Below are 142,825 nucleotides of genomic sequence, written 5' to 3'. Positions count from 1 at the left end.
ATATCTGGATCGTCCTCTCTGATTGTCCATCGGTTTGAGGGTGAAAAGCTGTGCTAAGATCCAGACGAGTTCCTAACGCTTTTTGAAAAGATTTTCAAAAATGAGAGGTAAACTGGGGCCTGCAATCTGAAATAATGGACACTGGAATTCCATGTAGCTTAACTATCTCATCAACATAAAGTTGAGCATATCGAGCTGCACTAAAATTTGTTTTCACCGGAAGAAAGTGAGCTGACTTTGTCATTCTATCCACAATTACCCAAATTGAATCAAAACCTTTAAAGCTACGAGGTAAACCTGTTACAAAATCCATCGTAATCCTTTCCCACTTCCATTCATGTATCTCAATTTGTTGCAATAACCCAGCAGGTCTTTGATGTTCAGCTTTAACCTGTTGGCAAGTTAAGCAATGAGAAACAAAAACTCCAATATCTTTTTTCATGCCTTCCCACCAAAACAATTGTTTCAAATCTTGATACATCTTATTGGAGCCCGGATGAACTGTGAGCCTCCTCCAAAATAGATTTCTTCAAGTCGGGGTTATCTGGCACACATAAGCGTTGACCGCAACGCAATACATCTTGATCAAGAGAAAAGTCTGAGTTCCTCCCATTGCGAACATCTTCCATAAGCTTTCTTAGTTTCGGATCATCACTTTGTGCAACCTTGATCTGTTCTATCAGGGAAGATTGGGCTCGAACATGTGCTAAGAAAACTCCTGATTCTCCAAGATCAAGTTGAATTCCACTGGCCTCCAATTGATGGACTTCTTCAACAATTGGTCTCCTTCCAAGAGTGATATAGGCCAAGCTACCCATAGATTTTCTACTGAGGGCATCTGCTACAACATTTGCTTTTCCAGGATGATACAAAATGGTACAATCATAATCTTTCAGCAACTCCATCCATCTCCGTTGCCTTAAATTTAAATCCTTTTGTTGGAATATATACTTCAAACTCTTGTGATCTGTATAGATCTCACAGGTCTCACCATAAAGGTAGTGTCTCCAAATCTTTAAAGCAAAGACGACCACTGCCATTTCCAGGTCATGAGTTGGATAATTCTGCTCATGCTTCTTGAGTTGTCGCGAGGTATAGGCAATAATGCGGCCATGCTGCATTAATACACAACCAAGTCCTATCCGAGATGCATCGCAAAAGACTGAGAATTTCCCAGACCCAGAAGGTAAAACAAGAACTGGTGCTGAGGTTAAACAAGCCTTAAGTGTCTGAAAACTTTCTTCACAAGCTTCTGACCATTGGAAATTTACATTCTTCTGAGTTAACTTGGTTAATGGTGCCAAAATTCTCGAGAAGTCCTTGATGAATCGCCGATAGTAGCCGGCCAACCCTAGAAAGTTACGAATGTCTGTCACTGTAGTAGGCCTTGGCCACTTCTAAACGGCTTCAACCTTCTTTGGATCCACCATGATTCCATCTTTTGATACCACATGCCCCAAAAATATCACTTGATTAAGCCAAAACTTACATTTAGAAAACTTAGCATAAAGCTTGTGATCCTTTAAGGTTTGTAACACAATCCTCAATTGATACTCATGCTCCGTAGCACTTTTCAAATACACCAAGATATCATCGATGAAGATGATGACAAAGCGATCTAAGAAAGGTTTAAAGACTCGATTCATTAAGTCCATGAAAGCTGCAGGCGCATTCGTCAGACCAAAGGACATTACTAAGAACTCATAGTGCCCATAGCGAGTACGAAAAGCAGTTTTCGGAATGTCTTCCTCTTTTATCTTCAATTGATGGTACCCTGAGCGCAAGTCAATTTTTGAGAAACAGGTAGCTCCTTGAAGTTGATCAAACAAATCATCAATCCTTGGCAATGGATACTTGTTGCGAATAGTTATCTTATTGAGCTAACGATAATCCACACATAGTCGCATCGTTCCATCCTTCTTCTTTACGAATAGAACAGGAGCTCCCCACGGAGAAGTGCTAGGACGAATGAATCCTTTCTCTAGCATATCTTCCAATTGAACTTTTAATTCTCGTAACTCAGTTGGAGCCATATGATAGGGAGGAATGGACACAGGTTGGACTCCCGGAGCCAATTCTATGGAAAACTCAACTTCACGGTCAGGCGGCATCCCCGGTAGCTCATCAGGGAACACGTCAGGGAATTCTCTAACAATAGGAACCTGATCAAGACTGGGCACTTCGGCATCAACATCTCTAACAACTGCTAGAAATCCTTGGTTTCCCTTATCCATCAATTGCATAGCACTCATAAATGAGATGATGCTAGCTAAAGTGGGACAGTCATCACCCTTAAAACCAAAAGGTGAGATACCCGGTATGTCAAACTTCACAGTTTTAGAGTAACAGCCCACATCAGCATGACAAGCTGATAACCAATCCATGCCTAGGATGACGTCAATATCTTCCATTAGTTCTAAAAGGATCAAATCAGCTAAGGTTTCAACCGTATTAATTCTAACAACACAAGACCGAAACACGACTCGAACCACCGTGGAGACTCCAAGTGGAGTGCCAACATGAAATGGGTGGGATAACAGTTCAGGTTGTTTATCGAAACGAGATACAAGATGTGGACATACATATGAATAATGAGAACCCGTATCAAATAACACTCGAGCATCTAAAGAACAAACTTGTAAAGTACCTGCCACCACAACATTAGAAGCTTGAGCATCTTGACGTGTTAAAGCATACACACGTATCTGACCTCTTCCTTTTTGGCTCCCTCCTCTGTTATAAGTCTGACCCCTGCTACCAGCTCCTCTGCCACTAGGACCAAAAGAATTTTCAATAAACATAGCTGAAGATGATGGCATTGGTGTTGTAGGACGGGCAATACCTGGAGCAAAGCCTCCTCTAGGATTTGGACAATCCCTCCTAAGATGACCAGATTGACCACAACTAAAACATGCACCAGTAGCCTTGAAACATATACCGGAATGGTAGATCCCACACTGCTGGCAGTAAGATTTAGTTGGTCTTGTCTGATTAGAACCATGTCCGCTAGATTGAGGGGTGCCCCCAACAAAAGGTCTTGGACTTGAAACACTCATAGGAACAGATCCAGAAGAAGCAACCCCACCGAAAGATGTTTGAGGACGAGCTTGATAACCCGAATAACCTTGCTGATTAGTCTGACCATGATGAGACTGAAATCTTCCTGAACTAGATCCACCAGAAAATTGTCCCTTCATCTTGGGCTTCTTACCAACATCCTTAAAAGCATTTCTCTCCGCTATCCCAGCTTCAATTCCATAAGCAGAGTTTAGGACATCCTTAAAAGACATGCGTCCGATTTCAGGCATAAGAGTAGTGAACATAGGTTCTGCCAATCCACGAACGAAACGATGAACTTTCATCTCTTCTGAATTCACCAAGTACGGAGCACTCTTAGAAAGTCTAGTAAACTCCTTAGCATACTCAGTCACTGTCATATTCTCTTGCCTTAATCTTTCAAAGGCAATTGCATCTTCTGCTTGCTTGTTAGCTGGATAGAATCGAGCGAGAAACTCTTCAGTGAACTCTTCCCAAGAAAGAGGAGGAAGTTCAGCTGCTTCTTTGCTCTCAAGAAGAGACTCATACCAATATCTTGCTGAACCACGCAAGTTGTAGGAAACTAACTCAACAGCCCATTCCTTGGTGCACTTGAGAGCTCGAATAGCTTTCTTTGCATCCTCTAGATATTGTTGTGGATCTTCATCCAATGAATCTCCATTGAAAGTGGACGAATTTAACTTCAAATACTTTTCAATTGGCGGCTCTTGATCCCTAAACAATTGATGAACTCTATGAAGCTGAGGATTTGGCATACTAGGAATGCCTGCTCCGCCCCTATTTTGATTTGTTAGGGCCTGTAATACCGCATTAAGGGTTTGATTCATTCCCCTTAATTCAGCCGCTAAGTCCGGTTGAGCCTCCCTTACTGCGAGGTTCTCTCCTTCGCGCCTATCAGCTATCCTTTGGCTCCTTGGCCTTTGTCGAAGCGCTCCAAGTGGCGGAGAAACTACCCTATTGGATTCAGCAGTATCAGGAGCACCAACAGCTCCACCACGTCTTTTCTTAAGTGGCATCTTCCACCTATTGAGTAAGTAAAGCGATTGAATCACCAACGGCATATGTATATGGAGTTCAAAGAGAATAGGACAGACAGAAAGAATCATGAGAACAAAGGATTGATGACAACTTCCTATAGGCCTCTAGTAACATCACACTTTGTGAAAATGGGCCGGCTTCCATTTACACAATTGTGATCTTACTAAAGAACACTTGCTCCATATTACACAGGAAAACCTAAGGCTCTGATACCACTTTGTCATGGCGCGAACCAAGCCATGACTGGCGCTCAAGGGACAAGTCCCTCAGCAAGCCAAACGACCAAATTTTCAGAAAAAAGGACAGAATCTCCTCTGTTTTTAGGACCTTACCAACATAAATATTAACTCCCTGTATCAGTAATAAATATCCATTTCCAAAGACAACAACAACAACATATTCCAATCATATCCAAAATACGCATCATATATATGTATATCAAGTTGATACCTAGAGTATATAGTTAAATCTATAAGTCTTACATAACCAAATCATAATTACTACGTAAACAGTTCAAGATTCAAAATAACATAACCCACACGAGGATCCTGCCTGTGACATATGGAGCATTGACATAATCTAAATTTTGAGCAAAGGTTCCATTACATAATTACTTAGCCCTTGGAAAGAAGAAGGGCTCACCAAAATGACTAAGATCTACTGAGGGGCAGGTGGAATGGAACCGAGAATGACTCCTGTATCTGAAAAACATGGGAATATAATAGGGTGAGTTTTACAACTCAGTGAGCAAACATTACATCTATAACCCACACGAGACAATACAGAGTTTACCTTGAAAATTATATTTTCTTTCAGAGATGAGAAATTTATATTAATTAATTATGCAAACAAAAAGATAAGTAGTTAAGCGGATGAACTGAAATGGGAGTTCTCATTCCAGAAGTCAAATCAAATCAAATATTACACACCTAGGGCGGCTCCACCTCTAAGGGTCGCCCTTTCCTCTAGTGTGCCCGTACGGTATAACAGATCCAACGTGTGGCCTACACGTTGGGCTAGCAACGCCCCTGCTACAACTGTGACTGTGGTTGATTTTAAATATAACTGTGATATGAGATACATGATGGTAGTTTTAGCTCGATTGCACAGTGTTGCGATGTAGATAGATGTAGGGAAGGTGATTTTGTTCTGCCCACATTCTTTTTGTTTGTAAGGGTAGTCGGACACGCAATTTTCAGATTAGCTAGCCTCCAAAAGAAGGTGACATGACACTCCCTACGAGATCAGTTTATATATGCATGAGATATTTTTTTCTTGGGGATGATGCATGACAAAAAGACGATATACGGGTTAGTTACCGAATGTGTGGGGTCTAGCAACGTGACCGACACGTGAGTTTACAGCCAGTAGAATAGGGATGCATCATATGCATTTGTTTGTAATTGTATGGATGTGCGTAATTACTTAGTTTGCCTATCTAATAATCTATTTAACATTTTAACTGTTAATTGTACTATTTGACATAATTGTTCTTTATTTGTGATTGTTTTGTATTAATTGTTGTTTGTGTTTGATCCCATTAAAAGACTTGAGCCTGAAAATAATGTTGATGACCGTTGAGAATGGATAGACTAGTGGTAGTTTGAAGTACTCTTACCTTAGTAAAATTTATTCTGTATGGATTAGTGAAGACTCTAGACTTGAATTCCGATTGATGTGAAGATCAATATATATTACTTAGAGGGTTCATGTTTTCTTATGTAGTCATTATTTGAAATTCTTACCCTACTAAAAATCTTCGGGTTCTCATCCGTTGTTGTTATCTATTTTTTCGGATACCAGACACAATGCACCTCAGTGAAAGTGTGGGATTTTTAAGTGACGAAGCGAAGAGGATTGTTTTTGAGATTTTATTTTTGACACTAGAATTCTCTCCCTCTTTTTTTTTTGAAATCGTATTATATATGACTTTACTTTTTTTAGAGGTTTCTATTGAAAAGATAAATTGTATATTTTGTATTTTCTCTAGTAATATAACATTTTAACTTACCTTTTTTTCACGGGTCGAAAAAGCTTTTTTTTTTTAATTCAAATTAGAGACTATACTGATTTTTTTCTTCCTTCCACCGTACTAAAATTTGTGGCCTCAAACTTCGATTGTCTATCATGGATAATTATCTTCTGATATTATATCTGAAATTGATATTGTTTGACCAGACTTAGAAGTTCTATTGCTAATGTGTGATATATACATAAAGATTGAAAAACTTAAATGAAAAAATCAAGCTTGGATCAATTTTAATTCATACAATATTTTAATTGCTCTGCACCTTATCTCACAACATATGCCATTTTAAATTTTTAATAAATTTATGTTATATTTAATTGAATCGATTCAATCATGATTCGACTTCAGTGGAATCATTTAATTATTGAATCAGACACTCTAAAAAATGAAAACAGAAATGAAATAAAAAATAAATGCAAAGTAAAGTGGCATCACTCCAATATCGTTGGGAGAATGTAAAAAAAAAAAAGAGTGAATGTTAATATTTTTAATAAAAAATAACAAAATTGACTAATAATATTAGTTCAAAAATAAAATAAATACAAGATAAAAAGTATTGATTATCTAACGTTTTTAGTTAAAAGAAAAGCACACACTTCTTAAGACTACAATTAGGAGAGAGGCTTAACATTTTACATAAGATTGTTATATGAAGGTTTAAAAAAAATAAAAATTTGGGAAAAAAAATGTGGAGGGGGCGGGGCTAATGTTCGCTGTACAAAACGATCATAGGATTTTTTCAATTTACACACTAAACCAGGTTTAGAAACCTCAAGAAAGCATTATGGTATATACCTTCTCTTCTAAATCTCCATCAAGAGAAAAAGCTGTGTTGATATATCAAACTGCTATACATGCCAATTCTTGGCTGCAGCGATGCCAACAATGAACACTAATATTTAATTTAGTCATGCTACATACTAGAAGTACTAGCTAGTATATATAATTGGGAAATGTTATTTGTACACTAAAATCAGCTATTAAAATCAGTCACTAATGTATTTGTGTATAAATACATGTATAGTTTAATTTATTTTCAATGTGTAGTTGTATTCTAGCATATATTTTATATTGGTAGCTGACTTTGGTGACTGATTTTAGTGTACACTTAGCATAATCCTATATAATTTTTCTTCTTTCAGTACAATTATTAGATAAATGATTATGATAATCTCGCTAAAAGATACAAGACATAAAACTTAATTATTTGATGATAACTGGATATAACAGATCTGTTATATATAAGAAAATACAAAACAACAAATTAAAAGACAAAATAGCTAACTTGCTAGCTAGCTAGCTTGAATATATATAAAACACGTTATTACAACAAACTGAACTTAAAATGCAACATAAATTCCCAAGCTATTTTATTTCTATTAATTGGGAATGAATTATGAACCTACCTAACTATGGGGTTGATATCAGTACTAATCAAGTTCAAACTAACCTGCCCAATTAAATCTTCATTTTGAAAGTCACAACTATTATGTTTTTGAGTTAACTCTACAGCCAAACACTCCTTTAGTTCTTTCACTATATCACTCATGTATGGCCTTTCTACCGAAATAGAAGACACAGAGGCCATTGCTATTTCAACTGCTCTCCATGCAGAGTTATTGTCAAAATCTCCTTGTAACCTTGAGTCAACAATTTTTGTTATATCCCCTTCAGCAACCATAGAGTTAACTCGCTGGCTTATATGATGAGTCGTGTCTTCCATTCTTATTATCACCGGTTGACCTGTGATTATCCTTAAAAGAACTACTCCAAAACTATACACATCACTTTTCTCTGTCAATATATTTGATATCGTATACCTAGCACGGCGAATCGAATAATAATTTGGTTAGTTAATTTTTCATTCTCTCATCAAAATTTCTTTCAATAATCAAAGTGATCGATAATTAATGATATCATTGAAATTAATACATACTCAGGATCTAAATAGCCTGGAGTTCCGGCCGCAATTGTCCACACATGTGTGTCGCCATCAGCCGCAAAGCATTTGGATAATCCAAAATCAGCAAGTTTGGCATGGAAGTTTTCATCTAATAGAATATTTGTGCATTTTATATCTCTGTGGATTATAGGTGGCTTACAGCCATTATGCAAATATTCCAATCCTGAATTTAATTTTCAATCATGCATAGATAGCTAAGTTAAGAACAAATATATAGGGACGAAATTTGCATATTCATTAATTATGTTTCTTACTGACCTTGGGCTGCATCCAATGCTATTTGAAGTCTATCTTTCCAATTCAAGGACTTTTTCCTATTGTTTTCTCCTGTAAAATAATAATAAAAAAAAGAGAGTAACAGATTTCACATGTTAAAAGTTTGTGACATGTATTTGTTGAATAATATGAATAAAAAAAAATAATATTCTTAGTTATATTCTATAAAAAGATATTATTTTAATTCATAATATTTTATTTAAATTTTAATTTCGTTTTTAAAACGTATTATTTTTATTATAAATATTTTATTTCGTTTTATTTTAATTTTATTTTTAAGTTAAAATTAATTTTTTTAAAACAAATATATTTTTTATTATTATTCTTTTATTTTTCTTATTTTTCTGCTATTTTTACTTTCAAATCACCAGAACTACTACTATAATTACTATAATTGCAATTTTTGTCACTACATAAAGAAAAATCATAACGAAAAAAAGAATATTTTCTTAAAAAAAATTAATTTTGACTAGAGAATTAATATAAGACGAAATAAAAAAGTTTAAAACAAAAATAGGACATTTCAAATGTCAAAAATAAAATAATGACAAAAATACTTTATCCTATATACTATGGTAAAAAACCTAATTAAAACTTTTAAAAATATAAAATTAATTATAAATTTTAAAATATAAAAATTTATTTTTAATTTTAATAAAATTATAGAGACTTTTATAATAATAATACAAATAAAATAGAAATAATTGTGATCACACCTGAAAGATGTTCATCCAAGTTTCCATTTTTCATGTATTCATAGATGAGTCCTATATTAGTTTCTTCATTGCAATAACCAATAAGAGAGGTCAGATTTCGGTGATGTACTCTCATTAGGAGATTAACCTGCCATTCAAAAATCACTTTCTATTTTTGTCAAACATAGCAATAATAGAAATTTCTTTCACTTATTATATTTTTTTTACAATTATGTTAAATCATTATACTAAAATTAGTTATCAAAATTAACTACTTTAAGTATAAAATACATATTAAAAATAAATTAAACTATATATATATTTATATATAAATATATTAATAATTAATTTTAGTGTACATATAACATTTTTGTTTTTATTTTTTAATTCATATTTTAAACACTTGCCTCTGCAACAAATTGTTGATATCCTTGCACAGATGATAGGGAAAGCATTTTGACAGCCACTTGAGTATCCTCAATAGAGCCATAGTAAACTGTTCCGAATCCACCTCTACCAAGAACCCTATCAAAGCTGCTGGTCATCTTAACAACTTCGTTAAATGAATATTGACGTTGCTTTGATCCCAGTTGAGAACCATTAATTGAGTTACCGGGCTTCCCAAGAATAATGTTCTTAGCAGCATCTGGTTTTTATGATAATTTTCAGTTATTCACAATCACATATTATGTGGAGTTAGCGAAGTCAGAAATTGTCTCACGTAAGTTTCTATAAAAAAGATCGTAAATGACAGTTAGCAACAGTAACCGTATTGCTCTTTGAGGCGAAAGATTACCATTCGGCTTTCTTTGGCGAAAGATTATAACTGCTGCAATCACTAGAAGCAGCAACATCCCTGCCATTAATGCTACCACTATAATAACTGCATTACTCTTTTTCTTTCTCTTATCATTTGTTTGCGGGTTGCATGAAGTTGATGCGCATAGATTTGGATTTTGTCCCACACTAGAATAAGCATGCAGAAGACAACAAAGTAAAGTTAGTGAAATCTTTAAGAAATTACGGTTGAATGTTAAGTACATACAATTAAAGGAATTGGTTGGTTACTCTTATTTTTTAACCAAATTTTTTTATCAAATTCACAGAAAATCACTAACATAATATACGTGAATTACCTACTATTTTTTCTTCTTTGTTTGTATCTTTTTTCTTTCTCTACTTATTTTTTTTTTAAGAGAATGATACAAGAAAAAGAGGAGGAAGAAAATGAATTTAAGAAATTAAAAATACAGAAATTTTTGTTAAAAAATATAAATTATTTTGAATTCTACAGATTTCTTAACTAAATAACAAAGAAGAAAAATATGAAAATTTTAATTATATAACACATCAATATTAGTTACATAATGCAAAATCGTATTTGCTTTTTCTTTTATTTCTCTTTAAAAAATTATGTTTTACCCTAAAAAATTTTTGGTGTTTTATCATTGTAAATTTTTCTGTGTTTTTCCTAACAATTCTTTTTTATTCCTATATGTTCTTAAAAGCTTTTATATTTTTTCGTCAATAAATTTTTATATTTTTCATTGTTTCTCTTCAAAAAGTTCTGTGTTTACATTAAAAAAAATTTATATTTATTATCGTAAAATTTTGTCGTTTACCGTTATCCTTTAATTTATTTCTATTCAAAGAGTTGTATTTACCTTAAAATTTTACATATTTATTGTGGTAAAAAAAAAATTTCCAATAAATTTTTATTTTTTCTTCGTAATTTTGTCTTCAAAAAATTGTATTTATCTCTAAAAAATTATTGTATTTATCATCATAAAATTTTTGTATAAAGAATTTTTGTGTTTTTTTTTCATGCATTTCTATTTCTTCTTCCTCTTCGTAATTTTTTTAATTCACCAAAAGATAAAACAAACAAATAAATAGAGAAGGATAAAACATAAAAGAAATATGAGAAGTAGAAGAAGATAGAAAAAAAAAAAGATATAAAAAAAAGGTGGAAAGAGGAAAAGAGGCTAAAAGTTGATTGTGTTGGGAATAAATTTAATAATATGACTATAATTTAATCAATTATGTATTAAATAATTTATTATTATTATATTAAAAGATTATTATAAAAAAGTCTATCTGTCATTAAATTCAGAGATTTATTATATATATATATATATAATAGTTTTTATTAGACGAAGATTAATAGATCTTATTTATTAAATTATATATATAGTATATATATAGAGATATAACTATTAAACTGACTCACTTTAAAAAATTTTAATAGTTATAATTACTGTATATTTGTTAATAGAATATTCTCAAGATGAGCATAGTAATAGAGTTTTTTTTTACCTGCGACTATCATAGACTCATAGTAATTAATAATGTATTTATTATACTTTAATTTCGAACACTTAATACCCTTGGGTGCTAGTTGAATAGATATTGAGTATCATTTAAATACTTGTAAAATTAATGATTAATTAATAAGAAATTTGTCAACTCTCGGTAAAGAGTTTGAGCTCTATAATTATAATGACTCAGATGAATAAAATCTTGGCCAAAGAGATTAAATGAATAAAGAAATGAGTTTCTTATATCATTCACAGTTTATTATAATAATGGTAACAAGTTAGAGTTTGACAATTAAACCAAATTATTCTAAAGGTTAACCAAGAGTTGGAAAGATGAAAGGAATTATACTTTATTCTTTGTGGGTTCTTAGTAAAAATATATTATTTCATAGTTTCGAATCGTTGAGGAGTGTTGCTAGATGCTAACCTTAATTAGTAAATTGAGTATGACTAATTTACTACCCGCTTAGTATTAAACCTATGAGGTCACACATACATTAACGGATGTTCTAACTTTTGCTGTAAAATTATTTAATTATTATTTGGATTCGATCAAATAAATAATATATTAATTCAAATAAATAATTATAAATCTATATATATGTATGCTAAGAGTAGAAGAAACACATGAATAACATACAAGTATTTTATTTCTTTACCTCTATACACATAAACGTATGTAAGCCTAATTATTGGAAAAGAATTTTATGGTGTGCAAAGAGTTACAAAAAGTTTCTCAATTTAGATCAGATGTCCATTGATCAAGGAGTTGACAATAATGGTTGATCTTAGTGTGGATATGCATAGCGCTTTCGTAGCATCGAAAGAGAAAGTGATTTTTACTAACGTGTCCAAATATTTAGATCCGATATATATATTGTTTTTAGAATAAAATTTAAGTACAAAATATATTTTTAGAATTATTTTTTTTCCTTTACGCATTATGAACACATACTAATCTTTCAAAATATATGTGTGAGTAAGACAAATAATAAAATATACATTTTGAAGTAGTTGGTTTGACTTGTTTACAAAATAATTTATTTATCCAACATTTTCGTATCTAAAATTAGAGCATAAATTACTTTCTTTTACGTATTATTGCGTAATAAATTTGTTTTACACTTTTAATACAAGAAATAATAATATATTTAAGCAATCTATTAACACATAATAAAAGTTTAGACAAAAAATAAATTTTTGAAATAATAATCAAATATATTTTAGGATTATGCAAATATTTCTTAAGTTTTATAGTTGTACAAAAATGAAAACAATGTGATATATATTAATTATCTAGAATTTAATTCAATTATATTTTATATTCAAATAAAATAATATACATTGTTATTTTATGTGTTAAATAGACTACATTTTTAAAATGGTCTTTTAAATTAGACTATTACATAATAAATCTAGGTATGTATTGTATGTATTTTTAATTTTACTAATTTGACCTTTGATTGAATTTCAGACTGCAAATAAGTCTTTTAATTTATTTTTGGTATGAGTCAGCAGGCGAATTGCTAGGTCAAATTAGTATAAATCTAAAATGAGGGACTATGTAAAAATTTAGTTGTTAAATACATATACATACTTAAACTTATTATGTAATAATATATAAAAAATATCATAATAATTGCCTGTTATTAATTCATGGATTTAAGTATATATATCAAGCATACCTTAATGATAATATACCATCTCTTTGTTTTTGAAGGAGTTCATTTGGAATTGAACCTGACAAGTTGTTGTTCTCCAGGTTTCTGCCAAAACAAAGACGGATAAGATGCCCTTGTCTATTATTATTTAGTATTAATTAACCAACCACAACGGGATCGACTTACAATTTTTGTAGTGATTGCAGTTGTGCCAGAAAATAAGGAACACCTCCAGTTAAGTTATTGTTTGATAAATCCCTGAGAGAGAGAAAGCGCAATTCATTCAAATAATCCAGTTGCATGATCACAATCCAAAGTTAGAAAAATAACAAATAATTGAACTGATTTGTTCGCATTAAATATTTACTAGTGGAATAAAGGCACTAATCCAACTTTTTATTAATTAAATACGTGTAATAGAGATGATAATTAAATACTTTATCTTTTAAGTAAAAATGTCTTAAATTCAAATTTTTGGAATACAACTATTTTTTTCTGAATATAAGTTAGATACTCACAATGTCTTCAGCATAGTAAGCTTTAAGATATCAGGAATTATGTGCCCTGTCAATCCACTTGTAGACAAGTTCCTGCATTTAGACATACATGTCATGAATTGACAGTTAATTAATTAATAATCGGACTTCATTATTAGCCATTCTTTAGGAGTATGGTTAATTAATTTTATAGGACTACTTACAAGGATGTTATTCTTGGGGTGCCATCACCATCAATTGAATTACAATCTAGGCCATCCCACTTGAATGCTTCGGGGCCACATGGATCTCCAAGCCAATTTCTAGTCACCCTATAGGCTACCTTGATGTTTGTGATAGCATCAGCTGCCATGCCATGCATTTAGATATTACTTTATAGTTAATTATAGACTTCCAAGCCTTGCATTAATTTGTACATATATAATGAGATAAGTATTATTAATTGCATACATACCATCATCTTTTTCAGTTTCTAAGTGTGACAAATTTCTAACTGAATAAATCTCAATACCATTGATGATGGGTGGAAGTGTAGAGAACTCTGTCCTCAAAATTGATAACTGATATGTCGTGAATCCATCAAAAGGTGAAGTAGTGCATAGAGTATCTGTTTTACGGTATATAGGAGCAAAAGGACCATAAAAGAGCTTGCCATTCAAGGTGATATTGAATAATCTAGCTTCATTTGCTTTCAGTTTTTGTATCTCATTAAAATGCATGCAAATATGAAAACTGTCGGTTACAGTATCTGCATCCCACGTGAAATCCAAAGAGGCATTAGAATTTATTGGTGTAGCAGCAGTGCTCATGACAATTACCGGTGGCGTTGATGCCACTGAATTATTTAGTTCATCAGTGTTCAATGAAGTGCTTAATTGTGTCCACTCGCTGTCCGAATAAGGCTCCCATAAGCGGTCGTATAAATCATCTTTGTACCTGTTTATTATCATCATGATTTAAAAATCCAATCAACAAAATTAGGAGTTTAAAAATTTAATCGTAATTAATTAGATATAAAAAATAATATATTTATATTTGAAATATATATATTTTTAAAAAGGAATGATTTTTTATTTTACATAAACTAATTTATTATCTCCTTTGATATTTTTTAACACAATGAGTTTTGAGTAATATTTTTTTTTAAAAAAAAAATATCATTTTTATCCATAAACATTAACATTCAGAATACCAATAAATTTATTTATAAAAAAATAAAATTAAAATTGTATTCATAAAATGAATTCTGATAAATAAAGTTATCTAAATATTAATAAATTATACAAAATTCTTAAATTATCTTCCTAGTATTACTTTTTTAAATATAAAAATTAAAATTTCAACCCTCGGCTCGCTCGTTGATTCCACATTAATCTTCTCAAACCTTTTTTAATTATTTGGTAAATATTATCTCTTATTTTATATTTTTTAAGTGAAATAGAAAAATATGTAAAGAAATATTAGATAATAAGATATCACACCTTATCAAACAATTAAAAAAGAAAAAATTAAAAGGATCTACTCACATGCTATTCCCCATATTTTCTCTGGACCCAAGTCTTTGTGATTTTTTTTCCAATGGTTTTGATAAATTTACAAATTTATTTTATTTTAATTATTGTTCTCTTATTGAAATATTTTACTTTTATTTATTTAAAATTAAAAACTAGATAATGAGTCATTAAGATTTTAATATCTTAATTAAATTTAAAAAATAGTGTTTTGACAAATTAGCCAGTTACACCAAAAAAAAAATATATATATATATAATTTTTTGCATTTTCTAACCTATTTATTTAGATGACGTTGGCCTGCCCACTTCATTTGGTACCGAGCTTGGGCGACACAAGGTATTCATGCCCATTTGCCACACGTAAATTGAAAGTCATAACTAATTTGTTTCGCAAAATCATCTTCTTAAATTAATAAAAGTTCAAATATAATTGAAAAATGATAGAATGTTTTAAGGTGGAAACTCGTGTAATCAATTTCACGTAAAATTGAAAACTAAGAATGTTAAATAAAAATTTAATTAAATTAATTAAATTATTTAATTATTTTTAACCATCAATTTTATAAATTGGTTGTACTTAAATTTCTACCTATTTTAAGTCAATCTTTGGTGTTTGAAAAAAAATTGACTTAAAAAGTTAAAATTTCGGTGACCTGTTAAAATTTTAAACCTCCCTTCTTTCTCTTTCCCTTAAACTTTTTAATTTCTTTCTTTTTTCTCGCAATTGGAGAACAACAGCGTGTCACTCAAATAAAAATTAAAACAGTAGATAATGATTTGATTGAATGGACTAACCTGATACAAAGGTTGGTGATGGAGCCGAGATCTAGTCTCACCAAACGTGCCAATGATCCAACTGACTTTATGCTAATGCTATAAGTATCATTCGGCAAAGGCCTCAATTCTATTACCGAAATAAACGGTGTTCCATTGTCCGTGTTAGCGAGACAGAGATGTATATGGTTCTGCGGTGGAGAGTGGATTATCTCATAGTTTATGCTGATTGATGAATTTGTGAATTTTACTGTTTTCCACACATTTGGTCCAAGATGAAGTTCAAATTGTGGGAACTTATTAAGACCATCATAGTTTCCATACAAGAAACTAGCTCTAATTAAATAATCAGCACCACTTGTTACATTTATTTTGTAACAGTTTCTGACACCATTAGGGAAGCTCCTTAGATAATTAAATTGTGGTTGATGAGTATTTTTATCTTGAAGCGATACGCTTTTACTCACACCGGAATCAATAAACTTAACATCTGAAATGTAATTGATTCCTGTATTTTTGTCGATGTAGCTGATATTTTCAAGCAGTCCACAATCTATACTAATAAATCCTGATAAAAACCATTAATGAGACTTTATTAGATTAAAAAATTACAAAACTTAAAATGATTATTTAAAATTGAATTTAGCTAACATGTATTTTAAGGATACATTATAAATTTATTGTTAATAAAAACTTTTAAATATTTTCATTTAATAAATATAAAATAAATATATTAAAATTTTAATTTTTTATATTTTCAATAAATTTTTTTAATTTTATAATTTAGATTTTGCTATCGTACCAAAGGATATAGATTAAACATACCACAAAAAATGTTTTAATGCTATCTATTACAAAATATTTTTTTTACATTTTCAATGCATAATGCATAAAAGCAATAAATAGCATTAAAATATTTCCTTTTATAAAATGCTTAATTTATGTCCTTACGAGACACCATAGCAAAACAGTTGTAATAATATGTGCTCTAAATGCACAAGGTAAATAAATCCTTCAAAATTTAATAAAAATTAAAGCATATTTTTTAAAAAAATTTGATAAAATTTTTTTAAAACATCTCTAAATTTTATTCTATTTTAATTTTGTTTTTAAAAATTTTTTATTTACATTAATTATATCCTTAACAGTTAAATTTTAAAAAAATTTAAGACCAATCTAATAATAACACATGATAATTATATTTAATTTATTTGTATTAAAAATGATTTTTATGTAGTAATTATTGAATTGGTTCTAATTTTTTTTTAAAAATTAATCATTAAAAATATATTTAGTACAAATAAATAAATTTTAAAATAAAATTAAAATAAAATAAAATTTAAAATGGTTTTAAAATTTGTGTCAAACTTTATATATATATATATATATATATATATATATATATATATATATATATATATATATATATATATTGGTGAATGCTATGATGTCTTTGAAATTGTGTCTAATTTACTAAAAAAGATAAATAAATATAAATTTTAAATATTTTTTTTTATTTTAAATATTTTATTTTTTACCTTTAAAAATAAATTAAGCAATTCAGACACTATAATAAAAAGTACGATAAAACTCATCATATATTTTACCCTGTAATAAATTACCGAACCTGATGATGGATCCTGGCCTAGGACCGGTGCTAGGAAAGAAAGAGCTCCAAGCAGTACAAAAAGATAATGCAGAGAATTTGTTATCATCATTGCCGTTTAGTAATTTGTTTGGGGTGACAAGGATTATTACGAGTGGCTGAGAGCCGCTACTTAATAGCCTTATATAGTTATATTGCCCAAGTTACATTTTTGTAAGTAGCAATTTATTTAACCATTTTATTAATTTGTTTATTATACTGGTGTTATTATTGGTACTAGCTATTTACTCTACTATAATATACAAATTATGAAAAAATTTTTAAGTGTACCATCATACTGGTATTTTAATAATTTTTAATCGTTGATCTTAATTATAAAAAATATATATAATATATATAATTAAGATTAACGATTAAAAATTACTGAAATACCGATACGACGATACACTTGAAAACTTTCCCAAATTATGATGAGATACTCTTACAGTGTTGACCAAGAAGGGTAAAAAAGAAAAGTCTAAGTCAGCTTCTGTCGTTTTCCTTCAAATTTGATGTGTGTACTTATCCCAGCTTTCAAGTGTCCAAAATTAGGGGACAACTTATGCAGTTGTTCACGTGGTGCAGAACTACTTATTGGATAAGTTAAAAGGGTAGATAATTACAATAAATAAATGGGTCAGGCCTAATAAATAGACAGATACTCACAATCTATAACACAATTAGAAAAACAATAAAAAATCTGCTGTTTGACTTTTGCGTACCTAAAATTTATCAAGAGTACATGAAATGTGTGTTTTCGAAATAAAACTTGAGCAATGTTATTTCTAATACTTATTAAATACCCTTAATCATAAAGAGGTATATTGATCTTTATATAAATGATTTTAAATATTTTTCCCCTTCTTTGAAAACAAAAAAATTTTCGTCTGTAGAAAATTACTGTATCAATGTATGTTTTAAAATTTTAAAAGTTAATTATTGAAAGATCTTTTACACCCGAAAGCATTAATTAAAAAAAAGTTTTACTCATTTAAAACACTGGCCTCGTATTCGTAATCTATTTAAACAATTTTTTTTTGTTAAATAAATACTTTGATAAATAAAATATTTTAAATATTAAAAAATACACCATAGTCCTCTTGTAAAATTAATAAAAAAAAGATCAAGTCCATTTTTTATACATATAAATTTGTACTGTCCCAACAAATAATTGACAAGTGTCTTTAAAAAAAATAAAGTCTACAATTTTAAAAGTAGAGTATAAATACTTTTTCTCTTTTATGTGAGAGTTTTAATGTTTAGCTTAAATAATTATATTTATCATGATTAATTATAATAATAAAATAATATCTTAAAATTTAAAAACTAATTTTTTAGAGCAAAAAACAGAAATAAGCTAATGAAACAAAAAAATTACCTGAATCAATCAAACTGAAAATTGCTTCACGAATCAACCAAAGCACATTACTATGTAATTCGAATTAGCTTGGTTCGAACTCCATAAACATATAATTCGAACCTACTTGGTTCGAACTACATGGAGTATAATTCGAACTTGGTTGGTTCGAATTACACTTGTGTTCCACTCCCTTAGTAATTCGAACCGAGTTGGTTCGAATTACTCTCAAATTGCATCAAATAGTAATTCGAATCAGGCTGGTTCGAATTACTAAGTTTTCGGCTATATAAGGAGTTCGAATCACCCTCATTCGAACAACTTCTCCATTCCCATACCCCACCCAAATCCCAGAGAAAATGACCCAGATTCCATCCGACAAAGACTCGAACAGAAAACTCTGCCGATGGGAGACGATCCGGCAAGGCTATATCGGTTGGACGGAGTCGCTCATATAGCCGGGGTGATCAACGATGATGTTAGTGGATAGAACACTTCTTTGCGATCAGTTTATCTGAGTTAGTGGTTTTGCATGTGGTTTTAGTGGCGGTTTATGTTAGTGGTTTATCGTAGTGGTATTGCAAGTGGTTTCTTTTAGAGGTTTTGTATGTGGTTTTAGTTAGCGGTTTATATTAGTAACTTTTTTATAGTTGTTTTGTTGATGGTTTATGTTGGCGGATTACTTTAGGTGGTATTGGAAGATGTTTATCATGTGGTTTTATGTGCGATTTATGATAGTGGATTTGCATGTGATTTTCGTAAGTGGAATAGCTTCCAGTTTATGTTAGCGGTTTAAGCATGTGGTTTTGTTGACGGTTCAGTTTAGTAATTTTTTTTAGTGGTTTACTATGTGCCTTTGTAAGCGGTTTGTTATATTGGTTTCATATGTATATTGTGTTATTGGTTTCGATAAGTGGTTTCTGTTATTACTTATTTTTGTTATTGGTTTTCTATGTCGATCTACTAATGCGGTCCATGTAATGCCCAGCCACAGAGATGCATCAAAAGCATGCGGCGGCAACAGTGCATGCGACTCGATGAGCGGTATGTGCCGTACTTGCAGATGGCGGGGTTATACCATCTAGCGAGGCTAAACGATAGAGAGTCGAGTCGGGACACGACGGAGCCAGCGTGAGTGGAAGTGGCTAGACCAGGCTATGCAGGAGGCAGATGAGGCAGGTTGGGGTCGTGGTCGAGGACGAGGGCGTGGAGGCAGACGGAGGGCGCCTGTTGCGGGGCACGACGATGGTGATCTTGGTGACGTGGCCAGCGGGGGAGGGGCTGCAGTCGGGATTGTTAGTCCCCATCATGGCAGGCAGGGTGGAGAGGGGTACGCTATCGGAGATTTTTCTGTCCATGATGAGGCTGAACTTGGGGAGGAGCTGCTCCAAGATTACTTCGTTGGTGTTCCTGGTGACGACCAGACACTTCAGGAGAGTACGCCATGGGTGAGTCCGGGCTCAGACTTCCTTGCCGGTGTTGGTCTTGATGCAGATTTTGGTGGACAGTTCTTCGATGAGATCAGTGCCATCATGCAGGAGGATGAGGCTGCCCGTGGCCAGAGTCAGACGACGGGGACACAGGGACCGTTAGATGTCGATCTTAATGAGCCTCCCTCCGTGCATCCTCCTGACTATTTGGCTTTGGGTGGTACCCCAGCTTCGGCACATACTGCTGGGTCACATTCAGTTGCTGGGCCGTCTTCATCCCGACCGTTACATGTCCAGCCTAGGACGCCTACACAGGCAGCCCCGCAGGACGAGGAGGATGAGATCGAGAATGAGGATCCCCTTATCCGGAGAGGTCAGAGGACACGAGTACCACGTCGTTGCTTCACGGGGTCGCACCTATTTAGATGATTTGTGTGCCATGTTGTATGTTATCTTCGTCTATATATTTATCAGTTGATGTATGTCTGTGTTACTTATTGCTTTATCGTCTATCATTTACTATGAAAACATCTGTACTTTGCGTTTTGATATTATTTAATTTCCGCATCACGTATTAATTTAAATTGTAGATTTATTTATTGTCGTGTGCATTCAACACACATTTCGTTTAAAAATCTGGTAACAAAACAGTTTCATTACTTAGGATCCCATGCTTAGTAATTCGAACCATCCTGGTTCGAATTACTATTTGATGCAATTTGAGAGTAATTCGAACCAACTCGGTTCGAATTACTAGGGGAGTGGAACACAAGTGTAATTCGAACCAACCAAGTTCGAATTATACTCTATGTAGTTCGAACCAAGTAGGTTCGAATTATATGTTTATGGAGTTCGAACCAAGCTAGTTCGAATTACATAGTAATGTGCTTTGGCTGATTCGTGAAGTAATTTTCAGTTTGGCTGATTCAGGTAATTTTTTTGCTCCCTTGGCTTATTTCTGTTTTTTGTCCAATTTTTTATTTATCAGTTAAATTTTAGTATAACATTTTCATTTTTATATATATACAAGTATTTTATAAAAGAATAATTTTATATGTTTTTGAATAATAATAGTAATACAATTATTTTTTTGAGTAAATAGTCAAATTAGTCTCTAAAAGATTGTTCGTTTTTTAAATTAGTCTCCGAAATTTTTTTTAATCAAATTCATTTTTTTAAAGTTTTTAAATTAGTCATGTTACTCCTTTTGTCATTTTAATTTGTTTGCTAATGATGTTAAAATTTGCTAACATAACATGTTAAGTGACACTCCAACATATACCTATGAGTCTTAATTGACTATTAACATGATTAATTTATGAAATTAGATCAAATCAACTCTAAATTAAGGGATTCTAATGCCTCAAATTTTCTCCTCAATTAGATTTTGATTTGATCTTATTTCATAATCTAATCATGTTAATAATCAATTAACACTCTAGATATATGTTGGGGTGTCATTTAATGTGCTATATTAACAAATTTTGATACTATTAACAGACAAAATGACAAAACGATTAATATGACTAATTTAAAATCTTTAAAACACGAATTTGATTAAAGAATCTTTCGGAAACCAATTTAAAGAATAAATAATCTTTTAAAGACTAATTTAATTATTTATTTATTTTATAATTTGATTCAAAGGGAAATTAATTCTTTAAATTTATTTTACAATAAAGTTAAATAAATTATAGCTAATCAAAATTAGTTTTCAGCTTTTTTTGTTTAAATTTGTAAAATTTAAGATAATAAAAATTACTCTTTTTTAAGAGAATAATTAATAAAATCAACCCAACCTAAGTAATTTTTATAAAAATTAAAAATATATGGCTGGGAGTTAATTATCATAGAAAGATCACTAGTAAGAATAATAATTATAATTGGGGAATAAATTTTTTTATTTTTTTAAATAAATATGATTAAGTGTAATTTTTTATTATGCATTTTTAAATAAGATAGAAAAAATGTAAAAGAATATATTATTTAATAAAAAAATACACTTAACAATTAACAATATCAATAGAAAAAAAATGTACTTTTATTTTTTACTGCAATAATAATGAATATTACGTATTAAATGAGTGAATATTATACATAATATATTATAAGTTTATAAACTCAAATCTTCATTTTATATTCTTTCTTGTAAAATAATTCAAATACGAAAAAAAATTAATACACAAAGTCTACTATCATGTTGAAATAATCAATTATCTTAAATATAATTAATCATCTTAACTATTAAAATTCTCACAAGATTCTATAAGATTGGATTTCACCTACGAAACGATAGATTTTATTCTCTTTCAGAGACACTGTACTTATCAATTATTTATTGAGACAACACAAATTTATAAATGTAAAAATTTTTTTCTACACCATAAACTTAGCCAAAAAAAAAAAAATCCTCAAATCATACGGCCGCAATTAACTTTTATTTTTTTTTGGTGACTACAATTAACTTTTATTTGGTATCGCCCATTTAAATTCTTAAATTATGATGAGAAGAATAATGTTAAAATAATTATTAGCATTTCCTTGTTTGATAATTTTTAATTTTGTTGGGTTTTTTTTTTTTTTTTCTACATGAAGTCTAAGTCCAATATTTTAGAATTTCTTCTTGTATTCTTTTATCATTAATCTAATAGAATTTTGCAGAGATTGAGAGAATGAGAATGCAACCATAAAATAAGAGAAATAGAAAACAAATTTTTTTATTTTATACAAAACAATAATCTTTCAATAGCAGTGCCTCATCCATTTATTATGGGATCAGTCTAAAATTTAGACTATAATTTTGTCTCATCTTATTCGTTATTTTAGACTATAGAAATGTTGATTTGATGTCTGTGGAGAGAAAAATTAGCTTCACACAACAGTTTTAATTTTGGGTAATTTTTTTTATTATTTTACTTTTTATTTGTAAATTTTGGTACTTTGATGTACGATTTGTACTTTATTTAAAATTCTTTTATATCTCATATTTGATTATAATAGAGTTAATTCATTGGTTTAAATAACTCATAATTTTTATCTCTCATATTAAGAAATTTTTAGTTTTCACATCAAAATCTTGGTATGTTTTTGGTGTTGCTTTACTTAATATATTTACTTGCTCATAGCTACTACTATATTGTATTGTGAGTACTTTCATATTATTTTTGTCTTAGATATTTATATTATTTTTGCTGCTGAATTATATTATATTGACATCAGAGTTTGTTGGTATTTTTTCTAGACTTGTGATTAGGATTATGTGACTAATAGAAACTAATATTAATATTAGTAGGATAATCACTCTTAATGATTCTAAATTTTTAATTATGATTTATAGAAGTCAAAGAAAAAAGATTTGTTTTATATCAAGAAGTTTTATCAACTAATTTTTGGTATTAAGAAGCCTAATGATAAATCCTAGGATGAGCGGATTTTGTTGCATAGACAAGTTTGTGAATATATTAGACAAGAAATTGACGATAATATGTTGAACCATATTATTGGGGACATATATTCGGACCCTTTGGATTAAACTTGAACAATTGTATGCTCAAAAAATTGGGAATAACAAAATATTTTTTATTAAATAGTTATTGGCAATGAATTATATAGATAGGACATCAATGACATGTCACTTGAATAACTTCTAGAAAATTATGAATCAAATTATCTTTCATGGGTATTAATTTTGATGAAGTTAAAGGATTATTACTTCTTAACTCCTTATCAGATTCGTAAAAAATTCTTAGAATTTTATTGTCGAATCTTGCTTCTGATGGTGTAATATCTATGGATCTTACAATGAAGATAAGGACAATGTAATTCATGATGATTTTTTTTAGTTATGAAGTTTGAATCTTTTAACCTTGTTAATAATATCACTAGTTGGGTGATTGACAATAGTACTTCTATTCATGTTATATTTAGGAGAAATTTATTTACATTTTTCTAGAGATTTTAATGATGTAAAAATGGCTCATCTAGATATTGCAAAATGTATCGGTGTTAGACAAATTTTCCTAAAAACCTCCAGTGATTTCAAATTGATTTTGAAGCAAGTAAAGTATGTTTCAGATATTTGGTTAAACTTACTTTCTGTTGATAAGTTGTCTGATGAAAACTTAGATAATTCATTCTCTCGTGATAGTTGGACCAAAAATTTCATAGTTGTTGCTAGAAGTACACAATATTCTATTTATTTAATCCAAGTAAAACTTGTAAAAGATGTTGAATTTGTTGAACAACTGATTTATAGCAAAATAGATTATGTCATATAAGTGAGAAAAACATGAATATGCTATCCAAGAAGGATCTTCCATTTAGTTGCAAGGTTACTTTGAAAAAATAAAACTAATAATGTTTTGTTGGAAAATAAAATAGGGTTTCTTTCAAGAGACATCCACCTTTAAAAAAGTCAGAGATACTTAAGTTAGTGCATTTTGATGTATGTGGTCTAATGAAGACAATAATATTTGAAGACCAAAGATAAGTTTTTGATATGTTCAAGCAATTTTATGCTTTTTGTTAGAAACAAGAGATTGAGAGAGTAATCTGAAAAGTGTATTATTCAGTCTGATAAAAAATATAATGTACAAGGGATATATATAGGTGCCAGAAGAATCAAAGTAATAAAAGTATAGAATCCTATAATTAATATACAGATATGCCATATAAATATAAACGATACTAACTGATCTAAAATGATTATAATGATTCTCTAATGATTCTCTAACACTTTTGTTAAAAGAAAAATTGAGAAGTTGAAATACATTCATACTGACATAGTGGTGAGTACTGAGATCCATTTGATATTTATTGTAAAGAGAATGGTATAATACATCAGAAGACTCCTTCGAATACTCCCCAGTTGAATGACTTGCTGGCTAAAAGGATGAATAAAAAATTGGTCAAAAAAATTAAGTGTTTATTATCACAGTCTAGATTGGTAAAGTTTTTTTGGTGTAAAACTTTGAGCACTATTGTTCATGTCTTGAATCAGATAACATGCGTTCCTTTGCAATTTGAAGTGATAGAGAAAGTATGGTAAGACAAAGATATACTTTATAATTACTTAAGCTTTAAATGCAAAGTCTTTATTTATATTTTCAAAGATGAAAGATCCAAACTTGATGTAAAGACTAAGCAGTATATTTTTATTGGCTATAGCATGGATGCATTTGGTTATAGATTTTATGATCCTATTAACAAGAACGTGATTCGAAATAGAGATGTTTTTGTTAAAAACCAAACATTAAAGAATTTTGATAATGTAGAAAAACCAATAATTTATCCAAGTGATTATTTTTTTACTTTGGATATTATTTTCTCTGTGCCTATGGTAAAAGATGATAATATTGAAACTCAGAAGAATGAGTATGATACATGTGCAGGTGAAGATGAAATTCCGACATATGATGAAGTTGGTGATGATAGTCATGATGAACAACCTGTTTTAAAAATGCATGCTAATGAACTTGGAAGGTCTACAAGAGAAAGAAAAATTTTGTCAAAATATTCTCCGCATGAATTTGTCTTGTTGACTAATGGGGGAGAATCTGAATGCTATGGAAAGACTATTAAAAATGAGAGCAAAGTTCAATTACTTGAAACTATGCAAGAAAAAAATGAAATTCTTACCTGAAAATGATACCTCTGAGTTAGTGAAGCTACCTAAAGATGTGAGAATTTTGAAGAATAAATAGGTATTTAGAATTAGGGGTAGAAAAAGGTCAGGCGGCTTACCAAGAGCCTGCAGTCTGGCTTGTATTTAGTCTATCCTAACCTGATCTGTTATAAAATAGGCACATGCTCAAGCTCATATAAAAGTCTTAATCTGTTAATAGGCCAGGTCCAAACTCACTATTTAGCCTTATTGGCCTGTCAGGCCTGCTTGGGCCTGCGAACACATAGTTAAATATATAAATAATTTTTTATTATTAATAAAATTATGAGATATTTTAAATTTATTATATTTAATTATAAATACTTTAAAAGTCTAAATTTTTTTATAAATATTAAATATGATATATTACATATAAATATTTTTATTAAAAAAAGTTTTTTTAAATAATATTTTTATTTTTGCAAAAAAAATTTATTAGACCTTTTAACAGGCTTCAAGTAATGGCCTGACTGAATAACAGGCCAAGCTTAATACTTGAAGAAAAGCCTATAGCAGGCTGCAAGACAGGTTCAGGCCAATTAATTACATGATAGGCTAGGCCTGTTAAGAGTGAAGCCTTGACCTGACCTGACCTGTTTTCACTCCTATTTAGAATCAAGAATGAAGAACACACTTCTAAACTTCGATATAAAGTTAGATTGGTTGCTAGAGGATTTAGCAAGAGAAAATGTATTGATTTTCAAAAGATTTTTACTCCTGTTGTGAGGATGTTATCTATTTGTGTTGTGTTTGGATTAGCAGCTTCTCTTGATCTGAAGATTGAGTAAACAGATGTAAAGACAATTTTTCTTCATCGTAATTTGAACATAAAAATTTATATGGAACAACTAGAGGATTTTATTGTTAAAGAAAAGGAAGACTCATATGCAAGCTTAAGAAGAGTATTTATGGATTGAAGCAAGCTTTAAGACAATGATATAAGAAGTTTGAATCTATTATAGGGGATGGTTATAATAAGACAATTTTATGTCATTGCACAAAAGTTTTTTTATAGTGATTTTATCAATGTTTTACTTTATTGGATGATATTTTGATTGTGAGTGGGAATGTTTTAAGGATTAATAAGTTCAAGAAACAGTTGAGCAAGTTATTTATTATGAAAGATTTGGATCATGCCAACAAACAAATTTTGGGCACGACAATTATTTGTTTATAGAAATTTTAAGAAATTTTATTTGTTACAAGAGAAGTACATAAAGAAGATGTTCAAAGGTTTGACATAAATGATACCAAATGTGTTGCTAGTTCTTTTACTCCTCATTTTAAGTTGAGTACCAAGTAATATCCAATCATTGATAAGGAGAAACAAGCAATGGATGAAATTCCTTATGACTCAACTGTTAGAAACTTAATGTATGCCCTAGACATTGCTCATGCGGTTGGTGTCGTTTCCTCTCTAATCTAGATTTGGCAAGAGATGTTGATTCTCAAAAGTCTACTCCAAATTATTTGGTCAAGTTTGCAGAGTTTATTACAACTAAAGCATGTAAAGATTTGTTGTGGATGAAAATTTTTTTGGAAAGCTTAGTTTCAAATAAGATCATTATGTGTTATTTTGTGATAGTTAAAAGTGCTATTTATCTTGCTAAGAATTCTATCTTTCTAAGATTTAAACATATTGATGTTAAATATCACTAAATACGAGATGTGTTAAATTTTAAATTATTAAAATTTGAAAAAATTTACACTCATGATAATAATGCTGATATGATGGTAAAAGTATTGTCAGTAAATAAGTTTAAAATATGTTATTTGATTATTAAGATGACAAGAACCTTCACCTAATCAACAAAAAAAAAAAGAAATTTGTTGGGTTTGTTTTTTTTTTTTTTCTATGTGAAATCTAAAATTAATTTTTTGAAGATATCTATTTTTACTCTTTTATTATTAATCTAATAAGATTTTTAGAGAAGTCGAAAGAATGAAAGTACAACTACAACGTGAAAAAGGAGATAGGAAACAAAATTTTTTATTTTATATAGAACAACAATATTTGAATAGCTTTTAGATGGTGCTTTCTCAACCTAAATGTTAAGCAATTTTAAATATTCATTTCACATTAATTAACCATTGCTTTAACAGTAATAAAAATTGCCAAACCCTGTATCCCTTGACAACTGCAAACACAGTCTCCTTCAACTGAACACTTAGAACTTTGGAAACTAAGTTAAATTTATCCAATTGTCCAAAATTAAATGAGAAACAAAATTATCCAATTTTCTTAAACTAAAGGTTGTTATATATTTATTTGTGTTCTCTTTTTATATGTGAATTGTAACATGATTGGACATTATGTGTGTTCATAAAATTTACTTAAATACAACAATTTACTTACACAAATTTGCATGAAAATACACTACATACTAAATCATGAACTTTATTAATGATTTATAAAAAACTATCAAACCCAAGGAAGCATGAAGATTTAGTAGGAGAATTGATTAGATACCAAATCATGGCACATTCCGATGCTTTAGTACATTCTTTTTATTTTTGCCTAGTAATTATAATAGTGCCTAATTTGATATCTTTGTTCAAATTAGCCTTCAATGCCTGCCTTACAATTTGGGAAGGGGGGAGCGGGAACAAAATATCATATTTTATTATGCAACTACGTTTTCTGGTGTAATTTTTCTTCTTTCAACTCGATTATTAGATATATAAATTGTCACAATAATCTACTTTGAAAGACATAAGACATAAGAAGACCTATTTGATAATAACTGAATATAACAGATCTTGTGATAATAAATTTGCAAAGGACTTCATCGCTTATACTTAATTAAAATACAAAACCAACAAAAGATAAAATTGTTAACAAGATAAACTACATTATTACAACAAACTGAACTTAAAATGCACCACAATTTTCAAGCCATTTTATTTCTAGAGTCTTAACTATTAATTATCTATACATGGTGGAAGCTTATCCAGGATTGGAATATATCTGCATAATGGTTGTAAGCCACCTATAATTCACAGAGATGTAAAATGCACAAATATTCTATTAAATGAAAACTTCCATGCCAAAGTTGCTGATTTTGGATTGTCCAAATGTTTTGCGGCTGACGGCGATACGCATGTGTCGACAATTGTAGCCGGAACTCTAGGGTACCTAGATCCTGAGTATGTGTTTAGTTTCAATTTATTCTTAATATATAAAAGTAGATACATACGCATGTACCACATTATTTTTGAAACATTTTTTTTCTCCTACTAATGTCATGTATTGCTTACTTGGCACAATTTTAGAATCAACTACTCAATTCTTGCCAAATCAACTATTATTTTCAAATCAACAAAAAATTAAAATATACAAATAAAAATTAAAAAATAGAATCCAATAAATTTGTAACCTCCAAATATATTGAATTCATATTCCTATATTTATTATATTTTACCGTTATAAACAATACAATAAATTTATAACTGCAACAATTAATTTATAAATTAAAAGTTTAAAAAATGAAAATTATATTTTATTATTATAATTATGTTTATTATAATCATTTTAATTTTTGTCAATGAGTTATACCTCAAATGACATAGTCTCCTATATTGGTCGCGAGTTCGAGTCTCTGTATTTTTGGTAAAAAAAAAATAATCATTTTACTTTTTAGAAGTAACACTAGGTACAAAGAACTATTATTGTAGTTTTTACTTATTATTAAAAACAAATTCTATTTTATTTTACCAATATAAATTTTGAAAAGAATATTTGAAAACTAAAAAAAAACAAATTTATTAAAAGAGTATCAAAATGAAACCAAAAAATATATGATATTAAACATACATTTTCATATTAGATACAAATAAAAAACTAAAAAATAGAATCCAATAAATTTGTAACCTCCAAATACATTGAATTTATAATCATATATCTATTATATCTTACCGTTATAAACAATACAATAAATTTATAACCGCAACAATTAATTTATTAATTTTTATAAATAACTCACTAAAGTAATTAACATCCATATTACAAATGTCATAATAATATTATTAATCATAATAAATTTTACGTTATAAGTATTTAAATTTCATACCATTTAAACTACATATACAAGTCTCTTATCACTATTCCTTCACATAACATCAAATTTAGCACAAAAAAATTTATTTCCGAACTGCAATGAGAATCTGATGATCAGGTATGACAAAAAAAAAATCACAACATGCATCATACATTCATACTTACTCAAATACCATATACCTAATGATAACATAAATTGAATATTGGAATAAGAAAAGATCTTCACAATTTTAGCAACTATAAACGAAATTGATGACAAATTAAGATGGAACTATGTTAAATGTAAAAAGTATCAGAAGAAAGCATATAAAAAAAAGAAACAACTACATTTGTGGCACATGTAATCAAACACCACAATATCCAACAATAAGGTAACTCTGTATACTTTTCATAATCTCATCTATCAAATTATTAGTTGCTAGCCCAATACTTATTTTAGGTTCAGAATTCAATTAAAGGTTTTAGATCAAAGTGTTACAACAACTTTTGTACTATTTGATGGCGACGCAAAAAACTTATTGCGCACAACTGCTTCAAATCTAATGACATTTCAGAAAAATAATGACATTGAAGCACCACCTTATCAAGAGATTAAGGAGAAAGAATGCCATACAAATCCAAGACACATCTTCGAAAGAAGAACATACATACAAAGATGGAACCAAATAATACAATAGAAAGTGCATCAAACTCAACAATTCATAAAGAACATGTGAAGCAAGAACCTAATAGCCAATAAAAAAGGAGGACGAGTGCCACATAAGATGACTAAGTCCATCAACTAAAACAAATGCAAAAATCAAACCACCAAATAAAAATGTCACTTTGTACAACTCCAACATCCAAATCTTTTGTACTATAAATTATTTAAAATAAAACACTTTTTAAATTTAACTTTAATTTATACATATTTAATTTATTTCTACAAAACATAACAATTTTTAATATTTATTATATACTATCATTAATTTACCGTCTTGTGTATCACGCGGGTCGCATTCTAGTTATATAATTAATTATCCATCACATTGGTTATTGAAAGAAATTTTTATGAGAGAATGAAAAATTAACTAACCAAATTATTATTGGATTCCCGTGTTAGGTATACGATATCAAATATATTGACAGAGAAAAGTGATGTGTATAGTTTTGGAGTAGTTCTTTTAAGGATAATCACAGATCAAGCAGTGATAATAGTAAGAGAAGACATGTTTCATCATATAAGTCAACGGGTTAATTCCATGGTTGTTGAAGGAGATATAACAAAAGTTGTTGACTCAAGGTTACAAGGAGATTTTGACAGTAACTCTGCATGGAGAGCGGTTGAAATAGCAATGGCCTCTGTGTCTACCATTTCGATGGAAAGGCCATACATGAGTGATATAGTGAAAGAGCTAAAGGAGTGTTTGGCTGCAGAGTTAGCTCGAAAACATAATAGTTGTGACCTTCAAAATAAAGATTTAGTTGGGCAGGTTAGTCTGAACTTGATTAGTGCCGATATCACTCCCATAGCTAGGTAGGTTCATAGTTCATTCCTTATTAATACTAGTACTAGAAGCCCATGACTACTAATAAGAATTTGGCATGGTAACTGCTTATCAATGCTTTGGAATAGTAACATCTCAGATGAGCAAAACAAAATCATAGTTTCTATGAAATGTTTTATAGTAAGACATAAGTTGAAGTGTTTGAATATAATATTCTATCAAATCAAATGTAGATAGAAATAATTAGAAAATGGAAAAGAAGGAAAAAAGACTAGTCTAAAATAAAAGAAAGATTTCTAATCATAAAATTCCTCAAATTAAGCTAAACCAGATAAGAAAAAGATTTATAACTAATTCTATTTACATAGAAGATTCATGAAAGGAATCAGGAATCTGATTTTAATTTGATCTAGTCAACACTCCCCCTTAAATTGGTTTGAAGATATCCTTCATTGACAGCTTGCTTATTATGCTATCAAAGGTCTTTTTGGGTAATCCTTTAGTGAAAACATCTACTAATTGTTCCGTAGTTGGAACATATGAGATGCAAATATGTCCTCTCTCAATCTTTTTCCTGATAAAATGGTTGTCAACTTTAACATGTTTAGTTCTATCATACAACACTGGATTATGAGAAATAGAAATTGCAGATTTGTTGTCACAATAAAACCTCATTGGTGGAGAAATGGGAACTTTAAGTTCTTGTAAGATTTTTTCTACCCATAGTGTTTCACATATTTCATGAGCCACTGCTCTAAACTCAGCTTCTGCATTATTTCATGTCACAACACTCTGTTTTTTACTCCTCCAACCAACTAGGTTTTTGCCAACAAAAATACAATACCCAAATGTTGACCTTCTATCTATGACATTTTCAACCCAATCTACATCTATATAGGCTTCTACTTGAATATGTCTATGCTTTTTGTAGAGTAACCCTTTTTTAGGTGACCCCTTCAATTACTTTAATATTCTAAAGACAACATCCATGTGTTCTCGACCAGGTGAATGCATAAACTGCCTTACCATGCTCACAACAAAGGCTATATCCGAGCGTGTATGGGATAAATAGATTAGCCTCCCTACCAACCGCTGATATCTCCTTTTATCCATTACATTTTCTGGTTCAGCTGGCTTCAATTTTAAGTTAGGCTCTATAGGAGTTTCAACAGCTTTACAACCAAGTAATCCCGTCTCTTTTAAAAGATCTAGGATGTACTTTCGTTGGTTCATAAAAATGCCTTCCTTAAGCCTTGCAAATTCAATTCCAAAAAAATATTTTAATGAGCCAAGTTCTTTGATTTCAAATGCTTCGGTAAGCTTCTCTTTCAAGTCTTTTAGCTCCAAAAAATCATTACCTGTCAGAATAATATCATCCACATATACAATTAAGATGGCAGTTTTATTAGCTGCTAAATGTTTATAGAAAAGTGTATGATCAGTTTGGCTTTGAGTATAACCAAGTCCCTTCACCACCATTCTAAGCCGTTCAAACCAAGTTTTTGGGAATTGTTTTAATCCATAAAGAGATTTCTTTAGTTTGCACACTTTATTCCTCCCTAGTTCAGCCTCAAATCCAAGTGAAAATTTCATAAACACCTTTTTCTCTAGCTCCTCATTCAGGAAAGCATTTTTTACATCCAATTGATATAAAGGCCAATTGTAATTCACAGCAAGAGATAAGAGAATCCTCACAAAGCTTAGTTTAGCAACTGGAGCAAAAGTTTTTCGATAGTACACTCCATAGATTTGTGTAAATCCCTTAGCTACTAACCTAGCCTCATACATCCCTATGCTTCCATCAGCATTGCACTTGATGGTAAAAATCCACCTGTAGCCTACCAATTTTATATTCTGTGGTAAATCTACAATCTCCCAAGTTTCATTCTTCTTGAGTGCATGCTAGATGCCACTCTTTCATCACTGTTAATTTTCAGTTGGGATCATCTAGTGCTTCCTCTATGTTCCTAGCTCAAACAGATTTGAAATTTTAGAAGTAAAAGCTTGATGTTTTTGAGAGAGATTTTGGTAAGAGACATAATTGAAAATAGGATGGTTGGTGCTGATTTTTAGTACCTTTTTGGTGCAGGTTCTGGTTTCTTTCCTAAGGACTATTGGCAAATTATTATTAGAAGTGACAATTTCAGATTTAAAGTTCCTGAAGTACTACAATTGGGCCGTCTTTCAGATTTTTAGATTAGGTTGGTACAGAGATGATGGACTAGTCTATATTATTCTTGGAATATTCCCGAACATAATATCGTAGTTCTTTTTCTGATTGTGGTATTTCTTTTTCTATTTGGATTTCAACTAATTCTAGCACAATTTTAGAATTGGTTTTCACATCTTGTTTTGCAATTGTTTCAGAATTTACTTGATTAATGAAAGTTGTATCCTTAATATGTAAGATAGGAGTGGGTAAAGGTTTATGCAAAAAATTTTCTTCACTTAGACTCTTCCCATGAAAAGAATTTTTCTGAAAAAAAGGTTTCATGTTCCAAAAAGTAACATCTATGCTTACATGAAATTTCTTAGTGTGTGTATTGAAATATTTATAACCCTTTTGACTTGGAAAATAGCCAATAAAAATGTATTTTTCTGTCCTTAGATCAAGTTTACTTTGATATAAAGGTGCATGCAAAAACACAGTACAACTAAATACTTTTAAAGGTAAATCAGAATGCAATCTACATGTTGAAAAATTCTTTTTGAAAGTATCCAATGGGGTGCAGTAATAATTAGAAAATGAAAAAAAAAAGAGAAAAATAGTAGCCTAAAATAAAGGAAAGATTTCTAATCATAAAATTCCTAAAATTAAACTAAATCAAATACGAAAAAGATTTATGACTAATTCTATTTACATAGAAGATTCATGAAAGGAATCAAGAATTTGATTTTAATTTGATCTAGTCAACAACATATAATGTAAAACACACTGAGGAGTACATTTTAATATGACAGGAAAAATTGCCAATTCACAAGAAGATTTCATATCAACAGTTGCAAGTTACATTGTACAAAAGCAAACCTGGGATGGGACCAAAAATAAATAAGTAAATCAGAAGCCAGATGCCTCAACTAATGAAGAATATGATGCATTCTCATCCAAGTCTATGGGCTTCTTAGTACTAGTTTTTCTTGATGCTCCGTCAGTGTTCTTACCAATTGGCCCCACCTCCAAACCTACGGTCTCACATAATGCTACCCTTTGCTGTTTTGCTAGATCCATGTCGCCATCCCAGCAATTATCGCAAATGATTTCGAGTGCTTTCTCAATCTTGTCTTGAGCTACAAGATTCCCACTTTGTAGCAGGACAAGGTACGCCTGTTCAGCTGCTACTTTTCGAATCTGGTTTACGAGAGAAGGAAAGCATGAGAAAATAGAAAATAAGATTGTACATTGATTATAACTGATTTGCTTCTAAGCAAAAATCACCTTAGGGTACCGATGCACAAGAAAAGAAACAAGTTGTGAAAAGGCCCTCATATTGATTGATTCTGGAACTGAAGCTACATAACCAAGTATTGAAATACCAGCATACAATTTAGAGAAGTCTTTGGATCCCTTCAATTCGATTGCAAGAGAATCCAGAACTCCAGCACAAAAAGTTGGAGTGTTGGCCTAAAAATAAATTTTATAGATCAAATGAAACCTCATCATATAGAGTATAAAAACAATAGATAGATCCGTTATTTTAAACAGTAGAAATTGCTCATAAGCAGCTATGCGCTATAGAAGACATTGGGATATTAGTTGACTCTATTTTCTTTTTACCTCTGCTTTCTCACTTTTCAACATTAATGCAAAAGCATGTAACAAGAAATAAATCAAATTATTGCTCTTAAAAGTATTTTATAAGAGGGAAGTTTGCAATGTTAATAGGGTACAAGATGTCTTTATGACAAAAATATTTGATGTACAACGACAATACAGCAATCTTCCTTCTCACATTTGTTTCCACTTGAGTGGTATGGGACCAAACATATATTGGCAAGAAACAGTTACAAACATATACTTAAACCATTATGCCATAGCAGAAATAGACCGCATGTGTATGGAAATATAGATGACCTGCTAACAGGGAAAATGAAAATAAAGAGAAAAATACAGACTAACCTCCATGTTAAGGAACACCTTTTTGCTGAATAGAATCTCAATGGTCTGAAATACAGATTAAGTTCATCAGTACATGAGATTTAAGCAGTAACTAGAGCAAATCAATTTATTCATAAAAATTCATATTTCATAATAGAGAAGGAATCAGTATTATACAAAGGAAATTTTAAGCTAAAAATAAGGAATACTTTTAAGTATTGATGATAGGAGTGTGCTCAAAAAGTACTCAACACAAGAAACATATAAATGGCTAGGAATTCTTGAAATAACGGTCCTTCAGCTACAACCTATGGCTCAGTACTGGGATATAATGGGTAATCTTTATGCCATATCCTAAGGTGTATCAACTGTACACACTTTTAATCAAGAACTGTTTTTCACATCAGGAATTTTAGCCTTCCCCCAAGAAAGAAAAGAAGCTATAAAATAGAAACATCAAGAAAGTTCAGTTTAAGAAGAAAGAATAGTTAAGCATTGCTAAGGTAACTTAATACCTTTAAAGAGGGAATGATAACTCTATCACATTTCTCATATTGTTGGAGAACCCACAGGATGTCAACAGATAGCATGTACTCTCTGGACATTCTTGTACTATGTTCTTCAGATTCAACCTCTTCTAGATATTCCAACACTGCTGAGAGTGATACCTTCTTCAAAAAATCTTGCAACCCTCCAATAGAGGTAACCAATCCAGATAGCACATCTTTGCTATAACAACCAAATTGAAGTAACCGCACAAAGCGTGGATAAGAGTAGGAAGGAACCTGCATCAAAACAGTGTGTTCACCAAAAAATAAAATATAATCAATGTTACCAACATCAAGAACTGATAAAAGAAATCCATAAACTTACTGCCCATTTTGCTTCTGCTTCCTTAGAAATGATTTCTTCTAACTTTTCTCGAAAAGGTATAAATGGAATATATATCATCTGGTTATACAAAATTCTGCGGAGAACATTTGCAGCTGCTTCTCTCAACTTATCCATCTTCTCTACGGCTTGCTTACAAATTCCTCTGATTAAACTGGTAGCAAGATTTTCATCAAATAATAAAAGCTCTTGGTTGTTCTTAGGCAAGTTATCATTTAAAGGCTGCACTAAAGATTCAAATTCCTTTCCATCTGATGTTCCGGACAAAGAGGCTGACTTATCTATCTTACAAAGCATATATGTACATTTTTCAAGGCCATCTAATGCAGCCTCACGAACCCAAGAACCAACATCACCTCGGTTATCAACAGAATAGTCATCAAGAGCTTTAAATAAACTCATCATCACCTCATTCCTTATTAGAACAAACACAGAAATATCATTCTCAATAAGAGGTGTTGCAGCATCTTCTCTTTCACTAATTAATGTTTCACATACTGATGTGAGCCCTCTGACAGCATTTACACGTGCTTCAGCATCTCTCTCTTCAGGGTTTTTCTGCATATAGGAAAAATTTCTATAACATAATCACCAGAAGCCAAAATAGTATAATGAAATAATAGTCAGGATTTGCAACTGTGTAAAGCACCTCAATTGCACAAGAGCTACAAAGCTTCAAAATCACATTTCTCCACTGGCTAGCCAATAACTCATATGGCAAAACACCAATTGCCAATGCAGATCCTCTCCTTACAGCAACGTTTGGATCGGTCAGCATATTGAGGTACTTTGCTGTCACATCACTTGTACCTTTATTATCTGAAGCAAGTAAGTATGCCGGGATAAAATGTTTAAGGGCTTTAACAGCGGCATTCTGAAAATCACAAGATTATTCTATTCATGTATCCAACAAAGTGAGCATATTGGAATTACCCAAAAAATCGATGATACAATTTGCTTGTAACAAAGGGACAGGACCTGTATCTGAGAATTAGGATGTCTTATATTCTCATTAAGAGTATCAAGCAAGCTTCTCTTTATCTTTTCCGATAAAGCCACTTTAGATATGGAAATACATTCAATAAATCTAGAAACAGCTGAACGCATAATCTCTCCTCCCTTTCCACGATAAAGTCGCGCTTTCTCAATCGCAGGAACAACGTCAGCAAGAGTTTTTTGCTTATCTGTCAATGACAGTAAAAATGTCACATTTCTGCTAAAACTTATATAAAATTTTGAAACAAATTACCTTAAACAAAGAGAGGTTTAACAATAACCAGGAACAGACGCAGACTAGAGTAATCACAATAGCTGTATATATTTCAGTACTAAGAGTTCTATACAGTTTCCTCTTATTTTTCCCTTTTATTTTAATAGAACAGGTCTGTTTCAGTACCGCTACTAACAGCATAATAAGAAGTTACAGGAAGAAAGTACCAACCAGAAAGAAGAGCATAGCTGCATTGATGTAAAGCCAGAACCAGCTCCCCAGTTGCTAGAGTAGCCCCATGGCGCATGCATAAATCAGATGAAAGAGTGCAAGGAATTAACTTTTCCATGACAGTGTTTGCAAAATACCGAGGGTCATATTTTACAAGAAAAGAAAGAGCCTCTGCAGCAAGTTCTCGCAAGCTTTTATCCTGAAGAAAAATTGAAACAACACGATAAAAGGAATAACCATAAACTGTTAATAACTGAGAATATGAACAAATTTATCCCCAAAATATGACATAATGCAAGGATTTGTGTGCATGTGTGACAATAATGCAAGGAATAATACTAATTAGAAGGAAAAATATAATGGACAAAATTAAAAGGTTTTATTATCCTCTATAGTCACATCTATAGAATAGAAGAGTTTTACATTGGAAATAACTCCCTTTTCATTCTTTTCCCTACTTTAAAATCGAATCTAACTTCATATTAGTAACCATAAAGCATACACATTCTAGGAAGATTTCCAATGTTGCTTTGCTGTATATGATTTCCCTATAACAATTTTATTATTCAATGTGCAGAAACCAGGATCAACTTATTTTACTTAGAAGGTAAACTAGAATGCAAGTCCGATTAGGGTTAACATTTGAGCAATTGAACTAGAAGTAAAGCATACCCAGTGGCAAATTTTTCTATCCAGCAGGTCATCCACGAACAGAAGAATATATCCTTCATACTGAGCAATGAAGACAGCAACGTGAAGATAGGAGTGTACTCGAGAAGAAAGTGAGAAATAGTCTGCAGTATTCACTATGTCAATGCCATGTGGATAATTCCCTTGCCGTCCAACATTCTCCTGAAAAGCAGCTGCTGCTGCTCTTCTGCAGTTAACCTAAGATCACAGGTTGATTAGGACATTCTGTTCACATGGAATGGTGGAATGAATATCAACCATTTTAGAACAAAATCAAGTCACAAGAAGGGCGTGAAAGATAAAAGGACCTCACGGTCATAGCATGCCACTGTAAGGAGGTGTGGGGCCAGCTGTTCTAAGTTGCTCCTCATATCTGCATGATAATATGCACGCCCAAATGCCCAACATACATAAGCAGCTGCATCACGTACATGAGAACCAACACTGTGTGGACCTCTCCGAACATCATAGTGCAGCGCCTGATTAAAAAAAATGGTTTAAAATTTCAACCATTACATAGCTGTTGTATGCCAAACAACTGCTCAACATAGTTCAAATTTAGAAGAAAACAACAACGAAACAAATCTTTGGCAACAACAGCAATGAATAAGGGAAAACTATCGTCATTAACATTGCAGTAAAGAGTCTAGTTAAATCAAAACTGTGATTGGAATGATTTATCAGGCCAACTAGAAGATTGAGAACACCAGCTGTAAACCATACTGTCAAGGAAAGGGAAGATGTCTTGAGCTTCATAGGCATCATAAGATAGGGACAACGTACCCTAGAGTAAGAAAACAAAACTTTAAATTAGTCGAAGATTCACTCCATTCTTATATTCTATCTTTTACCATTTCTTTCCTATCATATATGTTGTGTCGCAATAAGCTGCTGCAAGGTGTCAGAATTGTTTTTAGATTCTTACTTGGAGCAACATAACAACGATAACCAAGCCTTATCCCCCAAGATAAGGTTGGCTAATGTCATGATACAGCATTAATAAAGTAATTTGACCAGCTAAACAATTATAAGCTGCTATAATAACTTTTTAAGTCTCAATCTTGTATCTCTAAACCTATGGATATATCTGTCAAATTTAAGCATCACCTTCACAACAACAGGAACAACTTCGGAAGACTAGTAGGCAAGAGAAGGCCTCGACGAGCAAGTTCAGCCAAAGCTAAACAGCCTCCATGCCAGGAACCATCACCCTGAAAAAAGTGATGTGTGTAAGCTATAATAGAGGATCAGAAAATAGTTAAGCATATTATAACTATACTGCAATGCAAATGAAAACCTAGGTAGTCGAATGTAACTTTAGCTAGTAAAATATAGTTGTTAGGTCAAGAACCCATATGAAATGATAGTCAAGTATCATACCTCCCAAGGTGAAAATAGATCCAAAACATATGATAAAACCCGCTTAGAAGGAGATGATGTCAATCGTGAAGTTATACGCCCAATGCCTTTAGCTGCAGACCAGCGGACAATTGTATCCTATAACCGAAAGCAATATTTCAGTAATTGAAGTTATAACAAATGGACAATGTCAACAAAGTCATCACAACTTTCAATAGCTTAGATAACTAATTTATACAAACCATTTACAAAGAAAGCAAGCAACAAACATCAGTTTGCTTTGTAATGTATCGTCATTTACATATAACCAGACATAACATCATACTTCATATCATCTAATGTCAGCAACTTAGCACAGAGGTGAAACACAAAATTCACTATAAGAATCTAACCTTTTAGACATACCATATCCCTCAAAACAGATAGCAACATCAGAATAATCTCGGCAACATTTTCTGGAACCTCCATATCTTCATCTTCTGCTCCATCTATAACTTCATTTGATTTGGAGGAGTTGCCATGCGCAGCCATATTGGACTGGTCAATTGAAATGGATGTATTCAGAGAAACATTTAGTTTGGTAGTCCTTCCCTGCATGACAAGCATACATTCGTCAGGGCAAGAAAATAGATAGACATGAAGGTTCTACAGTTACCTATGAGAAGTCAGTAACATTTTAGTTTGCTAAAAACCCTGCTACAATAACAACAACAACAAAGCATCATTCCACTAGATGGGGTACTAAGCTGCCTATTATATTCTATTGTAGTGAAGAAAGAGGTAGAAGAACTTTCCAAGTCATCCTTCAAGTTCAGGAGAAAAAGCTTAGACAACAAACGACATTTAAAACAATTTCCATCGATGTCATCGATGCGGCGGAACAAATAATAATTCAGAAAGTAGCCAGGCATAAGATATGGTCATAACTCTCAACTTTTAGTAGTAATTTAAACAACTGAGCACACTGCAAAGTCCATAATGATTTAGCTCACTAGTAAAACAAATCTTCAAAAATGTGAAGTTTCATTATTAAATCTTTTCTATGAACTCACTGTCAATATTAAAATTTTCACAAATTTAAACTATTGTTTATTAAGTGCTATTCATATTTTCACCACCAATAATGGCTCTAATCTCATTGTTCCTGTTCTGTTACAAACTCTACGTACAGCTCTTAACTTGCATGAGGAGCGATTGCTGTTTTCTCAGCAGAACACACATTTCCAGATTGCGCATATAAGTATCACTATTAGTTCTTATGGCTTTATATATAAAACATAAGAAAAAAAATAAACAAAAAATAGACAAGAACATTTGCAAGTACATACACACCCCAAAAAAACAGTGTCTTTGCACTTTTAAGATATCGGATCAGACATGGATAACATAAAAGCTAACCGTATATCGCCATGAGGGCAACCGATGAGGAAGGGCAGTGAGCCCAATCCGTTGGGTTAACTTCATTATAAACTTGCGAAGTAAAGGGCTTCGAGCTGCAGTTGAGGACTTATACAATATTGAAGTGTCATTCCAAACAATGGGGATTACACCAAGCAATAGATTCCGGCTGCCAGCCTGCTTAAAGAATTTATGCTACAACAGTTAGAATCGTCAAATATTATGAAGACTTAATTTAGAATTCTTTGATGCCCAAAGAAAGAAAAAGATAGAGACGCTAGATCATCTCCTGAAGCTAAATGGTGCATTCATTCAATATACATTGACATGTGTCATCATTCTTGGTTCTGAAAGGAAGCAGACTGTATTTGCAGAAAAGCAATAAAAGCAGAACCTTGAAAATAGCAGCCATTGCTTCAACAGCACCAAGTAATTGGAAATGATGGAGTATATCTTCGGTTTCGGAAGACATGACCTCATGGGTCCACTCAACAAAGCTGAAACAGTCAAAAGTCAGTTTTTGGCAGAAATAGCAGCAGGATTGATTTTCTAGCATGATAGTTTGGAAACAACTAGTTCTATACATCAAATGCAAGAATGAATGCAGACCCAAACAAGTGTGAAGTCCTAATACATAATTACTCAGGACAAATAAACAATAATGACCACCACCAAATCATTTTCCATAAAGCAGGGCATACCGAAAATTATTGATAACGACATCTAATGATATTTAGTAAGAATCTGCCACTATGTAACAAATTTGGCGCCCTTCTTGAGAGAGTGAATTTTAACTGTAATATTCACTGCACTTATGAGACATTCTTCCCTCAATGATAGATAAATAGAGTGCTTTTAGGCGCACACTAACTAGCCTAAAAGGTACTAGTTTAAAATAAAAGTTAGCAGCTTAAATAGTTTAAATTTTCAACATGCTACTCACTAGTTTCTTATTTCTAGCATATGTAAACATGAGCCACAAAGAATTAATGCAGCATGATACCACATCATTGGAAGCGACAAATATTCAAAGCATGAAGAGAAAAAGCTGAATTAACAATGAGTAAGCCATAAAAATATTCATGTGAACCTCGTAAAGGCTTTCGGCATATCTGGCCGAGTAAGTAGCCTTGAGAGCACTAGTCCAGCCATAGTACGCATGGGACCAGCAGTTGCAAGGTAATCCTTACAAAACCCTATTATTCTCAACACAAGAGGGGCAAGCTCAAATTCATTGAGATTTTCATTGTTGGCAATGCTGGTGTCAACAGTGGAGATGTCAAAAGGCACCAGTACAAGTATATAAAGCCATAGTAGCATCACACACTTAGCTTCCATCTCTCCCGTGCTTTCCTGCCTCAGCGACGTTCCAGAACTCATAAGATGACACTTCTCCAATAGAGATACAGCAAGTTCCAGATCCGACACCTGATGGGGAAAGAACTTAATCACAGCCTTGTATCCGCAAACCGTGACTAATGAATATATAATGATGCATATCGGCTTGATTATTTCAAGAATTTCATCGGAAGCTGCCCCGAGCTCAATTGTTCTGGAACGAATAATGTTCATCAGTGGAGAAATCATACTTTCTAGGTAAGGTTCTATAAGTTGGCCCTGCTCTTGATACTTATCTATCTGCATATAAAGGAACAATGCACAAATTTCACACCAAGCAAAGCACACATTATGCAAAAGAAAAAAAAAGTAAAATATTGTACACATCATTTTACATTCTACTTAACCCAGCATCCATATTCAAACAGTACAAAACGAATGCAACAGAAAACTGCTAGTATCCAAGTGACTCTTATTTCTATCAAAAACATAAACCACCATCCTAGCTTTACGCAAGATAAATACACAAATAATAAAATGAGCAGAAAATATAAACAATAGATAAAAAAATAAATTGGGTTGGAGGAGAGTACAATGGATCTGAATTTGTGAACAGATGAAGGATCAGAGACACGGCCATTTGAAACAGTGGCGTCAAGGAGTGACTTGAGGAGCTTCCACTCTTGGAGGAAGTACTTGTGGAGCACCCTCTCCTTGGAATCGAACTCGTCTTCGTCCTGATTCAAAGTCATATCCTCCGAAACCCCATCATCATTGTTCTTCACTGTCTCTTGCTTGGGTTCCATATTCTCTGTCACAATGCACTGATCTTTGTAAGTTGGATTTTTCTTTATATTTTTGGCGGGATCATAGGGAGAAGTTTCGATTTTTGTATGATAAGAAAGCAGCGTGAGAATTGAATTAGCTTCAGCTTTGGAGTTGCAACATAGGGCGGTTTGGTTTCAGTCCCATTTCCAGCTGAATATTGTTACGGGTCGGGTGTACCCGGTTTAACTTGCCCGCTTGAAAATTACTTTTTGCTAATAAATTTTCTAAAACCACTAATTAAGAAAATGATTGTAAGCCAAATTCTTTCGACTAATTAACAAATAATTGTTGTGATAAACACAAAGGATATGAATGCCCATGCAAGTGACTCAGTTTTTATGTTACCAATAGAGAATGAAATTAATATGGGTTGAAAACATTCCTCCCATACGCTTATAAATAGGAGGTTAACCTCCGTTGTTAACACACACAATAATAAACAAATACTCTCTCTTTATGTTGCAATCAAATACTCTTCTCTTTATATTTCTTCTACAATTCTTTCTCTTCTTTTATTTTATTAGTATTCTAAATTCTCTTTTCTATTACTCTTTACATATTATATTAATAGCAATATTAATCATCTTTATTATATTGAGATAGTAACAATAAACATATGCGATTCTCTCTCTCTTTATTTTTAATACTTCTTTCTATCTTTGTATATATATACACATTACGACATATAATATTATTATTATATATATAAATTATTATTGAGCTAATTATTTTAATACTAGAGTCTTCTATTTATACATCTTTATTTTATATATATCTTTTATTTTACAACACGTTATCAGCACGAGACTCTGATCAAATTCCTAGAAAGACTCAGGTAACAATTTTTCATTATGTCGAAACTCTCTCATCTTGAATTCAATGCTCTTGATATATCTGAAAATAATTATTTATCATGGATACTAGATGCTGAAATCCATATTGATTCAATGGATCTTGGAGATACCATTAAGGCTGAAAATAATGCATCCCAGAAGGATAAAGCTAAAGCCATGATTTTTCTTCGTCGTCATCTTGACGAAGGATTGAAAAATGAATATCTTACATTAAAAGATCCTGCAGATCTTTGGAAAGACCTTGAAGAAAGGTATAATCATCAGAAAACGGTGATACTTCCTCAAGCCCGATATGAATGGACGCATTTGCGTTTACAAAATTTTAAATCTATAAATGAATATAATTTTGCAATGTTTCGAATCACCTCACGAATGAAATTGTGTGGGGAAAAAATAACTGATCATTGGAGAAAACTTTCTCAACCTTCCATGCCTCGAATGTGCTCCTGCAGCAGCAGTATCGAGAGAAAGGGTTTAAAAAATATTCTGAGTTAATTTCTTGTCTTCTTGTTGCTGAACGCAACAATGAGTTGTTATTAAAAAATCATGAAGCGCGCCCAGCTGGCGCTGCCCCATTTCCTGAAGTAAATGTGGCAAATTACCCCAGAAGAGGTAAATGGCAAGGTTTTAATAATAAGAAAAATTATGGAAGGAAAAAGAATTATGTTCAAAAGAGAGGATCTCACTAGAAGTGGGATAAAGAAAGGAATATCGGACAGAATAAATCAACCGAGGAGAAGTGTTTCCGCTGTGGTGGAAAGGGTCATTGGTCACGTACCTGTCGTACCCCAAAGCACCTAGTTGATCTTTACCAGGCATCTTTGAAAAAGAACGACAAAGGAAAGGAAACAAATTTTGTTTCAAATGATGCTGAGAACTCCACCATTCATTATGATGTATCTGATTTCTTTGAGGATCCTGAAGGAAATATTGGTCATTTGATCAATGATGGAATAGTTTAATATGTAGGATTGTGATGTATATATGTAAATAAATAATGTAAAGAACTTATTGTTAAGCTTTATTTTCTATGTATTTAAGTTTCAAATGTGATGTACATAAATAATGAAATATTAATGTTTATGAATTTTGAAATTATTAAATGTGTCAAATTTTAAAATAAAATTTCAGTATATGACATTATTTTATGTACAGTGTTTCTTAGGAAAATAATTTTGATCAAGTATTCAATTTAACTGTGCATACTACTCATTTTATTATTATTTGTTTTTGAAGAGAATGACAAGGATATGTAATGAAGATGTATGCCTTGCGGATAGTGCAAGTTCGCACACTATTCTCAAAAGTGATATATATTTTACCCATCTTGTGCCAAAAGAAGAATATGTTAACACTATTATTGGCTCAGGCAATGTGATAGAAGGCTCCAGAAGAGCTATAATTTTGTTTCCTGGAGGAACAAAATTTATAATAAATAATGCACTGTTATCTACCAAGTCTCGAAGAAACTTGTTGAGTTTTAAAGATATTCGCCGAAATGGATATCATATTGAGACTATGAATGAGGGAAATCATGAGTATTTATGTATCACAACTCATGATTCAAATAAGAAAGTTATATTAGAAAAATTACCCTCACTTTCATCTGGGTTGTATTATACCAAGATTAGTGCAATTGAATCACATGCCATTGTAAACCAAAAGTTTACTAACTCAAATGAGTTCATAACTTGGCACGACCGATTGGGTCATCCGAGAACAACCATGATGAGAAGAATTATTGAAAACTCTCATGGACATTCACTAAAGGACCAGAAGATTCTTAAAACTAGTGAATTTTGTTGTGCTGCATGTTCTCAAGGGAAGTTAATTTTAAGGCCATCACCAGTAAAGATTGGATTTGAGTCCCCTGAATTCCTAGAGAGGATTCAAGGTGATATATGTGGACATATTCATCCACCATGTGGATCTTTTAGATATTTTATGGTCCTAATAGACGCATCTTCGAGATGGTCATATGTGTGCTTATTATCTTCTCGCAACCTGGCGTTTGCGAGATTACTGGCTCAAATTATTCGATTAAAAGCACAATTTCCAGAAAATCCAATCAAAGCAATTCGTCTTGATAATGCTGGTGAATTTACTTCCCAAGCTTTTGATGCTTATTGTATGGCTAATGGAATAAGTGTTGAACATCCAATGGCTTATGTTCACACACAAAATGGGTTAGCAGAATCACTTATTAAACGCCTCCAATTGATTGCTAGACCTTTGCTTATGAGAACAAATCTCCCAACCTCGGTTTGGGGGCATGCTATTTTACATGCCACAGCACTTATTCGTTTGAGGCCAACGAGTTATCATCAATTCTCTCCTATGCAATTAGCTTTTGGCCAGCAGCCAAATGTTTCCCATTTAAGAATATTTGGGTGTGCAATATATGTTCCCATTGCACCACCTAATCGCACCAAAATGGGACCCCAAAGAAAATTGGGAATATATGTTGGATATGATTCTCCCTCTATAGTGAGGTATCTTGAGATACAAACTGGAGATGTATTTAAAGCCAGGTTTGCGGATTGTCATTTTGATGAATCAAAATTTCCAATATTAGGGGGAGAGAATAAGCTTCCTGAAAAGGAACTTAATTGGAATGCATCATCGTTGATGCATTTAGATCCTCGATCAGGGCAATGTGAACTAGAAGTTCAAAAGATTATACATTTGCAAAGAATAGCAAATGAATTGCCTGATGCATTTTCCGATACAAAGAGGATAACCAAATCTTATATACCAGCGGAAAATGCCTCAATTCGAATTGACGTCCCAGTAGGACAAGTAGCCACTGAAGCAAATTCACGCCAGAAGCGTGGCAGGGCGGAAAATGCCCCAATTCGAATTGATGTCCCAGTAGGACAAATAGCCACGGAAGCAAATACACGCCAGAAGCGTGGCAGGCCTGTCGGTTCCAAAGATAAAAATCCTCGAAAGAGAAAAGAGGTAAATACGATTCCTGTTGAAAAAGACATAGTAAAGACACCGGCAGTTGTCCAAAATTCTGATATAACGCCAGAAGACGTTCAGGTACCTGAAAATTGTGAAAATGATGAGATCTCAATAAATTATGTCTTTACAGGAGAGAAATGGGACCGAAATAAGACAATTGTCAATGAAATATTTGCATATAATGTGGCATTAGATATCATGTATGAAAGTAAGGATCTTGAGCCAAGATCAGTCGAAGAATGTCGACAAAGGAATGATTGGCCAAAATGGAAAGAAGCCATGAAGGCTGAATTAGACTCACTTGCAAAACGTGAAGTCTTTGGACCTGTAGTCCGTACACCTGAAGATGTAAAACCTGTTGGATACAAATGGGTATTTGTGAGAAAACGAAATGAGAAAAATGAAGTTGTGCGCTACAAAGCCCGACTTGTGGCACAAGGTTTTTCACAAAGGCCCGGTATAGATTATGAAGAAACGTATTCCCCTGTAGTGGATGCGATAACATTGCGTTATTTGGTCAGTTTATCTGCATATCATAAACTGCATATGCATTTAATGGATGTGGTAACAGCCTATTTATACGGCTCATTAGATCGTGATATCTATATGAAAGTCCCTGAAGGACTAAAAATATCTAAACCATCCAATGAATATTCGCAAGGGTTATACTCAGTCAAATTGCAAAGATCTTTATATGGTCTAAAGCAATCTGGACGAATGTGGTATAATCGTCTTACTGAGTATCTGACCAAAAACAAATTCAAGAATGATGATATCTGCCCATGTGTTTTCATAAAGAAAATTACATCTGGGTTCATTATAATTGCTGTGTACGTTGATGATTTAAATATCATTGGGACTCCTGAAGAGATTCCAACAATTATAAAAACTCTAAAAGAAGAGTTTGAGATGAAAGATCTTGTAAAGACTAAGTTTTGTCTCGGCCTGCAGATCGAGCATATAAAAGGTGGGATCTTTATTCATCAAACAACATACACAGAAAGGATCTTGAAAAGATTTTATATGGATAAGTCACATCCATTAAGTACACCAATGATCGTAAGATCTTTAGATGTGAAAAAGGATCAATTCCGTCCTAAAGAAGAAAATGAAGATATCCTTGGTCCTGAAGTACCATATCTTAGTGCCATTGGAGCGCTAATGTATCTTGCTAATAATACGCGACCTGACATATCATTCGCGGTGAATTTACTAGCAAGGTATAGTTCCTCTCCAACCAGAAGACATTGGAGTGGAATCAAACAAATTTTTCGATATCTTCATGGAACGGTTGATATGGGATTGTTTTATCCCTATGGATCCAAGTCACAACTAGTTGGCTATGCAGATGCCGGATACCTGTCTGATCCACATAAAGGGATATCTCAAACAGGATACCTGTTCACATATGGTGGTACAGCTATATCATGGAGGTCCACGAAACAGACGATAGCAGCAACCTCCTCTAATCATGTTGAGATACTGGCGATTCATGAAGCTAGTCGCGAGTGTTTTTGGCTGAGGAGTCTGATTCAATATATTCTGTCATCATGTGGACTGATTGATCATAATATAGCTCCAACTGTCCTGTTTGAAGATAATACAGCATGCATTGCTCAACTTAAAGGCGGCTACATCAAAGGTGATAGAACAAAGCATATTTCTCCCAAATTCTTCTTCACTCATGATCTTCAAAATCAAGGGACAATTGATATCCAACAGATCCGCTCAAGTGATAATCTGGCAGATTTATTTACAAAGTCGCTCCCAAAATCCTCTTTTGAAAGATTGGTACATGAGATTGGGATGCGTTGATTTCGAGACATTAAATGATGTCGGCATGACAGGGAGACTGTACTCTTTTTCCCTTGGTCAGGTTTTTTCCCATTGGGTTTTTCTTGACAAGGTTTTTAATAAGGCGGTCTCCGTCACAAAGGATATTGCACTCTTTTTCCTTCACTAAAGTTTTTTTCCCATTGGGTTTTTCTTTAGTAAGGTTTTAACGAGGCAATAATCCTGAATGGTCATCCAAAGGGGAGTGTTGTGATAAACACAAAGGATATGGATGCCCATGCAAGTGACTCAGTTTTTATGTTACCAATAGAGAATGAAATTAATATGGGTTGAAAACATTCCTCCCATATGCTTATAAATAGGAGGTTAACCTCCGTTGTTAACACACACAATAATAAACAAATACTCTCTCTTTATGTTGCAATCAAATACTCTTCTCTTTATATTTCTTCTACAATTCTTTCTCTTCTTTTATTTTATTAGTATTCTAAATTCTCTTTTCTATTACTCTTTACATATTATATTAATAGCAATATTAATCATCTTTATTATATTGAGATAGTAACAATAAACATATGCGATTCTCTCTCTCTTTATTTTTAATACTTCTTTCTATCTTTGTATATATATACACATTACAACATATAATATTATTATATATATATAAATTATTATTGAGCTAATTATTTTAATACTAGAGTTTTCTATTTATACATCTTTATTTTATATATATCTTTTATTTTACAACAATAATATATTTTTTAAGTTTCCTTTTTTAATATTTATTCGTGTATTATTTTGTTAAAAGAATTTGGTTTCTGTCTACATGTAAAATTTAATATTCAATTATTAATAGTAAAATTTAGTTTAACTATTCTTTTAGTTTATCCATCACTTCTTCTCTATTCTATTATATAAAAATTAAAATTTTTGTACTTAATGATAGAGATGACGTAGTAAGCTCCTAAGAGTATTTTTTAATTTATTTCTTCTAATTCATTAAATCAAATCAAATCAATAATAACTAATTAATAATATTAATTTATTTTGGTAATATTTGCTAATTTATTTCTTTTAATTTATTAAATCAAATTAATTATACTATTTATGTGAAGAAAAAAGCTCTACATCCATGTAAAAAATACATAGATGTTATCCAAGTAACTTCCTCCACACACATGTTCTCCCACCCCATAGTCGTTTGTTATACACGCGCCTCATATAACGTATCGCATTTTCGTTCTTCTTCTTCTTTGTTCGCGTTCTTTTTCTTCTTCTTCTTCAACCTAATAAAATTCTTTGTTCTCTTCTGTTCGCGTTTTTCTTCTCTGCTTGCATTCTTCATTATTGATCTGCATTGAATTCAACGTGATAAGCTCCGTCATTCTTCTTCTTCTTTGTTTTCTTCTTCGATCTACACTTCTGAATGGAAATAATGAATGATTCAACTTCAAATCAGTTGAATGAGTTATTACGTTGAGACAGCTAGGGAATGATTGTTGCATGGTATCACAATAATCTTAAACATTGAACAAAGTAAAAGGAGGCCACCGAATCGAACAACATTCATTTGGTGAACCAAAATCACAAAGGCCACCGAACCGAATAATGTACATGTGGTGAATAAATAGTGATCAACTTTCAATCAACAAGAATAGTATTTTTCCTCCTCTTCCTTCTTCTTTCAAATTCTTCTTCTTCTTCTTCTTCTTCTTCTTCTTCTTCTTCTTCTTCTTCTTCAACCTAATAAAATTCGTCATTTTCCTCTATTCGCATTTTTCTTCTCTGCTCGCATTCTTCATTATTGATCTGCATTGAATTCGATGTAATAAGCTCTGTCGTTCTTCTTTTTCTTCGTTTTCTTCTTCGATCTACACTTCTGAATAGAAACAATGAATGATTCAACTTCAAATTAGTTGAATGATGTTATTACATTGAGACAGCTAGGGAATGATTACTGCATGCTATCACAATAATCTTAAACATTGAACAAAGTAAAAGGAGTCCACCGAACCGAACAACATTCATTTGGTGAACCGAAATCACAAAGGCCACCAACCGAACAATGTACATGTGGTGAATAAATGGTGATCAACTTTCAATCAACAAGAATAATATTTCTCCTCCTCTTCCTCCTCCTCCTCCTTCTTCTTTCAAATTTGCGCTCGTAGGTTCTTCTTCTTCAGTGTAACTAGGGCTTTGAAATTGGTTGTTACTTTGTTCAGTACTTCTTTTGCATGGAGAAATATTATTCTTGTTGATTGAAAGTTGATCACCATTTATTCATCACATATACATTGTTTGGTTCGGTGGCCTTTGTGATTTCGGTTCACCAAATGAATGTTGTTCGGTTCGGTGGCCTCCTTTTACTTTTTTCAATGTTTAAGATTATTGTGATGCACTTAGGAAGAATAATCCAAATTGCACTCATTCAACTGATTTTGAAGTTGATTCATTCATTGTTTCAATTCAAAAGTCCAGATCAAAGAAGAAAACGAAGAAGAAGAAGAAGAACCACAAAGCTAATTATGTTGAAGTCAATCTAGATCCATAACGAAGAATGCGAGTAGAGAAGAAGAAGAAGAACAAGAAACAAAACGCGAGCAGAGGAGAATAGTGAAGCCTATAACGTGAGTAGATAAGAAGAAGAAGAACTGAGGAAGAAATAACATTTTTTTAAAATGAGCGGGCGCGTGTTTTCACTCTCATTAATGTGCGTGACTCTATTTGAGATTGGGCCAACTTGGTTACATGATTACATAGACCCGTCATAATTCAGGGTACCCAGACATAAGGGCCAACACACAAACGAGATGCTTGAAATTGCGCCTTTCTTGAAGTCAATGTACATTCAGGAAGCATTTTACAAATAATCATTCGTTTATCATTGAATGTTTGCATGGTCATATCTATGAAACAACTTGCATTTTCTTGCAATCTTGGACCCTACATTTATAACAGACAAATATAATTAGAAATTAGATAGAGACAAAGAACAAGTAAGAACAATGATAGATATTTAAAATTATGCATAACATGGGAACAAAAAGATAAAAAAAGCATATGTAACCTTGATTATTTGCTTTCTTTGGAGCAGAAGCAAATTCTTCAATTGACATACTGGGTGGTTCTAGAGATTCATTGGTATAGCAAGTTGCTGGATTCATAAACCTGAACAAAGCAAGGTAGGATTATACAGACAATAAAAAATATGCAGAGATAGTGCAAACAGGTTGCAGCCATTGCAAGATATGGACAAAGCAAACTTACTTCAGTGCACCCAATTTCTCACCTTGCCTCAAGCATGTATTAAAGTTGACTCTTCAATCTTCCCTATTATACAAAATACAAACCAACATTTCATTCCATTTAGCACTCACAAACTATATAACGTTTCATTTCAATCTTCCCTATTATTGACATATATAAATCTATTGGGAATTTGGAATACTAACATTCAGTTTTTGCATAACTGCACGCCCACCCAATTGATAATAGAATTCCCTAAGCGCAACCAATGCAAAAGGATGCTGAAAAACACAAAACCTTTCAATAAATAAAATCAAGGTTTAGATTCAATTTGGTCGTATTGGAGTAGCGAGAAAGGCCTAACCAATCTGGGAATCTTTCGCCCCGATAACCCTTAATTGATAACTTTTCCAAGTTTTGATGAGGTTGTAACTTGTCAAGTATATATCTCTCCGTTTGAACATCATCAATGTCACCATCTGGAACCCATTCCAATTTTAAAGGGTTGATGTGCTTCTTGTTACCCATTTTTGCCTCCAAAGCTTCACCACTATTCTTGACCGTTCTCCAACTTGGAAATGCAAAATGAGCCATGAAGATTGTCCAGCATTCCTAGTTCTCTTATCTCATTCTCTTCTTGCGCGCCGATGATATAGTAACTTAAGAAGTTTAGATGCTTTAACTTGCTCATTCTTTTCGGCATCTCTTTCAGACAAGAAGCACCTCGAATATCAAGGTGGCGCAGGTTCACAAGATCATGCATGCAGTTTGAAAGCATCTCTAGTTTTGTACAATTCCTCAACTTCAAGGTTTGGAGATTGTATAATTTACATATTGACTCAGAAATAGGTGTGTGAGAGAGATTCAAATAACGCAAATGAATCAATTCACCTATTGAATCAGGCAATGACTCTATAGTAAATGAATAAAATGACAAAACTCTCGATCATTGTCGTAATAACCAAGGATTGCTTTCAATATCAATTGATTGAAAACAGACAAACACAAAAGGATCTAAAAATGTTCTCATGTATACTGCTCTATTATAGGCTTCTTGAAATAAGTGGAAGCTACCCTTATATTCAATAACCAACAGATGACAAGTTTTGTTGTCTATCATGTGTAGATTTTCCCATTCATTGAGGTGGAAATAGAATTTCCCAGCAATGAATATTGCTAGATCATGTATGAGATCATGCATTACAAATAACGTTTTATTAGTACTAGAAGGTTGAAAAAATGACCTTGCAACTAATTCATCAAAATATGCACAACCAATATTTTCTAATATGTTGTTTCTATTTGCTTGTAAAAGATCTTCTGTCATTCATAATAAAATTAATTCATCTTTGTCAAATTCATAATCCTCAGGATATAACGAGCAATAAACAAAACACCTCTTTAAATGTGAAGGGAGGTAGTGATAACTAACTCTTAATGCAGGAACAATCTTACTATCATCTTCCGAGAGTTCCCAAATTTCACTTTCAAGTATATTTTTCCAGTCCCCTTCATAATACTTATTGCGCAATAAACCTCCAAGTGTTTTCACAGCCAACGGTAACCTTACACTTTTCAATAATTTTTCTACCAATTAGTTCTAGAGTTGTATATTGTTTAGAATTAGTAGAAATAGATGAATGCTTCAAAAACACCGACCAACAATCTTCCTCCAACAATAAACTTAGTTGATAATGTAGATTGTTAGTTGCGAATACAGAAGCAACCTTTTCACTACGGGTTGTAAGGAGAATCTTACTTCCATTACTCTCATATCGAAAAGGTTTTAAAAAATTCTCCCATGTTTCTTGTTGATCATGCCAGACATCATCTAAGTCAACTAAAAATGTCTTTCCTGTCAACTTCATTTTCAAATCAGTCTGAAGTGAATCAAAGTTATCCATGTTACAGGGAGGAAAATCTATTACCCTTGTTATTGTCCTTGTAACATTAACAGGGTCAGAATTTTTAGCAACACACACCCATGCTCTAGTCTCAAATTTTGCCATGACTTTGGTATCATTGTAAACCAGTTGAGCCAAAGTAGTTTTTCCTATTCCATCCATACCCACGATGGGGATCATAGTCAGAGGTGATTTGGGATCATTGTAAACTTAACTTTTATTTTTTTGACAATATATTTAAAACCTAACTTGTCTTTTGAGACAATGATTAAAATAATTGAGTTGGGCTTAAAATAATTTTAGAATGCTCACGACGCTAAAGTCTGAACTGAACTAAAAAATCACGCAGACTGTATCATTGCGTGGTTCCATATTAGGACAAGCATAGATCTCTCTCATCGCTTCTGCACCGTCCGATTCAAATATCCCTTCATCCGTCTCTCTATCTCAACTGGCACCAAAATCCATCTCCGTTCTCTCTCTATCTCTCGCTGCAAATTCCCAAACCCTCAAATGATTCGGAACGTAGCTTAGAGTAAGATGAAAAATCAAAGAAAGGGACTCTTCTACCTCAATTTGATTTCCTGATGTAACAGTTAAGGGAATCACTCTACCTCACATGTTCACACCTAAGTTTCTCAAAGAAACTCAAAGAATTTTCATTCATAAAAATTAAGGAAAGAAAATGGCTACCAAGTTTTAGAGGATTTTTATACCTCTTAAGTTTAAAACCCTAACTCATAAGTTCACTAAAATAAAAATGGACTAAATCATAACTGGGCCTAAAACAAACAAAAACAAACTAAAATATAAACATAAAATAAATACTAAGGACGCGATGCCTATTTAATTCATTTTGACTAACGAGAATCTTCAATGCATCTTGTAAACAGTAAGACGTTTGACTTTTCATAATCGTTAATTATTGTCTTATCCAATTGTTGATGCATCTCCTGAACAAATAATTTAGCCATGTTTGCAAAACCTTTTTTATTTTCTTAGTTGTTGCTCTTGTAATTGGACTAATTGGCATATGACATTTTTTAGTTTGTCCCACAGAGCCGGTATCATTCCCTCCCTCCTGAAAAAGATTCATCATTGAATCTGCATTCAAATCAAAAGAAGATAGGTCAGAGACATTAAAAGTAGCTGACACATTTATACTCACTTGGAAGGTCAATCTTGTAAGCACTGTTATTGATCCTTTCGAGCACCTGAAATGGACCATCACCCTTAGGGTCTAGCTTGGATTTTCTTTGAGTAGGAAACCTCTCCTTTCTCAAATGAACTCATACCCAATCACAAGGTTCAAAGACAAGTTGTCTTCGACCTTTATTCACCCGTTGAGCTGTCAACTTATTTTTCTTTTCAAGCAACTCATGTGCTTTCAAGTGCATTGCTTTAACCTTTTCAGCTTTACCTTCTACATCTAAACTAACAAAATCACTCAAAGGCAAAGGCAATAAGTCCAAAATAGTTAAAGGATTAAAACCATACACAAGTTTAAAAGAAGAAAAACCCGTAGAAGAATGAATGGTTCTATTATAAGCAAATTCAATAAAAGGTAAACAATCTTCCCAAGTTTTTAAATTCTTACCAGTAACAGCATGTAATAAGGTCCATAATGTTCTATTTACTACTTTAGTTTGACTATCAGTCTGAGGTTGACAAATAGTAGAGTATAATAATTTTGTGCCTAAGTTACCCCATAAAACTTTTCAAAAATGACTCAAAAATTTTACGTCACGATCAGAAACAATAGTTTGGGGAACACCATGCAAGCGCACAACCTCTCTAAAGAATAGATTAGCAATATTGGTTGCATCATCAGTTTTATGGCATGCAATGAAATGAATCATTTTACTAAATATGTCTACCACAACAAAAATGTTATCTCTACCTTTTTTAGTTCGAGGCAAACCAAGAACAAAATCCATAGAAATATCAACCCAAAGATGTGTAGGAACAGGTAAAGGGTATACAAATCATGTGGTAAAGATTTAGATTTAGCCTGTTTACATGTAATACACTTAGCACAAAATTTTTCAACAACTCTACACATGTGTGGCTAGTAAAAATGTTCAGATAACACATCCAATGTCTTATGCACACCAAAATGATCCATCAAACTCCCATTATGTGATTCCAGAACAAGTAAGTCCCTCATAGAATAAGCAGACACACAAATTCTATTACCATGAAATAGAAAACTTTCATGTCTATAAAATTTGTTAAATGCACCATATTCACAAGAGGCATAAATAGAAAAAAAGTCAGAATCAGTTGCATACAACTCATTTAAAAACTCAAATCCTAATAACTTAGAAGTAAGTGTAGTAATCAAAGCATACTTCCGAGATAAAGCATCAGCAACGACATTCTCTTTACCTTGTTTAAAGGCAATCACATATGGAAATGTTTCAATGAATTCCACCCATTTAGCATGTCTTTTATCAAGCTTATCTTGTCTCTTTAAGTGCTTCAAATATTCATAATTCGTGTGAATCACAGACTCCTTAAGTAAGAGGTAGTGTTGCCAAACCTCCAAAGTCCGAACCATAGCATATAATTCTTTATCATAAGTTGAATATTTACGCTAAGCTAAATTCAACTTTTCACTAAAGAAAGCAATGGCTCATTTTTCCTGCATCAAAACAGCACCTATACCAATTCCAAAAGCATTACATTCGATCTCAAAGATTTTATCAAAATTAGGTAAAACAAGAATAGGGGCAGAATACAAACAATCTTTTAGGATATGAAATGCATTTTCTTCTTCCTTTTCTCATTTAAATCCAACATCTTTTTTTATAACCTTTATGAGAAGCGCAGTAATGGTAAAAATTATTTTCACAAATCTTCTGTAAAATCCAACTAATGCATGAAAACTTCTTACCTCATAAGTATTCTTAGGTGTTGACCATTCACGAATAGCCTTCACCTTTTCCTCATCAACCTCAATTCCACTTGCACTCACAACAAAACCAAAAAATACAACTCGATCAATACAAAATGTGCACTTATTAAGATTGACATATAATTTTTCTTTTCGGAGCACTTCCAAAACAGTTAAAACATGTGACAAGTGGTCATCCAAACAAGTGCTATAAATGAGAATATTATCAAAGTAAACAATAACAAATTTAACCAAAAATTCTCGCAAAACATGGTTCATTAGACGCATAAAAGTACTAGGTGCATTAGTTAGCCTAAAAGGCATTACTAACCACTCATATAACCCATGTTTTGTTTTAAATACAATCTTCCATTCATCCCCTAGTTTCATTCTAATTTGATGATATCCAATTTTCAAATCAATTTTAGTGAATATACATGCACCATATAACTCATCAAGCATGTCATCTAACCTAGGAATATGATAACGATACTTTACCGTAATCTTATTAACTGCACGACAATCCACACACATCTGCCAAGTACCATCCTTCTTTGGAACCAACAAAACTGGTACAACACATGGGCTCATACTCTCCCTTATGTGACTTTTGGCTAATAACTCATCCACTTGCCTTTAAAGCTCTTTTGGCTCTTCAAGATTACTCCTATAGGCTGGTCTATTAGGAATGCTAGCACCAGGAATAAAATCAATTTGGTGCTCAATCTCTCGTAATGGAGGCAAATCACGTGGCACATCAGTAGAAAAGATATTTGCAAATTTCTGCAACAAAGAGGCAAAACTATTTGACAAATTTGGATTAAGTTCAGTGTCAGAGAATAAAGTATCCCTAAACCGAACCATAAACAAAGCTTTCTTGCCTATTAAAGCACTCTTTAAATCTCTCTCTTTTGCAAAGAAACACAATTTGCTCTCAACTCTCTCATTTTTCTCTATTTTCGCACTATTCTCATGACAAGTACTATTTTCTTTCTTTTCATTCACCTTTGGGCCTTTTGCTATATTATTTTCTCTCATAGCCTCTTTTCTCTCAGATTTTTCTGTGATCTCACATCCCATTTTTCCTTTGGTATCCTGTTGAAACTTCAACTGGTCAAGCTAAACCTCCTTAGGTGATAAAGGAGCAAGAGTGGTCTTACGACCATTAAAATCAAAGAAGAACCGATTCGTGTGACCATCATAAAATGCTCAACGGTCGAACTGCCAAGATCTCCCCAATAATAAATAACAAGCTTGCATTGGCACCACATCACACATAGCCTCATCAACATACTTTCCAACAGAGAGTGCAATTGTCACCTTCTTGTCAACCTTGATCTCACCACTGTCAACCGCAACGTATATGGTTTAGGATGTCAAACACATGTCAAACCCAATTTTTCCACCATAAGTGTACTAGCCACATTAGTCCAACTTTCGCCATCAATAATTAGACCACACACCTTTTCACCCACCAAGCATTTAGTGCGAAAAAAGATTTTGGTGTTGCGTTACGCTATCTTCTTTCATCTGCAAATTCAAAGCACGTCTAACAACAAGAGATTCACCATGGACTGCATACTCAACATCACCATCAGAACAATCCTCCAAAGGAGGCATACTATTGTGATCAGAATCGTCACCATGATCAGAATCAGACACAATATCATTCCCTCTAATAATCATCAATCTCCTGTTTGGGCAATCACTAGCATAATGACCCATACCATGACACTTGAAGCATTTAATATCTCGGTGCCTAGAAGTAGCAGAAGAAGAGTTAGAATTACCTTTCTTCTTTGTAGCATCAAACAACTCTTTGGATTCAGCATCCTTAGGCTTTGTTGTGTTAGCACTATGAGACTCCCACTTTGGATTAGCATGAGACAATCTCCTTGGTGCTCTTCTTTGTTATTGCCTCTCCACCTTCATTGCCATACTGACTAAATCTTCCATCTCCACATAATAATGTAACTCCACCACATCAACAATCGCTCTATTCAAACCACCTACAAATCGTGCCATAGTAACCTCAGTGTCCTCGTCTATGTTGGCAGTGATCATAAGCATCTCCATTTTCTTATGGTAGTCTTCAACGGATTTAGAATCTTGAGTCAGCCGATGTAATTTCTAATGCACTTTCCTGTAGTAGTCCGAAGGCACAAATCTCTTCTTCATGAGGCGCTTCATAAGATCCCAAGTCTCTATAGGGTGATCATCATTTCGCCGTCTTGTCTTCACTAGTTCATCCCACCAAATTAAGATATAGTCAGAGAATGCAACTGCTGCCAAACGAACCTTCTTTACCTCAGAGTAATTATGACAAGCAGAAATTCTTTTCACCCTACGTTCCCATTCCAAATAAACTTCAGGATCATTTCTCCCTTTGAATGGTGGTATTTACATCTTGACTTTTGTGTCGAGGTGTTATAACCCCATCAAAGTCATCATCAGAAGGTACATGATTCTGACGCCGATTTCGAAAAGTTCCTGATTTAGTATTCCTGGACAATGTCTATGTTACCTCTTGCCTCCAAGCTTCCAATTCAGTCAAGCGATTAGTTAAGTGTTGAATGACCCTTTGCATCAATTCCATGTCAACTAAAGTATTTTCGGAATGAGCATCCATAACAATGAACCTGTAAAAAAAATGTTATAGAAAAGACCTCACAATCACTCTCTCTCACGTGTTTCACTTAATGATGGGCACTCGTGTTTATTCTCAAAATTGGCTTTTATCCTCTATTAAACTTACCACTCTTATCTTTTACCACTGTTTAATCTCTTTGCCTGTTGCACTTTAAAAATCAAATAAAATAAAAAAAAGTAGAGAAAATCCAACACAACGATAAAAAAAAATGACCAAAACAAAAGGCAAAAGACACAGAATACAATAATAATAATAATTTTTCTTTCAAGAATTTGTTTGTTTGAGATTGGTGTGTTTTTTTTTGGTAACACAACTCTCTTTTCTCTTGTAGGTGTTTTGTATTTTTTTTTTGACGTAAATGCTAATGTGCAATTTGTTTTTTTTTATTATAAAAATAAAAAATCTAAACTGTACGGAAATAAGAAGAAAAGGAAAAAAAGAGAAAAATAAAAGACACCAAGGGACAAAAAAAAAGATAGAAACCAATAACGTAAAAAGGAATAGTAATTATTTTTTTTTTGATAAAGCACGGGGCCAAAAGCCCAAAGAAACAAACAAATTAACTAAAATATCTTGGGAACTTTATCCCTCTGCAATTAGCGTCCAGCGAAAGAAATAGGAAAGGAGGGGCTTTTTCAAAGCAACTCAAACCATAGGGGAAGCGATGTGCATGTTTTGCAAGGACATCAGCTGCAAAATTTGCTTCTCGAAATATGTGGTTCACCTGAAAAATTCCAGGCTTCGCTAGAAGGTGCTTGATTTCCCTCACCAGAGAGGTACTCGAATGTTGGGAGGCAGAAGTGCTGTGGATAAGGTTGAAAGCACACAGGGAATCCGTCTCTATAACAAGCTTTCTTAGCCCCAGATCAATTGCAAGCTTTAATCCCAAATAGATTCCCCAGAGCTCAGGTGTGGTAATGGTTACCGCGCCGATGTTAAACATGAAGCCTACCTTGAGTCTTCCATTTGTATCCCTCAGAAGCCCTCCACAAGCACCGGTTCCTGAATTAGTGAGAATCGAGCCATCAGTATTAATCTTATACCAACCCTCCTCTGGCGGAGACCAACTAATGTCGATTATCTTGGTTGAGGTAAGGACATTTCTGCTTTTGTCAGTTTTTTGAAGAACCTCATAATAGTGTTTGGCTAAGTTCTGAATTATTCTTGGAAGGTCAGAGCTGTGGATGCCCGAATTGTTAAAAATTAAATCATTTCTGCTTCTCCAAGCTGCATTGCAGGTAGTAACAAAATAGGTGGGCCAAGCATTCCCATCCTTTTTTTGAGCAGTCCTGCAAATATTGTGCTTGAACCAATCCTGGAAGTTTTGGTTGAAGAACTTGCCTTGTTGACTACTATCAACGCTGCTCATCCAAGTTTCACGGATATAGTGACAATCCCGGAGAACATGGAGCAGGGTCTCTTCTTGGCCAGGGCACCTGGGACAGCACTCATTGCTGGTAAGTCCTATCCTTTTCCTCCTGGAATTAGTGAGTAAAGCCTCATGCATTACTAGCCATGAAAAAGCTTTAAGACGTTGTGGTATATTGAGCTTCCAAACATCTCTAAAATTTTTGTCTGTGTTCTCATTATTTGTAAAATAGGCTTCATAGGCAGATTTAATAGTGAAATCTCCCTTAGGTTCTGGTAGCCAGCTAATACTGTATTCTCCTAAATCAGAATGAGGGGCTTTTATAATATGGATTAGCTCTAAAATCTCCTCCGGAAGGATTTGATTTAGTTTGAACCAATCCCAATCTCCCTCTGCTCTCGCATAAGCGGCCACCTTCTCATCACTCCTATCCCCGTCAATGGGACTGATAGCAAAATTTTTTAGCGAGCCTATGCCTGGCACCCAATGATCATTCCAGAATGATATCTTTTCACCATTTCCAATTCTCCAAATGACATTAGTGCTGAATTTGTTCCAAATCTTTGTAATACCTCTCCAAGCATTCGAACTACTGGCTTTAGAAAGCACCTTAGGAATCGACTGAGTTCCACACCCATATTTTTCTTTCATAACTCTGACCTATAGGGATTGATTATCCTGAATAAGGCCCCAGGCTAATTTCATGAGGAATAAAGCATTTGTATCTGCTGCCTTTCGAATACCAAGTCCTCCCATACTCTTCGGCTTGCAAATAGTATCCCACCTTATTAAATAGATCTTTTTATTCGCTTCAGTTTCACCCCAAAGAAAATCTCTACAAATCTTGTCTATTTGATTGCAAACTTCCTTCGGAATCTTCATGGTTTGCATCACGTAGCTAGGGATAGATGATAAGACTGACTGGATGAGAGTACACCTTCCTGCAAAAGAGAGCATCTTAATGTTCCAGCTAGAGAGCTTAGCCTTCATTTTGTCGATGATGAATTGAAAATGTTGCTTGTTGCACTTCTCATGAATGAGGGGAACACCAAGTTACTTTCCTAAGTTGCACGTTAGGTTGATGCCCAAATGTTGACTGAGTTCCTGCTTGATGGTGTGATTTACGTTCTTTGAAAAGAAAACACAAGATTTCTGAAAATTAACCCTTTGGTCAGAGCTATCACAGAAAACCTTAAGTGTTTCTCTTATGGCATTTACTTGATCTTTACTAGCTTGTGCAAATAAGACCAAATCATCTGCAAAGCAAAGATGAGAGAGTTTAGGCCCATTCCTAGATAGCATAATAGGTTTCCACTTCCTATCATTAACTCGAGAGTTAATAAGGTGGGAAAGTCTCTCAACGCAAAGAACAAAAAGGTAAGGTGAGAGGGGATCTCCCTGTCTAATGCCTCTGGAGGGACGAAATTCTTCTGATGGAGACCCATTCCAAATAAGGTTCATAGTTGGCGTAGTTATGCAATACTCAACGACATTGATCAAGTTCTCTGGTAAATGGATCTCCTTGAGGGTATGTAAGATGAAATCCCAGTTGAGCCTATCGTATGCCTTCTCTAAGTCAATTTTGACCGCCATAAAGCCTTTTTCGCAATTCTTTGTCCTCATTGAATAGATCACTTCTTGAGCTACTAAAATATTATCTGCACTAACCCTTCCTGGAACAAAACTAGCTTGAGTATTTGCAATAAGAAAAGACATATGGGGTTTAAGTGTTTCTACAACAATCTTAGAAATAATCTTATAAACAACATTGCAGAGACTAATAGGCCTAAATTGAGTAAAATTCTCAGGGGCAGGAACTTTAGGAATAATAGAGATGAGAGTCTGGTTAACGTTTATGATATTTTTAGGTTCCTGAAAGATAGACCGAACCCAAGTAACCAAAGAATCTTTTATAGTGTCCTAAGAGAATTGGAAGAATTTAGCTAGAATTCCATCTTTCCCTGGAGCTTTCCACCCTCCCATATTGAACACAACCTTCTTGATTTCCTCCTCTGAGGTCTCCTTCCCTAGTTCCTTAATATCTTCATCCACAATCCTAGGAAAGAAACCTGTCAAGGGAAAAGGAACACAGATCTGATCAGAAGAATACAAATTTTTAAAAAAACAAACTCCCATATTTTTAAGCGTAACAGGATCCTCAATCCAAGAACCATGACTGTCCATAAGGGACGTGACTCGGTTCCTTCTTCTGCGACTATTAGCTTTTTGATGGAAATATCTAGTGTTTTTATCCCCAAATTGGATAGTATTACACCTCGACATTTGTTGCCAATAGCTTTCTTCTTGGATGGAAATGACTTCATATTCTTTCCAAAGATCTTTCTGAAGTTTATCCAGGAAGGGGTTGTGACCAAAAGATAACTTCTTATTAATAACCTCCATACGGAGAAGTATACGGTTCTTCTTTCGAATGATATGACCAAAGACTTCTTTATTCCAAATATTAGCTTTTTCCGTAAACGAAGCTATGTTGAGGATAAGGTCTCCTTTTTTATCCCAACTACTGTCTACTAGATCCTTGTAATTGTCATGGAGAATCCAAGGGGCTAAGAACCTAAAAGGCTTCGTTCCTCCATAATTGTTGTTCTGATTAAAGTCCAAAAGAAGAGGAAGATGATCTGATTTGAGTCTCGGAAGATGTTTAACACCTGCATTAGAAAAAGCATTAACAAAATCTACATTGCAAATAAATCTATCAAGTCTGCGTTTAGTGTTACCCCGCTGCCAAGTAAAGGGTGGCCCAGTAAAACCCAAATCGCTGACACCACAATTAAGGATACAAGAATAGAATCTGTTGCTATCTTGAGAGAGATTTGTACTTCCTCCCGTATCGTTTAACGATAATATGGAGTTAAAGTCCCCCCCTAAGCACCATGGTCCAGATATATTAGGAGCTAATCTTTCCAGGGACTCCCATAAAGTCCTTCTGTTCGTTGGCTGTGGGCTGCCATAGACAGCAGTGAGCCACCAGGTGCTAACTTGCTGGTAGCAAACCTTCATGTGGATGAATTGATTGTGAATATGCATAGGTTCAATCTCCCAATAAGACTTTCTCCAAAGGCACCATATACCTCCCGCAAAACCACTCGCTTCACTTATGCACCACGAATCGAATCCTAACTTCTTGATGATATTTTCTGCTTTTGGACCTGACACATGAGTTTCCAAAAGAATGCACAAGTTAGCTCTATATTTGAAAGCAAGATCTTTAATAATGGAAGGGAACCCTTTGGCAGCGACTCCTCTACAATTCTAGATTAAGATATTCATAAAAACTAAATAGAAAAGAGGTAGAACTCATCCTGATAACAAGAAGACTCAAGCCTCCATAGGCTTTGGACTTGATGGAGAAGGCTCCATATCATCCGTATCTGTAAAAGGATCATCCTCTCCATGATCAGGGGGTTTAGTTGCTGTCATAACTTCCTCTGGACCCTTAGCTCCCCCTCCCATGATAGAGGAAATAAGAGAGTTAGTGATGCTATCGTTAATATAACCTACATTACTGTATTCTCCATCTTGATGTTTTCTGGTAATCTCTTTGTTTAGTCTGCTGAAGCTTCGCCAGTAATCACTGTGGTCATTTTTGTTTTTCTCATTTTGAACTCTCCTTGCATTGCTTGTTGATGGATCTGTGACTTGTGAGCTAGCATTCACAGGGTCTATTTTGTTTGATTGCTTGGGCTGACTTTGAATGCTCTGTTTCTTCTTACTGATTTCAATGGCCCTTCCTTTTACTTGTGAGGGGGGAGCCTTAGGTTTTTGCTAATTTTTTTGGTGGCCCAAATATTTGGGTATCAAATCTGGGTGCTAGTTGGATTTTTCCTTTCCCTCTTTAGTCTCTTTAATGCTATTGGCGTAGTATTCTTGTTTACCATAATAGTTACTCTGATTTTCCTCCACGTAATCTTCTGAATTAATCCCTTCTAAAGCTTGAAATCTGCTTGACTAAAATCTTTTCTTTTTTTCCATATGACAATCTTCCATCTTCGGCTTGTATCTTCTCTGATTTCTTTTAACTAACATCCAAGGACCAAACGGACTTTCCTCTTTAGGGACCAGATTATTGCCTTTTTTGTCTTTAGGATCTTGATTACTCCCATCAATCTCCTGATTTCCCTCCTTTGAGGATTCTACCCCGAGATTGTCTTCTTGCTCCAACGGCTCCTTTCCATTTCTGCTTGGGTTACCACCACCACATTCCTGGTTGCTCCGATCAACCTCCATGGCAGCAGCTACCACTTTTCCGATTAGATCTCCGAGAATTTCATGACAATCTTCTACCTTATGGCCATATCGTCCACACTTAAAACAAATCTGGTGGAGACCTTCATATTCAAGCTTGAAGTCTTTACCAAGAGCTGAAATATATGGAATTAATTTTTTGTTCAAATCAATTTCCACACATATCCGTGCAAACTTGCCTCTAGAATGGATAGAGGTGAGTTCATCAACTTTGAGCATGGTACCCAGAGCTTTCCCAACTTTCCAGAGAAAAAATTTGTTGTAGAGTTCTGCCAGAAGATTAGGGATCCAAATTTAAACAGCAACCTTTTGGATATTAACTTCTTGTGGTATAAATAGTGGTCTCCATCTCTGGATCAAGAGGTAGTGATCTGCAATCATCCATGGCCCTTCAAACAAAGCATGGGAGTAATCTTCTTGGTTAGAGAATCTGACAAGGAAGAAGTTTTCTTCCAAATCCATAATTCTGACCACATCCTTCTTTGCCCATCTTTTGCTTACCCACCTCTCCATAGCCTGGAGATTAAGGTTCTTTCCCAGGGGTTTGACGATCAAAGATCTCTTCCATGGACGACACCAGTCCTCATATTCTTCTAGCGACACTTCTATACTCGGCTTAGGATTGAAGGGAGCTTCTGATTCTGGACTAGCATCAAAGGACTCCTTTTCCAGCACGTATTCCTCAGCGACCATATCTGCAATTTCTTTCGGATTGAGGTTGTCAAAACCATTATCAACGACCATGTCCCGATACGAAACCTTGCGGGTCGCTGCCTCTATTGTTAATTATAGCAAAGTAACAATAAGAAAAGACAAAAGACATGGCACGAAAAAGGCAGCAACGAGAAATAATGAATGACGCAGTGAATAGTAATGACGGCGATCGCTTAGGGGAACTTTTTTTTTAAATAAGGACAAAGAAACACAAATATAATTTAATAAAGATTAATCTAATACCTGAAATCTGATACTAAATAATACGTTAAAGAAAAGGATTTTTCTATTTCAATTTAATTTCCTGATGCAACAATTAAAGAAATCACTCTACTTCACCTTTTTATATCTAAATTTCTCAAAAAAAGTAAAAAACTCAAAAAAAAATTATTCATAAAAATTAAGGAAAGAAAATAGCTACTAAATTTTAGAAGACTTTTATACTTCTTAAGTTTAAAACTCTAATTCATAAATTTACTAAAATAAAAATGGGCCAAATAAACATAAAAGCCCTAACCCGAGTTCACTTCATCTCTTCTGCATATTTTTATGTACTCTGAAAATCTCTGCTGAAAACCCTAGGCCCTTCATGTGTCAGCAACATCTATCTTTTTTTCCGTCTACTACTACGTGTCTGTTTGGATTACAGTTTACAAACGAGAGTTTGCATAGAATTGATTTTGTAAACTTAATTTTGATAAAAAGTAAGTTTGTATTAAAGTGATTTATGTTTGGTAATTTTTGTATCAAAATTGATTTTAGTAAAATAAATATTGCTTGGCTTATACCATTCAAAATCATTTTGGATAAAAAATTATTAAAATGGACATCAACTTAAATGATTTTTTTATATTATCCTATCATTTTAATTTAGATATTTAAATAGATCTTATTAGTTAATTTTATAATAAAATTAATATTTACTTACTAAAATAAAAATAACATATAAAAATAGATAAAATATATTTTTAAATAAAAATAAAAAATATAAATTTTAGATATACATATATAAAAAAATATTTAATCAAATATGTTACATTTTTTAAGTATTAACGTAAGAATGTTACTTTAGTATTTTTTTTACCATCATACTCTTATTTTAGTACTCTCAATAATCTTATTTTTAATATTAATTTGGAATTCAACGTTTATAATTTTATTATTATTTATGATTAATTTTTTATTTAATTTATCTTTTTTAATGAAATCATAATTTATATTATAAGAAATTACACTAAAACATAGTATATGAGAATTATAATTATAAAAGAGAGTATTAAAAATAATAAAAAATTAAATATTTACTTCTTGATGATCTTTTTATATGGTATATTTTTAGTATTTTTAGTATTCTTTTTTTGTATGCTATAAATTTTTACTATTATTATTATTTATCGTTAATTTTTTGTTTAATTTATTTTACCTAATAGAATCAATAAATTATATTATAAAAAGATAATAACAAACATAATACACAAAAATCTCAATTATAAAAATGTATAATGTCAAACAAACAGTTGAAAAAAAACCAATAAATAATAAAAAAATAGAACTCATATAAATAGAAATAACAAGAATTCTAAAGATAATATAATAACATACATAAAGGATAAAGTTGAAAAAGATAAATAAATGGTTAGTATCTATGGCTAAAAGTCCATTAAGTTGCTACCAGTAAATTTGATTTTGGTAGCAAAATCACTTCTGCATTTATATAAAAAAGGATAAAGTATTAAATTGGTCTCATACGTTTAGGCGTAATCCTGTTTTGGTCCTTAAGGTTTAAAGTGTCTTATTTGAATCTAAAAAAGTTTCATTTAGCTTTAATTTAGTCCCACTCAAAGATAAATAATTAACAAAATGTCCTACATGATCTAGAGAATAAGTACAAGCTTCAGAGTCACAAAATAACTGTGGATACATCAATATATTTATTTATCATTTTTTATAATTAAAATAATTTTTTTTATAAAACTAAAAAAATGTTAAATACATACATTGATGCATCCACGGATGATTTTGTGCCTTTGGAGCTTGTACTTATTCTCCAAATTATTGACATTGTTCTTATATTATTGCCATGTAAGACATTTCATTAATTATTTATCTTTAACTTGACGGTGGTACTAAATTAAAGTTAAATGAAATTTTTTTAAATTTAAATAAAACATTTTAGGGTAAAGTACTAAATTGGTCCCCTAGGTTTGGGCGTAATTCTATTTTGGTCCTTAAGGTTTAAAGTGTTCTATTTGAATCAAAAAAAGTTTCATTTAGCATCAATTTAGTCCCACAGTGAGGTCAAAATTAAATAATTAACAAAATGTCCTACATAACAACAGTTCAAGAACAAAATCGATAATGTGGAGAACAAGTACAAGCTCCAGAGGCACAAAATCAACCATTGATGCATCAATAAATTTATTTATCATTTTCTTTAGTTTTATAGAAAATATTTTATTTATATTATAAAAAAATAATAAATAAATGTATTGATGTATCAATGGTTGATTTTATGCCTCTAGAGCTTGTACTTATTTTTCAGATTATCGATTTTGTTCTTGTACTATTGTTATATAGGACATTTTGTTAATTATTTAATTTTAACCTCATTGTGGAACTAAATTGATGCTAAATAAAATTTTTTTGTATTCAAATAAAACACTTTAAACTTTAAAGACCAAAACAGAATTACACCTAAATCTAGAAGACCAATTTAATACTTTATCCAACATTTTAAATCTTAAGAACCAAAACAGAATTTCGTCCAAACATAAAAGACTATTTAATACTTTACCCGTGAAAAACAAAAAATTAAAGTTTTCAAAAATCTAAACGTGCTTCCTTCTCTTCCACTGTTCCCAAACACACCCTATCGGCCAACGCGAAACCCATGAGCAATGAGATCGCACAGAAGCCTCCCCCTTTCATGCTCGTTGACAGGTTCAAGGCTATACTCAAGCAGCGCGACGACGAGCTCAGGGCCACCGCCGGTCACGTGCCGCCTCCGTCTACGGAAGAAATCGTTCAGCTGTACGAGATGCTGCTGTCGGAGCTCACGTGCAATCGGAAGCCCATTATCAACGATCTCACCTTCATCGCTGTGCACCAGAGTGAGCATGCCAGGGGGATCGCTGACGCTATCTGCGCTCGGATTCTCAAGGTCTGTCTCGGTTTCCGCGGAAAAGTTCCTCTCTTTTTCTTTTTGTTCTCAGAATTTTGTAAAAATCCCATTTTGGAGCTAGGATCGAAGATACTGCCACTGTTATATTTGGGTGAAAGTTTCAGTTTTCGTAACTTGAATGACAGAAGTTGGGTTCAAAGTCTTTCGGATTTTATTTTATTTTGTTGTTTTTGACTTTTTGTTTCTAACAATGAAAGGTGTGTGTGTGAGAGAGAGAGGGGACTTCAGTAACTCTGCTATTTCTGCTTTTAGGTCTAATCTTATCTGAAAAGCAATGTCGCCCAGACATAGAGTGAACAAATGGGTTATCCTCAACTTGTACTATATTATGTGTATTATCATCATTCAACTAAAACAATTAGTTGCTAATGGTCATTCAAAGAACAGGAATTAGTGCAATCTAACTGATTAGAAAAGGGAAGATTAGGTGAAAGTATGCAAACACGTTTGAGTACTTTAATTCCTTTCAGGAAACTCTAAGGGGGCGTGCAAATTGAATCTGGCTTCGTATCTAAAGGAAGTTGTTAATTTACTTTTGCTGAATTGAAGTCTTGCTATAACTTGCCAAAGAAAGGTTCATTATCGGGTATTTGATTATATATAGGCTTAGGAACACTTTCTCAGATTTCTTTTCACAAATACAACAGATCAGAAGAAATGACATACCTAAATTCTATATTGTTAATGATGGACTACAGCTATGTAATTTGTGACTAAGTGGTAGAGAGTTAGTTTGGGGTTCATTTTTAGAATCTCTGTTGAATTATACGCCTTGTTATGCCACTTGTTGAATCTCCTTTGTGCAGGTGCCTGCAGAGCAAAAGCTTCCTTCACTCTATCTCTTGGACAGTATAGTGAAGAACTTTGGAGAGGAATATGTTGGATACTTTGCATTACGCCTGCCCGAAGTAGGTCAATTAGATTCACATTATTGTTTTACTTTGTATCATTTTGTTCTGTTCACTTAACTTCTCGTTCTGTTCTGTCTCCAGGTTTTCTGTGAGGCATACAGGCAGATTCAGCCTCATTTGCACCCTGCTATGCACCATCTCTTTGGCACCTGGTCAGAAGTCTTTCCACCGTCTTCCCTACGCAAGATTGAAGCTGAGTTGCAACTTTCTCAAGTAACTGCGGCAGTTGGAGCGCTCAACTGTGGATAGTGTAAGCTTTTCGATTACATCTCTGTCTTTCATACAAAAAATGTCCAGGGGCTAGTCTGACACTTGTTTTTATCAGCTTATTCCCCAAGGTTGTAAATTTTATAGAGCTGTTTTTTGTACACATGTTACCCCAACCAGAGTAAATTTTTGTGACAAATATAACAGACTCGCAATTTTTGTGAGACCAGAAGTTACCTTGACCCTTCTGAGTGGAAGCCTTAGGGTATTCAAATTTCTTTTTGTAAGGACACAAGATAATAAGAAATGATAACAGACTCGCAATTATATCGGTGGTTGTGCAAATACAAATTAAATATAATGGGAGCAATTATAGGGAGAAAAAGACAAAAAAGTGTAAAAACATAAATGGTTATCTTGATTGATTTTTGAATCATGGATGATTTTAATATACATAATTCTCTAGCTTAATGATGCTAGGTATGGACAAAATCCAAATCTATGTGAATCCGGTTCTTGTGACCAACAGAAAAAGGATGAAACCAACGAAAACAAGTATATGGTCTTTCATGCAGGTACCAAGTATCAAATAGGCTAACAGAGAAAAGTGATGTTTATAGTTTTGGAGTATTTTTATAGGAGATAATCACAGGTAAACCAGTAATAATTAAAGCCCATAATGATGTTTGAAACAGAAATGGCTGGATCTTAAGTTTATTATTGTTGTCATGCATATTTGTATCTTGAAATTTTTCCGTTCAAAGATTTTTCTTTTCCTCTTTTTTTAGTTCTTTCTTAGTTTGTTAAAAAGACTAATACAATTAGTCAATTGTTGTTATACTTGATATAAAGATTATATTATCGTAATTCCTGAAACATTTTAATACGCAAGATTAGTTTTAATATAAAACAGATTAACAAAGAGGGCAAATTCCACTATCGAGATAGAGAAAGAGAATCCTATCAAAGTTTTGCTAAAGGTAATAAATTTTCGCAGTTACAAACTTTTTGAAAAAATTATCAAAATAGTATCATTAGTTTAAAAAAAAAGAAACAGCTTTTGTCTGATTGTTGCCGTAAAAACAATCCTCTTTCCTCACCGTTTTTCCTTCACAACATTAGAAACTTGAACGTTTGTTTTCCCATTTTGGTATACCATGATTTGGATCAAGTATATACTCAAACATATGGTTTTGGAGTTAAAAGGAAAAATATACATTATTTTGGGATAATTCCCAACATTGGCGTGATTGTATTGGTGTGAATTACTCCAACAAAACAAACCCTGAGGAACACAAACGAGTGGCGATTTCCAGTAAGTTATTGAACTTAAAATTAAGCAAATAGCAGGCAGAGTGATGAAAGAAGAATGAATGAAACATGTGTATGGTACTTCATTTATTTAACTATATTATTGACAAAGAATAGCAAAATGGACTAAAGAGGGTTATCAATCAAAGACTCAAAGTGCATTTTAGAAGCGTAAGAGACTCCAACCCTCTCAAGGCCATAACACTGCATTGATCAGTGAATCAATGATTGCATTGGTGAACTCGGTTGTCTTTGCTTTGCTTCCAAGATCAGCAGTTCCGTACTTCCCGTCTGCATTTGTGTTGAGATTCAAATGGCGCAACATTGAAACACCACTCAGCAGTAAAGCAGTTGGATTTGCCAAAATTCTACACGAGCAAAAGTCCAGTGGAAATACAGGTAAGCAACAGAAATATGACCCTAAATTCAATAAAGGTTGTAATTTTCCAAGGTTAGAGCTTGTTTGTGACCAGTATGGGAGAAGTAAATTGACAAAATTACTATTCACAATTTTATCCTTTTTAAAGAAGAAAAAGAACACCAAATTAGTTTTATGAAATTGCAGAGGGCAAACCGATATTGAGCACTTTCATGAAACAGTCATTCAAATAAATCCCATATTCTGTAATAAGTTGATAACAAGGTGGAAAAGATCCATAACAGATAATATAAGGTTGAGAAAGAACTTTGCAGCTTACTTTTCCAGCAATATCAGGTGCTGAACCATGTACAGCCTCAGCTAGTGCAATATCTCATCAATGCCCCATACATGGGAAATTTTTTGCCAAGGTGTGGGTCCTTCAGGTAGAGAGATTCTTTCCTCCTCATCTTTGCCTTTTATTCATGCAGACCCCTTACCTTTTACATATCCCAAAATCACTTGAATGGTTTCAAGATTGATGTGAAAGAAGAAAAGCTCTTCCTTCTTGAGGATTCAAAAAGTTTTCCTTCAATTGTCTGTGTTATCTTGGCAGAGGATTTATTATTGATGAAAAGCCACATATTAAAGAAGTAGGCGATGTTCTAGTCTAATACATTTTACCTAGGGTGCAACCAAGCATTGAATTGCTACCGGTTTTTCAAGTCACACAGGCTAGCAGTCCCAATTATAGATTCAATGTTTCAAGAAAGAAATCATACTGCTTTCATGGTCTCTGGCAAGCCCAATACCTATACAGGAAAGATAAGTTTTTAATTGTCAAGTTTACTATAAGAAGCCCAATACCTATTGAATTTAAATTTTGCAACATTAGTTACTATCATCTGATGTCTTTCAGTAAGCACAATTGAATTCTTGCATTATCATATCTACTAAACGACTTGCATGTTCTTGGAATCTTAGACTCTACATTTAAAACAGAGCTAACTATAATTAGATAGAGACGAGGAACAAGTACGAGGAATGATAGAAATTTTAAATAATGCATAACATGGGCCCAAAAGCTATAAACGGTATGTAACCTTGATTATTTGCTTTCTTTGCAGCAGAAGCACATTTAGTTGACATAATCGGTGGTTCTAGAGATTCATTGGTATAGCAAGTTGCTCCATTTATAAACCTGAACAAAGCAGGTAGGATTATACAGTCAATAAAAATATACAGGAACAGCACAAGAGATAGTAGTGATTGCAAGACATGGACAACGCAAACTTACTTCAGTGCACCCCAATTCTCACCTTTCCTCAGCCTTCGATCTTCCTATTATTTACAAAAACCAACATTTTGTTTCATTTAGCACTCACAAACTATATAACACCCTATGACTATGAGTATATTAGAGATTATAGATAAAGTCAAATGAGCAACACATATGAGAATATTAGAATTCCATGAGCGCAAATCTGGAAGAACTAATGCAAGAGTATGCTGAAAAACATCTAGAACTTTGGCATTAAATAATACCTAGGTTTAGACCAACTTTTTACGCAGAATTAAGATAAATTAAAAATATACTTTCATAATTAGATAAATAGATTGGACCACTTTCAAAATCTACCACTTGTCTCTTAAGTGCTCAAGATGACAGAAGTTATAAAAAAAAATTAAAGTTCAATGGCATAAGAAAAGTAACCCTTTTTCTTCCTAATTGGATTGACTTTTCAATAATAAAGAAAAATAATGCATTTCAAGAAGTAAATAACCCTTTTCCTTCTTAATTGGAATAACTTTTCAAGAATAAAGAAAAATAATGCATTTCAAGAAGTATGTGCGTACCCGTATGCCTTTGACCCCTCTCATTCACATAAAATGGTGTAAAATCAGAATCAATCGTACCAGTAATCATCATCAGAGTAATCCGAGTCTGCAATATACCATACAAAATTACAAATACTATAAGCAATAAAGAAGCAATCATGAAAAAGTTTACTTTTTTGGAAAATTTTGGCACCCATAAGATGGTTTTATTTAAATACTAAGAATGAAAAGATAATAAACATTGCATTGGTGTATTAACAAGGGAATGAAAATGCTTGATGCAAAGAATTAGCATTGTAATTGGAGAGCACTGAGTTTTGGAAAGATGAGAGCAAAAACACATACCTAGGTAGTAACTGCGGAATTCAATCCGTAGATCTTCCATCTCTTTCAGCTTACGCGTCAAAGGACATTCATTCCCAATGAAGATATTTTCTATGGATGCAAGCAAATGTTCTTCTCTTATATTATTAAGGTGGTCACAGTATCTGATTCCTAAATTTTTGAGAGAGGTAAGATGGTGAAGCCCCTTGCAGTCAAGCGTCTCCAGATTTGGTAATTTCCTCAATTCTAGATACTCAAGAGAAGCAGGAAGGCAACCCTCTCCTGGGAACGACTTTACATCACTGCATCGACAAAGCTCAAGATGGGTAAGGCCTTCACTCTGCAAACCATTTGATGCTATCCAACTCGCGAGTTTGTGGCACTCAGTGAGTTGAAGTTTTTTCAAACTCAGCGGGAGGCCCTCGTCAGCAAAACAATCGATTTCTGGGCAATCGTATAGATGCAGCTCCTCTAGGTGGGGTGCAGCCATCCCTAGCGTCGGCAAGGATACTAAACTGGGGCAATGTGAGAGCTCAAAATAACGGAGACTTGGAATAGCCTCTGACACCACAACATATTCCATGCTTTCGCAGATATAGAATTTGAGCTTCTCGAGATTTGGAAAGCCCCCCATTGGAAACAACGTCAGTGAACCACACCCCCCCTACCTCTATCTCCATTAGCGACTTGTGTTGCACTTGCTCTGGGAATGTTAATTTTGAACAATGATAGATTTGCAGACATAGTAATGATGCGGGCAAATAATCTGCTGAAATTGATATCGCTGACTCACAGTTACTGATACGCAGACATCGGACACGTGGCGGTTGGATGTGGGGCAGGCACAACAATACGGAATTTGCCAGCTGGGTTCCTGAAATTTCTATGTTGTGCGGTTCCACTCCCCCGAAAGACATAGAAGAACCCTCTACAAGTAATTGGTGAAGCTTGGGAGCCCTTGGCAGCAGACATGCAAGCTCTTCACATTCATCAATGTTAAGTTCCTCCAGAGCCGGAAGGTGAGCAGGAAGATCTCCGCTTAACACCGGACAGCTTTTTAGTGAAAGGACTCTAAGCTTAGGAAAACCATTAAACTCTTGAGGAAAATGCCATTCCCGCCAAGCAGGCATATTTACAATGTTCATAGTTTCAAGACATTTGAAGGGCGTCTCCTGCTGAAATGATGCATTGTTTTTGTTGTAAAACTCTAAATCAATTTTCTCCAACCCATCAAGATCAGAAAACTCCAGATGCTGTAAAGAGGGTAACTGTCCCAATGAAGGAAGCTTACAACAATTCATACAACGATCCAGACTCAATTTGGTCATATTGGAGTAGCAAGAAAGGCCTAACCAATCTGGGAATGTTTCACCCCGATAACCCACAATTGATAACTCTTTCAAGTTTTCATGAGGTTGTAACTTGTCAAGTATATCTCTTTCAGTTTGAAGATCATCAATGTAACCATCTGGAAGCCAATTCAATTCTAAAGTGTTGATGTGCTTCTTGTTACCCATCTTGGAAACGCAAAATGAGCCATGGAGATTGTCCAACGTTCCCAGTTCTCTTATCCCATTTTCTTCATGCTCGCCGACGATATAATCACTTAAGAAGTTTAGATGCTTTAGCTTGCTTATTTCCTTCGGCATCGCTTTCAGATGAGGAGCACCTCAAATGTCAAGGTGGCGCAGGTTCACAAGACCTTGCATGCCGCTGGGAAGCATCTCTAACTGAGCACAATTCTTCAACTTCAAAGTTTGGAGATTGTATAATTTACATATTGACTCGGACAATGTCACAATAGGTGTGACAGATTCAAATAACGCAAATGGATTAATTCACCTATTGAATCAAGCAATGACGCTAGCAAAAGCTGTTCAAATGATAAAACTCTTAAACAACCCAATTGTTGGCGTAACAGGCAAGGATCGCTTTCAATATCAATTGATTTACGAAGGTGAACAAAAGAAAAATATAGAAACGTTCTCATGTGTACTGCTCTATTATTGGCCTCTTGAAATAATTTGATGCTATCCTCATCTTCTGTAGCAGCATATGACAAATGACGAGTTTTGCTGTCTATCATGTGTTGATTGCCGAATTCTTTGACTTTGAAATAGAATTTTCCAGCAAAAAATGTTGCTAGATCATGCATAAGATCATGCATTACAAATAACTTTTCATTAGTATTGGAAGGTTGAAAAAATGACCTTGCAACTAATTCATCAAAATATGCACAACCAACATTTTCTAATGTGTTGTTTTCCTTTGGTTGTAAAAGGTCTTCAGCCATCCAGAACAAAATTAATTCGTCTTTGTCAAATTCATAATACTCGGGAAATATTGAGCAATAAACAAAACACCGCTTTAAATGTGAAGGAAGGTAATGATAACTAACTCTTAATGCAGGAACAATTTTACTGTCATCTTCTGAGAGTTCCCAAATTTCACTTTTAAATATATTCTTCCAATCCCCTTCAATATACTTATTGCGCAATAAACCTCCAAGAGTCTTTATAGCCAAAGGTAATCCCTTACACTTTTCAACAATTTTTCTACCAATTGGTTCTAGAGTTGCATACTGATTAGAATTAGTAGAAATAGATGAATGCTTCAAAAACACCGACCAACAATCTTCGTCCAATAATAAACCAAGTCGATAATGTAGATTGTTAGCTGCAAACACAGAAGCAACCTTTTCACTACGGATTGTTAGGAGAATCTTACTTCAAGTATTCCCATAGTGAAAAGGTTTTAGAAAATCCTCTCGGTGATCATGCCAGACATCGTCTAAAACAACTAAAAATCTCTTTCCTGTCAGCTTTTCTTTCAAATCAGTTTGAAGTGAATCAAAATGATCCACATTACAAGAGAAAGAATCTATTGCCCCTATTATTGTCCTTGTAACATTAACAGGGTCAGGATTTTCAGCAACACACACCCATGCTCTAGTGCCAAATTTTTCCATAACTTTGGCATCATTGTAAACCAGTTGAGCCAAAGTAGTTTTTCCTATCACACCCATACCCACAATGGGGATCACAATCACAGGTGATTCAGCATCGCAGGTACCATCTAACAGCGATTTGATTATCCTCTCCTTGTCTTGGTCCCGACCAAATATGTCAAAACTTTTAACGAGAGATGTGGATGGAATTCTCCATGACGAGATGTCCATCTTGGCACTCTCCTTTGGAAAAAGACAAAAATAACCTTTTCGTCTTACAACAGACTAGTGTGGCAACTGTTTTTTCGATGACATTGATGCCACTATCTTCAATACATGAATCAACATAGTGAGACCAGGGAGAAGAGTTACCTGGATCTCTTTGAGTGGCAGTGGCGGCTTTAGTGGAGAGTTCATCCAGCAAGTCATCAGCCTTATACAAAGCATCTTGGAGATCAACGAGCCACTTCTTCACTTTCTTGTCACTAAACTGCTTCAGCTCAGCATCATCAAGCACAGGTCCAACATCATATAGACTTTTCTCTAACTTTTGAAGTAACTCCAGGGCAGAGTCATTTCCTTAGAGGACAAAATCATCATCTTCAAGTATTGCAGACAGCTTCTCCAAAACAGCATCAACAAAAGAAGAAAGATAAGCCCCACCTTCAAGTTTTGCAGCCATGATTCAAAATCAAGTGTACCAGATGATGAGAAAACAATGAAAGGGGTTGAGGGAAGTTGTTATACGTAGATCGATGTATTGTATTTAGATCTCTGGATTTTCTCAAGCACAAGGAATCTCAAGTGTTTGTGGTTTGCAGTGGACTAACAATGTTCTTTGCTTAGTTTTATATACTAGTGCTGAAACAACATATAATAATTAGTTAATAACATAATAAGCATACTCGTACATACCCCAACAATTGTTATACTATAAGCAATAAAATCAACGAATTTACCAACTAAACTAAAAATGTACGTTAATTCACTTGGTTAGAGTAAGTAGTTCTTTTTTTGCCCCCCTTAGATTTTAAACTCAAATTCCACTAGGCATTAAAAAATAATTAAAAATATAAAAAGAAGATTAAGGAATTTTTTATTTGTTGAATGGCAGCCAGCTGTTACAGATATAATATTAGTATTAAGTAATGTAGGAATCTATTTAAAAAAAATATATATTTCTTAGAAAATTGTGTTCATACTCGATATTATCTCTAATAATTTTTTATAACACTTCCTCGAGCAGTGTTTCATGGTAAATTAAAACCACTTGCAGATAAAATAATAATTTAAAATTTCAATGAATTATGATACCTTTGCTCCAATGCAACGGCTAATAACTTAGCTTTTGTCTTGTCCCTTGTGATAATGATACATATAGTGAGATCTAGTAGGACGCTTTTTATTTATCTTCTATATGATGATGCCACTTTCACTCCTACTGCTTGCTGGCTAGTGCCCCACTCTGTCTCAGGTTAGAACTTAGAACTACTTAGATTATACATACTTCACTATGTTATATTATATAAGTGACTCAATAATACCCTTCTAAGATGTATATTCATACTTGAGAATTAATATGAACTTTTATCAAAATCATGTTTACCAACGTTGAATGGTAAAAAGTTTGTTTATCTTAACATGACAAATTGGTAACTCATGAAACACAAAAGAAAAGTAGTGTAAATTCTATCTATGTTTATTCTATTCATGCCACAAAAAATTACGAGTTATTGCTACTATTACAATCTTTTTGAACATTTAAAACATCAAAATTTTCGGCAACAAATCCATGATTTATAGTCAAATTTTCTCCTCGTAAACTTGCTGACATTGTGAGACAAGAACTTACCTTGATCCAAGTGGAAGTTTTAGGGTATTTAAATACTTTTTTTTTACAAGGACAAAGATAATAAGAAATATTGCAAAAACTAAAAAATATTGACTTAGACACTTAGGCTTTATTTGATTGGAGAGAAATAGACAGAACAGCAGATAAATCGAAAAATTTTCTTCATAAATTACACATCAAATTTGTAACTTTTTTCTCATCTCCTCTATTTCTCACCATTATATTGGTGGTTGTACAAATGCATATTAAAATAATGGGAGCAATTAGAGGGAGAAAAAGATAAAACAAATATGAAAACAAACTAATGGTACTTCACTACATCTATTTAACTATATTATTGACAAATGTATATTCATATGGAATGAACTCAAACAAAAATTACTCCATTCTCTTTAATGGTATCGATAACAATACCCAGTTTACCTTCAATTCTTTCATTGTTTTTTGGTTCATAAGCCAATGCGTATACATCAGCCTCCTTTGATCGCTCGGCAATAAGCCTTCCAACCACTCTACAAGCATTGTGATCTGTCAAGGAGGGGAGAGAGTTTCGAAGATCCTTAGCGTTTGTGGTAGCGACAGAGATCACTTTGCTTGTTCCTCGGTGCATCACCTTAGCATGAATAAATCTTTTTGAAAAGAAAACATTTAGTAAGAACGGTCTCATGTACATATCTGTCCTCTGCTTCCATGATTTCCTGTTAGGTTTCTTTGCAGCTTCATTTCGAGATCTTCGGGTCCAAGCAGCTCGAATGAAAGAGCACCCCTACAAAACACAGATGTTGATACAAAGAGTAGATTGAGCATGGAGAAGGAGAAGAATTAAAATTACTAACACCCTGATTTGGTCCCTGACAATTTCAATCTTAGACAATCTAGTCGCTATCTTTTTATTATACTCGAAATTCCTAAGCATATAAATCGTCACGCAAGTTGTACATAATACACAAAGGAAGACTAATATTTCCAGTTTTTTTAATGGTAAGGGAGAAAGTTTTTTGGTAAGGCAATGATGAAAGGTGAATTTGTAATGTTCATATTCCTAGGGATTTCTTCCAGCAAATTGCATGATTAGGACAATTGTGCAGCGTGAAAATTGTTAGTAACTAAAGTGGGAGAATAATACTACATGACTAACAAAATTTATCGATTTTTAGCCAATACTTGGTCAACTCTAAACACTAAAAACCCTACATTCTAAACCATAAACTCTAAATTCTAAATTTTAACAGTATAAAAATAAGACGTTGGCTCAAAGTATTGACTAAGGTCGATAAAAAGTGTTGGCAGGACATATCTTGTTTTGCAATTGTTTTTAGATCATTCGTACAAGCTCGACCCTAAACGGGGAGAAAACAACAGAAGATTTGTGATCTATCTCCTTTGGCATTGCCATCAAGAACGAACCAAAAACCACGAGTTTTAAGTTACAACAGTTACAAGTCAAAATACTCCAAACATAACACACTAAAACAACCCACACCAAACATGCAACACATGAATAAGCTCATCAGAAAAGCATTGTACACAATTATTTTAAAGAGAACTAATGAAATTATAGAGCTCTGCCACAGCAATCAAAATTAACGCCACTTCAAGTCTTTTGGTAGTTTCCAAGAGTTGTTTCCTTTGTGCCCATTCCACCATATTGCCTTGAGCTTATTAGTTTTAAGCATACCATTACCTCTGACATGCATGTCTGCGGTCTAGCTATAGCACCCAATTGTTATTATTACTAGCTTCTTGTATCCATTTCTTCCTCTCTTTGAACTCATTTTCTCCCCTGTACTCAATGCAAGTCTTTTGAAATGCATGTTTCTTGTCATGTGTTTTATTCCTTATAAACCTCATCTCCCAACTAGTCTCTTCTTTACCCATTATCCAATCTACAATTATTTTATTATTTACTATCACCTTTAATTCATCTTAGGCTTCAAGTTCATGAGAGGATGAAGTAGGGTACGAATCGCAATTGGATTAGAAAGGCTTTTAATAATTAACATAGAAAATAATGATTTCCAAGTGCAACCCTAATCAACTAGAAAGAAAGAAACTAACCTCAGATAGATGAGTGTGAAGGTGGAGACTTGGCTGGATGGAGGAGAAGGACAACGAAGGAGGTGGAGCAGTGCCAACAGCTGACCACCAGCGGCCAGTGGAGGTGACAGAAGAGAGACGGAGGAGCGGCGAACAGCTGTAAGGCCTGGGCAGTTGTGAAGGCGGCAATGCAAGTTGAAGTGGCGTCATCCCTCTTGATTGGAATTCTCTTAGGAATTGAAGAATAAGGAAAACAGGGGAGATAAGAGGCAGTTGGGAATGCAAATGACAGTGGGTTTGAGAATTGAGAATTTGAGACACAGGAGACGCAAATGCACCACAATCATTATATTTCCATTTTCTTTTTTCAATTTTTATATATAACAATTATAAAGAATCCTAAATAAGTTTATATTAAAAATTTAAATATTATTTAAACTATTAAAATTATGATAGGAGAACAATGCTTTTTTTGAACAATCTAAATAATAGGTTAAAAAATTAATTTTAATTTCAAAAGTTAAATTTTAAATTAATTAAGTTTAATCATAATAAAAGGAAAGTTCATTTTAATTTTAAAAATCAAATTTTAAATTAATTAGGTTTAATTATAATTTTGATTTTTTTATTTTTGCCGTAACGGCTCTCTCGCAATCTTGTGCCACCACCGCCACTACTGTATTGCGATTTTGGTGTTCCTTGCTAGTTCATTACTTATTTCTTATTAACTAAGTCGGATGTTCATTTTATTATGTATACATATGGTTATTTTTCATTCTAAAATTGATGTTTATTTAGATATACTATTAGTATTTTATTTGATTTGCTTGATTCTGTGTGCTCATACTTGGCAGGATGTTCATTTGACTACGTTTGCGGATGGTTCTTTTCACTAATATGTGGATGTTCATTATTAAACACCATTCAAAAAAACAAAAATTTCTTCTCCCTCCAATATATAGTTTGAAAAAAAAGAAACAAGTATGAACGCGATAAAAACAAAAGGGTGGTGGCGCAGTTACGGATCGGGTCGGACTTTGCCGTTGAAGACGTGTGACCGTGGTTTCGTTGCAGTGACAAGCGGGCGAATGCTGCACGGAAAAGCTTCGTGTCGGTGACAGTGAACGGTGTTATAAGGGAGGCAGCAATGGGCGTCGTTGTAGGGGTTGCAACGGCAGAATTATTGTAGTGAAACTGGGTTTAGGATAGATAAAGATGAAAACTAAGTAAAGGTATTATTAGACCTGCAAGTGTAGCCTGTTGTTCAAATTGTTCAGTTATTTACCTAACAAAATTGTAAAATTATATGTTATTAAATTAAATTATTTAGAATATACTTTTATAATGATTTAATTATTCTGTTAACCGGGACAGATATAGAAAGAGACGAATAGTGGCCTCGAGTCTCCCAAAATTTTAAAAAACTATATCTATATACAAATGTATTTAAGAAAATAAAAATTATATCTACACACAAATGTATATAAGAAAATAAAAAATATCATGTAATTTAATAATTTTATATATTATTTTTTACAATTTAATAGATTTACGTCTCAATTATTTAACTCATTAATATTTTCACTTAATCTGTACCAACTTTTTGTGGTTAAATTTTTTTTATGAAAACGTTTAGCGTATGAAAAAGTATAAGTAAATAATGAAAATACTAAATAATGTAAACAATGAATATGTTAGATGTTCAATTTAATAGGTATGCAAATGATTATGTTTATTATTATTTTTAATTGGATGTGGTTACCTTTTTCATTTGATTTATTTATACACAATTAATAATGGTTGGATGTTCAATTCATTATGTGTGCAGATAATTATCTTAATATTAAGGTTTAAGAAGTAATTTAAGAGTGAAGTATTTTTTTATTTTATTTAGTCAATTTTAAAATTTATCATTCACATTGTTTACAAAAATTATTATCTACTTAACAAAATCGTTTATTTTTGTTATTAATTATTATTTTTTATCATCACTTTTAGTTATTAATTCAATTCCTTTTAATTTAGTAATTTCAACAACATATTTTAACATAAAAATATTAATAACTAATTAATGGCCAAAAATAAATTCGGATGACTTTCTAACTCTTTATGCAGTAATGTGTTACTCTTTATTCCAGCGTTTTGTTGAAACTATTTGGAACATCGTTAATGCTATAACTTGGGCAATTTACCTAATTAAATAAATCCCATAAATTCTTTACCCATATACACAAAACACAAACTTGTTACGTGTATGTACAATTTATATTATTAAGTAAACCGTGGGAATCAACTACAATTTTTACTCTCTACATAAACTGGGGACGGATTACTCGTGAAAAAAGTTGGCCCTAAACCGTGGCTGAGTCCCATGAATTTTGAAGAAAAAATGGTAGGCATAAACCGTGGTTACCTACCACAGTTGATGAAGAGAAGGCTTTCAAAGGTAACCTCCCTTGCTTCCCGCGGTTTACGTCTTTAGTAGTATAAATACATAATTTTTGGATTACATTACTCAAAATCATTTTTAGATAAAAAATTACTAAAATAGACATCAACTTAAATAATTTTTGTATATTATCTTATCATTGTAATTCACCTATTTAAATAGATCTTATTAATTAATTTTATAATAAAATTAATATTTATATACTAAAATAAAAATAACATAAAAATTGACAAAATATATTTTTAATTAAAACTAACAAACTATAAATTTTAGATAGTACTAAGAATAATAAAAAAATAAATATTTATCTTGGTAGTGATTGAAATAAATTAAAAAATTTTTATGATATTTTTTATATAATATATTTTTAATATTCTTAGTACTCTTTTTTAGTATGTTATAATTTTTTTATTATTATTTACAATTAATTTTTTATTTAATTTACTTTATTTAATAGGATCAATAAATTATATTATAAAAAATAATACAAAAATAATACAAAAAAATCACCATTATAAAAATGTATAATGTCAAACAAATAATTAACAAGAAAATAAAAATAATAAATAATAGAAAAATAGAATTCATATAAACAGATATACTAAGAATATCATAAATAATACAATGATAACATGCATAAAGGATAAAGTTGATAAAATGTAAATAAGGATTGAATGTTGATGGCTAAAAATCCGTTGGTGAAACGCAGAAACTTAAAATTGTATAAACGTGGTTTTGAAGGAAAAATCACTTCTGGGTTTATGAAAAAAAAAATTGCCAAATCAAAGATTGAAGCTTTCAAGAAATCTAAACTTTGCTTCTTCTCTTCCAACGTATTTTCCAAACACACCAAAGTAATTTAATTAAACATGGTCATTCTAAGTCTTTCATAAACCGTTGCTAGTAGTAAGGTTTTATGTACATTTTCGTCCCTCAATAAACCGTGGTAGCTTATCACGGTTTATGATGATTCTCTTTCATGAGTAATCCGTCCCTACCAGCCACAGTTTATGTAGAGAATAGAAACCGTGGTTTGCTCCTACGGTTTACCTAATAATATAAATTGCATATGCACGTAACAAATTTGTGTTTTGTGTATATGGATAAAGGTTTCATGAAATTTATTTAATTAGGTAAATTGCTCCCTATAACTTATATATATTATACGAAATGTTTAAATATTTCAACTGGAATTTCAGTTATTTTAGCTATTAATTTTAATTATGTATATATTTTATAATTAAGATTAATAACTAAAATAATTAGAATATTAGTATTTTTAAGATATTTGAAATATTTTTTATAGATGATGTTCTTCATCATTGATGCAAAAAGTACTTGTTCTTGTGCACCCTCACCCTAAAATTTGATTAAAATTCAAGTAACAATTTCGTTATTGGTAGAAACTCCAAAATCAAATTGACTGTTGTTACTTGTTAGTAGGGTGTTCAAATTTAAATCGATCTAAATTAAACTGTTCAACCAATCCAATTCAAATCAAAAATCGATTAAAATCGTACTAATTCGAATTTGATTTGATTCTATTTTTTGTAAACCGCTAGATCGGATCGGATTTTTGATCTACTTTTCATAACCGATCCAATCCAATCCAAACCACATAATATGCTATAATATTATTATTTTATTATTATATTTACAATTATACTTATAACATGTTCAATTTGTTAACTTTTTATATTATTTATATATTATTATTATTTAATAAATATTTTATGTTCAGAATATTATTTATTTATTTATTTTAACTGACCTATAATTTTATTTCTATTGTTATGTTATCGTTGATTTTTTAAAATATTGTTGAGACTTCTTTTGTCATTGTTGATTATTTAAAATTTGATGTTGAGACTTGTTATATGTATTTAATTTTTTTAATGTACAAAACCGCAAATCCAATCCAATCCAAATCGCTTGAAATTGGATCAAATCAGATCGAATTTTTTTTAAAAAATCATCCAATCTAAATTAAAATTAGTGTTCGGATCGAATGAATTTTTGACTTAAAACGGATCCAAACCTCACCGCGAACTCCTAATTGTTAGTAATGTTATTTTATGCTAGTAATTCAATCGAAACGGTTATTCAGTTACTTATTTATTGTCTTTTAGAAGAATTATCTTTTATATTTTTATTCATATGATTATAAGTTTGAGATCAATAATTTGAAAATTAATTAAAAATAATAGATGATTCGAAAAATGTATAACAATATTTCATAAGTTATCGATCTTTATATTTAAAATGCATAGACTAAATAAATTTGAATTAAATAAGTTGAGAAAAAATATTACAATATCATGTATAACAGAATTAAGATGAACATATTTATAAATCCTATTTATAAATTAATTATTTCAAATGTCGTTGAAATTTATTTCTTTTCCCACAACGTTAATTGAAATCTAATTAAAAATTTCTATTCAAAAAACACAGTTGATCATCTGCCATCTCCGTGTACAATGCTAATGAGTAAAGAATAATATCCACTCTTTTGCAAAAGTATTTTTTTTTTCTCAAGTCTATATTCAATTTTAATTTTTATTATACTTTTTTACTGTATCATATATTATCCATTTTTCTCTAACCCTTCTCTAATTCCTGTTCTTTTTGCACCTCACCAGTATTAATGCTCTCTTCTCTTTCATTGTATGTATCTTTTAAAATTATATTGTATTATATTATACTACTTTTTTTTTTTTGGTTATTTTTTTTAGAAAATTTTAAAATTTTTCTGTTAGTATTCAGTATTCACATAGATCCACCTTTCTAATAAAAACGATAAATAAAGACACTTAATTTTATTAAGTAGATAATGACTTTTGTAAACTTTAATATTAAAATAACTATCTGCACACTTAGTAAATTGAAAATTCAACCATTATTAATTGTGTATAAGTAAATCGAATAAAAAAAAATAACCATCTAATTAAAAATAATAATAAATATAATCATCTGCATACTTATTGAATTGAACATCCAACATATTTATTATTTACATTGTTTAATATTCTTATTGTCTATTTATACTTTTTAATAATTTTATTTATTTGATAAAACATTGTAATTTAAATCCTATTATCACGAATTCCACTTACTTTTCGTGTATCATTTTATGAAGAGGATGATAATAAGATACTTTTACATGTAAATAAATATAAGTTTCTATATATGTGTATCGTAGTTATTTGTCATGTTATAGAGTAAACAATGGTCGTCTTATCAACAAGAAAAACTAAATAAAGGAATTAAATACATCTAAAAAATAAAATGGAGATTTTTTTGTAGATGTTACGGTGTTACCGATAAAAAAGGGGTAGGTGACAGGTGTAACTAATTTTTAGTTAGTTATTAGTATTATTACTTTCTGTTTATAATTTTTTTTAACCTTTATTTTTTGAGGATATAGGATTAAGATTTAAAATTTAAAATAAAAAAATAATTTTAAAAAGATTTGTTGCTTTTGGTTAAAAAAATTAACTCCCTACTTGAATTTTTTAAAATATTATTTACATATCAAAATTTAGTTACTAAAATTATTAGTTATTATATATTTGTGTATAAAAATATATTTAATTTTAGTGTATATTTTATATTTTTATGTGTATTTTATATTTGTAACTAATTTTAATAGTTGATTTTAATATACATTTAACATAGTTATTAAATTTTATAGGTGCTCTCAAATTTTCTTTTAGGTTTACAATTTGAGTTATATATACATTTTCAGCAAATTTTAATATTCGTTTTTTTTTAATTTATTTTTTTCAACCATTATTCTAGTTTTAAATTAAATGTGATATTTAGATTTTCAATCAAATATATAACATTCAATTTTATAATATTTTAAATTTTAATAATAATTTTAAAATATTATCTTGTTAAAAATGATACTTTTTAAATCTCAAATCTCAAATCATAAGATAACGAACTTAAATCCTGTATTAATGTTAATATAAATTGATTAATCATACTCATTATTAACCGAAAAAAGAGTTCAACAGTAAAAATAGGACGGGGAATAAATCTTTGCATATATAGTGAACGATCTAAAATCGTCTCCTAAAGTTAACATTTGAATTTGCATAGCATTCTTCCAAGGTCACTCTATACTCAAAACCTTGCGTTGAATGCTGCTTCTTAGATGCTCTTCTTCTTCTTCTTCTCGAAGGTTGCTGGAGTCTGGAACGGCAACCACTTCCTTTTGTTCCTACAAAACTGTTTGGTGCTACCGCTGCGTAGGCCTTGATCCTTGAACCAACCGTTTATATCATACAATCCTTATTGTTAAAGAAGAATAAGAGTTTATGATGAAGAAGGAGAGTGCTTTTGAGAAGATGGTGATGCAGAAGAAGAAGAGCAAGGGAAGCCACGAGGATCAGAAGAAGCAGCAGTGTAACAGGTTGTTGGTGAGTATCAACGTAGTTGGGAGCGTAGGGCCAATAAGGTTTGTGGTGAATGAAAAGGACACTGTTTCTGTGATCATTGAAACTGCTCTCAAGTCTTATGCTCGTGAAGGCAGGCTTCCTCTTCTTGGTTTTGATCCCACCGACTTCCTCCTTTATAATGCATGGTTTGATGGTATCACTCTTACTCAAGAACACCTTTTTAAGTTTGCATGAATTTTTTTTATATATTGTTATTTAGATTATTTTTTTATTAATAATAGGTTTATTATTGTAATCTTTAGGATTTGAATCCTAGACCTTTGAAAAAGGAGAGATATGCTATGTGAGCTAAATACTTTTTATGTACTCTCACTAAAAAAATTACAATAATAAACCTATTATTGATAAAAAATAATCTAGGTAATATATAGATTTTTAGATCAAACTCTAAATTTGTAAGCCATAGAAATTCTCTATATTATATGAATAGAGATACACTTAGTGTTAAAGAGTAACATGTGATTTTAGAAGAGTCCAATATTACAATAATGTAAAGTTTGGTTCGTGAGATTTTTGAAGCTGAGTGGTTATTTTTATTGGTTTTTACGGAAACTGCTTTGACAGCTCTGAATCCATTGGAAGCCATAGGATCTTATGGGGTGAGGAATTTTGTCCTGTGCAAGAAGCAAGTATGTTCATCAAAGGCAGAACGGAACACAGAGCTGATATCTCAGAAAAGCAATGGTAGTAGTGGCTGGAAGGCATGGTTCAACAAATCATTTGGATTGAAAATTTTATCCCATTGAAGAGATATATCAATTTGAGCTATGAAGAATGGTGTGGTGTTGGCCCATTTGGTTGTTGATGGCAATACCGAAGATGACCATCGGTTAATTCATGTTTGGATTTTAGGATTTTTTATGTTTTAGTGTCTTTTTTTTTTTTTGCTCTGCCCGATTGTATTAAGTTTCTTTTTTCAGAAAGAAAAAAAAGATATATCAATTTAGTGTAGAATTCTTCTACAATGTAGTGTTCTAGTTATGATTGTTCTTTGTTATTCAATAATAATGTGTTTGTTGCAGTTGTGTACTAATGCTACTACTAGTTTAAGTGCTTTGTTCAAGATAGCACAAACGATGTTTTTAACACTCAAGATTATATATTATATATGTTTTTTATTAAGCAAAAGATGCATCTTCTTTATATGTATATATCGACCTCTTTATTTACATACAATGCATACTGATTTTAGACTTCAAAATTAATTTGGGAATGAATATGCTATTTGTTTGTTATTGCAATTCATTCCCCTTTATAATTAAAGGTACTACCAATCTCATTCCATATATTGAAAAATTCGATATTTAATATGCTAAATGAATGATTAATGATTTTTTATGTGATGATATGAAGAATAGGATAATTAAGAGCACTCTATGTTATCAAATATAATCCATTAAAAGAAAACAAACAAACACAAAAGCCTTAGTAGTCAAAGTTGGAATATTGAAAAAAGGAAAAAAAAAATGTGGGAATACATATAGCCATAGAAGGTTGGATATATTTAAAAGAAAGGTTGAGAATTAAAGAGATTTCCATGTTTTATTTTTTTTTATTTCTAATTTATGGATAACATGCTAATAATTGCGGAAGAATAAAAGATTTTGGTTTCACTATTTTTTTTTAACAAAAAGTAGAATCAGCAAACGCGGTTATAGAGCAAAAATAGAAGCCATTTTAGTTTTTATCCCGGAAAAATATAAGTAGACAATGAAAATATCAAATAATGTGAACAATGGATATGTTGAATATTCAATTCAATAGGTATATCGATGATTATGTTCATTTATTTTTAGTTGGATGGTTATTTCTTTTGATTCGATTTACTTATACATAGTTAACAATGGTTAAATATTCAATTCACTAGGTATACAGATAATTATCCTAATACTAAAGGAGGTCATTTGGGGTGTAGTATTTTTTTTTATTTTATTGGGTCAACTTTAAAACTCATTATTCACATTATTTACAAAAATCATTGTTTATAAATAAGTTATTTTGTATTTGAATTTTTAATTATAAAAGTGCTTATTTTAAAAGAAATGTGATAAAAAATAGTAGTATTATAGGAAAAGTAATTTTTTTAACCTCTCTATAATAACTTTTTAGAAAACTGCAATTTAGTTTTGAAAATTATATCAAACATTAATACTACTCATTTTCACAAGTCAAAACTCAAAAAAGTTATTTTTAAAACTTCCCAGAGGACCCAAAACAGGACTGGGAGGTGAAACACCAGAATATGACCATGGGTTTATCACATGATACGAGAAGCATTTGTGTGTCTTTTTCTTTTTGGAAGTATCTCGCATGGTGTGAGAAGGCCTTTTCTTGTCTTAATATTTGGTTGCAGTGTGTATCACACATCATTATTGGGATGAACAGAGTTTTACAGTATTCTAAGAGCGCCGTAATGTGCAGCAATTCCTTGCCTACTCAAGAGATGATCAATAATTTCATTCGCGAATTCGGTTGTCTTTGCTTTGCCTCCAAGATCAGCAGTTCGGTACTTCCCTTCTGTAATTGTGTTGAGGATGGCATTGTGAATTTGGTCCGCTTTGTCATGGAGACTCAAATGGCGCAACACTGAAACACCGCTCAGCAGTCAAGCAGTTGGATATGCCAAATTCTACACAAGCACATGTCCCGAGAAAATACAGGTAAGCAACAGAAATATAATCCTAAATTGATAAAAGGTTGCAAGTTTCCAAGGTTAGAACATGTTTGTGACCACTATGGGAGAAGTAAGTTGACAACAATTACTATTCACAATTTTTTCTTTTTTGTAAAGAAGAGAACACCAAGTTAGTTTTATGAAATTGTAGAGGACAAAATGATATTGAGCACTTTCATGATGCATGCATTCAAATAAATCCTGGATTCTGTAATAAGTTGAGAAGATCCATCACAGATAATATAAGGTTGAGAAAGAACTTTGCAGCTTACCTTTCCAGCAATATCAGGTGCTAAACCATGTACAACCTCAGCTAAAGCAATACCTCCCTCACGGCCTCACCAATGATGCCAGGTGATAAGATTGTAGCTTCTAGAATTTGTTTACCAAAGTGCAAAAATTACCTTGGTGTCAAGCCCAAACCCCCAACCAAGCCAGCACAAAGGTCACTAATAAGGTCACCATAAAGTTTTGGCATCACTAGTACATTAAAAAGAGCAGCATTCTTCACAACCTATAGATTATAGAAATGAATGAGAGTAATTCCATTTTCAATACTCCAAATGAATTTTCAAAATTCATTTATATATTGAGAGTAATTCCAACATGGTAAGCTTGGAGATATCTGCTGGTATACGACCAATTAGTCCACTTGAAGACAAATTCATTTATATATTCCATTTCCAAAAATTATTATTATTATTATTATTTCAATCATGAATTTATGCATGGTTTTTACAATTAAACCGTTAATAGTTTTCTAATTTATGTATTATATAATGAATGATGAGCTTCCAAGGATGTGATTCTTAGAAAGCCAACAAAAGAGCTGCACACTACACCATCCCACTTGTATATTCATCATAATCAAGTGTACACATGCAAGCTAAATATGCTTAAAAGAATGGAAAGAACAAGCTAAGACTTACATCAGCTTTGTTAACCACTTTAATGGGTGCAGTCACAGTAGGAAAGATCAATTTTAGCATTCTCTTGGAGCTTGAACCTCCTCAAAATCATCATGATGATGCATTTCATCATTCGTGCATGTTCTTCTCCTAGCTTATCCAAAGCACTCTGCTACAAGTAACCTAAACCTTCAAATGTTAACTACCTCATGGTAGATATAATCATCTTATCAACTGAACATAAGAAAAATGGGTCTAAAATCAGGTAACATTCTAATAAGAATACTATACTGTAAAATTTGGACTCAATTTCAAATTCAAGGTGGAAATTGACTATGAGAAAGATGCAATAAAAATGAACTCTATTAAGTATTAACTGACCCTCTACACCAATGAGCATTTCAATGACTTTTATGTACTTGCAAGAAGCAAAAGTGAAACCTCAGACACAGATGTTCTATCTTCGGCTTCCAATAAGACAGCAGAATGAGAAGGCATAGCATGTATATATGGATAATCCACTTTGATGTTCCATTTGTGAGTTCAGCCATGGATCAAGCCCATGGTTGAACTAAGAAATTCAAGTTACTCTGGTTGAATAGAAGATTAGCTTGATGAAATCCAAGAGTACTGTAACATCAACAAATAATTCATACAATAGGTATAATGTCACTTCCAATAAGTTAACAAATTACACTTCATTTATCAACAAAGTCTGAGTGCTTGAATTACACATCACAATTCAGTCACATGCCCAGGTATTAAAAATTACAAATAATAGACCCAAGGACACTTGATATATGCATGAAATTTCTTACGCAGGAAAAAAAGTTCTTGCTACAGAAATATACATTTGGAAAACATGTAATAACTTTCGGAGAGAATGAAACAAAATACCTCTTGAAAATGTTATTAGAACATCAATTCCGTCCCCTATCAACCTCAATGCCCCAGACATGGGAGATTTGGATCCTTCATGTAGAGAGATTCTTTCCTCCTCAAAGGAAGAAATTTATTCCCCCCCCCCCCCCCCCTCCCCCGGATATCATCTTTGCCTTTTATTCATGCAGACCCCATGACCTCTTACATATCCCAAAATCACTTGAATGGTTCAAGATTTACGTGGAAGAAGGAAAGCTCTTCCTCCTTGAGGATTCAAGAAGTTTTCCTTCTTTTGTCTGTGTTCACCTGGCAAAGGACTTTTATTGATGAAAAAGCCACAGATTAAAGAAGCAGGTGATGTTGTGTAACCAAGCATTGAATAGCTACCAGTTTTTCTGTGTCACACAACCTAGCAGTTCCCATCATAGGTTCAACAGTTTCAGGAAAGGAATCATACTGCTTTCAGTGTCTCTGGAAGGCTGAATACCTATACAGGAAACCAAAATTTTAAATTGTCAAGTTCACTATAAGAAGCATGATGAGAGTGTATCATAATTCTGGAAGAATACAGAAACAAAAATGCTATCGTACACTAAAATCAGTCACTAATGTATTTGTGTATAAATACATGTGTGGTTTAATTTATTTTCATTGTGTATTTGTATTCCAACATATATTTTATACTGATAGCTGACTTTGGTAGCTGATTTTAGTATACACGTAGCATAGTCGATGAATACAGAAAATAGAACATTTGTTTTATGAAAAAGGAAAACATTAACCTATGGAGGTAGCACTGTGTTTATATAATATATTTGATGAATTTAATTTTTGCTAAACTGGTTACATATATCTGATGTCTTTCAGTAAGCACAACCAAGATGTAATGGCCAACACACAAACAAGATTCTTGAAACCACGCCTTTCTCGAAGTCAATATACATCAAACAAGCCTTTTACAACAACCGTTATCATATCTACGAAACAACTTGTATTTTCTTGCAATTTTAGACTCTACATTTAAAACAAAGACAACTAGAATTAATTTGAGACAAGGAACAAATACAAGGAATGATAGAAATTTTAAATAATGCATAGAATGGGCACAAAAAACTATGTACCGTATGTAACCTTGATTATTTGTTTTCTTTGCAGCAGAAGCAAATTCTTTAATTAACATAGTGGTGGTTCTAGAGATTCATTGGTAAAGCAAGTTGCTCCATTCATAAACCTGGACAAAGCAGGGTAGGATTATACAGTCAATAAAAATGTACACAGACAGTGCAAGAGGCGGCAGCAATTTGCAAGACATGGACAATGCAAACTTACCTTAGTGCACCCCAATTCTCACCTTGCCTCAGCCATGTATTAATGTTGGCTCTTCAATCTTCCCTATAATTAATAAAAATCAACATTACATTTCTTTTTGCATTCACAAACTATACAACACCTTATGACTATATCAGAGATTGTAGATAATGACATACAGAAGTGTTTGGGATACTAACATTCAGTTTTTGCATAACCACACACCCCATCCAATGACAAGAGTCAGATGAGCAACACATAATAGAATTCCATGAGCGCAAATCTGGAAGACCCAATGCATGAGTATGCTGAAAACATAGAACCTTGTCAACAAATAAAATCTAGGCTTAGACCAGCACTTTACAAGGGATTAAGATAAATGAAAAATATACTTTCATAAATATCTCAAATAGATAAATAGATTGGAACACCTTCAAATCTAAGACTTGTCTCTTAAGTGCCCAAGATGACAGAATTAAGAGAAAAATTAAAACTCATATTCGATCGCACAAGTAGGCCTTTTTCTTCCTAATTGACTAATGGAATGACTTTCCCCAACTAAAGCAAAATAGTCTATTTCATGAAGTATCCACGTACCTGTATGCCGCTGCTTACTGCTCTCATGGCATGTGAAATGGTGTAAAATCAGAATCAATAGTAATAGTAATCATTATCATGGACTGCAATAGACCATACAAATACTGTAAGCAATAAAGAAGCGATCATGAAAAAGTTTACTTTGTAAGCATTTAATTTGTCATATGAACTTTTTATTTAAAAAGTACTAAAATTTTTGTGTGAAACGGTCAGCCATAGTTACTAAGAATGAAAACAGAGAGCACTGCATTTAGGGTAGATCAGAGCAAGAACACTTACCGAAATTAATCTGTAGATCTTCCATCTCTTGCAGCTTACGCCTTAAAGGACTTTCTCTCCCTATGTAGATTTTTTCTATGGAGGCAAGCACATGTTCTTCTGTGATATTCTCAAGCTTTTCACTGCAGCTAATTACTAAATGTTGTAGGGAGGTAAGATGGCGAAGCCCCTTGCAGTCAAGTGTCTCCAGATCTGGAAAGCACCGGAGTCTTAGAGACTCGAGAGAAGCAGGAAGGAGGCCTTCACTTGGGAATGACTTAACTTCATTCCAATTCTCAAGGAGAAGATAGGTAAGGCCTTCACTCTGCAAACCATTTGATGTTATCCAACTCGCCAGTTTCTCGCAGCTACAGACCTCAAGTTTTTTTAAACTCGGCGGGAGGAACTTCCCAGCAAAACAATCGATTTCTGAGCAATCGTTGATCTTTAGCTCCTCTAGGTGGGGCGCAACCAACCCTAGCACCGGCAAGGATACTAAACTACGGCAGTTTGAGATCCATACATAACGAAGACTTGGAAGAGCCTGTGGCGCCTCAACATATTCCATGTTTAGGCAATCACGGATTGTGAGTTCCTGGAGATTTGGAAGGGCCCCCAATGAAAACGACGTCAGTGAATGACACCACTGTATAGATATCTCCGTTAGTGACTTGTGTTGCAGTTGCTCTGAAAATGTTAATTTTGAACAGTCCTGGATTTGCAGATATTGTAATGAAGCGGGCACACAGTCTGCTGAAACTGACAAGGCTGACTCACAGTCTCTCATATCCAGATATTGGACACGTGGCGATTGGATGTGGGACAGGCACTCCAATGCGGACTTCGCCAGCTGGGTTTTCGAAATCACTACCTTGTGCGGTCCCGTACTCACCCTTGATTTTGAAAAACGGTTACGTACGTTAAGCTGGTGAAGCTTGGGGGCCCTCGGCAGCGAACATGCAAGCTCTTCACAATCAGCAATGGTAAGTTCCTCCAGAGCCGGAAGGTGAGCAGGCAGATCTCCTCTTAACACCGGACAGTTTCTTATTTCAAGGACTCTAAGCTCAGGAAAACCATCAAACTCATCAGGAATATGCCACTCCCGCCAACCACACATATCATTTATTGTCAGAGTTTCAAGAGATTTGAATGGTGTATCCGGCTGTGAGGATGCATTGTTTTTGTTGTAGATCTCAAAATCAATTTTCTCCACTCCATCAAGTTTATAAACCTCCAGATGCTGTAAAGAGGGTAACTGTCCCAGTGAAGGAAACTCAGAACAATTCATACAACAAATTAGACTCAATTTGGTCATATTGGAGTAGCCAGAAAGGCCTAACCAATCTGGAAATTTTTCACCCCGGTAACCATGAATTGATAACTCTTTCAAGTTTTGATGAGGTTGTAACTTGTCAAGTATATCTCTTTCAGTTTGAACATCATCAATGTCACCATCTCGAGGCCAATACAATTCTAAAGTGTTGATGTGCTTCTTGTTACCCATCTTTGCCTCCAAAGCTTCACCACTATTCTTGACGTTCTGCAATTTGGAAATGCAAAAGGAGCCATGAAGATTGTCCAGTGTTCCCAATTCAGCTACCCCATTCTCTTCATGCTTGCCGACAATATAATCACTTAAGAACTGTAGATGCTTTAACTTGCTCATTCCCTTTGGCATCTCTTTCAAACGACAAGCACCTCGAATATCAAGGTGGCGCAGGTTCACAAGATCTTGCATGCGGCTGGGAAGCATCTCTAGCTCATAACAGTTCCTCAACAACAAAGTTTGGAGATTGTATAATTCACATGTTGACTCGGACAATGCCACAATAGGTGACTTAGAAAGATTCAAATAACGCAAATGAATCAGTTCACCTATTGAATCAGGCATTGACTTTATAGTTAATGACAAAACTCTCAATTGTTGTCGTAAAAGCCTAGGATGCCCTTCAATATCACGTGACTCAAAATAGGGAAGCACAGAAAAATATAAAAATGTTCTGGTGCATACTGCTCCATTATAGCCCTCTCGAAATAATTTGATGCTATCCTCATATTTTGCAGCACATGACAAATGACGGGTTTTATTGTCCATCATGTATGGACTGCCAAATTCTTTGAATTTGAAAAAAAAATTTCCAGCAAAAAATGTTGCTAAATCATGCATGAGGTCATGCATTACAAATAACTTTTTATTAGTATTGGAGGGTTGAAAAAATGACCTTGCAACTAACTCATCAAAATATGCACAACCAATATTTTCTAGTGTACTGTTTTTCTTTGGTCGTAAAAGATCTTCACCCATCCATAACAAAATTAATTGGCTTTTGTCAAATTGATAATCCTCGGGATATAATGAGCAATAAACAAAACACCGCTTTAAATGTTTAGGGAGGTAATGATAACTAACTCTTAATGCGGGAACAATCTTACTATTATCTTCTGCGAGTTCCCAAATCTCACTTTCAAGTATATTCTCCCAATCTCCTTTATTATCCTTATTACGCAATAAACCCCCAAGTGTCTTCACAGCCAAAGGTAACCCCTTACATTTTTCAACAATTTTTCTACCAATTGGTTCCAGAGTTGCATATTGTTTAAGATGAGTAGAAATAGATGAATGCTTCAAAAACACCGACCAACAATCCTCCTTCGACAATAAACTCAGTCGATAATGTAGATTATTAGCAGCAAACGCAGAAGCAACATTTTCACTACGGGTTGTTAGGAGAATCTTACTTTTATTATTCCCATAATGAAAAGGTTTCAGAAAATCCTCCCACATGTCTTGTCGATCATGCCAGACATCATCTAAAACAACTAAGAATGTCTTTTCTGTCAACTTTTCCTTCAACTTAGTCTGAAGTAAATCAAAATTATCCATGGTACAGGGAGAAGAATCTATTGCCCCTATTACTGTCTTTGTAACATTAACAGGGTCAGAATTTTCAGCAACACACACCCATGCTCTAGTGTCAAATTTTTCAACGACTTTGGCATCATTGTAAACCAGTTGAGCCAAAGTAGTTTTTCCTATTCCGCCCATTCCCACGATGGGGATCACAGTCACACGTGATCCAGCATCGCAGGTATCATCTAACAGCAATTTGATTATGTTCTCCTTGTCTTCGTCCCGACCAAATATGTCAGAACTTACAACAAGAGATGTTGATGGGATTCTCCATGATGTGTCCAACTTGGCACTCTCTTTCTCTTTCAGACCAAGCTTACCTTTTCGTCCTACAACAGACTCTAGTGTGCCTACTATTTTTTCGATGACATTGACACCACTATCTTCAATACATGAATCAACAGCGCGAGACCAGAAGGAAGAGTTACCTGGATCCCTTGGATTGGCAGTAGCAGCTTTAGTGGAGAGTTCATCAAGCAAGTCATCAGCCACATACAGAGCATCTTGGAGATCAACAAGCCACTTCTTCACTCTCTTGTCACTAAATTGCTTCAGCTCAGCATCATCAAGCACAGGTTCAACATCAGACAGAGTTTCCTCCAAACTTCCAAGCAACTCCAGGGCAGATTCGTTTCCTTCGAGGACGGAGTCATCTTTAAGTATTGAAGACAGCTTCTCTGAAATAGCATCAACAAAAGAAGACAGATAAGCTCCACCTTCAAGTTTTGCAGCCATGATCGGAAAAATCAAGTGCAGCAGATGATGAAGAAAGAACGAAAGGTGTTGAGGGAAGTAGTAGTAGCTAAGATCAATGTAGTGTATTAAGATCTGAGTTTTCTCAAGCAAATGAATCTCAAGTGTTTGTTGTTTGCAATGCACTAACAATGTTCTTTGATTGATGTTATATATTTGTACAGTACTGAAACATTATACAATAATTAATTAATAACGTGATAAGCATACTGGTGGATACCTCAATAATAGGTATTAAAAACTAATTAATATAAAGACTTTTTTTATTAGCTGAATGGCAGCCAGCTGTTAGAACTTAGAATTGTGTTTACACCGTTTAATCTTTTAAACACTTCCTCGAATGGTGTTTCATGATAAATTAAAACCACTTGCAGATAGAATAATAATTTAAAATTTCAATAAATTATGACACCATGCTCCACATGCAAGAATTTAAAATCCTTCCAAAACAATGCAAGGCTAATAAGTAATAACTTAGCTTTTGTTTTGTCCGTTGATAATGATGATATTGATAAATATAATGAGAATCTAGTAGGACGCTTTTTATTTTTCTTCTACATGATGATGACACTTTCAATCCTACTACTACTGCTAGTTTGGCTACTGGCTACCTCTTTGTATCTCTCAAGGGTTAGAACTACTTACATTATACATACTTGACTATATTATATTATATAAGTTAGTGATTCAATAATACCCTTCTAACGTTTGTATTCATACTTGAGTACTAAAATGAACTTTTATCAAAATCATGTTTAGCAATGTTGAATGGTAGAAAGTTTGTTTATCTTTTTAGCACAAATTGGTAATCCATGAAACCCAAAAGAAAAGTAGTGTAAATTGTATCCTTGTTTACCTTATTCATGTCACAAAAACCTAATATTACAATCTTTTTTAACATTAAAAATATCGAAATTTTCAGCAACACAAATCCATGATTTATAGTCAAATTTCCTCCTTGTAAATTTGCTGAGATTCTGAGACCAGAACTTACCTTGATCCGAGTGGAAGTTTTAGGGTATTTAGATTTATTTTTAAAAGGAGAAAGATAATAAGAAATGTTGCAAAAAACTAAAAGATATTGACTTAAACACTTAGGCTTTGTTTGATTGGAGAGAAATAGAGAAGAGAGAAGATAAATTGAAAATTTTTCTTTATAAATTACACATCAATACTTGCAACTTCTTTTTCCTCTCCTCTGTTTCCCTTCTACTTCACTCCAAATAAACAAAGTCTTAGTATTTCGGTCTTTCTCACCATTATATTGGTGGTTATGCAAATACAGGTTAAAATAATGAGATAAATAAGAGGGAGAAAAAGGCAAAACAAATATAAAAACAAACTAATGGTACTTCATTTACTTAACTATGTTATTGACAAAGAATACTAAAATGGACTAAGGAGGGTTATCAGAGAAAGTACATTTTAGAGACTCCAACCCTCTGTACCTCTCAAGTCCATACCACTGCATAGGCACCCAATATTTTAAGGCTTGCCCACGCCATGTGGTTATAAGGTCACTCCCTTAGATGGGTTTTCCCATTATGATGAGGTAATCCTACTCCTCGAAAAAAGTTGGGAAAAAATAAATAGGAAATTAACAGAAAACAAAATTAGCAGCAATTCCTTGCCTACTCAAGAGCATAATTTAGAGATGATCAATAATTGTATTGGTGAACTCAGTTGTCTTTGCTTTGCCTCCAAGATCGGCAGTTTGGTACTTCCCTTCTGCAATTGTGTTGAGGATGGCGTTTTGAATTTGGTCGGCTTTGTCATGGAGATTCAAATGGCGCAACATTGAAACACCACTCAGCAGTAAAGCAGTTGGATTTGCCAAATTCTACACAAGCACAAGTCTGGCAAAATACAGGTAAGCAACAGAAATATAACCCAAATTGAAAAAAGGTTGCAAGTTTCCAAGGTTAGAACTTGTTTGCGACCACTATGGCAGAAGTAAATTGATAACAATTACTATTAACAAATTTTTCTTTTTAAAAGAAGACAGAGAACACTAAATTAGTTTTATGAAATTGCAGAGGGCAAACTGATATTAAGCACTATCATGAAACAAGCATCCAAATAAATCTCATATTCTGTAATAAGTTAATAACAGATAATATAAGGTTGAGAAAGAACTTTGCAGCTTACCTTTTCAGCAATATCAGGTGCTGAACCATGTACAGCCTTGGCTAGTGCAATACCTCCCTCACCCGATGTTGCAGCTGAAACATGTATGAAATGATGTCAGATGATAAGAATGTAGCTTCTAGAATTTGTTGACCAGAGTGCAAAATTTACCTTGGTGTCAAACCCAAACCCCCAACCATGCCAGCAGAGGTCACTAATAACTTCACCATAAAGGTTTGGCATCACTAATACATCAAAAAGAGCAGGATTCCTCACAAGCTGTAGATTATAAAAATGAATGAGAGTAATTCCATTTTCAACACTCAAAATGAATTTCCAAATACAGTTTCCCCCTAAATCCAAGTTCACAAATATACCATCATGCAGCAATTGTCAATGACAACTTCCTCATACTTTATCTTAGGATACTTCCCCGCAACCTCACAACAGCACTAAAACAAATTTCAAAATAAAAGGTTATTATTAGGATTCACAAATCAAATATGATCGATATTTATAGATAATTTGAATGTAATGATAGACCTTGAGGAAAAGACCATCAGTCTTCTGTATAATGTTGGCCTAGTGAATAGCAGATACCCTCTCTCTTCCATGTTCTTTGGCATAGTGAAAAGCACTCAGCGACCCTTAAACTTGCGTGGCGTATAATGATTTGAGACTTCCTACTACACCTCTCAACCTATAACACAATAATACTGAAAGATATATTAATCAGAACTTGGTTGATAGTATTTAACATTAACTGTTGTAAAGCTTACCTGATGTTCAGCCCCACTGTACTCCTGTATTTCCGCATATGTGATGAGATTTACATTATCATGCCGAGTTTTGTAGCCAGGAAGGCTATATCAGGGACAAACATTTGCATACAAATTAAGTTCTTTCCTTTGGGTAAGGTTCAAGGAACGATGGCCTTTAGCAATGGGGGTGGCCATTGGCCCTTTCATGCCAACCGATTTTGCCGAACTGATTTCAAACTTTCCCATGTCACAAAACTGTGTTCTATGGTCAATTTCAGTCCCTACATAGTGCTCTCCCCCCTTCATTTATATATTCCATTTTCAAAAATTATTATTATTATTTCAATCATGAATTTATACATGTTTTTTATAATTAAATGGTTAATAGTTTTCTAATATGTGTTATTTAACGAATGATAAGCTTACAAGGATGTGATTCTTAGAAAGCCATCAAAAGAGCTGCACTCTACACCTTGTCATTTGTATGCAAGGGGGCACATGGATCTCCTTGCCAGTTTCTATTGTCCACCCTACAAGCCCTCTTGATGTTTGTGATTGCATCCACTGGTTAAATATGCTTACAAGATGGAAAGAACAAGCTAAATTTCGACAAAATAACAAGTGTTTATTCATATTGATAACACTAGTTCCAATGGATATAATTGGAATATATAAAGCAAAGCATACAAATTTATACCGTAAATAAATAATGAGTAAAGAGAGAGAAAAAAATCCTATCACTAAAAGACTTATCATTTACCTTGAAAACTGACATCAGGTTTCTTAACTACTTCCATGGGTACAGGAATACAAGGAAGAATCAATTTTAGCATTCTCTCGGAGCATATATATGTATAGCAAAAACCTTTCCCGGGGATCATCTCTGACATAATATATATATGACCAGTAATAAGTACACAGTAAGCTGGTCCCAGGAATAATTACAACCTCACCTACAATAACAAAGAACAAATTCAGAAGCTAAACAGCATCACCAAAAAGACCAACTAGACATATCACAAAAAATGGAAAGGAAAATTAATGTACCATATATATGTACATTTAAAAAAAAAGCCATAGTACATAATAGTATTTTTACTCACTTAGCTTGATGATCATAATCAATGACCAGCACCAGGGCTTGGGATCTCTTCATGTTTTCTGTAGAAATCATAATCATCAGCTGGTGGAGATTCTTAGCTACTTGGAGTACCATAATCTTCCATCTCTATAGCCTTATGTAATATTGAGGATAATAATAATAATAATGCTTCTTTCCAATTAACATGGCATGCAATGCCACCATCTGAATTACAACCCTCTTCAAAATTATCATGATAATGATGAATTTAATCCTTCTTGCATGTTCTTCTCTTTGCTTATCCAAAGCACTCTGCTCATAGGTGCAACCAAGCATTGAATTGCTACCAGTTTTTCCTTGATTATCATTGATGAAAGCCACATATTAAAGTAGGTGATGTTCTAGTCTGAGACATTTTATCTAAGGTGCAACCAAGCGTTGAATTGCTACCAGTTTTTCCGCATCACACAGGCTGCTAGTCCCCATCATAGATTCAACAGTTTCAGGGAAGAAATCACACTACTTTCAGGATCTCTGAGAACCCAATACCTATACAGGAAATCAAAGTTTTTACTTGTCAAGTTTACGATAAGAAGCATCATGAGATAGTCCCATAGTTCTGGCAGAATATAGAAAATAGAACATTGATTTTATGAAAAATAAAAACATCAACCTATGGAGCTAGCACTGTGTTTATATACATATATTTGATGAATTTAGTTTTTGCCAATTTGGATACTAACATCTGATGTCTTTCAATAAGCACAACCAAGATATAATAATGGCCAACACACAAACAAGATGCTTGAAACCGCTCCTTTCTCGAAGTCAATATAAATCAAGGAAGCCTTTTACAACAACCATTAGTTTATTATTGAATGTTTGCATTATCATATCTATGAAAGGACTTGCATTTTCTTGCAATCTTAGACTCTACACTAAAAACAGAGACAAGGAACAAGTACGAGGAATGATAGAAATTTTCAGTAATGAATAACATCGGCAGAAAAAACTTTAAACGGTATGTAACCTTGATTATTTGCTTTCTTTGCGGCAGAAGCAAATGCTTCACTTGACATAATAGGTGATTCTAGAGATTCATTGGTGTAGCAAGTTGCTCCATTCATAAACCTAAACAAAGCAAAGTACCGTCAATAAAAAAATACATGCAAGAGGTAGTTGCAAGACGTAGACAATGCAAACTTACTTCAGTGCACCCCAATTCTCACATTGCCTCAGCCATGAATTTATGTTGACTCTTCAATCTTCCATAAGGGCAAAGCTGGAAGGCCCAATGCAAGATAAACAAAACATATACTTTCATAAATATTATAAATAGATTGGAGCATCTTCAAAATCTACCACTTATTTTTTAAGTGCCCAAGATGACAGAAATAAAACAAAGTTAAAATTAAAATTCGATGGCATAAGAAAAGTAAGTCTTTTCTTGCTAATTAGAATGACTTTTCACAAATAAAGCAAAATATTTCAGGAAGTATGTGTCTACCTGTATGCGGCCACTCTCATTGCACATTAGATGGTACAAAATCAGAATCAACAGTAGCATTAACAGTTATCCACTGCATTAAACCATGCAAATACCGTAAGCAACAAGGAAGCGATAAAAAAAGGTTTGCTTTTTTGTTCTTTTTTAAGGATCTAAGTTGTTATCCTTAAAAAATTGGAAAATTTTAGAGTGTAAAGGGTAGCCATATTACAGAGAAATGGTTAAGAATGAAAAGATAATAAACATTATGCTGGTGTATTAACAACGGAATGAAAACGGTTGATGCAAACAATTAGCATTGTAATTGGAGATCACTGAGTTCAGGGAAGGTCAGAGCAAAAAAACTTACCTTTAACGAATTGAATATGTGGGTCTTCCATCTCTTCCAACTTATGCCTCAAAGGACATTTTTCCCCTAAGTAGATATTTTCTATGGAGGCAAGCAAATGTTCTTCTGTGATATTCTCAAGCTTTCTACAGTTACGAATTGCTAAATTTTTTAGGGAGGTAAGATGGTGAAGCCCCTTGCAGTCAAGCGTCTCCAGATTTGAGAATGTAGACAATTTTAGACACACAAGAGAAGCAGGAAGTGAACCCGCTCCTGGGAACGACTTAACTTCATTCCATTCATCAAGGATTAGACGTGTAAGGCCTTGACTCTGCAAACCGTTTGATGTTATCCACCTCTCTAGTTTCTGGCACTTAACGACTTCAAGAGTTTTCAGACTCGGCGGGAGGCACTCCCCAGCAAAACAATCAATTTCTGGGCAATTGCGTATATACAGCTCCTGTAGGTGGGGAGCAGCCAACGCTAGAGCCGGTAGGAATACAAAACCAGGACAGTCTGAGATCCATATATGAGAGAGACTTGGAAGAGTCTGTGGCATCTCAACATATTCCATGTTTTTGCATCCCCGGATTGCGAGTTTCTTGAGATTTGGAAGGGCCCCCAATGGAAACAACGTCAGTGAATCACAATCGTACACATCTATCTCCGTGAGTGACTTGTGGTGCAGTTGCTCTGAGAATGTTAATTTTGGACAATCAAAGATGACAAGATCTTGTAACGAAGCAGGCACATAATCTGCTGAAATTGATATGACTGAATAACAGTGACTGATAAACAGATGTTGGACGCGTGGCGGTTGGATGTGGGGCAGCCACTCCAATACGGACTTCGCCAGCTGGGTTCCTGTGATGTCTACATTGTGCATGGTCGCATCCGTAACAAAACCAGAATTCAGCACATGTAATTCGTGAAGCTTGGGAGCCCTTGGCAACGAACATGCAAGCTCTTCACATCCAACAATGATAAGTTCCTCCAGAGCGGGAAGGTGAGCAGGCAGATCTCCTCTTAACACAGGACAGCTTCTTATTTCAAGAATTCTAAGCTCAGGAAAACCATCAAACTCATCAGGAAAATGCCACTCCCGCCAACGATACATATACTCAATTTTCAGAGTTTCAAGAGATTTGAAGGGTGTCTTCTCCTGAAATGATGCATTGTTTTTGTTGTAGAACTCAGAGTCAATTTTCTCCAACCCATCAAGTTTAGAAATCTCCAGATGCTGTAAAGAGGGTAACTGTCCCAGTGAAGGAAGCTCACAACAATTTATACAACTATCCAGACTCAATTTGGTCATATTGGAGTAGCAAGAAAGGCCTAACCAATCTGGGAATCTTTCACCCGGATAACCCTTAATTGATAACTCTTTCAAGTTTTGATGAGGTTGTAACTTGTCAAGAATATCTCTTTCGGTTTCAACGTCATCATTGTCACCATTTGGAAGCCATTTCAATTTTAAAGTGTTGATGTGCTTCTTGTTACCCATCTTTGCCTCCAAAGCTTCACCACTATTCTTCACGTTCTCCAAGTTGGAAATGCAAAATGAGCCATGAAGGTTGTCCAGTGGTCCCAATTCTCTTATCCCATTCTCTTCGTGCTTGCCGACAATATAATCAGTTAAGAAATTTAGATGCTTTAACTTGCTCATTTTCTTTGGCATCTCTTCTAGATCAGAAGAACCTCGAATATCAAGGTGCCGCAGGTTCACAAGCTCTTGCATGCGGCTTGGAAGCATCTTAAGCATATGACAATTCCTCAACTTCAAAGTTTGGAGATTGTACAATTTAAAGATTGACTCAGGCAATGTCATAGAATATATGTAAGAGAGATTCAAATAACGCAAATGAATCAGTTCACCTATTGAATCAGGTAATGACTCTGGAGAAATATTTTTGAATGACAAAACTCTTAAACATCCCAAATGTTGTAGAAAGCTTTGAAAATTAACTGAATCACAATAGGCAAGCAAAGAAAAATCTAAAAATGTTCTCATGTGTATTGCTTCAGCCTCTCGAATTAATTCGATGCTATCAACAAATGCTCTAGTATTTGATAAATGACGAGTTTTGCTACCTATCATGTGTTGATTGCCAAATTCTGTGAGTTTGAAATAGAATTTCCCAGCAAAAAGTGTTGCTAAATCATGCATGAGATCATGCATTACAAATAACTTTCCATTAGTATTGGAAGGTTGGAAAAAAGACCTCGCAACTAATTCATCAAAATATGCACAACCAGTCATTTCTAATGTGTTAGCTTTCTTTGGTCGTAAAAGATCTTCGGCCATCCATAACAAAATTAATTCTTCTTTGTCAAATTCATAATCCTTGGGATATAATGAACAATAAACAAAACACCGCTTCAAATGTGAAGGGAGATAATAATAACTAACTCTTAATGCAGGAACAATCTTACAGTCATATTCCGAGAGTTCCCAAATTTCACATTCAAGTGTATTCTCCCAATCCACTTCATTATACTTATTGCGCAATAAACCCCCAAGTGTCTTTACGGCCAAAGGTAACCCCTTACATTTTTCAACAATTTTTCGACCAATTGGTTCTAGAGTTGCATATTGTTTAGAACTAGTAGAAATAGATGAATGCTTCAAAAACATTGACCAACAATCTTCCTCCGACAATAAACTTAGTCGATGATATAGATTGTTAGCTGCGAACACAGAAGCAACATATTCACTGCGGGTTGTTAAGAGAATCTTACTTCCATTTTTCCCAAACCAAAAAGGTTTTAGAAAATCCTCCCATATGTCTCGTCGATCATCCCAGACATCATCTAAAACAATTAAAAATGTCTTTCCTGTCAACTTTTCCATCAAAACAGTCTGAAGTAAATCAAAATTATCCATGGTACAGGGAGAAGAATCTATTGCCCCTATTATTGTCCTTGTAACATTAATAGGGTCAGCATTTTCAGCAACACACACCCATGCTCTAGTGTCAAATTTTCCAACGACTTTGGCATCATTGTAAACCAGTTGAGCCAAAGTAGTTTTTCCTATTCCGCCCATTCCCACGATAGGGATCACAGTCACACGAGATTCAGCATCGCAGGTATCATCTAACAGCAATTTGATTATCTTCTCCTTTTCTTCATCACGACCAAATACGTCAGAACTTACAACAAGGGATGTGGATGGAATTCTCCATGATGAGAAGTCCACCTTGGCACTCTCTCTTAGACGAAGTTTACCTTTTCGTCCTACAACAGACTCTAGTTTGCCAACTATTTTTTCAATGACACCACTATCTTCAATAATTGAATCAACAGAGGGAGACCAGTCATAAGAGTTACCTGGATCCCTTGGAGTGGCAGTGGCAGCTTCGGTGGAGAGTTCATCAAGCAAGTCATCAGCCATATAGAGAGCATCTTGGAGATCAACAAGCCACTTCTTCACTCTTTCATCACTGAACTGCTTCAGCTCAGCATCGTCAAGCACAGGTCCAACATCACACAGGCAATCGTCCAACCTTCCAAGCAACTCCAGGTCAGAGTCATTTCCTTCACGGACAAAGTCATCTTCAAGTATTGAAGACAACTTCTTTGAAACAGCATCAATAAAAGAAGAGAGATAAGCTCCACCTTCAAGTTTTGCAGCCATGACTGAAAATCAAGTGCAGCAGATGATGAGGAAAGAATGAAAGGGTTGAGGAATTTGTTGGTGGATGGATATAATGTATTCAGATCTCTGGGTTTTCTCAAGGACAAGGAATCTCACGTGTTTGCCGTTTGCAGTGGACTAACCATGTTCGTGGCTTAGTATTATATACTTGTATAGTGCTGAAACATGCATAATAATTAAATTGAATCCACTTGCACATAAAATATTAATTTAATAAATAATAAAACATACAACGTTCCTTGACTTGAATGATTTGGGACACCTTGGCTCCAGCCTTCACAAACAATAATTTAAAATCCTTCCAAAACTAAGCCATAAATTAAAAGATATTGACTTAGTCTTCCTCACAATTAATTTGATTAGTGGGTGCTGAGATGTTTTGACAGATCTCATAATAATAAAGAATAATTCTATTATACTATATTGGTGGTTGTGCCGGTTAAAATAATGGGAGCAATTATAGGGAGAAAAAAGCAACAAAGTGTAGAAACATAGATGGTTCTCTTGATTGATTTTGTGCTGTACACAGAGAGTAACGTTTTTGATTAATTAAGCTAAACTTCTATTTCAACTGTCCTCCTTTCACTATGAATTATAATAAGTAGTATATGAATTACACAGCATACAAGACTTAGAAGTTAACATACGAATTACACGGCATACAACTGTCCTCCTACAAGCTTTGCATTTGTACTTTAAAGAAAATCACAAAAGCTATTGGCTCATTATCTATTCCAGTAAAAACAATAATCTTTCTTTGCCTTTTTGCCTTGCCAATAACTAACAATCCACCTATTTCCAACAACAGAAACTTGAAAGTTTGTTTTCCCATTTGGTGTATCATGATTTGGATCAAGTATATACATAGTCAAACATATGGTTGTAGAGTTAAAAACAAATATCATACACATTATTTTAGGGCAACTCCCAACAGTGGCATGATTGTATTGATGGAATTCCTCTAAAAATAACTTAAATTAAGCAAATAACAGGCAGAGTCAAGAAAGACGAATGAATGAAACATGCGTATGCTACTTTATTTATTTAACTGTATTATTGACAAAGAATAGTAAAATAGAATAAAGAGGGTTATCAATCAAAAGCATTTTACAAGTGTAAAAAAAGACTCCAACCCTCTCAAGGCCATAACACTGCATAGGCAGTGAATATTTTAAGGCTTGCCCATGCCTTGTAGTTATAAGGTCACACCCTTAGATGAGTTTTTCCATTATGCTGAGGTAATCCTATCCTACTCCTCACAAAAAGCCAGGTATAACTAAATAGGAGATTAATAGAAAACAAAATTAGCCGCAATTCCTTGCCTACTCAAGAGAAGAATTTAGAGATGATCAATAATCGCATTGGAGAACTCGGTTGTCTTTGCTTTGCCTCCAAGATCAGCAGTTGGGTACCTCCCTTCTGCAATTGTGTTGAGGATGGCATTTTGAATGTGGTCCGCTTTGTCATGGATATTCAAATGCCGTAACATTGAAACACCAATCATCGGTAAAGCAGTTGGATTTGCCAAATTCTACACAAGTATTGCAGAGGAAGATCCAATTTTGAGTTTAATGTTTCACCTCCTGTGGGTCTTCAATTCTAAGAATCTCAGACTAAAATTCTTCCCTCAAACACTTAAATGGGTTTCCACTTCAGCCACCAAAGCCCCTCCTTCAGAAGACCCACAACACTGCGTTCGTATTTTCTTCAATGCAAGACAAAACCACAACCACTACGAATGCGAGCTTGCACTTGTTTCCGCTCTCAAGTGTTGTTCCTCATTCTCCGCCGCTCCGATGGGCCGCCAGTTCCATTCCTTGGTCGTCAAACTCGGATTCCATTCCAACACCTTCATTCGTAACAGCTTGATCAGCATGTACTCTAAATGCGGCTCCTTGTTCGATGCCCAGTTGCTCTTTAAGGCTTGTCCTACGTTGGACCATGTTTCTTGTAATATCATGGTGTCTGGGTACATGAGAGCTAGCCAAATTGGCTATGCCCGCCAACTGTTTGACGTAATGCCTGGTAAAGGTTTTGTATCCTATACCACCATGATAATGGGTCTTGTTAAAAATGGTTGCTTTGGGGATGCCCTTGAAGTTTTTAAGGACATGATGGATCATAGTGTGGTCCCTAATGAGGTCACTTTGGTGAATGTTGTGTCTGCTTGCTTACATTTTGGTGAGATATGGAACTGCCGGATGGTTCACGCATTGATTATTAAGTTGGTTGTTGAGGGGCAGGTAGTTGTCTCGACTAATTTGATGCATGCTTATTGTGGTTGTTTGGGTTTAGGGGAAGCGAGGAGGCTGTTTGATGAGATGCCTGAGCCTAATTTGGTGTCCTGGAATGTGATTTTGAATGGGTATTCAAAGGCGGGGCATCTTGAGATGACCAAGGAGTTGTTTGAGAGGATTCTTGATAAGGATGTTGTTTCTTGGGGGACGATGATCGATTGTTGCATCCAAACAACTTGTTTGCATGAAGCTTTGGTGATGTATCGTGCAATGCTTCAAAATGAAATAGGGCCTAATGAAGTCATGGTTGTGAATTTGGTTTCAGCATGTGGTCGTGAGACAGCAGTCAGCGAAGGTCGGCAATTGCATGGAACAGTTGTTAAAAAAGGATTTGACTGTTACAATTTCATACAGACTACGATCATCTATTTTTATTCATCTTGTGGGATGATGGACCTTGCCAATTTACAATTTGAAGTGGGTGTAAAGGATCACCTAAAATCATGGAATGCTCTTATTGCTGGATTCATAAAAAATAAAATGATGGAGCAGGCAAGGCAAATCTTTGAAGAGTTGCCCGAAAGAGACGCATTTTCGTGGAGTACAATGATTGCTGGCTATGCACAAACTGAACAACCAAGAATGGCTCTTGATCTCTTCCACAAAATGATAGCTAGTGGGGTCAAACCAAATGAAGTTACCATGGTGGGTGTATTTTCCGCAATTGCCACTCTAGGTGCATTGAATGAAGGAAGATGGGCCCATGAGTACACTACTAGTGAATGCATTCCTTTGAATGACAATTTATGTGCAGCCATGATTGATATGTATGCAAAATGCGGGAGCATCAACACCGCCTTACAATTTTTCAATCAGATTCGAGACATTGTGTCTTCCGTGTCTGCATGGAATGCAATTATATGTGGATTAGCATCACACGGACATGCAAGTATGTGCCTAGAGGTTTTCTCTGATTTGCATAGATATGGTATTAAGCCCAATCCAATTACATTTATAGGAATCCTTAGTGCTTGTTGTCATGCTGGGCTAGTGGATCATGGGCAGAGAATATTTCGAAGCATGAAGAGTGTATATAATGTTGAACCAGATATCAAGCATTATGGCTGTATGGTTGATCTTCTCGGAAGAGCTGGGTTATTAGAAGAAGCTGAAGAACTAATAAGGAGCATGCCAATAAAGGCTGACGTCGTAATATGGGGAACTTTATTAGCAGCATGCAGAACTCACGGAAATGTAGATATTGGAGAGAGGGCTGGACAGAGCTTAGCCGGGGTGGCACCATCTCATGGTGGAGGTAAAGTTCTCCTATCAAACATATATGCAGATGCAGGAAGGTGGGAAGATGTATCATTGGTAAGAAGAGTATTGTGGAGTCAGAGAATGGAAAGAATGCCTGGGTTCAGTGGTGTTGTAAGATAGTTAAAGAAGTTTCATACACATTGTTTTTGCTAATTTATCCAATGAATATGCTGAACTTTTCAGTAGGTTTTCCTTTTAGAAATCATCACTGAGCCGTTTTTATATATTGTCTAGAGCTTCTTAACAATTTTGATTCAAGTATATATTTATATATGAGCTTCAAAATAATATTTTCTTTTCCTTCAAGTTTATTGCAAATTTATTTTGTAATTTGTAAATTTGGAACCTAGAAAGAGTTTAAGGGGAATTAGGAATAGTAGATTACTTTTTTTTTTCCCCCGCTGTTGGAAGTTAAAACATGATAAGATTGCTGATACAAACCAAGGTGGACCAACTTCTTACAAGATGTTGTGTATAGAAATGCTTTTAACGATGAAGGTTTAGGTATAGTTCTCTCTGAATCCACTTCCACATAAAATATTAATTTAACAAATAATAAAACATACAACGTTCCTCGACTTGAATGATTTGGGACACCTTGGCTCCAGCCTTCACAAACAATAATTTAAAATCCTTCCAAAACTAAGCCATAAATTAAAAGATATTGACTTAGTCTTCCTCACACTGAGATGTTTTGACAGATCTCATAATAATAAAGAATAATTCTATTATACAATATTGGTGGTTGTGCAAATACCGGTTAAAATAATGGGAGCAATTATAGGGAGAAAAAGGCAACAAAGTGTAGAAACATAGATGGTTTCTCTTGATTGATTTTGTGCTGTACACAGAGAGTAATGTTTTATATATTTTAGGGTAAAATGTCACATATTGTTTTTGATTAATTAAGCTAAACTTCTATTTCAACTGTCCTCCTTTCACTATGAATTATAATAAGTAGTATATGAATTACACGGCATACAAGACTTAGAAGTTAATATATGAATTACACAGTTAGAAGTTAATATATGCCTAGAGGCTACAAGCTTTGCATTGGTAGTTAGTTTAAAAAGGTACCTGAAAAAGATTTTGCTGCCCTCAAACTTGATTTAGAGGCGCTGCCAAGTGCAGAGAGGGAAGTAACTAGTGCAGTAAAATGTGGAACAGAACGTGTAGAAAATAAGCTAAAATACTTTGTGAGACAGATGATATGAAACTGAATAGCCTCATTCATTGGTGCAAAACCCAAATCTATGTGAATCTGATCCTTGTGACAAACAGGCAAAGGATAAAAGCAAGGAAAACAATGCAGATATTTATAAGCTAGAATCTGTTGATGCAATTTTTGTGCTACTAGTAGATCTTGCAGCAGTTAACATCACTTACATTAAAAAGAGAAAGCAAAATGGTAGAACAAACAATACTGCAAAAGACCATACATGATTGATGCTGTGACTTGTGACCGAGGTAAAGGAATGTTTAGCTACGGTTACAAATTTGGCTCGAATAAATTAATAGTTGCAGAACCGTGATCATGAATTTGGCTACAGAAAGCAGCCCCTTGGCATGCTGTTACAGAAAGCAGCCCCTTGGCGTGCCTCATGCATATTTGTATCTTGAAGTTTTTGGGTTCAAAGAACAACTTTATTCTCTCTTTTTTAGTTGGTTCTTGGTTCCAATACAAATATACAATGTTGTTTTAATTGATAAAGAGAACATATATTATCCTGATTCTTAATACAATTTAATCAGCAAGATTAATTTTAATATAAAAAAGAATAACAAAGAGGACAAATCCCACTATCAAGATAGAGAAAAGAGGACCATATCCAAATGTTGCTAACGAATAATTTTCCCAATTATAAACTTAGTGTAAAAATGATCAAACTTTTATCATTAATTAAAAAAGGGAAAAAGAGCTATTGTCTCATTGTTCCAGCAAAAACAATCATCTTCCTTCACCTTTTTGCCTTGCAAATAACTAGTGATCCACGTACTTCCAACAACAGAAACTCGGGAGTTTGTTTTCCCATTTGGTTTATCATGATTTGGATCAAGTATATACATAGTCAAACATATGGTTTTGGAGATAAAAACAAAAATCATACAGGCAGAGTCATGATTGTATTGATGGGAATTCCTCCAACAATAACTTAAATTAAGCAAATAACAGGCAGAGTCAAGAAAGACGAATGAATGAAACATGCGTATGGTACTTCATTTATTTAACTGTATTATTGACAAAGAATTGTAAAATAGAATAAAGAGGGTTATCAATCAAAAGCATTTTACAAGTGTAAAAGACTCCAACCCTCTCAAGGCCATAACACTGCATGGGCAGTGAATATTTTAAGGCTTGCCCATGCATTGTGGTTGTAAGGTCACACCATTATATGAGTTTTCCCATTATGCTGACTGCTGAGGTAATCCTACTCCTCGAAAAAAGCCCAGGAAAAATAAATAGGAAATTAACAGAAAACAAAATTAGCAGCAATTCCTTGCCTACTCAAGAGCATAATTTAGAGATGATCAATAATTGCATTGGTGAATTCGGTTGTCCTTGCTTTGCCTCCAAGATCAGCAGTTCGGTACTTCCCTTCTGCAATTGTGTTGAGGATGGCATTTTGAATTTGGTCCACTTTGTCATGGAGATTCAAATGGCGCAATATCGAAACACAACTCAGCAGTAAAGCAGTTGGATTTGCCAAATTCTACACAAGCACAAAGTTTCATAGGTTAGAACATGTTTGTGACCAATACCAGAGAAGTAAATTGACAACAATTACTATTCACAATTTTGTTTTTCAAAGAAAGAGAAGATCAAATTAGTTTTATGAAATCAGAGAGGGCATACTGATCTTGAGCACCTTCATGAAACATGCATTCAAATCCCATATTCTGTAATAAGTTGAAGATAAGGTGAACCGATCGATAACAGATAATATAAGGTTGAGAAAGAACTTTGCAGCTTACCTTTCCAGCAATATCAGGTGCTGAACCATGTACAGCCTCAGCTAATGCAATACCTCCCTCACCAATCTTGCAGCTGAAACATGTATGAAATGATGTCAGATGATAAGATTGTAACTTCTAGAATTTGTCGACCAAATTGCAAAATTTACCTTGCTGTCAAACCCAAACCCCCAACTAAGCCAGCACAAAGGTCACTAATAATGTTACCATAAAGGTTTGACACCACTAGACAGCAAAAAGAGCAGGATTTTTCACAAGCTGTAGATTATAAAAATGAATGAGAGTAATTCCATTTTCAATACTCAAAATGAATTTCCAAATACAATTGCACCCTAAATCCAAGTTCACAAATATACCATCATGCAGCAATTGTCGATGACAACTTCCTCATATTTTATCTCAGGGTACTTTTCTCTGCAACCTCACGACTGCCCTAAAACAAATTTCAAAATAGAAGGTTACTATTAGATTCACAAATAAAATAAGATAGATATCTATAGGTAATTGGATGGTAATGATAGACCTTGAGGAAAAGACCTTCAGTCTTCTGCATAATGTTGGCCTTGTGAATAGCAGATACCCTCTCTCTTCCATGTTCTTTGGTATAGTGAAAAGCATACTCAGCCACCCGTAAATTTGCTTGGCGTGTAATGATTTTGAGACTTTCTACCACACCTCTCACAACCTGTTACACAATAATACTGAAAGATATAATATCAGAACTTCTTTTGATAGTATCTAATATCAACTGTTGTAAAGCTTACCTGATATTCAGGCCCACTATACTCTCCTGTGTTTTTGCAGCTAGGAAGGCTATAGCAGGGACGAAAATTTGCATACAGTGAATGATGCCCTTTACCAATGGCGGTGGCCATTGGCCCTTTTAAGCCAACCCGGATTTGTCGAACTGATTCCAAACTTTCCCATGTCAGAAAGCTCTGTGTTCTAGGGTCAATTTCAGTCCCTACATAGTGCTCTTCCCACTCTATGGGCACATCAGCTGCTTTGAATATCTAATCATTGCCATGGTAAGAATTCAGAGTTACAACTAATTCAAAGAAACTATTCAATTCCCTAAGAATATACTAACAAGTAGATGTAATAAGAACCATATATAGCAAGATATTGAAGCTGGAAGATGAGCACGCAGATAAATTAAGATATATTAAAAATATACTTTCATAAATATTATTAATAGGTTGAAACACTTTCAAAATCTACAACTTATCTCTTAAGTGTTCAAGATGACAGAATTATAAAAGAAAATCTTTAAAATTACAATTCAATGGCATAAGAAAAGTAAGCCTTTTTTCTTGCTAATTGAAATGACTTTCACAAATAAAGCAAAATAATCTATTCAATGAACATCGTGTTGGTGTATTAACAAGGGAATGAAAATGGTTGATCCAAAGAATTAGCATTGTAATTAGAGAGCACTGAGTTTAGGGAACATCAGAGCAAAATCACTTACCTGTAACGAATTAAACCATGGGTCTTCCATCTCTTCTAGCTAGCTTCCACCTCAAAGGACAATCTTCCCCTATGTAGATATGTTCTATGGAGGGAAGCAAATGCTCTTCTGTGATATTCTCAAGCTTTTCACAATCTGTAATTGCTAAACTTTTGAGGGAGGTAAGATGGTGAAGCCCCTTGCAGTCAAGCGTCTCCAGATTTGGAAAGTTTGACAATTTTAGAGCCTGAAGAGAAGCAGGAAGGCAACCCTCTCTTGGGAACGATTTTACATCAAAGCATGGACCAAGCCAAAGATGGGTAAGGCCTTCACTCTGCAAACCCTTTGATGTTATCCAACTTGCTAGTTTTTGGCACTTAGTGACTTCAAGTGTTTTCAAACTTGGCGGGAGGAACTCCTCAGCAAAGCAATTGATTTCTGGGCAATCACATATATGCAGCTCCTCTAGCTGGGGAACAGTCAACGTTAGTGCCGGCAAGGATACTAAACTGGGACACTCTGAGATGCTTAAATATTGGAGACTTGGAAGAGCCTGTGGCACCACAACACATTCCATGCTTTGGCATTTACTGATCATGAGTTTCTTGAGATTTGGAAAGTCCCCCAATGGAAGCAACTTCAGTGAATCACAAGCCTCTACATATAACTCCCTTAGAGACTTGTGTTGCAGTTGATCTAAGAATGTTAATTTTGAACAGTCAGATATTCTCAGATATTGTAATGAAGAGGGCAAATAATCTGCTGAAATTGATATCGCTGACCGACAGTCCTTGATTTCCAGACATTGGACACTTGAGGGTTGAATGTGGGGCAGGTACTCCAATACAGACTGCGCCAGCTGGGTTTCTGAAATTACTACCTTCTGCGGTTCACCATTATTCGTAAAAACCGGAGAACTCTCTAGATATAATTGCTGAAGCTTGGGAGCTCTCGGCAGCGAACATGCAAGCTCTGAACATCTATCAATTGTAAATTCCTCCAGAGCCGGAAGGTGAGCAGGCAGATCTCCACTTAACACAGGACAGTTTCTTATTTCAAGGATTCTAAGCTGAGGAAAACCATCAAACTCATCAGGAAAATGCCACTCCCGCCAACAATACATATACTCAATCTTCAGAGTTTCGAGAGATTTGAAGGGTGTCTCCTGCTGAAATGATCCGTTATTTTTGTTGTAAAACTCCAAACCAATCTTGTCCAACCGATCAAGATCAGAAAACTCCAAATGCTGTAAAGAGGGTAACTGTCCCAGTGAAGGAAGCTCACAACAATTCATACAACAATCCAGACTCAATTTGGTCATATTGGAGTAGCAAGAAAAGCCTAACCAATCTGGGAATCTTTCACCCGGATAACCCTTAATTGATAACTTATTCAAGTTTTCATGAGGTTGCAACTTGTCAAGTATATCTCTTTCGATTCCAATATCATCAATGTCACCATCTGGAACCCATTTCAGTTTTAAAGTGTTGATGTGCATTTTGTTACCCATCTTTGCCTTCAAAGCTTCACCACTATTCTTGACATTCTCCAAGTTGGAAATGCAAAATGAGCCATGAAGATTGTCCAATGTTCCCAATTCTCGCATCCCATTCTCTTCTTGCTCGCTGACGATATAATCACTTAAGAAGTTTAGATGCTTTAACTTGCTCATTCCCTTTGGCATCTCTTTCAGACGAGAAGCCCCTCGAATATCAAGGTGGCAAAGGTTCACAAGATCTTGCATGCAGCTCGGAAGCATCTTTAGCCTTAAACATTTTCTCAACTTCAAAGTTTGGAGATTGCATAATTTACATATTGACTCAGACAATGTCTCGATAAGTGTGAAAGATAAATTCAAATAACGCAAATAAATCAATTCACCTACTGAATCAGGTAATGATTTTAGAAAAATGTATTTAAATGACAAAACTCTTAAACACTCCGATTGTTGTCCCAAGAGCCAAAACTCGCTTTCCATAGTAATTGATGCTTGAAAGCGAAACAAAGGAAAATTTAAAAATGTTCTCATGTGTGTTGTTCCATTAAAGTCCTCTTGAAATAACTTGAAGTTATCCTCATATGTTGTGGTATATGACAAATGTCGAATTTTGCTATCTATCATGTGCCGATTGCCAAATTCTTTGAGATTGAAATAGAATTTTCCAGCAAAAAACTTTGCTAGATCATGCATGAGATCATGCATTACAAATAACTTTCCACTAGTACTAGAAGGTTGAAAGAATGATCTTGCAACTAATTCATCAAAATATGCACAACCAATTTTTTCTAATGTGTTGTTCTCCTTTGGTTGTAAAAGATTTTCAGCAATCCATAGCAAAATTAATTCGTCTTTGTTAAATTCATAATCCTCAGGATATAATGAGCAATAAACAAAACACCGCTTCAAATAGGAAGGAAGATAGTGATAACTAACTCTTAATGCAGGAATAATCTTACTGTCATCTTCCGAGAGTTCCCACATTTCACTTTCAAGTATATTTTCCCAATCTCCTTTATTGAACTTATTACGCAATAAACCCCCAAGTGTCTTCACAGCCAAAGGTAACCCCTTACATTTTTCAACAATTTTTCTACCAATTTGTTCTAGAGTTGCATATTGTTTAGAATTAGTAGAAATAGATGAATGCTTCAAAAACATCGACCAACAATCTTCAATCAACAATAAACTTAGTCGATAATGTAAATTACTAGCCGTGAACACAGAAGCAACATTTTCATTACGGGTTGTTAGAAGAATCTTACTTCCATTATCCCAAAACGAAAAGGTTTTAAAAAATCCTCCCACATGTCTCGTCGATCATGCCAGACATCATCTAAGACAACTAAGAATGTCTTTCCTGTCAACTTTTCTTTCAAATTAGTCTGAAGTGAATCAAAATTATCCGTTTCCTTCAAATTATTCTGAAGTGAATTAAACTTGTCCATGTTACCCGGACAAGAATCTATTGCCCCTATTATTGTCTTTGTAACATTAACAGGGTCAGGATTTTCAGCAACACACACCCATGCTCTAGTGTCAAATTTTCCCACGACTTTGGCATCACTGTAAACCAGTTGAACTAAAGTAGTTTTGCCTATTCCGCCCATACCCACGATGGGGATCACAGTCAAAGGTGACTCAACATCGCAGGTATCATCTAACAGCAATTTGATTATGTTCTCCTTGTCTTCGTCCCGACCAAATATGTCAGAACTTACAACAAGAGATGTGGATGGAATTCTCCATGACGAGATGTCCATCTTGGCACTCTCCTTCGGAAGAAGACGAAGATAACCTTTTCGTCTTACCACAGACTCTAGTGTAGCAACTGTTTTTTCGATGACATTGATGGCACTATCTTCAATACATGAATCAACATAGTGAGACCAGGGAGAAGAGTTACCTGGATCTCTTTGAGTGGCAGTGGCGGCTTTAGTGGAGAGTTCATCCAGCAAGTCATCAGCCTTATACAAAGCATCTTGGAGATCAACGAGCCACTTCTTCACTTTCTTGTCACTGAACTGCTTCAGCTCAGCATCATCAAGTACTGATCCAACATCATATAGACTTCTCTCCAACCTTCCAAGCAACTCCAGCGCAGAGTCGTTTTCTTCGAGAACAAAGTCATCATCTTCAAGTATTGGAGATAGCTTCTCCAAAACAGCATCAACAAAAGAAGAGAGATAAGCCCCACCTTCAAGTTTTGCAGCCATGATTGAAAAATCAAGTGCAGCAGATGATGAGAAAAGAATGAAAGGGGTCGAGGGAAGTTGTTGTAGCTAGATCAATGTAATGTATTCAGATCACTGGGTTTTCTCAAGCACAAGGATTAAGGAAGCTCAAGTGTTTGCGATTCGCAGTGCACTAACAATGCTGTTTGCTTAGAGTATGTATTTTTTTTTTTTAGTTTAGATTTTAAACTCCAATTCCACTATGTATTAAAAAACAAATAAAAAAACTTGAGAAAAAATGTATTTGCTAAATGGCAGCCAGCCAGCTGTTATAGATATAATATTAGTATTAAGTACTGTACGAATATATATTTTTTTTCCTAAAAAATTGTCTTCACAACGTTTAATTTTTTTAACACTTCCTCGAGCAGTGTTTCATGGTAAATTAAAACCACCTGCAGATAACTATTTTGAAAATTTTACAATTATTTAGGAATTGTTTTAATTTTTTTAATTTTCTGAGGTTTATTTTGCATTTTATTCTAAGAACTGATTTGTCTAGAATGTACATGTGAACACTTAACAAATACGTATATAAATATTGTCTAATAAAAATAAATATTAAAAATTATTTTATGTATTTTAAAATTCGAGAGATAAAATGTTAGAATTCAAAAATTTCAGGGACTGATTTAAAAATTATTCTAATTTAAAATTTCAATGAATTACCATACCCTTGCTCCACATAGAAGATTTTAAAATCCTCTAAAAACAATGCAACGGCTAACAGCTTTTGTTTTGTCCCTTTCAGTCTTTCACTCTACCTCTTTGTATCTCTGAACGGCTAAAACTATTTATATTCTAATCAACAGCTAAAACTACTTCCATTATACATAATTGACTATATTATATTATATAAATGACTCAATAATACCCTTCTAACATGTATATTCATACTTGAGTATTAATATGAACTTTTATCAGAATCATCTTTTAGCAATGTTGAATGGTAGAAAGTTCGTTTATCTTTCCGTGACAAATTGGTAATCCATGAAACACAATAGAAAAATAGCGTGTATCTTTGTTTACCTTATTAATGTCACAAAAATTACAAGTTATTACTACAACTACAATCTTTTTTAACATTAAAAATATCAAAATTTTCAGCAACATAAATCCATCATTTATAGTCAAATTTCCTCGTGAACTTTCCGACATTTTGAGACCAGAACTTACCTTGATCCAAGTGTGAGTTTTAGGGTATTTAGATTCCTTTTTTTTATTTTTACAAGAACAAAGATAATAAGAAATATTGCAAAAAACTATAAGATATTGACTTAGACACTTGGGCTTTGTTTGATTGGAGAGAAACAGAGAGAAAATTTTCCTTTCTTAATTACACATCAAAATTTGCAACTTTTTCTTCCTCTATTTCCCAACTACTTCACTTCAAATAAACGAAGCCTTACTATTTCAGTCTTTCTCACCATTATATTGGTGGTTGCGCAAATACCGATTAAAATAATGGGAGCAATTATAGGGAGAAAACGACAAAACAAATATAAAAACAAACTAATGGTACTTCATTTATTTAACTATATTATTGACAAAGAATACTAAAATGGACTAAGGAGGGTTATCCGACAAAGTACGTTTTAGAAGTGTAAGAGACTCCAACCCTCTCAAGTCCAAAACACTGCATAAGCAGCCAATATTAAAGACTTGCCCATGCCTTGTGGTTATAAGGTCACACCCTTAAATGAGTTTTTCCATTATGATGAGGTAATTCTAATCCTCGAAAAAAAAGCCGGGAAAAAATAAATAGGAAATTAGCAGAAAACAAAATTAGCAGCAATTCCGTGCCTACTCAAGAGCATAATTTAGAGATGATCAATAATTGCCTTGGTGAACTCGGTTGTCTTTGCTTTGCCTCCAAGATCGGCAGTTCGGTACTTCCCTTCTGCAATTGTGTTGAGGATGGCGTTTTGAATTCGGTCAGCTTTGTCATGGAGATTCAAATGGCGCAACATTGAAACACCACTCAGCAGTAAAGCAGTTGGATTTGCCAAATTCTACACAAGCACAAAGTTTCCTAGGTTAGAACATGTTTGTGACCACTAACACAGAAGTAAACTGACAACAATTACTATCCACAATTTTTTTTTTGAAGAAGAATAAAGAGAAGATCAAATTAGTTTTATGAAATCACAGAGGGCAAACTGGTATTGAGCACTTTCATGAAACAAGCATTCAAATCCCATATTCTGTAACAAGTTGATGATAAGGTGAACAGATCCATAACAGATAATATAAGGTTGAAAAAGAACTTTGCAGCTTACCTTTCCAGCAATATCAGGTGCTGAACCATGTACAGCCTCAGCTAGTGCAATACCTCCCTCACCAATGTTGCAGCTGAAACGTGTATGAAATGATGTCAGATGATAAGATTGTAACTTCTAGCTTTTGTTGACCAAAGTGCAAAAAATTACCTTGGTGTCAAGCCCAAACCCCCAACCAAGCCAGCACAAAGGTCACTAATAATGTCACCATAAAGGTTTGGCATCACTAGCACATCAAAAAGAGCAGGATTCTTCACAAGCTGTAAATTATAAAAATGAACAAGAGTAATTCCATTTTCAATACTCAAAATGAGTTTCCAAATACAGTTGCACCCTAAATCCAAGTTCACAAATATACCATCATGCAGCAATTGTCAATGACAACTTCCTCATACTTTATATCAGGATACTTCTCCGCAACCTCGCGACAGCACTAAAACAAATTTCAAAATAAAAGGTTACTATTAGGATTCACAAATAAAATAAGATAGATATCTATAGGTAATTTGAACATAAGGATAGACCTTGAGGAAAAGACCATCAGTCTTCTGCATAATGTTGGCCTTGTGAATAGCAGACACCCTCTCTCTTCCATGTTCTTTGGCATAGTGAAAAGCATACTCAGCGACCCTTAAACTTGCTTGGCGTGTAATGATTTTGAGACTTTCTACTACACCTCTCACAACCTGTTACACAATAATACTGAAAGATATATTAATCAGAACGTGGTTGATAGTATTTAACATCAACTGTTGTAAAGCTTACCTGATGTTCAAGCCCACTGTACTCTCCTTCTGTGTTTTCGCGGATCGTGATGAGATTTACATTATCATACCGAGTTTTGTAGCCAGGAAGGCTATAGCAGGGACGAACATTCGCATACAAATTAAGTTCTTTTCTTAGGGTAAGGTTCAACGAACGATGGCCTTTTCCAATGGGGGTGGCCATTGGCCCTTTCAAGCCAACCCGATTTTGCCGAACTGATTCCAAACTTTCCCATGTCAGAAAGCTCTGTGTTCTGGGGTCAATTTCAGTCCCTACATAGTGCTCTTCCCACTCTATGGGCACATCAGCTGCTTTGAATATCTAATCATCGCAATGGCAAGAATTCAGAGTTACAACTAATTCAAAGAATCTACGCAATTCCCTAAGAATATACTAGCAAGTAGACATAAAAAGAATCATATACAGCAAGATACCGAACCTGGAGAAAATCAAAAATCAAATATCAAACAAGTGAAAAATTCATCATTGGCAACTGCATAAATCAAATAAGTGTACCCACACTTGTATCTAAGTTCTCCCATCATGCATTTCCACAGACCTACAAACATTCTATCTTGATGTTACAACTTACAACCCCCTTCGAAACAATACTAACTGAGGGAAATAGGACCGGGAACAAAACAAATTGAAGCACAGGTTGTTAAAGTGTATCCAAAATAAAACCAAATTAGGCATGCAGCATTCACATTTTCTTAAAACAACAGAGAGAAAAATATATATATTATAATCTTCAAATTTCAAGCTATTCATAATTATTTACTTGTGTATCAAGTATGTCATCGTAATTTAATAAAATCATGCCTTCGAGAACACACATCTTTAGCTGAAAATGTAACTTTATAAATTACAGTAGTAAAACAAAGAACCTTCACTCAAAATCAACCATCCATAAAAAAAAAGGAATAAAAAAAGAAAGAAACAAATATACGACACTGTAGGGGAAAAGAGAGTTGAAACCTGTTTGACAGATTCAGCGATTTCGGGGCCAATACCGTCGCCGGGGAAGAGAGTGGCACGGATCGGAGTGGAAGAAACGGAGGAGAAGAATCTGGCGGCGGTGGAGCGGTTTCCAAGGGTTCGTTTGAGGAGCTGGAAGCCAGAAGAGGCCATCGTTGACGATGCCACACTCTTTGACCCAAATTAAGAGCACTCACTGCGTCGATTCAGACCACAGAAAAAAAAAGAATTAATTAAGAGATTAATAATACATGAGAGTGTTGTAATGTAGATTTGGAAGGAATGATTGCTAGGGATTCAAAAGGAACGTACCTTGTGATCGGGGATTCAAAATGTTAGTGCTTCATTGAGCGGAGAATGAATTGGGAACATTAGAAAGCAGAACGAAGTTCTTTTTCTTTTTCATTAATGTAATGTGATGTGTATAATGTATATTTTTCTCTCTTCTGAAACAACGGTGCGGATTCGCACGTTCGCTGCACTTTTCATTTTTTTACTGAGTGTCTAAATGAATAAAATTTGGTGAAACACATACGTGCAGTCAATTTTATATAAAATTAATAATTAATCGTTATTAGATGATTTGATTAAATTTTTATTTAATAGCTTTCAACTATCAATTTTATATGGAGTCGACTGTATCTGAATTTTTATCATAAAATTTTGATTCTTTAAAAAATAATTTATCAAAAAAAATTTTAAAAATGATACGAAATAAATTTGATAAATAAAAATATTTTTTAATAAATACAATTGTACATAAGTGTTTATTAAAGTTATTTTTAATATTTAAAATAATTTTAACAAATATAAATAAAATAGAGAATAAAAACAAATAAAGATATTTATTAATATATTATAAAATTATATTAGATTTTTAAATTTAAAAAAAAAAAGTTTTGAAAAATAAAGTACATAGATCTTTTAGTTGACTAATAGAAAGATTTATATACTTTAAACAAAAACGATTACAAATATAAATGATTGCAAAGAAAAACTTAGGCCTCACGTTGAGGATATTGTATGATGCGTTTTACAAAGTAACCCCCCATCTACCTTATATTTTGTTTGGCCGTTCCATGAACTCAAAGGGCAAATTTGGCATGATGCCAACTAAAAAGATGAAAGATATTATCCATTTTATTTCTTTAACGAGTAACTATATAAACTGAAACCACTGAACTCAACAAACTTGTTAGGTGTAGTTTCTGAGATTGAATTTTCTCATTGCATTAGTCTTGTGAAAAGATTTCATGGCCAATATTATTGTTCCTTCTCCAACCATTTTCACATCATCTTGTGTGTTAAGGAGTGAACAACAGCAACTTTTTGTAAGTAAACTCAATGCAGTGATTGGAGGCATAGATTCTTCTTATTCTTTATGGAATTCTTGCATTCAACCAAGAAACAATTCTAGGAACAATTTTCAGCTGAAATGCTCAAATGGGCATCCACTAAATAGCGTTTCTTCCCATGATGGTATGTTTCTTTACGTGATCCACTTGATTTAATTGTTGTTCTTGTTATGATGAAGCCGGAATTTTGCTGATTTTTTGGGTTGAGCTTAACTTTCTCATATTCTTAATGCTCCACACAAGATTTAAAGTTTTGCTCATAGTTATTGAATGCTGATCTTCTATGTTATGATGGCCCTTGTTTTCTTTAATGCCAAATGGTCATAGTTTTTTTATCAGTATATGAATTTGGACAAAACTTGTTGCAAAAGAAGTTTTAGGGTCCTGTTTATATCCTTGTTCTGAACTTTAATTTTGCTGTGAAACATACATTTTCAGGTGCAGTTGGAAGTTCATTGGCCAAAGAAGATAGCAAGCCTCAACCAACTGAAGCATCATATCCCTTGTCAGATTCAGAATGCATAGGATCCAACCTTAGCATAACTGTTGTTGGAGCTTCTGGAGACCTTGCCAAGAAGAAGATTTTTCCAGCACTCTTTGCTCTTTACTATGAAGATTGGCTACCTGAGGTCCTACTTCTCATAGTAGTTTTACTTCAAGTTTCAAGAAAGCTTAACTTTATTCCTTGAATTTGTAACCATAATTCGTTTAAGTCATCAATGTTTCAAAACTAGCATGCTTCGCGTCATTTAACGTGATAACTGGCAAGTCAAAAGATTTGCGACAGCAAGACTTAAATACTTGATGGAGTGCAATCTTGGGGACCAAAGTCTAACTTCAAAATCTGAAGAACCAAAGTTAATCATACTTATAAAGTTGAGAACTGAAGTGAACCTTTGAAACAGGCTTAACATTAAACAACTGGCAAGACCATTGCATCTGAGGCTTTGGTTTTTCTAAATGTTATTGCAGAATTTCATTGTGTATGGTTATGCTCGGACCAAAATGACCGACGAAGAATTAAGGAACATGATTAGCAGAACTTTAACATGTAGAATTGACAAGAGGTAAATGCTATTTGGTAGCATCATGTACAAGTTCACCCTGTTTCACTTTTCCCCATAGTTCTTTTTCATGTTGTAATATTGATGGTTCTGAACTTTGCAGGGAAAATTGTGAAGACAAAATGGATCAATTCTTGAAAAGATGTTTTTACCATTCTGGTCTGTATAACTCTGAGGATGATTTTTCAGACTTGGACTCCAAGCTGAAAGAGAAAGAGGTAATATTAACATAGCAATGATTTGTCTTTTATGCTATTTGTTTAAAACTTTTAACATAAATGTTCTTATCCCCTAAATATGAATCTCTTCTGCTAGGTGGTGTCATACAATTTAAGGGATTTCATGATTACTAATAACTCTATCAATGACTTCATACTAACTAACATTAGACTGAGATGGTAAGCTTCTGCTTAGTAATTATTCTTGAGACTAATTCTTTATACTGCAGGGTGGAAAAGATTCAAACAGGCTATTTTATTTGTCAATACCTCCAAATATATTTGTGGATGTGGTGAAATGTGCTAGCCTCAAAGCTTCTTCAAGAAATGGCTGGACAAGGGTTATTGTCGAAAAGCCATTTGGCCGCGACTCAGAATCATCAAGTGAGCTAACAAGATGTCTCAAGCAGTACCTAGCTGAAGAACAAATATTCAGGTGCATATGGTTCTTTTCATTTTTCTTTCTAACCTTTACAAGCTAAAAATGAAAGTTGGTAAGAATTGAAATCATTTAGGATTGACCATTACTTGGGGAAGGAGCTTGTGGAGAATCTATCAGTGCTTCGTTTTTCAAATCTTGTTTTTGAACCTCTATGGTGCCGGAACTACATTCGAAATGTTCAGCTAATATTTTCAGAGGATTTTGGAACAGAAGGAAGAGGAGGGTGAGTCATAGTCTCATACAAAACCTATTTCTTCATTGTGTTTTACAAACAAAACCATACTTCATTCTTAGTTTTTTTCTCCAGTTATTTTGATAACTATGGAATCATTCGCGATATAATGCAAAATCACCTTCTGCAAATACTAGCCTTGTTTGCAATGGAAACTCCTGTGAGCTTGGATGCTGAGGACATCAGAAATGAAAAGGTAAGTCTTATAAGTTTAAGCCTCAAAATTGAGTTTATGAGCTAAGTTTTATGATTCAAGATCACTAAAACTCTAGAGTTTGATAACCTTTGAACTTGCTGATGATGCTTTATTAATTGATCAATTCTGTTCAATGATTACACGTAAGATTGTTGTCTCAAACTCAGGTGAAGGTTCTTAGATCAATGAGACCAATTCAGTTAGAAGATGTTGTTGTTGGTCAATATAAGGGACACAACAAGGGTGGGAAATTATATCCTGGTTACACAGATGATCCTACTGTTCCAAAGGGTAGTCTAACTCCAACATTTGCAGCAGCCGCACTTTTCATCGACAATGCAAGATGGGATGGAGTTCCTTTTCTCATGAAAGCTGGCAAGGCTCTCCATACTAAACGGTATTAAATATTTCCTTTCCTGTAGCTCCGACTGCGTCTTTGAATTTTTCATGTTTTCTTGGGAATAGTAGTTACAAAAATCATGAATTTGTATCCAGTGCAGAAATCAGAGTCCAATTCAGGCATGTACCAGGTAACTTGTACAAGAGGAACTTTGGAACTGATCTGGACAAGACTACAAATGAGCTTGTGCTTCGAGTTCAACCTGATGAAGCTATATACTTGAAAATCAATAACAAGGTTCCTGGTTTGGGAATGCGACTAGATCGAAGCGACTTAAATTTGCTTTATCGAGCAAGGTATGAGACCTTTTCAAGATATGTACTGCCTAGAGTTAACTGAATTGACTTTATTTGGTAATGTTGCTGATTTAAACTTCTTAGAGATGATTTTTACAATATTAAGTTATAGTTAGTTTCTGGAAGCATAACATATTTTCACTCAACCAATTAAGTCTTGATAGTTCAAAAGTTTGTAAACAAGTTCCTGTGTACAAAAATTTTCAATTAGATCCCTATACTTTCAACATTAACGATTTTATGTAGGTATCCAAGGGAAATACCAGATGCATATGAGAGATTACTCTTGGATGCAATAGAAGGGGAAAGAAGGTTGTTCATTAGAAGTGATGAGCTTGATGCAGCTTGGTCACTCTTCACCCCATTGCTCAAAGAGATTGAGAGCAAGAAGATTGCTCCAGAGCTATATCCTTATGGTAGTAGAGGACCTGTTGGAGCACATTACCTTGCTGCAAAGCACAATGTAAGATGGGGTGATCTTGGTATTGAAGAATAATGATTAGTGTGACCACCAAAACATGTAATGTAATGAACTAATGACGCATATTCATCATTATTTTCTCTTTATAGTACAGTGATTTTTTGTGATTTGATTGCCTTAATTTTGGTTTGAAGAAGGCAATTTGATAAAGAAAAATGCCATAGCTTGTTATGTAACATGGCTTGTGCTTGCCACACTTTGAAGATAGCAAGTTGGTGTATAGTTAGGTAAATGTTGTTGAAGATCTAAATCATTATACTTTGTGCCAATTTACACCTGGATCTTGTATTTCTTAATAATATCACTGTAATAATAGTTACTGCATAGTGTAACTAGCGAAAATTCCAAACCATATTAAGGAAGTAATAACATATATAACATTAAGATATATTACATGTAAAATAACACGATGATGAAAATTGAAAGTGTATATATTCATGTATCATTTTAAATAAAATTATATAAATTCGTTTATTTAACTACTCTTTATTGAAATTATAACTTGTTTAAACATCGCAACATATAGTTTTTGAAAGAGCTGTGACTTGATACAAAGTCTTTAGACTCCTGTCATGAAGACAGTACATAAAAATTGGAAATAATTGTAATCTCAGCATCTGGTATCCATTGAAGTTCGGAGGACACTGTAAAAACTGGTATCTGTACAAGCACAAAATACCCACACACAGCTCACAAAATCAAGGGAGTGGATCAAGGAAATCTCACTCCTGTACTCATATTGAATTTAGAAAATGCAGAATTACAGTATGAAGTAATGAAACAGTAAAAATGAAAGATAGGGGCTGATATTAGAGAGTCAGCCTCTCTCCTAGTCTAATTCTCACTCCTTACTCCCAAAATCTGTATTCTCTCTCTCCAATCTGTTATCAAATACCCTCACGCCTCAGCTCTCATGCTTCCCTCACCACCCAAGCCATGTCGCAAGTTAGTTACAACCATATTTCCCATTTTACCCTCTCTTATTTCTTCTTCTATAGTGAAAAGGTAGGGGTGGAATTTTCCTTGATTTAGGATTGGAAGCTTCTATTCCTCTCTCTCCCAATACCCTTACATCATCAGGGAATGTAACGGACACCTTCAAAACTTTCACAATATTCTCCCCTTTGCTCTATTATCACACTCCTCCAATTGCAAGCTTCTCTTTCATAGCATAAATATGCACAAATCTGCAATACCATGATTTGCATCATATTCAAACATTAGACTACAAACTACAATAATTTTAATAGACTATAGTCAATATCACCCAAATCTTTATACTTAAAATAGTCAAATCAAATTAAGCATATAAGATTCTAGCAGCCTCATTCTTGATTATTGCTTACCAAATTTGCAGTACTTCTTTCTTTATTTGTCATCAGCAGCATGAAGACTATTCCACATCCATTCATGTGATAGATAATTGACAGATCATATATGTGAGTACCAACTCATCGTGCTCAACATGCCCATTGTTAAATCATTCGTCAACATAGCAGCAAATGTAGGTCTCATGGCTGCCAAGGAACAATGTTCTTTTGCAATAGCCCTATCTCATCCTCTGCTTGTGCCTGTCCATAGTACAAAGGCCTTTTACCCTATTCACATATTATGTTTCGAACCTCCAGCAAAAATGAATAACAATATAATGATAAGCTAAAACAGATAAAAGCTAGAAGGTTAAAGCAAGCAGCAAAAGACAAAAGTGAAGAAGAGGCTGATTGGGGAGCCACAAATCTGCATTATTTTGTTCTACTCAACCGCAACTTATGAGAGACACTGAAATTCCTATTATTAGAAGTAACAAGTATGCTTCTCACTCTTAAGGAAATATGAAGAGTGCCACCACTCAATTGGAGAAAATATATAGCTCAATTCGATATACTTATCTTTTATAATTGGTTTGATTGAACACCTTATCTACAGTGAACTTTCTCATGTTCGGAATAAGATATGCACATCCAATAAGTTATGTATTTGGACAGCTTCAATAGTTGAAAACTACATATGGGAAAGAAACCTGATAAGTTCAGTTCTTTGTCTCATTCTCTGGATGATCAATGGTTATCTGTCCTTTGTCAAAACCTTCCGGCAATAGATGCTTATTTTCCATCTCACTACATAGTGTGGATGCCAATTGATTTCTCCCACACCTACAAAGTCCACCACAGAGCTCAGACAAGACAAGAGAATCAGGAGCCATCGACCTGCCCAACATGTCCCTCAAGACCTGCACAGCACCATCAAAGTCTTCATTATGCAAGAAAGCAGACATCAACATCTTGAACGTATGCTCATTCGGATTACAACCACTCCTTATCATGCTCCTATAAATAAGAAAGGCACGCTCAGAGTTCTTTCTCGCACACTGCCCGGTGATCAGTGCCGAAAAGGTTGACGCATTTGGGACCAAGTTCTCCTTATCAAGTTCCTTAACCAGATACGCAGCCTTTTTCGTTTTCCCCTCCTTACACAATCCCAAAATCAATGCATTATAAGTCAGTATATCAGCCTTAATCCCATCCCTCCTCATCTCCTCATAAAGCCTTGTCCCCATTTCGCTGTTCCCAACTGAACTATACCCATTGATCAAAGTATTGTATGTCACAATATTAGCAGCCACATTGCAACCCTTCATCTCATTGAAAACCTTATTAGCCTCATGCAACTTCCTCTCCTTGCAGAACCCATTGATGATGGTGTTAAAAGTAACCACATTTGGTTGCACCCCATTATGCTCCATCAAGGACTTAACCTTCAATGCCAAACTAACCATACCCTTATTACAATACCCTGCAATCAATGCATTAAACGACACAACATTTGGACTCAAACCCATGTCCCTCATCTTCTCCAACACCTCAAAACCCTTCTGCAACTCCCCTAACTTGCAATAAGCACATATAACCATGTTAACAGTGTATACATTGATCGAAACACAAGACCTACGCATCTCGCAGTAGAACAACAAAGCTACCTCAGGCCTCTGCAAATGAATCAGAGAACTCATGAAAGCATTGCAGGACTCAACAGTGGGGAAGAACCCATACTCCTTCATGCGGCAAAACGTGTTAGTGGCATTCCTAATCTTATTCAAATGCGCAAAAGTCTTGAAAAGCGCATCAAAAACAAGAGGGGTGGAATCACACAAACGGTAAGAACACAACAATGATTCAAAGAGCTTAGAAGGCAAATCCAAATCCAAAGCGCCTGAATCAGCGATGATCCTCTTGAGGAGCGTTTGAATGGCTCTAAAGTTTCGGTTTTTGGCAAGAGTATGGAGTAAGATGGCGTGTGTTTCGAGGGAGTGGCAACTAGGGTTTTGGTTTTGGACCCAGTTGGAAAATTTGAGGGAGAGAACGGCGTCATTTTTGAGCTTGAGGAGGATGTGTTTGACCCTGAAGGGTGTGAGGGAATGTGAGAAAGGTTGGAGATTTTCCCACTGAGAGTGAATGATGTGGCTGTGGGAAACGTTAATGAAATCAAGGTCTTGGCCTTTGGCTTGAGGAATGGTTTGATGAGGAATGGGTATGAAGAAGGAACTGTTATTGGGAATCCTCTTACTTGGCTTGGTCCTAATAGTGGAAGTGATGGATTTGAAGGGTAAGGGAGAAGAAGACTCGATGGAAGAAGTTGAGAATCGATGGAAATGGAAGCAAAGGTTTCTCCAATTTCGTAGGAAAAGGTTCAATGAACAATTCCCTTTTCCAATGGGAGTGGCCATTGGCCCTTTCAAGCAAACCCGATTTTGCCAATGTGATTCCAAGCTTTAGCATGTCTGAAAGATCTGTGTCATAGGGTCAATTTCAGTTTCTACATAGTGCTCTTCCCACTCTATAGGCACATCAATTGCTTTGAATATCTAATCATTGCAATGGTAAGAATTCAGTCAATTTCTATGAATAATTAACAACTAACAAGTAGACATAATAACAACCATATATAGCAACATATAGAACTTGGAAAAAATCAAATATCAAAGTGAAAAAAAGTTCATCACTGGTAAAAGAAAAGAATAAACAAAACAAATTCATCCACACTTATATCTAAGTTTTCTGAACATGCATTTACACAGACCTAAGCCATATAGATGCCAGCACTACCGACCCTACATTACACAACAACAGCGATGTTGATGCAATAACCACTTTTCTTAGCATCTCCCCAACAATGAGTTCCTTCTATTAATAATGAGAAAGCATACCAAGTGATGGAAATATGACGAGATGACCACAGGTCCTCAAATTTTATTCAAAATCAATCCCAATGAGGCATGTCGGCATTCACATTTTCTTAAAATTTTAAACTACATATATAATCATCGCATTTCAAGAAAATAATTCTCCAACATACATCTTAAGCTGACAATGTTGACTTTATCAGATGAGGTATAAATAATAAATCATTAGTAGTAAAACAAAGGAGTTCCGCTCGCATCAATCAACCATCCATCCATGAACCAAAAAATAAATAAATAAAAGAAAGTAAATAGGGATGTACATGGTTAAGGTTAACCAAAAATAAACAGACCTAATTTCAGTTAACCAGAAATTTGGTTTAGGTTAGTAAACCAAACTAGTTTTAAATAAGAAAACTGGTTATTAACGGGTTACAAAAGTAGTAAGGCAGTTTTAAAAATGAAAACCAGTTTTAAAAAAGTAATCAATTTTGCATTTAAAAACTGGCTTTTTTCATTTAAAAACCAGTTTTATGCAAAATCAATTTTAACTTATAAACCAATTTTTGACACTTTAAAAGGCTAGTTTAGCCTTTTTACCATTATAAAACCGGTTTTTTACCCTTTCTAAATGAAAGATCATCCAAATTTGCCCTATCAGATCATATTATAAATACCAACAATGCTATTTGCATACTAAAATCAACCACCATGTACACAAATACATGTATAGTTTAACTAATTTTTAATGTGTATTTTGTATTTCAATTTGTATTCTACCCTGGTGGCTGATTTTGGGTTACACCTAGAATGATTGTATAAATACACATATGAAGAATATATCAATTTAGATGCACATTCTGAAAAATTGTTAGTATCATATTGAAAGCAACATAGTCATAACAAATTCTGAGGCATTTTACATAGCAAATCTAAATACCTATTTCTTTTCCAACTCTTTCCTTTAAAAGCTGCACAATATTCCTTAATATGAATTCACTACTAATCAACATGTTAAAGAAGTAAGAGCACATATCACCAAAACAATAAAGACAATAGAAAGTAACCACAACTTGCTGATAATACTATTAGCAGCAAGGAGAATGTATGTTTTGATCAATTTCAACACAGCCTATCATTCTTTTGCTCTAGTTTCTATAAACAACAGCTAAAATCAAAGAAAAAGCAGAGACAATTATGCATAATTTGAGCTAAGTGCAAGTAGAATACTAACTTGTTTGAGGCATTGGATTCTCTTAACTCAGCATCAGAAAATGCATTTGTTTGAGAGATAAGCCCGTCAAGACTGGAAGAAACATTTCCAACATGATCAACTACAATGTCCACTTCCCTGCATATGTATTCTTTTGGGTTCTCCACTACACTGCAAAAATGTAAAAAGTTCCAATTCGTCAGTGTCATGTTAACATGTGAAGCAACCAAACAAACTCTTTCGTAGAAAAACTTGGAAAGTGCAGGTACCAAGAAAGACAGAAAATCTTAACCAAAATAGACTATGGAATCAAATAGACCCCAAAAAAATGGAAAACGAATCTAACACCAAGTTTGTACTGATATAGGCTCTGCACTGTGTTAGAAAAATTCTCCATCAAAAAAATTATTCACAACAGAAAAAAAATAAACAAAAAAACAGAAGGCTAAAGACAAAGGAAGAGAACAACTGTGGCATTGGCATATAAGTAGAGGAATAGAGGACCTACCGGAACTGAGACAATGACGGCGACTGGAGGGCACCGCAGGAAGGCGGCGACGACGACGACCGGACGACTACTGGAAGACGAAGACACGGGAGGCGACAGACGGCCGGAGAACTTGGCGCTGCTGAGAGCGTGAGAAGGGAACTTGCGCTGCTGATTTTATTTAGGAATTAGGGTATTTTGACAGTCTGTAAATGAGAGAGAGAGAGTAGAAACCTGTTTGATAGATTCGACGATCTCCGGGAAGAGAGTGGCGGCGCGCGGGTAGGAGTGGAAAGCTGCGGAGGAGAACAACAAAATTGAAAAACCGAAATTAAATTATTTGGGATAATTGTTTCTAATTTATGATTTTTTTTTTTGTCTCTGCCAAAATCTCTTCCTAATATTTTAAATTTATTGTAAAATTAAGTCCACAAATATGAAGTACAATTTTAAAATATTTATTGTAAAATTAAGTCCACAAAATATGAAGTACAATTTTAAAATATATGAAAAACTTTTACAAGATGTTATTTTGAGTTAATAATTAAATTAGTCTCTGAAAAATAAATTATTTTTTAAATTTATTTTTAAAAAAATTACTAATTAAATTAGTCTTTTAAAATTTATAAGTTAATTATTTTTGTCTTTCTGTCACTTAATTAATAATTTTTGTCAATAATTAATGATATATAACGTTAAGTGATAATATATATTATAAGTAGCATTTAACTACACTAAATTGATAAATTTTTATAAATATATTTGTTTAATTTCTAATTAAATATGTTAAATTGTTAGGTGTCATGTATAATATGAGTTAATGTTTTATATTATTAATTATTAATGAAAACTGATAAGTAAGTGATTAAAAGATAAAAATAATTAATTTATAATATTTGTGAAGTATTAATTTAATTGATAAATTTTTTTAATAACAAATTTAAAAATTAAGCTATTTTTTAGGACTGATTTAATTGATTAACTTATATGGTTAAACTTGTTAAAAAAAGTGACTTAATTGTCTAACATTCTAAAATATAAAAATATCTCAAAATTAGAGGATATTTTTGTGTCTTGACCCTTTTTTTATCGTGAAAATAAATAAATAAAATAACAAAAAAACCTAATTACACTACAATATACATAAGGATATCTACTAAAAGAGAGACACAAATGATAATTAACATTCCGAAAAGACTTTTCTCAAAATCCACTACGTCTATACTACAAATTAATTACTATCCATTATTGGCGAGAGATCTTTTTTTCACAAATTTTGTTTGATAACTTCATGAATGCTTTTAGTTTTTGCGTTATCTTCCCCAAGTGTATTATTTAAGTAAGTATTTCTATTGAATTAATCATAAAAGTTAATAAATTATGACATAAATTTAAGGGTGGTAAAATGGGTTGAACTCGTCGGACTGATCCGTTAAACCCACTAAAAAAGGTGGATCAGATTATGATTTAGAGCCCGCCAAATTAAAAAAATCTGTCAAACCAGCACTGTCAAATTGGCGGATTTTGGTGAAGCGGGACGAACCGATCCGCCGGGCTAAAAATTTTTGTTTTTTTATTATTAAATAAAAGAGTGATTACTATTATAAAATAAATAATTATAGAAATTTCAAACACTTATTTTTTTTATTCTTCTTTTATATTTATTTTATTTTATAATTTCGTATATTTGCTCAAATTATGTGACTTATTTTTTAAAATAAAGATGATTCTATTGACAAATATTATTTTGAACAATTTTATTGAAGTTAAAAATTAAAAAAAAATATAGTAAAAAAATTATATTATAATTTGACTATTTTTTATTTGTATTTAATTTTTTAATTATTATTTTTTGATTAATTTTAATAAATTTTATTTTTCAAAAAAAAAAAGAATCAAGCGAGCTAGCCCGCCAATCCGCCATAAAACGAGGCGGACTATCATTTTGAACCCATTTTAATTGGCGGGGCAGGCCTAGACAAGTCGGGGCGGACCGACCCGCTTTGTCACCCCTACATAAATTTCACCTAATATAACAAGTATCTCCACTGAAATTATTTACTAATTATTACCATGTATAATTAGTATATATATATATATATATGGATTAACAGTGAATTGTTATAATTATTTATCATCTAAAAAATGTGTACTTCAGATATAAATCTTTTTTTGTTTATTATTTTTCATACCTAAGGACTACTAACTACGATTCTATCAACAGTATTAGCTATGGTAGATTATGTAATGAAAAAGTTTGAAAAATAAAGGCAAGAATTATAAGGTTATGGAAAGTCCCGTCCAAATTTGACAAGAACAAGACGACTTACATAGAAATGATTCTCATGGATGATAAGGACCAGTTGATTATTTCCATGATTCTTCAAGTGATATTAGGTCCATTTTATAAATATTTTTTGTTCATATTTTAAGTTTATTTGATAAATACACCATTGTACGAATCAAAGACGGTCCAATTTTATAGATTTATAAGTGTTAATAGCCTTCATATTTAATTTATTTTATAGTGTGATAATAGCCAATATATTTGTTGGTGGATTTAACTATTACTATATTATTTATGATCATATTCAGAATATATGTCTGATTTATTGAAGAAAGTAGATTATTAAAACCAATTAATAACTATTTTAGAGTTAATCCAGTTAACACTAGATTAAAATAAATCAAACAATGCATAATTTATTATTTTTTTATTAATTAAATTATTATAATTCAAATTAATTTTAAAAAATAATTTAAAATTATAATTTCAATTTTATCACGTGTATGGCACAGATAATTAAATTTGTTTTATCAAAAAATGGTAAATATTAAGAATACATTTACCACACATTAATTATTTTGTTTTTGAATTCATATATTTTTCTTTGTGGAAAATGATGTATAGGATGTATTATATGTTGAATATTTGTCATTTATCTAAAAATAAACTTTTGTAGACATATCCCTAAAATATAAAAACAAAAGATTATCTTGTCAGTAAAATTTACATGATAAGGAAGAAAAATAATGCTGTAATTCATGTAAAGATAGGAAGAAGGCAGGAGTACAAACTAAACTTGTATACCTATTATTACATATTATTATTATTGTAACTAGATGTGAAAAAATATAAATGCACTTTTTTTTATAAATAAGAGGATACACGTCAACACGTGTAATATTGACTAACTAATATTATTAACTTATTTTAGCACAATATTATTAAAATTTTGTGCTGGAAATTTGAAAGCAGGAACTATATATAGTCCCAGCTAGCTTTGGATGTTTCAATAAAATTAAAAGGAGCTTTGGCCAGATTTCAATCACAAACTCTCACTGCCTCACAGCTTGCATTGCAATTTCTGAAAGTGACGCAACATTTATTAAATTCGCAAGTCGCAACTTGTCCTCATTATTAATCTTTAATTTACTATGCATGCATCATGCAGGGAGCATTTAACACAGTCCATGTTTTAATTTTACCATCGTTTATCTATCAAAAAAACCACCATTATTTAACTAATGGTAGATTGCTAGCTATGATTTTTTTTTTTTTTATTGGTAGAATTCGTTTATGGATATGCATGTCGTTCAACTTTGTATATATATATATATATATATATATATATATATATATGGGTGAATGTGTTTTTGCTATAGTGTCTAAAAATTATTGTTTAATTGTCAAAAAAATTACATAGAATTGGCCATTTGATAAGATAATACAATTTTTCTATATTTGAAAGTGCTAAATATGTATTGCGTACTTAAAAGAATCTAATTTTAATATATTTCATATAATTAGTTAGTCATATCTTTTTTTATAATTATTTATGTAATTAATATAAACATAATTATTTTATTAATATGATATTATATTACAAGAAAAATATTGAATATTATTAAATTTAATATTTTTTATTAGTAATGATTTTACCGTCAAATTTATTGGCAGTTGAAGTAATAAATTCATTGGCACAAAGTATTATGTCGGAGTTTTGTTTCTGATAGTAAATTCGTTGGTAATAATTGGAGAAAAAATTTTAAAAAAAAGGCGTGAAAATTAAGGTGAGATTTACCAACGGATTTATCCGCCGATAACCCTAATTAGTGGAATGTTGCGTTTCAGTAACCACAAATTCATTGTCATCGTATTTATCCATCGGTAAATCTGACGATAATTTTGCCCTAAATTCAAAACGCGCAGCCTTTTCTCCTCACTTTTTGAAACCTCTTCTCTCTCCATCCCTCTCCTCTCTCTTTCGTTCTCCCCTAACCTGGAGGATGTGACCCAGCAATTTCAGCATATTAGGGAGGATGGCAACAACTCCTATGTTTTTGTCGTCGATCTTGACGCAGTGTGGTGAGAGATCGTATTTGAGTCGTACAAGAATCAAGTCTACAGGCCGGGGTCGTTCTTCGCCAGCAACTAACGCACCTCCACCTTGAGGATTTCACCCACCTCAGCCACCATCCTTGCAAATCCCAAGGATATTGATTTGCGAAAGCATGCTCACAGCCTCACTTAGAGCCTACAGAACCAGGGTCACCAACTGCATCTGGCTGAGGAGAGGTATAACGAGCTCCTCGCATGCATGGCAGAAAGGAGTACTCGTGGCAGAGTTCCTGAGACAGGAGCTAGAGTAGATGTAACACCCTTACTATCAAAATATCATATTTAAGTCATGATATCGCTAATGGAAAGATATTACTTGTGTTTATTGTAATTAACTGCAACGTTCATCAAATGATCCACAGAATCAAATAATCACAACTCATATCTTTAACTAAGAGGCAAGCTATTCATAAATCCTAATCCACCTACCAAGAGGCTTCATCCATTTTATTACTTTAAAATCTATCATCATTTAATCAATTTTATTTCTCCAAAACATTCTAATTTGATTCATATGACTCACACATTTACTAAATATATATTCCATGTCAATTTAAAATAATTTTTTGAAATGACATAAGTTTAAGGAAAAATCTCCTACCTTAAGGTGACTCAACTACACGATCAGACTAGTGGCAACAACATTCACATTAGCTCTGATAGAGATATACGGTTGTTGCGGTGGTTACTTTTAGCAACAATCGTGGCTATGGACAAAGGTGGCAGTACCACGCAACAGCAGTGACAGTTCTTAAAAACAAAATAGATAAAAAACAGCTGCAAATAGGACAACACGAAGCAAGATAGGGACAGTTTTTTGGCAAGCTTACCTGAATAGGAAGTGGTGGCAACAGCTTTTTTGGCGAGCAAAAGCAGCGGTAGTGACTCCCTTCAAGCTCACCAACAACAACCGTGACAGAGCGAAACTTGAGCAACAACAACAACAGCTCTAACCATGGTTTCCAGCAATAGCAGATCCATTTTCCGGCAACCAGAGGCACGACGACACAATGACTATAGGAATGACGAAGGTACTCCTGCTCCGTCATGTTTCCTTCTTTTTTTTCCTTTTTTTCATTTGTTCTCTCCTTTGCTAGGTTCGGCAATGCAAGGCTTTCCTTCTAGTGGCGACTTCTTTGATGACGACAGTGACTTCGATTGGCGACAACAATGGTGGTGGAAGCTCCGGCTACGACGGAAATGGCCACCTCCTTCCTCACTTTGTCACGTTTTTTCTCTCTCACACCTCAATTTGGATATCTCTCTCTCCACCATTCTCATGCTCGACAGCAACTCCCAGTCCTGCTAGCGCCATTCTTCCTCATTCTCCATTTTTCTCTTTTTTTTTCTTCTTCTCTGAGTATGTGTGTGAGAATGAGAGATGGAAAAATTGTATGTATAGTGACTACGAGAGGAGAATATGTTTAGAAGTTAGGGTTAGGGTTAGGAAAAAAAAGGTAAAGGGTACTTTAAAAATTTTTAATAAAATTGAGGGACAAAGTAATAATTTTTAGGACTAAGGATAATTCAATAAAAATTTATTTTAACAATGCAAAATATTTATTTGTCAACTTACTAATTAATTTAAAATAATTTAACTACTAATTTAAAAGTAAAAACATCCTACTTAATTTTTTTCATAAAATTAAATTTAAAATTTCAAGATCAAATTAAATCATATAAAATTTTTATTATTTTTTAATTTTTAAAAATTTTAATTTTAAACATAAAAATTACTCAAATTATTATAAAAATCTTTGAGTTCTAATTAATTTAAACTCAAATAACCAAAAATTCTATTTAATTATTTTTAATAAAATAATTTTTTAAAAATAAAGTTTTGAACGATTAAACAAATCGAAAGTAGTTTATAATAAAATTTCGAAAAGATTGGGGTCTTACATTATATTCACTTTATAAAAATTTTCACCCTCAACAATTGATGAAACGTAAAAAGTTGCATAAATTAAATTTGTTACAAAATATGAGAAAATGTACAACGAAGTACAATCGTTACAAGACAGGTCTAATAGGTTCGTGTTAAAATAATTGTGCTGACATTCACACACTTTTGTTCCCTTGACAAATCAAACATTAGGCACTTTTCAATTTATTCATCACTCCATTTCAAGTTCATTTGAACATCCAGTGTCATAACTTACACCTCATCTTACATCAAAAGCTCATTTACTTGAATTCTTTTCAAACTCTCTTCTCGATCCATCAACCTTCTCAATGCATTCCAATTCCATAATCTTTTTATTCTCTCATAACCTTTCATGAGAAATGACTATCCTTTCAACTTTAGATCCTCACCTTTCATACCTCAAACATAATTACTTTCAATCTCATTACATCCATCAACAATAGTTTGCATAACTTAAATTTTGATTTGTATACATCATTGACTTGCTTTTCAGATAATTCACTCAAGAACTTCAAAGTTTGCAACACTAAGAATCAATTCAAACACCTAACATTATTATATTGAAGCTATATTTTTACCTGAAACTAAAACTTTGCTCAACTTTCACTTCAAATATCCAACCTCTTCCACGTGATTTAGCTCAATATTTCTTTTTTTTTTCTCTCCTAACCATCCAATAAGTCCCAAGAAGGGACTAATCTCACTTCCAACTATAGATTACAACATTCCAAAACTTAAGCCTTTTTTTGTGACTTAAAAGAAAACAAACAACAACAAAGAAAGAAATGAAAATAAACAAGAAACTGCCTAAGAAAGGCAGTCCCGTTGAATACTACTCTCAAACTCCTTCTAAGGCAATGAAAGTTCCACTTGAGGAGAAAGGGTCCTCATTGCAGTCTTTGCCATGATGTCTGCTACTGTGTTTGCATCTCTTAAGATCAACCGGAGATCAGCACGCTATTTTCAAGACATGATATTTTAGATTTTTAACACCAAATGATCAATAAAACTAGAGTAATCCTGAAAATTATTGATAATAGTAAATGCCTCCACACAGTGTGTCTCACATATAATGTCTCTTTGCCCCGAATCCCATGCTAAAAGAAAGTCTCTCCATATAGCAAACAACTCTCCTTGCAAAATGCTACGACTTTCAATTGTTCTCAGACAGCCTCGTTGCCACCTTCCTTTCCAATCTCTGCTAACACAAGCGAAACCAACCCGAGTACCATTGCCAGGATAGCTAGCATCACAATTAATCTTAAAGGTACCCACTGAGGGAAAAATCCAAGAGCCACTAATGGTGGAGAGGATAGACAGTCATTGCAACTCAAAAATATTTCGGAGCTCCTTTTCCAAGGACAAGGCCATACCAGTCACCTTGTTTGTAGTCCAATACTCGTGAGAATGAAAGATCTCGTTATTCCTCGAATGCCAAATCCACCAGAAATCATAAAAGAATCTAAAGGGCCGTTGTTTGCTATTATGTAAGAACCAATTCATCAAATCCACTGGTTGACCGGAGATCTCCAAAGCATGCCAAACTAGTTGGGCTTTTGGACAATCCCAAATGCAATGTAAAACCGATTTCTGACATGAGAAACATCGTGGACAGCTATCCGTGTGTGAATTGCCCCTCCTAAAATGAAATATAGCAGTAGGAAAAGCCTCCCGAAGACATAGCCAGGCCAAAAATTTGTGTTTTTTCGGAACATGTTGATGCCAAAGCCAAAGCCAATTACCCCTATCCTCCCAACTAAACATATTCTTACTGAGTCACAAATAACCACTACGAGCATCATAAACCTTTGAAGCCACACGAGTCCAACACAAACCGATCTCTGGACCAACTTGAACATCCAAATTTTAAGAGTTAATATTGCTCAGCAGAGACTGATTTAGAGGAGAATTGACATTTTCCAAAACTTAAGCTTAATCACTCCTTAACTTTACTAAGTTATTCATAAAAAATTTACGCAACTTTAATTATGCCTCTTAAATTCATAATCACCAACTCCACTCTAACTATAGAATTTTGAAAAATACTAATTCCACGAATTCGACACCCAATAAGGAACTCCAATGAAACATTATCACCCCACATTACTCCATACCTTAGCTAAATCGTTGCATTGTGAGCCACAATCTTCTGTTCCTTGAATCACTCAAGGCTTAGCACTTCTTCAATCTTCAAATTGACTCGCTAGGTTGATTTTGACTTATGGATTATGAGATTAATAAGAGTTTTCTCTAAAATCCAATACTTCACAACTTCTTGCAATGCCACAGCTTACGGAATTCACTTTCTAATTCTCCAAAACGACCAACTATTTGTATCAATAAGAATTAAGACCTCACCTTTGTAGTTATCCTCTTTGACCTCTTATTGACCTTAATAACTAC

General features: G+C 33.5%; 15 protein-coding genes, 1 long non-coding RNA gene and 2 pseudogenes across 29 annotated transcripts; 4 read left to right on the top strand and 14 right to left on the bottom strand.

The window, feature by feature from the left end:
• LOC130948899 (uncharacterized) overlaps positions 1–4,118 on the bottom strand; it is a 6,358-nt pseudogene extending 2,240 nt beyond the window's left edge.
• Positions 4,119–7,526: 3,408 nt separating this feature from the next.
• On the bottom strand, positions 7,527–17,539 carry LOC130948898 (LRR receptor-like serine/threonine-protein kinase IOS1). Its single transcript, XM_057877764.1, has 13 exons — positions 17,449–17,539; positions 15,843–16,389; positions 13,989–14,470; positions 13,738–13,879; positions 13,556–13,627; positions 13,224–13,295; positions 13,062–13,142; positions 9,811–10,024; positions 9,466–9,675; positions 9,080–9,206; positions 8,346–8,414; positions 8,061–8,250; positions 7,527–7,944 (listed from the first exon to the last, which is right to left on the bottom strand). Exons 1-13 carry the CDS (start codon positions 17,537–17,539, stop codon positions 7,527–7,529), a joined length of 2,715 nt encoding a protein of 904 aa, XP_057733747.1.
• A 16,816-nt stretch (positions 17,540–34,355) lies between these two features.
• On the bottom strand, positions 34,356–43,603 carry LOC130951210 (tubulin-folding cofactor D-like). Its single transcript, XM_057879844.1, is given in 18 exon segments — positions 34,356–34,808; positions 34,896–35,081; positions 35,577–35,621; positions 36,071–36,340; positions 36,429–37,004; positions 37,096–37,320; positions 37,425–37,630; positions 37,888–38,086; positions 38,560–38,775; positions 38,886–39,056; positions 39,685–39,707; positions 39,710–39,788; positions 39,958–40,074; positions 40,342–40,527; positions 41,335–41,511; positions 41,729–41,831; positions 42,425–42,972; positions 43,266–43,603. Coding segments are annotated over 18 exon segments (3,831 nt in total). The 5' UTR covers positions 43,479–43,603; the 3' UTR covers positions 34,356–34,517.
• A 10,281-nt stretch (positions 43,604–53,884) lies between these two features.
• Positions 53,885–54,430, bottom strand: LOC130948896 (putative disease resistance protein RGA3). Its single transcript, XM_057877763.1, has one exon. The coding sequence runs from the start codon at positions 54,428–54,430 to the stop codon at positions 53,885–53,887; it is 546 nt and encodes a 181-aa protein (XP_057733746.1).
• Positions 54,431–56,336: 1,906 nt separating this feature from the next.
• On the bottom strand, positions 56,337–58,244 carry LOC130948895 (uncharacterized; annotated as a pseudogene).
• A 10,746-nt stretch (positions 58,245–68,990) lies between these two features.
• LOC130948105 (polyadenylation and cleavage factor homolog 4-like) lies at positions 68,991–71,175 on the top strand. 2 transcript variants are annotated; one of them, XM_057876817.1, is made up of 4 exons: positions 68,991–69,323; positions 70,151–70,252; positions 70,337–70,505; positions 70,943–71,175. In XM_057876817.1, the coding sequence occupies exons 1-3, from the start codon at positions 69,054–69,056 to the stop codon at positions 70,502–70,504; spliced, it is 540 nt and encodes a 179-aa protein (XP_057732800.1). In that variant the 5' UTR covers positions 68,991–69,053; the 3' UTR covers position 70,505; positions 70,943–71,175. The 2 variants fall into 2 exon arrangements, with proteins under 2 accessions (XP_057732800.1, XP_057732799.1); XM_057876816.1 differs by lacking the exon at positions 70,943–71,175 and having other exon boundaries at positions 70,337–70,832.
• Positions 71,176–71,528: 353 nt separating this feature from the next.
• On the bottom strand, positions 71,529–79,451 carry LOC130951253 (putative disease resistance RPP13-like protein 1). Its single transcript, XM_057879897.1, has 6 exons — positions 74,316–79,451; positions 73,989–74,076; positions 73,429–73,472; positions 73,235–73,332; positions 72,472–72,943; positions 71,529–72,141 (listed from the first exon to the last, which is right to left on the bottom strand). Exon 1 carries the CDS (start codon positions 75,941–75,943, stop codon positions 74,828–74,830), a length of 1,116 nt encoding a protein of 371 aa, XP_057735880.1. The 5' UTR covers positions 75,944–79,451; the 3' UTR covers positions 71,529–72,141; positions 72,472–72,943; positions 73,235–73,332; positions 73,429–73,472; positions 73,989–74,076; positions 74,316–74,827.
• On the bottom strand, positions 76,090–81,340 carry LOC130948894 (putative disease resistance RPP13-like protein 1). The gene is made up of 5 exons (XM_057877762.1): positions 81,152–81,340; positions 79,517–79,859; positions 77,528–77,820; positions 77,080–77,484; positions 76,090–76,875 (listed from the first exon to the last, which is right to left on the bottom strand). Exons 1-5 carry the CDS (start codon positions 81,338–81,340, stop codon positions 76,090–76,092), a joined length of 2,016 nt encoding a protein of 671 aa, XP_057733745.1.
• Positions 81,341–87,907: 6,567 nt separating this feature from the next.
• LOC130948893 (uncharacterized protein At4g22758-like) lies at positions 87,908–88,791 on the top strand. Its single transcript, XM_057877761.1, has 2 exons — positions 87,908–88,178; positions 88,610–88,791. Exons 1-2 carry the CDS (start codon positions 87,908–87,910, stop codon positions 88,789–88,791), a joined length of 453 nt encoding a protein of 150 aa, XP_057733744.1.
• Positions 88,792–90,065: 1,274 nt separating this feature from the next.
• On the bottom strand, positions 90,066–92,644 carry LOC130948656 (uncharacterized). 3 transcript variants are annotated; one of them, XR_009073142.1, is made up of 4 exons: positions 92,525–92,644; positions 91,649–92,257; positions 90,992–91,233; positions 90,066–90,674 (listed from the first exon to the last, which is right to left on the bottom strand). It is a non-coding gene; the product is annotated as an uncharacterized LOC130948656 (long non-coding RNA). The 3 variants fall into 3 exon arrangements; XR_009073143.1 differs by lacking the exon at positions 92,525–92,644 and having other exon boundaries at positions 90,076–90,674; positions 91,649–91,861; positions 92,009–92,390; XR_009073144.1 differs by lacking the exon at positions 92,525–92,644 and having other exon boundaries at positions 90,078–90,674; positions 91,649–91,810; positions 92,009–92,388.
• Positions 92,645–92,670: 26 nt separating this feature from the next.
• LOC130948654 (putative disease resistance protein At3g14460) lies at positions 92,671–98,491 on the bottom strand. Its single transcript, XM_057877494.1, has 6 exons — positions 94,694–98,491; positions 94,415–94,497; positions 94,018–94,125; positions 93,839–93,901; positions 93,631–93,740; positions 92,671–92,996 (listed from the first exon to the last, which is right to left on the bottom strand). Exons 1-2 carry the CDS (start codon positions 98,316–98,318, stop codon positions 94,469–94,471), a joined length of 3,654 nt encoding a protein of 1,217 aa, XP_057733477.1. The 5' UTR covers positions 98,319–98,491; the 3' UTR covers positions 92,671–92,996; positions 93,631–93,740; positions 93,839–93,901; positions 94,018–94,125; positions 94,415–94,468.
• Positions 98,492–98,601: 110 nt separating this feature from the next.
• On the bottom strand, positions 98,602–107,905 carry LOC130948655 (putative disease resistance protein At3g14460). 2 transcript variants are annotated; one of them, XM_057877496.1, is made up of 14 exons: positions 107,471–107,905; positions 104,162–107,389; positions 103,813–103,885; positions 103,513–103,587; positions 103,336–103,436; positions 102,328–102,854; positions 101,985–102,177; positions 101,651–101,801; positions 101,243–101,524; positions 101,007–101,163; positions 100,841–100,915; positions 100,635–100,742; positions 100,485–100,558; positions 98,602–100,192 (listed from the first exon to the last, which is right to left on the bottom strand). In XM_057877496.1, the coding sequence occupies exons 1-3, from the start codon at positions 107,775–107,777 to the stop codon at positions 103,872–103,874; spliced, it is 3,549 nt and encodes a 1,182-aa protein (XP_057733479.1). In that variant the 5' UTR covers positions 107,778–107,905; the 3' UTR covers positions 98,602–100,192; positions 100,485–100,558; positions 100,635–100,742; positions 100,841–100,915; positions 101,007–101,163; positions 101,243–101,524; positions 101,651–101,801; positions 101,985–102,177; positions 102,328–102,854; positions 103,336–103,436; positions 103,513–103,587; positions 103,813–103,871. The 2 variants fall into 2 exon arrangements, with proteins under 2 accessions (XP_057733479.1, XP_057733478.1); XM_057877495.1 differs by having other exon boundaries at positions 104,162–107,905.
• LOC130948892 (isocitrate dehydrogenase [NAD] catalytic subunit 5, mitochondrial-like) lies at positions 99,985–102,450 on the bottom strand. Its single transcript, XM_057877760.1, has 7 exons — positions 102,438–102,450; positions 102,090–102,177; positions 101,243–101,327; positions 100,841–100,915; positions 100,661–100,742; positions 100,485–100,558; positions 99,985–100,176 (listed from the first exon to the last, which is right to left on the bottom strand). The coding sequence occupies exons 1-7, from the start codon at positions 102,448–102,450 to the stop codon at positions 99,985–99,987; spliced, it is 609 nt and encodes a 202-aa protein (XP_057733743.1).
• A 1,035-nt stretch (positions 107,906–108,940) lies between the features above and the next one.
• LOC130948334 (pentatricopeptide repeat-containing protein At5g19020, mitochondrial-like) lies at positions 108,941–111,585 on the top strand. Its single transcript, XM_057877057.1, has one exon. The coding sequence runs from the start codon at positions 109,247–109,249 to the stop codon at positions 111,473–111,475; it is 2,229 nt and encodes a 742-aa protein (XP_057733040.1). The 5' UTR covers positions 108,941–109,246; the 3' UTR covers positions 111,476–111,585.
• A 2,322-nt stretch (positions 111,586–113,907) lies between these two features.
• Positions 113,908–119,660, bottom strand: LOC130947612 (3-isopropylmalate dehydrogenase, chloroplastic-like). 7 transcript variants are annotated; one of them, XM_057876317.1, is made up of 8 exons: positions 119,183–119,261; positions 115,800–117,561; positions 115,093–115,341; positions 114,852–115,013; positions 114,685–114,761; positions 114,478–114,586; positions 114,329–114,401; positions 113,908–114,066 (listed from the first exon to the last, which is right to left on the bottom strand). In XM_057876317.1, exons 1-2 carry the CDS (start codon positions 119,255–119,257, stop codon positions 115,810–115,812), a joined length of 1,827 nt encoding a protein of 608 aa, XP_057732300.1. In that variant the 5' UTR covers positions 119,258–119,261; the 3' UTR covers positions 113,908–114,066; positions 114,329–114,401; positions 114,478–114,586; positions 114,685–114,761; positions 114,852–115,013; positions 115,093–115,341; positions 115,800–115,809. The 7 variants fall into 7 exon arrangements, with proteins under 7 accessions (XP_057732300.1, XP_057732305.1, XP_057732303.1 ...); XM_057876322.1 differs by lacking the exon at positions 115,800–117,561 and having other exon boundaries at positions 119,183–119,340; XM_057876320.1 differs by lacking the exon at positions 113,908–114,066 and having other exon boundaries at positions 115,800–116,474; positions 119,183–119,660.
• Positions 119,661–121,012: 1,352 nt separating this feature from the next.
• Positions 121,013–124,033, bottom strand: LOC130951809 (isocitrate dehydrogenase [NAD] catalytic subunit 5, mitochondrial-like). The gene is made up of 8 exons (XM_057880546.1): positions 123,845–124,033; positions 123,533–123,728; positions 122,555–122,875; positions 122,314–122,475; positions 122,148–122,222; positions 121,940–122,049; positions 121,790–121,862; positions 121,013–121,522 (listed from the first exon to the last, which is right to left on the bottom strand). The coding sequence occupies exons 2-8, from the start codon at positions 123,683–123,685 to the stop codon at positions 121,331–121,333; spliced, it is 1,086 nt and encodes a 361-aa protein (XP_057736529.1). The 5' UTR covers positions 123,686–123,728; positions 123,845–124,033; the 3' UTR covers positions 121,013–121,330.
• Positions 124,034–124,700: 667 nt separating this feature from the next.
• On the top strand, positions 124,701–128,323 carry LOC130947922 (glucose-6-phosphate 1-dehydrogenase, chloroplastic-like). Its single transcript, XM_057876634.1, has 10 exons — positions 124,701–125,011; positions 125,326–125,516; positions 125,860–125,954; positions 126,055–126,169; positions 126,400–126,605; positions 126,685–126,834; positions 126,919–127,039; positions 127,207–127,436; positions 127,535–127,735; positions 127,982–128,323. Exons 1-10 carry the CDS (start codon positions 124,786–124,788, stop codon positions 128,229–128,231), a joined length of 1,785 nt encoding a protein of 594 aa, XP_057732617.1. The 5' UTR covers positions 124,701–124,785; the 3' UTR covers positions 128,232–128,323.
• A 588-nt stretch (positions 128,324–128,911) lies between these two features.
• On the bottom strand, positions 128,912–134,444 carry LOC130947378 (pentatricopeptide repeat-containing protein At4g26680, mitochondrial). 4 transcript variants are annotated; one of them, XM_057876067.1, is made up of 6 exons: positions 134,328–134,444; positions 134,115–134,261; positions 133,628–133,777; positions 130,237–132,078; positions 129,563–129,787; positions 128,912–129,403 (listed from the first exon to the last, which is right to left on the bottom strand). In XM_057876067.1, exon 4 carries the CDS (start codon positions 131,938–131,940, stop codon positions 130,246–130,248), a length of 1,695 nt encoding a protein of 564 aa, XP_057732050.1. In that variant the 5' UTR covers positions 131,941–132,078; positions 133,628–133,777; positions 134,115–134,261; positions 134,328–134,444; the 3' UTR covers positions 128,912–129,403; positions 129,563–129,787; positions 130,237–130,245. The 4 variants fall into 4 exon arrangements, with proteins under 4 accessions (XP_057732050.1, XP_057732049.1, XP_057732052.1 ...); XM_057876066.1 differs by having other exon boundaries at positions 129,563–132,078; XM_057876069.1 differs by having other exon boundaries at positions 129,563–132,003.
• Positions 134,445–142,825: the final 8,381 nt, after the last annotated feature.

The sequence above is a fragment of the Arachis stenosperma genome, chromosome 9 (genome assembly GCF_014773155.1).
Source record: "Arachis stenosperma cultivar V10309 chromosome 9, arast.V10309.gnm1.PFL2, whole genome shotgun sequence".
NCBI lineage: Eukaryota > Viridiplantae > Streptophyta > Magnoliopsida > Fabales > Fabaceae > Arachis > Arachis stenosperma.
Note: the sequence above shows the minus strand (reverse complement) of the source record. Positions and strands in the feature narration are given on the sequence as shown.

Excerpts from the sequence above, each read along its gene's own strand:
- LOC130948898 (XM_057877764.1), bottom strand. The coding sequence starts at position 17,539 with ATGATGATAACAAATTCTCTGCATTATCTTTTTGTACTGCTTGGAGCT. Across the intron at positions 14,471-15,842 it reads ATCACCAACCTTTGTATCAG|GTACAAAGATGATTTATACG; the intron begins GTTAGTCCATTC and ends GATAATAAACAG. Across the intron at positions 13,296-13,555 it reads CTTACTATGCTGAAGACATT|GGATTTATCAAACAATAACT; the intron begins GTGAGTATCTAA and ends TCTCTCTCTCAG.
- LOC130948896 (XM_057877763.1), bottom strand. The coding sequence starts at position 54,430 with ATGGATGGAATAGGAAAAACTACTTTGGCTCAACTGGTTTACAATGAT.
- LOC130948105 (XM_057876817.1), top strand. The coding sequence starts at position 69,054 with ATGAGCAATGAGATCGCACAGAAGCCTCCCCCTTTCATGCTCGTTGAC. Across the intron at positions 69,324-70,150 it reads TCTGCGCTCGGATTCTCAAG|GTGCCTGCAGAGCAAAAGCT; the intron begins GTCTGTCTCGGT and ends TCCTTTGTGCAG. Across the intron at positions 70,253-70,336 it reads TTGCATTACGCCTGCCCGAA|GTTTTCTGTGAGGCATACAG; the intron begins GTAGGTCAATTA and ends TTCTGTCTCCAG.
- LOC130951253 (XM_057879897.1), bottom strand. The coding sequence starts at position 75,943 with ATGCCGAAGGAAATAAGCAAGCTAAAGCATCTAAACTTCTTAAGTGAT.
- LOC130948894 (XM_057877762.1), bottom strand. The coding sequence starts at position 81,340 with ATGACGCCACTTCAACTTGCATTGCCGCCTTCACAACTGCCCAGGCCT. Across the intron at positions 77,821-79,516 it reads AAACAATGAAAGAATTGAAG|GAAATGACTCTGCCCTGGAG; the intron begins GTAAACTGGGTA and ends TTGTCCTCTAAG. Across the intron at positions 76,876-77,079 it reads TTTTAGTTGTTTTAGACGAT|TATGCAACTCTAGAACCAAT; the intron begins GTCTGGCATGAT and ends AATTCTAATCAG.
- LOC130948893 (XM_057877761.1), top strand. The coding sequence starts at position 87,908 with ATGAAGAAGGAGAGTGCTTTTGAGAAGATGGTGATGCAGAAGAAGAAG. Across the intron at positions 88,179-88,609 it reads TTATAATGCATGGTTTGATG|CTCTGAATCCATTGGAAGCC; the intron begins GTATCACTCTTA and ends CTGCTTTGACAG.
- LOC130948654 (XM_057877494.1), bottom strand. The coding sequence starts at position 98,318 with ATGGCTGCAAAACTTGAAGGTGGAGCTTATCTGTCTTCTTTTGTTGAT. Across the intron at positions 94,498-94,693 it reads AGATCTACAGATTAATTTCG|TCCATGATAATGATTACTAT; the intron begins GTAAGTGTTCTT and ends GGTCTATTGCAG.
- LOC130948892 (XM_057877760.1), bottom strand. Across the intron at positions 101,328-102,089 it reads AGAGATGATCCCCGGGAAAG|CCTTCCTGGCTACAAAACTC; the intron begins GTTTTTGCTATA and ends TCCCTGATATAG. Across the intron at positions 100,177-100,484 it reads CACCTGATATTGCTGAAAAG|AATTTGGCAAATCCAACTGC; the intron begins GTAAGCTGCAAA and ends GTGCTTGTGTAG.
- LOC130948655 (XM_057877495.1), bottom strand. The coding sequence starts at position 107,777 with ATGGCTGCAAAACTTGAAGGTGGAGCTTATCTCTCTTCTTTTATTGAT.
- LOC130948334 (XM_057877057.1), top strand. The coding sequence starts at position 109,247 with ATGTGGTCCGCTTTGTCATGGATATTCAAATGCCGTAACATTGAAACA.
- LOC130947612 (XM_057876317.1), bottom strand. The coding sequence starts at position 119,257 with ATGCTTTGTATAAGGCTGATGACTTGCTGGATGAACTCTCCACTAAAG. Across the intron at positions 117,562-119,182 it reads TGCCACTCAAAGAGATCCAG|TTGAGAAAATGTTTAAGGCT; the intron begins GTAACTCTTCTC and ends CAAACTTTGAAG.
- LOC130951809 (XM_057880546.1), bottom strand. The coding sequence starts at position 123,685 with ATGGCCTCTTCTGGCTTCCAGCTCCTCAAACGAACCCTTGGAAACCGC. Across the intron at positions 122,876-123,532 it reads TCGCTGAATCTGTCAAACAG|ATATTCAAAGCAGCTGATGT; the intron begins GTTTCAACTCTC and ends TGCGATGATTAG. Across the intron at positions 122,223-122,313 it reads CTGATGGTCTTTTCCTCAAG|TGCTGTCGCGAGGTTGCGGA; the intron begins GTCTATCCTTAT and ends AATTTGTTTTAG.
- LOC130947922 (XM_057876634.1), top strand. The coding sequence starts at position 124,786 with ATGGCCAATATTATTGTTCCTTCTCCAACCATTTTCACATCATCTTGT. Across the intron at positions 125,955-126,054 it reads ACATGTAGAATTGACAAGAG|GGAAAATTGTGAAGACAAAA; the intron begins GTAAATGCTATT and ends TGAACTTTGCAG. Across the intron at positions 127,437-127,534 it reads AAGGCTCTCCATACTAAACG|TGCAGAAATCAGAGTCCAAT; the intron begins GTATTAAATATT and ends ATTTGTATCCAG.
- LOC130947378 (XM_057876066.1), bottom strand. The coding sequence starts at position 131,940 with ATGGCCACTCCCATTGGAAAAGGGAATTGTTCATTGAACCTTTTCCTA.